This window comes from Musca vetustissima, unplaced genomic scaffold (assembly GCF_032173495.1).
Source record: "Musca vetustissima isolate MV318-11 ecotype Yass unplaced genomic scaffold, APGP_CSIRO_Mvet_v1 utg20027, whole genome shotgun sequence".
NCBI lineage: Eukaryota > Metazoa > Arthropoda > Insecta > Diptera > Muscidae > Musca > Musca vetustissima.
Genome location: NW_026877887.1, coordinates 94,595 through 234,420, shown reverse-complemented (window position 1 = coordinate 234,420; position 139,826 = coordinate 94,595). Strand labels below are relative to the sequence as shown.

General features: G+C 36.1%; 7 protein-coding genes across 7 annotated transcripts; 2 read left to right on the top strand and 5 right to left on the bottom strand.

Annotated features, from left to right (window-relative positions):
• Positions 1 to 12,973: 12,973 nt before the first annotated feature.
• Positions 12,974 to 13,558, bottom strand: LOC133322570 (uncharacterized). Its single transcript, XM_061531551.1, has one exon. The coding sequence runs from the start codon at positions 13,556 to 13,558 to the stop codon at positions 12,974 to 12,976; it is 585 nt and encodes a 194-aa protein (XP_061387535.1).
• A 2,577-nt stretch (positions 13,559 to 16,135) lies between these two features.
• LOC133322569 (ras-related protein Rac2-like) lies at positions 16,136 to 16,549 on the bottom strand. Its single transcript, XM_061531550.1, has one exon. It carries the CDS (start codon positions 16,547 to 16,549, stop codon positions 16,136 to 16,138), a length of 414 nt encoding a protein of 137 aa, XP_061387534.1.
• Positions 16,550 to 19,485: 2,936 nt separating this feature from the next.
• On the top strand, positions 19,486 to 46,959 carry LOC133322568 (echinoderm microtubule-associated protein-like CG42247). The gene is made up of 11 exons (XM_061531549.1): positions 19,486 to 19,995; positions 28,203 to 28,824; positions 39,565 to 39,722; positions 39,804 to 40,192; positions 40,434 to 40,583; positions 44,812 to 44,983; positions 45,058 to 45,153; positions 45,215 to 45,613; positions 45,675 to 46,095; positions 46,167 to 46,563; positions 46,629 to 46,959. The coding sequence occupies exons 1-11, from the start codon at positions 19,486 to 19,488 to the stop codon at positions 46,780 to 46,782; spliced, it is 3,468 nt and encodes a 1,155-aa protein (XP_061387533.1). The 3' UTR covers positions 46,783 to 46,959.
• A 9,112-nt stretch (positions 46,960 to 56,071) lies between these two features.
• On the top strand, positions 56,072 to 65,303 carry LOC133322567 (caprin homolog). The gene is made up of 4 exons (XM_061531547.1): positions 56,072 to 56,563; positions 61,616 to 61,798; positions 61,889 to 62,055; positions 62,123 to 65,303. The coding sequence occupies exons 1-4, from the start codon at positions 56,111 to 56,113 to the stop codon at positions 65,298 to 65,300; spliced, it is 3,981 nt and encodes a 1,326-aa protein (XP_061387531.1). The 5' UTR covers positions 56,072 to 56,110; the 3' UTR covers positions 65,301 to 65,303.
• Positions 65,304 to 66,632: 1,329 nt separating this feature from the next.
• On the bottom strand, positions 66,633 to 74,031 carry LOC133322566 (uncharacterized). The gene is made up of 3 exons (XM_061531546.1): positions 73,900 to 74,031; positions 73,695 to 73,840; positions 66,633 to 66,767 (listed from the first exon to the last, which is right to left on the bottom strand). The coding sequence occupies exons 1-3, from the start codon at positions 74,024 to 74,026 to the stop codon at positions 66,633 to 66,635; spliced, it is 408 nt and encodes a 135-aa protein (XP_061387530.1). The 5' UTR covers positions 74,027 to 74,031.
• Positions 74,032 to 113,400: 39,369 nt separating this feature from the next.
• Positions 113,401 to 128,022, bottom strand: LOC133322565 (protein phosphatase 1 regulatory subunit 12A-like). Its single transcript, XM_061531545.1, has 7 exons — positions 127,875 to 128,022; positions 120,187 to 120,841; positions 119,986 to 120,111; positions 119,839 to 119,914; positions 117,521 to 117,641; positions 116,749 to 117,439; positions 113,401 to 114,023 (listed from the first exon to the last, which is right to left on the bottom strand). The coding sequence occupies exons 1-7, from the start codon at positions 128,012 to 128,014 to the stop codon at positions 113,412 to 113,414; spliced, it is 2,421 nt and encodes an 806-aa protein (XP_061387529.1). The 5' UTR covers positions 128,015 to 128,022; the 3' UTR covers positions 113,401 to 113,411.
• On the bottom strand, positions 121,391 to 124,625 carry LOC133322571 (large ribosomal subunit protein eL21-like). The gene is made up of 3 exons (XM_061531552.1): positions 124,540 to 124,625; positions 124,268 to 124,451; positions 121,391 to 121,422 (listed from the first exon to the last, which is right to left on the bottom strand). Exons 1-3 carry the CDS (start codon positions 124,576 to 124,578, stop codon positions 121,391 to 121,393), a joined length of 255 nt encoding a protein of 84 aa, XP_061387536.1. The 5' UTR covers positions 124,579 to 124,625.
• Positions 128,023 to 139,826: the final 11,804 nt, after the last annotated feature.

The following is a 139,826-nucleotide window of genomic DNA, read 5'->3' as shown; positions in this document are numbered from 1 at the left end:
CTACAATGACTTCTATATCAATAGAAAATCTTCCCCATATAGGCTTAAAAGCCAACCAAAAATTTTTCTATAGAAGAGCTTAAGATTGAGCTTCTTTTGAAGAGCTTTAGCAAAAAACGGTTCTATAGAAGAGATTCAGCCAAGAGGATTTCCATTGATGAGCTTTAATCAGAATGATTTCTCTCAAAGATCTTCAGCCAAATTGGGCTGAAAGATCTGGAAGGAAACAGAAGTGCTTTTATAGAAGAGCTTCATCCAAAAACACCTTCTATAGAAGAACTTAAGATTCTTCTTTGACCCAAGAGCTTTTATAGAAGAGCTTCAGCCAAAATTTCTTTACAAAAACTTCGACCAAAAGGTTTTATTTTTTATTAGAAGAGTCTCACCACAAGAGGTTCAGTCAGTATTTTATTGAAAAGCACTTCCGCGTATAAGTTGTAAAGCTCGTGGTTCATTCGACGCCGATATTCACCGTCGACGCAGATCGGCCCGTAGATCTTTTGGGTGAATTTTTCTCTCAAACACACCAAGAGCTGCCTCATCTGCTTGCGCAAGTACCCATGCTTCTGATCCATATAATAACACGGGTAGTATCAGCGTCTTGTAAAGTGTTAGTTTGGTCTGGCGGTGGTGGTCATCACAATCCTTCTCCGAATTTCAAAACTGATGTCATTCGTTTTATTTATGGCGGTAACAAGGTATAAAAAGTCTTTAACTACCTCGAAGCTGTAGTTCTCAAGTTCCACAGTTGGTCCGAGTCTACTGGACGTCTTGCGCGTTGATACCATCAGCTTGGTCTTCTCACCGTTTACTCTTCTTTTGAAGAGCTTCAGCAAAAAAGGGTTCTATAGAAGAGATTCAGCCAACAGGATTTCCATTGATGAGCTTCAGTCAGAATGATTTCTCTCAAAGATCTTCAGCCAAATTGGGCTGAAAGATCTGGAAGGAAACATAAGTGATTTTATAGAAGAGCTTCAGCCAAAAACACCTTCTATAGAAGAACTTAAGCTTCTTCTTTGACCCAAGAGCTTTTATAGAAGAACTTCAGCCAAAATTTCTTTACAAAAACTTCGACCAAAAGGTTTTATTTTTTATTAGAAGAGTCTCACCACAAGAGGTTCAGTCAGTATTTTATTTAAAAGCACTTCCGCGTATAAATTGTAAAGCTCGTGGTTCATTCGACGCCGATATTCACCGTCGACGCAGATCGGCCCGTAGATCTTTTGGGTGAATTTTTCTCTCAAACACACCAAGAGCTGCCTCATCTGCTTGCGCAAGTACCCATGCTTCTGATCCATATATTAGCACGGGTAGTATCAGCGTCTTGTAAAGTGTGAGTTTGGTCTGGCGGTGGTGGCCATCACAATCCTTCTCCGAATTTCAAAACTGATGTCATTCGTTTTATTTATGGCGGTAACAAGGTATATAAAGTCTTTAACTACCTCGAAGCAGTAGTTCTCAAGTTCCACAGTTGGTCCGAGTCTACTGGACGTCGGTGGACGTAGGTGGTATGTGTCGAAGTGTTTTTCGTGGGTTTTTCTTCTATAGTTGGCACATATCGTCTTGTCTCCTTTTTTGTGCACGGGACGCAGGATGCTGAGGTTCCAATCATTGGGTATGCATTCATCTAGCCAAGTTGTGCTAATCAACTGGTGCATGTGTTTGCAGCTTTTCGACGTCGAGTTTCCGTGTTGTATTAGATCCCACCTTTGCTGCAACATTAATACGGGTGCGTACCTTGGCTGCCACAAGGTAATGGTCCGCATCGATATTCGCTCCTCGGATCGATCGAACGTCTAAAACTCTGGATGATGTCAAAGAACTTCGCTTTTATACGGATTATAGCAATTCGCTCATCTACTGGAGTGAATCTGGAGACAAGGTCTTTTATTCTCTTGTTAACCATAAATCCGCAGCAAAATGCATGTCTCGTTTTATGGCAGCTATTATACAGGGCGTAATCGTCTGATTTACTTACGCCTGTCCCTTTCCATCGCATTTCCTGTAAGGCAATAATATCGGCTTTGTACTTCTTGAGTATATCCGCCAAAGCGAACATTAGGGGGTTTGGTTTTCTTTTTCTTTGCTTTTTCATAGTAGGTTGGGTTTTCCGAGAGTGGGCAACTACCCCGACGCCTCAACCCATTTTTTTATAGTTCTTATGGGTGAACTCGCGGCACATATTAGCTCACTATTTCATCGTGGGTGATGAGAATAACTCCCCAGGTGGCACCGCGGGGAGGTCAATGTCCACAATTGAGATGAAAGAGGGACCAATATAAGCCTGGACTTCGCCATGTTAAAGCCAATCAGAGCCGTTACTGGGTATCTATCATCCCCTACGCCACACGTTTCTTATTCACGAAAACCCCAAAATACCTATTGCAACCACTTCGGTTAGAAATTTTCCAAAATTCCGAACATGAGGCGGTTACATAGTCGAGCAAAAAGTCGATTTTTAGACTTTTCAACTTTTGCCTTTGACTAAAAAGTCGACTTTTTTATCTTTCGGTTTTGTCAAACCTGTTCAAAATCGATTTTCGATTTATACCGACAAATGCAAAATCGACTAAAAAATTTATTTTTTTTATTGAATTGTTGTCAACAGATAAAATAAAGTTCTGGAATATTTAATTTTTGGGCAATTTAAGATTTGGCATAATAAACCAAATATTTATAAAGAAAATCGAAAGTCGATCTTGAAATGTCAAAATGACAAGCTCTATACATTCTACCCATAGAAGTCATATATGAAAAGATACTCTATCTATGAGAGATCTCAAAATAGATGAACATTTTTTTAAATCCTATAGGTAGTATTTGTAGAAGATTTATAAAAGCTTTTCCAGCTATAGGACCTTTTTTTTAATACACGTGAAAAATCTTCCATGTTCAGAGGATTTCGGATTTTACTTCAATCACATACTTTAATTTATTTATCTGCACCCCTTTAAATACCACACCAAAACGTTTTGCTCTTCAATGGAAAACACATGAACTTCATACCTTAAACTGAAAATAAAAACAAACAACTCATGGCGTGTTTGTAATGGATTTTTACACATTTCATCGGAATCTAAATGACAACAAAAACAATAACATGAATTGCAAAAACAAACCAAGAAACATTGAAATTACTACACGTTTTGCAAAGGTTTGTTTTTCGATAGAATAACAGCTGATTTCCATAGCTGACAGTATAACATTGGTATACATTTAGGGGACCGGGCCGCCAAAGGGAGGTAATTATACATCAATCAAGTTCGTGTGGGAGGCGTTTAAAATTTTTGTTCGTATTTTGTTCTTTGTGAAATGTGTTTCCCAAAAATGCTCCCCCAAAACAAAATGCCACGAAATCTAACATATGATTTTCATAAATTTCGTATAATCTTATAATACCGGTGTATACTTTTAGGGGGCGTTAAGGTGTAAATTAAATGGAACAATTTATGACTTTTCGTTGAGATTTAGATTGTAGGTTTGTTTTGTCTTGGCATTTGAAAGGTATTACATGTGGGGATGTTTAGTGGTAAATAATTATAGGATAGGTAAGGGTGTGAGAAATAATTTTTGAATCTATAAACATATATATATATATATATTTTAAACAATCCACGCTTAAATAGTCCTTGAAAATTTGTTACGTATCCCCTTTTATATTGCGTCCAACCATACTGGTTTAATATGGGCCGTGAACTCTTAACCCTTGGACAGCGGAAAAATACAACCAGTAAACAAACTACAATGAAAATGGACTACACACACCACACAATATGATCAAACAGACAATGCTTCTAGGGATCCATTACACTGGTACCTTCTTCACCCTCCCAACCTTTTTGTTCCTTAACTTCAGGAACCCTACAATGGTAGACACCAACTTCTCGTGAACCTACATCACAGGTTTAATCCCAATCACATATCCTCTCTCTCCTTCCATATAAGACAATCTACACCATCATTTTGGCTTCAACACACTTAACATTTATTACATATTTTCACTTATACATTAGTATCATAATCTTTCCCTAAACTTACTTACTAGCTATTATAAAATCGCATAAAAATTTAAAAACGGAAATATTCCAAAAAAAACTATATTTTTATAGGATGAAAATAATTCAAAATTTGTTCCAATAAATATGTTATTTTTTTAAATATCTAAACAAACAGGATAAAAAATGGGATCTATCCTTTCCCTCTTTTGTTCTAGTCCTACTTTAGAAGACCTACCTATCAAAGCTCCAACAGGGGGAAATTCTGGGGACTAATTATTGGCAGAGGATAAATCCCTTACATACGATAATAATTGAGTTGTATAAAATTTGAATAATACCTGTATATAATAATTACCTAGCCTAAACACTTATAATAAACACATACATTATAAAGGGCAACACATTAATTTAACAAGATCACACATACACACAAACATCAATTCGCCAAATTTCATATGGCTCCTACTAGTATGCTACACTTAGCTGGGTATTAATATTTTGTCTCCATACAACCGGGAAAAGATGCAGATTCTATGTGGAGGATGGTTCTATTTTTGGATCTTAGCTCAGTATTAGATCCACCTTTTCCTGATCCACAATTTGGATTTGTCCTTGGCAACCTAACTCGCTGTCCGCCTTACGCTATACGCTCGGTGCCCACTGGACAAATCACTTGCGGAACTTCTAGGTGTGTTTTAATTTGTTGCAACCAAGTAAAATAAAACTTATTATTGAACGAACTCTCTTGTCAACCTTATTCACTCACTTTTATACTAAAATATTGCGAGGAGATTACCTCTATTCGAGGAATTTTAAAATTTTGAAAATATATTTTGCATTTTTAAACTTTCACTTGACTTAAATATTTCTTCTCACAGCCGTCTATGGGAACAACAAATTTTTCTGTTTTCCTTCCTGCCAGCTTTAGTGTCTAGACACACTTCACAAATCGTCACCGAATGAATTTTACAAACCCTATTAAAATGAATTTCTGTCTAACTAATATGCCTACTTTTAACGCTCTCCAGTACCCGTTTGAAATCTCTCTTCCACCAACAATTTGTTCATGATTGACCAACGGTCCGAGTTCACTGTACGACCGTCCTTGAAATTTTACGTTTTCACACACTTTGCGCTCACAACATTACTCTTAAAATACGCTCTTACGTGCGATCCTATAATCGCACTATCCTACTCCCAGCCCTGGTCTGTCAAATGAACGCGTCCCACATCCATATGATTCACATCGTCTCTTGGTACCGTCGATGTCATGTCAAATAATTTAGCAAAACACAAATGGACAATTTTACATATGTATAAAACATTAAATCAACGTGTTGTATATGTTTTATGACGGTGTCTCGTGGCCATCCCACATTTCTTGCAGAAACTACATAAATTGGTGAATAAACCCCGACTTGGGGAAAACCCACACAAGGAAAAGACCAACATCACCTTATTGCGTCCCTTATGGCACGGTGGACATCGTCTCCTGGTACTGGCGGTGTCACTAAAATTGTTAATAGGAGTACAGCCTAAGCAAAATAGAACGAGTGAGACATATACAAAACCACAAAAACATATACTTTTTCCCGGCAGAATATATAATTTACGTGGCGTTCAGTGCACAATCGAATAACCCCATTACTCAAAAATACTTAAATTTAAATGGAAGTAGTTACAACCATTTATTCGAAATATTCCTGCGTCTTTGTACATACAACATCCCGCTGTTGAATTCTTATTATAAAGAGATTGGAAAAACAGTTCCATTCCCTTTCAACTTTTCATTTTAGGGAGTTAATCGATGTGTGCACTTGGCGCCTCATGTACACCAATTCAGATTCTCACGGTGTTTTGCTTACAATATCTTCTGAACATACTGACGGACGGACGTGCACTAATGAAGACTTAACGCAGTTCTATGTATTTCCTCAACAGTAGATATAGGTTTATCTCCTTTCCTGCTACCCTAATCTGTTCAAGGACATACTACCCGGTACCCAGTGTGGTGCAGGGTATTCAAGCCACAAAGATTCTGATCGTATAATGACAGGTCAGCGACCTCTCTCACCTAAAAAAACAATACAACAACACGTCCGTGCGTTCCATAGAGGTTGTTATCGGTTCATCTGATTTGTATTATCCTTCAAAAAAATATTATTTAAAAAATCCACGCTTCAATTAGTCCTTGAAAAATATTATTTAAAAAATCCACTCTTGAGTTAGTCCTTGAAAAATATTACTTAAAAATCCGCGCCCAGTCCTTGAGATAATATTACTTTAAGTAAACAAAGTCTAAATTTAAATTTGTTTAAATTCATCTATCTATGCACAATTTATTATGTATTTTTTAATTTAGACATTTTGCAATGAATGTAACATTTTGTGGTTAGATGAGAAGTTTTTTTTCGGTTTCCTGCTTATATTCTTTTTGTTATATGGTCTGTTATTTCCAAAAAAATGTGGGATCACACAATAAAACGTGACTACTATTTGTTATAAAAATTGTTATAAAGGTAACCAAGAAAACGTGCAAATGAAAAAATATATATAATAGATGATGATACAAGAAGACAGCTACATTGCATACACAAACACAAGCTCACATCCCTATATACAACCAAACAACATTTTCAAATATTTCATATTTTTCTCTGCGTGTTTGTCTGATTGCATTGTGAATGCGGAAGGCCACAATAAAATGCAAAGCTTTGAATACCGGAAAATGGTATGAATATCCTGTTGTTGTTGCAGTTGTTTGGGAAAAGTACAAAAAAATGCTAAATGGATGCTTGCCATAATATGTATGTGTATGTTTTATATTACGTGGTCGAAATTTTTTGGCAACGCAGTCAAACAATTTTACCGCAACCTGCGGCATGAATGAAACAGCAGTAAAAAATATTCTTCGCCTAAACAATTCACTTTAAACGTCATTGAGATAATGCAGCTAAATGACAAGCAAAGCAATGCCACTTTTCAAATGACCTGTGAAATTTGACGTCAAGCATTTTGCTTAGAAAAGAAGACGAAATTACGAATGACGTCTTTATTACTTTTAAGGGTGTGTTTGGGTTTTTTTATGGTTACCTTTTTATTTTTGTTTTTACAATGAAGAGAATAAAAAATTGGGAGTGTCACTGTTTATAGCCGATACTAATTGAAAAATAATATTTAAAAAACTCACATCCTTTGCTATGTCGGTCCTTGGAAAATATTATTTAAAAAATTAACGCTTATTGCCTAGATGGTCCTTGAAAAATATTATTTAAAAAATTAACGCTTATTGTCTAGATGGTTCTTGAAAAATATTATTTAAAAAATTAACGCTTATTGCCTAGATGGTCCTTGAAAAATATTATTTAAAAAATCCACGCTTATTGCCTAGATGGTCCTTGAAAAATATTATTTAAAAAATCCACGCTTATTGCCTAGATGGTCCTTGAAAAATATTATTTAAAAAATCCACGCTTATTGCCTAGATGGTCCTTGAAAAATATTATTTAAAAAATCCACGCCTATGGCTTAGATGGTCCTTGAAAAATATGATTTAAAAAATCCACGCTGTATTGCCTAGAAGGTCCTTGAAAAATATTATTTAAAAAATCCACGCTTATTGCCTAGATGGCCCTTGAAAACTATTATTTAAAAAATCCACGCTTATTGCCTAGATGGTCCTTGAAAAATATTATTTAAAAAATTCACGCTTATTGCCTAGATGGTCCATGAAAAATATTATTTAAAAAATCCTAGATTGTCTTTGAAAAATATTATTTATTGCCTAGATGGTCCTTGAAAAATATTATTTAAAAAAATCCACGCTTATTACCTAGATTGTCCTTGAACAATATTATTTAAAAATCCACGCTTATTACCTAGATTGTCCTTGAACAATATTATTTAAAAATCCACGCTTATTGCCTAGATGGTCCTTGAAAAATATTATTTAAAAAATCCACGCTTATTGCCTAGATGGACCTTGAAAAATATTATTTAAAAAAATCCACGCTTATTACCTAGATTGTCCTTGAACAATATTATTTAAAAATCCACGCTTATTGCCTAGATGGTCCTTGAAAAATATTATTTAAAAAATCCACGCTTATTGCCTAGATGGTCCATGAAAAATATTATTTAAAAAATCCACGCTTACTGCCTAGATGGTCCTTGAAAAATATTATTTATTGCCTAGATGGTCCTTGAAAAATATTATTTAAAAAAATCCACGCTTATTACCTAGATTGTCCTTGAACAATATTATTTAAAAAATCCACGCTTATTGCCTAGATGGTCCTTGAAAAATATTATTAAAAAAACACGCGTATTGCCTAGATGAGATGGTACTTAAACTTAAATTAAAATTATTTAAAAAAAAACTCCACGCTAATGGCTACGATAGTCCTTTAAAAAAATTATTTAAAAAATCCACTATTATACCCTGAGATAGTCCTTGAAAAATATTATTTAAAAAATTCACGATTTATTGCCTAAATGGTCATTGAAAATATTACTTTGAAAATCCATGCTTTATATATTTTTTATCTACTAATATATTAACTTTGCACACACGAACTCCTTGCCAAGGACATTGTTCACCAATAAATCAATTTTCTTCCCAAAATTAGCCATTGGACAAATTGTAGATAAATTTGTCAATCGTTTAAGGCGATTATGGCCAATTGACTGCTACCTTGACAAATAATGAATTATCCGTAAAAGCTTCAATTGCATTGCTACCTTAAGATTAACAAGATAAGGAGATCGAATGCTTGGGAATGTTTGTGGGATTCCGTGTGTGTACTGGCGCCAATTATAGCTTTAATGACGGTGTGTGCGTATCTTTGGCCACTAACAAATGTAAGTAGCCATTAAATGAAGAATCCATTAAGCTATAATGTTATGTGGCAATGGCATTCGGACAGATCCGCATGTGGTAAAATGCTGGTGTACAATAAACTTATATTTGTGTTATCCTATAAAGGGTTTTGAAATTTGAAATTATGCATGCCCATATACATGTGTGTGCTCGCTATCATACTCTTAGAATTTGGCGCCTCAAGTTATGCTATAAAATTTCTAATGCATTACGCCACAAATTGCACAATTAGCATCAGCGTATCCAAACAATATTACCTTTGAATAGATGCAAGGGTTTTGCTTATGAAATGTTCAAATAACATATCTCAAGGACTATCGTAGCCATAAGAGTGAATTTTTAAAAATTTTTTATAGTATTTTTTTAAGGATTTTTAAAATAATATTTTTCAAGAACTAAGAATGGATTCGATTTTTTAAACAGTATTTATACCCTTCACCACACTGTGGTACAGGGTATTATGTCTTTGTGCATATGTTTGTAACAGGCAAAAATAATCGAGATAGACCCATGGTTCCTTTTGAGAATATGCATAGAATCACTTTCTGAGTCGATTTATGCATGTCCTTCTGTCCGTCCGTCCGTCCATGTATTTTTGTTAACAAAGTACAGGTCGCATTTATGATCCGATTTGGATGAAATTTGGCACAGGTCACTTAATTGGCCCAAGGACGAACCCTATTGAAATTGGAAAAAATCGGTCCACGTTTAGGCATAGCTCCCATATAAGGGTACCCCAAAATTTTCGGTATTTTGAGGTTCTTGAGCGCGTTTTTTAACTGAATTCGCTGAAATTTGGTACTTTGAGTTCTTATTGGGTAGCAAATCTCCCTACCAAAAATTATAAATAAAGGTCAATTTTTTCGGATAGCCCCCATATAAGATTACCCCCAATTTTCGGTATTTTGGGGGTTCTGATCGGATTTTTCGACCAAATTGACTGTAATTTAGTACGTCGAGTTCTTATTAGTTAGCACATCTCTCCACTATAAATTATAAATATTGGTCAATTTTTTCTGGTAGCCCCCAGGTTTTGAGGTTCTTAAACCAAATTCTATTTTCTGGTACAAGGTAGTATGTTTTTGTGCATATGTTTGTAACATGCAAAAATAATCGAGATAGACCCATGGTTCCTTTTGAGAATATGCATAGAATCACTTTTTGAGTCGATTTAAGCACGAAATTTGGCACAGCGTAGCAAATTAGGTCTAGAATGATGTGTGTAGTTTTCCTGAAAATCGGTTCAGATTTATATATAGCTCCCACATATACTTTCGTTAGATTTAATGTAAATGGTGCACCAAAGTCCCTATATATCTTTCGATTTGCACGAAATTTGGCCCAGCGCACAGTGGGTTAGAGTACCATGTTTTCTTGGATCAAATCAGGGAAGCTATGTTAGAATAATTTTTCTTTATTTTTCAGTTAATACCATTAAAATAAGTTAAAAAAATGTTTTCTAAGTATATTTGAGTATAATTTTATTAAGTAATGCCAAATATCAGTGTAGGTATATAGTGCAAGGAGTACAATATGATAACATAAACATTGAATTTTATATATCTTAAAGTTAATCATCCACATCATCATCATCCACGCAGCCAGGGATGGTCCGTATGACGAATTTTCAGGTTTTCGACTGTCAAAAAGGTGTAAACGTCGAAAACGTCATATACCTGTATAAAATGTAGTAAACGTCATTTATTTCAATATTATCACCATATACAGTAATTTTCAAGAACATATATTATTTTTACTGAATATATGTGGCTATTCTTTACTAGAACTGATAAAAAATTCTGAACTTTTTTAAGAAAAAAATTTTGAAATTCGATAAATGTAAATAGCTATTTTATCAAAAACCTAATGGTTTTGAGTGGGTTTCCGACGTTTCTGACGTATGTATTATACGTCGGAAATGTATGTCATTTACGTCACTGTTTCTGACAGGCCATCTATGTCCGCAGCATCACCAACTTCTGATAATTGCTCAATATGTAAAAGGGCATTTGACACAATTTCGGATCCGTGAATAAAAAACTCGTGCAAAGTGGTAGGCATATTATACCAAGGATACGTTTCAACAAAAAGTCGTCCTGTATTGTGTGCATATATTTGAAATTTTTCACTATTAATCTTATGGCCACTGGATACAGCTATAACCGACACGTGAATTGTTTATTAAATTAACATCTATTTTTGTTATTTCGGTAGATTTTTTTAGCGTTTTGGTGCGTTTTTTTTTTATTTCTTTAGCTAAAAATGTCATCTTGTCATTCATTGTTTGAGGGCTCGAATTTACCATAAGCTTCGACGATCATAAAAAACAACTTTCGAACTTGTACCTATAAAAAATGCTAATAAAGAACCCTTTTACCCGACTACTTGAAACTGCACAACACAATTTGTCAAAACAAAGAATATTATTAAAATAAACAAAAACAAAATATTATTGTAACAAAGAATATTATTAAAAGTTACAAAAATAACAACAATAAAATAATTAGAAAAAATAACATGAAAAATAAGAAAACACAACACTCAACAACAGCACCAGTCACGAGATCAATGTGACTTTTAGCTAATTTGACTGCTGCAACACTTGTATTAAACAATGCATAGCTTCTAAAAGGCACAAAAGGGCAGCGTAAAATTTTGCAATATAACACAGATTTATGTCCTCTTTAATATAAACCAAAAATTATGACACGAATGTGGACGAATAATAACTATTTATCCATTTAAAATATAAAAATATTAATTTTTTTGGCATTTTCAATATAAATAACTACATTTAAATCACTTCCAAACACAATTTGATACTAAAATGTTAACGAAATATTTGCAAAATAACCTGAACTTCATGGTTCCATTGAAAAATGTTTAACTTTTACAATACTTTTTAAAATAAATAAAATTTTCTACGGGAACTTTTTCACTTTTTTCAGCCTTTTTTGGCACAACAATTTCTATAAAGTTTGACTTTGAAGTTTCACTACAAAAACACCAGACCACTTTTGACATTTATTTTAACGACAAGTGTTGCAGAATTTTATATACTGTAACCGGGTGCAAAAAATTTTAATGATACATAAAATTTTATTTTTTAATTAATCCAAGAAAACAGGGTATTCTAACCCACTGTGCAGCGTAACAAATTAGGTCTAGAATGATGTGTGTTAAGTTTCCTGAAATCGGTTCAGATTTAGATATAGCTTCTATATCTGACCAAATGAACAATTTAGTATCGGTTGCAGAATGACGTGTTTATGGTTCCAATTTCATTTTACTGTTCCTATAAAAATGCGACTTCTGTTAGGATTCATCTGTTGAATATACTCAAAGTGGTGAAGGGTATCATATAGTCGGCCCCGTCCGACTTTACTACTTTCCTTACTGGTTTTCATTGTTATCAGTTACTTCTTCTTCCAATATTAAAAAATGCAGATGACCGTGTCGTCGTCCATAGTTATTAATACTAAACTATTTCTCAAAGTAATTAAAACAGCTGTTCAAAGTCAACATTTTCAATATAAAAAATTACCAATAGTGTAAATTAGCTTCAAAACATTTTGATCAAATTATTTTGAAATATATTGAAATAATATTTTGATCAAATTTTTCGAAACGTGTAAATAGGACTTCAAAATACATTTGTAAAATTTTAATAACACTTCAAAATGCCTTCAATCGTGTAAATGTAGCTTAACTCAAGTGTGGATTTTTTAAGCAATATTTTTCAAGGACTAATTCAATCGTGAATTTGTTAAATGATATTTTTCAGGGACTACCTCAATTATTAGCGTTGAGTTTTTAAATCCTATTTTTTGGGGACTACCTCAACTAAAAGCGTTGATTTTCTAAATTGGGGTTTCTCCTTGCCACATTTTACCATGACATATGTCTCAAATAAATGTTCTGAACTCTGTTAGATATTTAGAATGTTCGTCTCATGGTGAAGGGTATTAAATGTTCGGTCCGACCGAGCTTAACGACATTTTTCTTTGTTATTTTTTAAATAATATTCAGTATTTTTTGTTTTAAAAATAATTATTATTTTTTTTCTTTTAATAAAAAAATCACAATTACAACCACATTACAATATCACACATTTTCGCTTCTTTTTTCGATTAAAACTATCATTATTACGATAATCCAGGCCACAACTGACTGCAGCATTAAATACATCCGACACCCCATAAAATTCATCATCCATTGCCGAACATTCAATATAATAGGTGGCTTCAATCATTTTCGCCATTCGTCGACCCTGTTCTTTGGTTACACACCAACGTCGCGGTGTCTCTTGTATCGCATTACGCATATCCACTTTAGTTGCCACCAAAATAATCGGTACCGATCCTGGACAATGTTCACGAATTTCCGGTAACCATTTTAGATGAACATAACACAAATCATCCGGACGATCTACACTAAAACAGATAACGAAAACATCCGTGTTCGGATAACTTAGACGATTTATGCGATCAAATTCCTTGGCACCTTTTGTATCGCACAGCAATATATCCAGATATTCACCGGTCATGCATTGGGCCTTTGTCAAATAGTGACCACACGAGAACAGTGGTGGCGGTGTATATGTTCCGTTCAAATAGGTTTGGATTAGTGTGGTCTTGCCCACATTTCCATTACCCAATATTACACATTTAATTGGTAACATTTTGTTGCGATCCTTCCTTCATGTTTATTTTTTGTTTAACAACTGATTTGAGATGATTCCTTCGGCTATGAATTAAGTAGAAACACTGAATGATTAAGATAAAACATTGTTCTTGAAACCCAAATAATGATTCATTAATTATTATAAATTATTTTTAAAATAAATATTGTATCTCAATACCGCAGAAATGGTAATAATAAATCAACATCAACGCGAATAAGACCACTAGGAAATGGAAGTCATGTCGGTAAATTACGATATACTAGATCAAAAAAAGTATAAAAAGTAATATTTTTAAGGCAATAATCTTGAATTTGTTTAAATAAATTATTTCAAATACTATCTAAGATAATCATTTTTTAATAACTTTGGCAAATTACCTCAACTAAAACGTTATCCAGGCATAGGTGCAGATATTTTTGTACCCTCCACCATAGTATGGAGGGTATACTAATTTTGTCAATCCGTTTGTAACTCATCGAAATATTCATTTCCGACCCTATAAAGTATATATATTCTTAATCATGGTAAAATTCTAAGACGATCTAGCTATGTCCGTCCGTCTATCTTCTGAAGGAATTAAGATAGGGTGCAGACATTTTGCACAGGTTTGTCTTTTGTCTGCAGGCAGTTCGAAGATGGGCTTTATCGGTCCACGTTTAGGTATAGCTCCCATATGAGGGTACCCCCCAAATTTCGGTATTTTGGGGTTCTTGAGCGCGCTTTTCAACCGAATTCGCTGAAATTTTGTACATTTGGTTCTTATTGGGTACCAAATATCTCCACTAAAAATTATAAATATAAGTGCATTTTTTCTGGTAGCCCCATATATGGGTACCCCCAAATTTAGGTATTTTGAGGTTCTTGAGCGCGTTTTTCAATCGAATTCACTGAAATTTGGTATTTTGTAGTAGTATATGATAACAAATCTCCCAACCAAAAATTTGTTATATTCTCCCGCTTCTAAGGGTAGTTCCCATATAACCCACTTTTTATACCTCTCACCATACTGTGGTACAGGGTATTATGTCTTTGTGCATATGTTTGTAACAGGCAAAAGGAAACGAGATAGACACATGGTTCCTTTTGAGAATATGCATAGAATCACTTTCTGAGTCGATTTATGCATGTCCGTCCGTCTGTCCGTCTGTAGATGTTAAATTGTAAACAAAGTACAGGTCGCATTTATGATCCGATTTAGATGAAATTTAACACAAGTCACTTATTTGGCCCAAGGACGAACCCTATTGAAATTGGGAAAAATCGGTTCAGATTTAGATATAGCTCCCATATATTTTTTCGTCCGATTTAAGGTAAATGGTGCACCAAAGTCCCTATATATCATTCGATTTGCACGAAATTAAGCATAGAGTACTGAATTAAGTCCAGAATGATGTGTGCTAAGTTTCGTGAAAATCGGTCCAGATTTAGATATAGCTCCCATATGTATTTTCGTCCGATTTAAAGTAAATGGTTTTCCAAGGTCCATAAATATCCTTCGATTTGCACGAAATTTGGCATAGCGTACTGAATTGAGCCTGGAATGATGTGTGCTAAGTTTTGTGAAAATCGGTTCAGATTTAGATATAGCTCTCATATATATATATATATATATATATTCGTCCGATTTAAGACAAATTGTGCACCAAAATCCCTATTTATCATTCGATTTGCACCAAAGTCCCTATTTATCACTCGATTTGCAATTTTGCACAGCGTACTGAATTAAGTCTAGAACGATATGTGTTAAATTTCGTGAAAATCGGTTTAGCTTTAGATATACCTCCCATATATATTTTCGTCTGATTTAATGTAAACGGTGTACCAAAGCCCCTATATATCTTTCGATTTTCATGAAATTTGGCATAGCGTAATGAATTAGGTCTAGAATGATGTGTGTTAAGTTTCGTGAAAATATTTTCGTCCGATTTAATGTAAAATGTGTCGTCCGATTTTACACAAAATTGACACAAATTTTGCACAATGTACTGGAGTTAGAATAACCTAGAAGTTGGATATAAGTGCTTCACCAATGTGGGTCCAATCGGCACAAAACTTTGCACTACGTACTGAAGTTATTATAACATAATGTGTGGCAAATTTAGTTGAAATCGGTTAAGTTTTAAATTGATTTACATAATTTTGTCCCTGGTCCTTTAAAAATTTGACGTCTGTTATGATTCAATCGTTGGATATACCCAACGTGGTGAAGGGTATCATATAGTCGGCCCCGTCCGACTTTACTACTTTCCTTACTGGTTTAAATTATACTTTTCAAGGACTAACACAAACGTGGATTTTTACTTTATATTTTTCAAGGACTAACTCATGCGTGGTTTTTTTTGTTTAATAAAAATTCTTTTAATAAAAAAATCACAATTTTCTTATTTTTCTTCTTATTATTATTTTCTTTGTTCGTTTAACACATTTATTGTTGCGATATTCCAGAGTACAACTGACAGCGGCATTAAATACATCCGATACTCCACAAAATTCATCATCCATTGCCGAACATTCAATATAATAGGTGGCTCCAATCATTTTCGCCATTCGTCGACCCTGTTTTTTGGTTACACATCATCGTCGCTGTGTCTCTTGTATCGCATTACGCAGATCCACTTTAGTTGCCACCAAAATAATCGGTACCGATGCTGGGCAGTGTTCACGAATTTCCGGTAACCATTTTAGATAAACATAACACAAGTCATCCGGACGATCTACACTAAAACATATAACGAAAACATCCATGTTCGGATATCTTAGACGATTTATGCGATCAAAGTCCTCGGCACCTTTTGTATCGCACAGCCAGATATTCAGAAATTCACCTGTCATGCATTGGACCTTAGTAAAATAGTGACCACACGAGAACAGTGCTGGATTCATATATTTTCCGGTCAAATAGGTTTCGATTAGTGTGGTCTTGCCCACATTTCCATTACCCAATATTACACATTTAATTGGTAACATTTTTTTGGAAGGATCCTTCATGTTTATTTTTTGTTTAACAACTAATCGGAGATAATTCCTACGGCTATGAATTCAGTACAAACACTGAATGATTACGATAAAACATTATTTTTGAAACCCAAATAATGATTCATTAATTATTATAAATTATTTAAAAAAAAATTATTTAAAAAAAATATTGTATCTCAATACCGCAGAAATGGTAGTAATAAAATTAACATCAACGCAAAAAAGAGCAATAGGCAATGGAAGTCATATTGCGATACACTAGATCCAACTACATAAAAAACAATAATTTTGGATTTTTTACATAGCTTGTTTCAAATAAGCATTTTAAAATAATTTTGGTATACCAACTCAACTGAAAGCGTTGATTTTTTAATAATATTTCTCAAGGACTACCTCAACCAAAAAATATTAAACAATATTTTTCAAGGAGTAGAGGAGACTGGGGCACTTTCGGCACTTTTTGTTTAGAGCTCTATATCTCAGTATTTTTAAATAATATTTTTCAAGGACCTCCTTAAGTAAAGCCGTGGATTTTTAAGTAATATCTTTCGGAGACAACTTCAACTAAAAACGTATATGTTTTAAGCAAACAATACTAAAATCGTGCATTTTTTAAACAATATATTTCAAGGACTATATAGGCTACGTTGCACAAGGAGAATTATACTTAGTTAACTGGCATTTGACAAAACATTTGTTCCATAAGCTTAAACAAGATTTCCAGGCCCGTCGGTCTTATGCGCAGCTCTTCAAATTTGAAAGACCTTGTTCCGAAATGTTTGCTTCCACTTGATCTTTCCATGAAATTCGTGGCCTTCCCCTTTTACGTGAACCATCAGTTGGCTCGCTGTTATATGCCTTTTAAGCTGGGGCATCCTCGTCCGGTCTCACAATATGACCTAGCTAACGTAGCCACTGCAACTCGATACGTCTGACTATGCCGTTCATTCGACGGCGATATTCACCGTCGGAACAGATCGGCCTATAGATTTCGGAGAATGTTTCTCTCAAACACTCCAAGAGCTGCCTCATCCAGCACGGAACAAGGATAGAGAAGTGCCATGTGACCTTTTAAACATCTTGCTGAAAAAGGTCATACGAGATACAAAGGTGAACAGAAATGACACTCTGTACACTAAATAGCACATGTTACTAGCATACGCCGATGGCATTGGCATAATAGGTCGAACATTGCGAGCGGTAACAGCCACCTTTGAACGAATTGAGGAAGATCCTACCAAAGAGGTATTGTTATACCCTACACAACTATGTTGTCAGGGTATTATAGTTTGTAACGCCGCGAAATATTGGTCCTAGACCCACCTTTAAGTATACCGATAGTCATATCTCGACTAGCTGAGTCGATCTAGACATGTGTGTCCGTCCGTCCGTCTGTCCATTATAATTTGTAAACACGATACAGGCCACAGTTATGGACCAATCTTCACGAAATTTTCTGGCCAATGAAGACCCCTATTGTTTTTGGAAAATATCGGTTAATATTTAGGGGATGAAATGGACCAAAAACTTTATTTTTGTCGGTTTTTCTGGTCGCTCCTGAGGCCGCAATTATGGCATTTTTGCACGGAGAAGCGGATCGGGTCAGAGAATAAGCATGCATGTTTTGATAAAGATCTGTTATTATTTAGCGGGTCAAATGGACACCGACTTTTGTGTGAAAAATTACAAAATTTGTATTCTATGGCGTATATGTTTACTCCTGAAGGACATCGACCCAAGGTGTTGATAGTATATCCAAGAGGAGTGGTTGACCTTTAAATTGATACCAATTATATTGTCGTATGTACTCGGATGTGGGAGATACACGTAAATATTTACAGGTGTAAGTAAGTAGAGGGGCTGTTCTGATTACTAGCCAGTCAAAAGTGTGCAAATATCGCAAAATATTGCTCAATCTGAAAATAAAGAACCACAGAAAGTTAAATTTTCATGGAAGTTGTGTAGGGTATCATATGGTCGGCCCCGTCCGACTATACTGCTCCTCTCAATGGTTAGTAAATGGCAAAAAGGCAATGCTGATTGTATCAACGTGCAAGACGTCCAGTACACCAACTGTGGAACAACATCGAGTTAGTCAAAGATTTTATATACTTCGTTACCGCAATAAATAGAACTAATGACATCAGTTTTGAAATTCGGAGGAGGATAGTGTTGGCCAACAGATGCTACTATGGTCTAAGTAAGTAATTTAGAAACAAGGGCACCTCTCGCCAGACCGAACTCACAATCTACAAGACCAAACTCACACTGTCTTGTAGAGTGTGAGTTTGGTCTGCTACTGCCCTGTAGGCAGTAGCAATGTAGAACATCTTCGGGATATAGCAATTCGCTCATCCACTGCAGTGAATCTGTAGAGAAGATCTTTTATTCTCCTGTTAACAATAAATCGGCCGCCAAATTCATGTCTCGTTTCATGACAACTTTAATACAGTTCGTAATCATCTGATTTATTTACGCCTGTCCCTTTTGGGGGTTTGTTTTTCTTTTTAGTAGTTTTCTCATGGCACAACTAACCAGACTCCTCAACCCATATTTTATAGTTTTTAGGGGTGAATTCGCGGCACGTATCAGCTCACTATTTCAACGGATGTTGAAAGTAGCTAGATCAGGCGGTACAGCGGGAAGGTCAGTGTCCACAATTTTGATGAAAGAGGGACAATGATAAGTCTGGGCTTTGCAATGTTCAAGCCAATCAGAGCCTCAAGTACCCTTCTGATATTGACTACAACCCACTTACTCCAATAATTATTTTCATCATGACTAAACCACCACTCTCTTCTTGCGGTTTCATATTTATAATTCTATTCATAAATAATTCCCACAATTGAGTAGCATTTTACTAACGAATGGCTCAGTATGTTTGCTATGCCATCGACGAATACCAAAGAATTCCGACTAAAATTCTCATTTCAAAGCAAACAAGAAAAATGCCACCGCTTATCAAGTGTATTGTACTGGGCAATTCGGGTGTCGGCAAGACCAGTCTTATCAAAGCCTATATCGATAAAACCTATTGTCGTAATCCGCCACCGACAATGTATGTCGAATATGCTGTGAAAACCACAACCTCCAAAGGTCTCTACAGCAATTTGATATTGTGCGATACAACCGGAGTCGAGGACTATGAGTGTGTTAAACGTTTATGTCATCCCAATTCGGATGTAATCCTAATTTGTTTGTCCATATTCGAGGAAGATGCTTTGGAAAATATTCGTGATAATTATCTATATGATATTCGTATGTGTAGCCCTGATGTTCCGATTGTTGTGATTGGTACTAAAATCGATTTGCGTGATAATCCGGCGGCGTTAAGTAAATCGAAAGAAAGAATTCTATCATATTTAGAAGGTCAGCAGATAGCCGAGGCAATTGGTGCAGTGGAATATTTGGAATGTTCAGCGTTGAGGGGAACTGGTGTTGCGGATGTGTTTCAAACTGTAGCCACTTGTGGTTTAGAATATCGTCAGAATTGTGATAAGCGGAAGGCGAAGGCTAAATGCTGTGTGTTGTAATGTTTGTTCGAAATAAATAATTTTTTTATAAGTTTTAAATCATATGGAAATAAGTGTTGCGGGTTTTTGTTACGCTTGTAATCTGATTGTTTTTTTAAATAGATGTATGAATCTTTTAAAAGCTTCTGCCATCGATAGAAGTCTTGCAAAGACTTCTTTAGTCGATAGAAGGCTTCTGTGGTCGATAGAAGACTTTCAAATGCTTCTGTTACCAATAGAAGTCGTCGGAAGAAGGCTTGCAATGACTCGTGTTTGAAACTAAGTAAATATATATAGTAATATTCGAGATCATCGGAAATTTTATTAAAGATGTAAGTTTTGAAGTCTCTGTATGGGCTACTGTCGTTCTTTTCTGTCATTTATGAAGGTGATTTAAAAATAAACGTCCTCGTCGATAGAATACCCTTTGAAGGCTTCTATGGTCAATAGAAAAATGTTAAAGGCTTCTGTCGTCGATTGAAGACCCTTTAAAGACTAATGTCGTCAATTGAAGACCGTATTTCTGTCGTCAACAGAAGACCCGATAAAGGTTTCTGTCGCTAACAGAACCCTGTAAAGATTTCTGTCGTCAAAAGAATCCCGTAAAGGCTTCTGTCGTCGAAATAAGAGCCTTTAAAGTCTCTGTGTGTTCGTGTAAATATAAATAAATATGCAAAATCATCGAATGTTTTATTAAAAAAACAAATTTCTGTATGGGCATCTGTCGGTTTTCTTTCAAAAACAAAGTCCCTTGTCGATAGAAGACCCTTCTGTAAAGGCTCTGTTAAATAAATAGGTCTCTAGTATAAAAGTAAGATTTGAAGTCTCTGTATGGCATTCTGTCGGCGTCCAGTCCCTCTAAAGGCTTCTGTCCTTTATAGAAGGTATGTAAAGCCTTATGTAGTCGATAGAACACCTCCCAAGGATTCTGTTGTCGAAAGTTAAACAAGGAGTTTCCTTTATAGAAGCTCTATAAAGGCTTATGTAGTCGATAGAACACCTCCCAAGGATTCTTTTGTCGAAAGTAAAGGAAAGGAGAGGAAATGTTTAACATTTAAATTTCTGAAATTCCATGCGCACCGGATGGCATAGAAGTCGTTACGTACGCGGATGACTGTACGATCATGGCGTCAGGACCGAACAATTATGCGAGAAGCTGAACAGCTATCTCGTAGACATAGCTGATTTTTTCCGAACGAGGAATATGCCAACTTTCCGCCACACTGTTTGTCACATGTGCAGGAAGATGCGACTACCTTTGAATGTGTATGTCGATGAGTTCACAATTCCGACCACCAATTACTTCAAGGTGACCCGCAACATTCGATAACCTCTATAAATCGCCCGCATATGCCTTAGCTATTAGCGAAAAGTTAAGGAACAGGGACAAGATTCTCAAGTTACTATCCGGCAGGGGAACTGACAAAGAAACATACACAGCAATAGACCAGTCTGTGGTAAACTATGCGGCCCCGGTGTGGTCCGCCATTGTTAATGCAACACAATGGAATATATTCAATCCTGCCAGAATGCTGCCCTGAGTACTGCAACAGGGTGTCTCTTCATGACTCCGATATACCACATGTATGAGGAGACTTCCTGCGTCAACACAACAGGATGTTGTCGATGCAATTAAGAGTACCTTCAGCTTGTCTATAAAGGTTACTTGCCTGTAAAGATTTTCTTCAGTCCATCCTAAGCCTACCTAAGTTGATTTATTAAGATTGAATTCTCCTTAGATTAGTTTTCTACAAAGACATCCTTCAGAGCGCCTGAAAAATAAAGCGTTCACTTTTATATACCTCAAAATAATTTCACATTTTGTGGGCCCATCCTACTATACTAATTTCATTAAATTTATTTAAATTGTTAACACAAAATTTAAAACCACAAAAAGTACAACAACAAATTCTATTTACTATGCACATAAATTTACTACATTGACTTGAGTTATTTAAATACTTCGTCAATTATGCGGATTTCGAGTGTCGTCATGTATATAGTATGTATGTTTGCATATGTGATTCACCGGTCATGTATACTATTTGATATAAGAGTAAATAATATGTGCTAAATGTACAACAAAAACAAACAAAAACCAGTAAGGAAAGTCGGACGGGGCCGACTATATGATACCCTTCACCACTATGGGTATATTAAACAGGACCATTAGAATGAAATTGGATGAAATAAAATATGTGATATTTATCTAAATGTGAATCTACCTAAATCTATCCATAAAGTATGTAAATCGACTTCAAACAAATATAAATAGGTCATCCGTTGGGCTATGTCTGTACTTCTAGAAAACGCAACTATATGAAACTTGGCAGACATCATTCTAGGCTCAATTAAGTACGTTATCCCAAATTTCGTGCAAATCGAAGGATATATAGGGACTTTGGTCCACCATTTACATGAAATCGGACGAAACTATATATGGGAGCTATATCTAAATCTTGACAGATTTTCTCGAAAGTTGGCAGACATCATTCTAGGTTCAATTCAGTACGTTATGCCAAATTTCGTGCAAATCGAAAGATATTTAGGGACTTTGGGGCACCATTTACATGAAATCGGACGAAACTATATATGGGAGCTATATCTAAATCTGGACCGAATTTCTCGAAACTTGGCAGACATCATTCTAGACTCAATTAAGTACGTTATCCCAAATTTCGTGCAAATCGAAAGATATATAGGGACTTTGGTGCACCATTTACATGAAATCGGACAAAACTATATATGGGAGCTATATCTAAATCTGGACCGATTTTCATCAAACTTGGCAGACATCATTCTAGGTTCAATTCAGTACGTTATGCCAAATTTCGTGCAAATCGAAAGATATATAGGGACTTTGGGGCACCATTTACATGAAATCGGACGAAACTATATATGGGAGCTATATCTAAATCTGGACCGATTTTCTCGAAACTTGGCTGACATCACTCTAGGCTTAATTCAATACGTTATGCCAAATTTCGTGCAAATCGAAGGATATATAGGGACTTTGGTGTACCATTTACATGAAATCGGACGAAACTATATATGGGAGCTATATCTAAATCTGGATCGATTTTCACGAAACTTGGCACATATCATTCTAGACCTAAATGATTAGGCTGCACCAAATTTCGTGCAAATCGAAAGATATGTAGGGACCGTTTACATTAAATCGGTTAAATATATATATGGGAGCTATATCTAAATCTGAACCGATTTTCCCAATTTCAATAGGGTTCGTCCTTGGGCCGAATAAGTGACCTATGCCAAATTTCATCCAATTCGGATCATAAATGTGACCTGTACTTTGTTTACAATTTAACATGGACAGATAGACAGACGGACGGACGGACATGCATAAATCGACTTAGAAAGTGATTCTATGCATATTCTCAAAAGGAACCATGGGTCTATCTCGATTATTTTTGCTTGTTACAAACATATGCACAAAGACATAATACCCTGTACCACAGTGTGGTGAAGGGTATAAATAGTATAAAGAAATCAAGTACACTGTAAGAAATTATTGTCAGGTGTATAGCTAACTCAAAAAAAAATTAAATTCGTAAGCGGTCATTTTGAAGCATTTGCATTTTTATTTCAGTTTTTTTTTTAATTTGAAATTCAGTTTCAAATCACAACCCACCCATCAAAAAATTCCACCCCTTAAATAAATCTCTCAGTGTGCCAAATATAAACAAACCATTTTTCTTACAGTCAGCTCAATATGCCCTTGGCCTTGGTCACTACGTGTCGAATTAGGAAAACAATAACAGTACTAACACAACAAACATTCTTGTAGTTCTTGTTGTCGTTGTATAGTTGACGACAACTATGCGATACGACACGGAATTGCAAAATAAACTCTGGTGTGTGGACTCCACACGCTATGGAGGGACATAGACATGAGGTAAAACGATTTCCAGTGTTTTCCTTTCGTCACATTGGTTTAGTGTACATTTGCAATTTTGTTTGGTTGTGTGTATGTGTCCTGCTTCCTATTTCCTTGTTTTGGTGTCTTCCTTATACAATGTTTACACATAGACTGTATGTGGCAGATTGTCCATTTCATAGAGTGGTGTAGTAAAGAAGAGTGAATATTGAGAAAAAATTATTACGCTGCGGATTTATGGTTAACAGGAGAATAAAAGGCCTCTTCTCCAGATTCACTCCAGTAGATGAGGGAATTGCTATAATCCGTATAAAAGCGATGTTTTTCTACAGTCTCATTTGCGCCTATGCTCCGACCAAAGATAAAGATGAGCCGACCAAAGACATATGTTGCGAGCTCCAAGAAACAACATATGACCGCTGCCGTGGCCATAACACTAAAATTCTGCTAGGAGATTTTAATGCAAAATTCGGAGGGGAAATATTTTTTACCCGACCGTCGGAAAATTCAGCCTCCGACAACGTCATGAGGTTGATTGACTTCGCGGCAGCAAAAAACATGGTAGTTAGCAGCACCAGATTCAAGCATTAAGATATACAAAAGGCCACCTGGATTTTTCCCGATCAAACAACGAGAAATCAACTTGATTATGTTGTGATAGACGGATTCGATTCGGACCATTACCTTGTAGCAAGGTTCGCACCCGTCTTAATGTAGCAGCAAAGGTGCGATCTAACACAACACGGAAACTCAACGTCGAATAGCTGCAAACACAACAGATAGCTGAAGCCTACTTACCCACTTGCTTGACGAAAGCACTTCATGTCCCGATAATAATATAGAAGAAAAATGACAAAGAGTTGCAGCAAAAGCAACACTTGGGTACCAAAAATCACCATCAAGAAACCCGTGGCACGATCAGGAGTGTCGTAATGCTACTGGGCTCAAAAACGCAGTCTATAGGGAAATCCTGCAAACAGTGGCAACACGTAGAGAATTATCGAGATAAAAATAAAGAGAAAAGAAGCGTATTTTCAGAAAAAAGAAGAAAGAACAAGAAATACGTGAGCGTGAGCAAGGTCAGACGCTAATCAGGAGCATACACCAACTGATTAATACAATTTTACTAGAGGTATACATGCACAATGATTAGAAGCTCAGAATCCTGTGACCCGTACACAAAAAAGGAAACAAGACGATATGAGTCAACTATAAAGAAATTAGTGTTCTTCCATCGGGTATAAAGTGATATGCAGCGACTGAAGTCAATGGTCAATGATATTATTGGATCTTACCAATGCGGTCTATAGCAAATCCACTATAGACCAAATTTTAAATCCTAGAAAAGACCCACGAAAAACACATCGACACATTCCACTTATTCGTCGACTATAAAGCCGCATACGATAGCCCTATCCGCTGAAATGTGTTTAAAGCCATGTCTGCGTTCGGCATTCCTGCAAACTTAATGCGGCTATTCACGATAACTTTAACTGGCACAAGGTCAGCAGTTAAAGTCGGAAAGCACCTCAGACAGTTACTTACACAGAAAGTAGATATGGAGTTTTCTGAAGATATGTTTTTCAAATTAAATCGTATGTACAAATATATGTCGGAATGATCAATGATATTATTGGATCTTACCAATGCGGCATTCGACAGCCCTATCCGTTCAGAGGTGTTTAAATTCCTTCCAAAAAAAATATGGCTATTTAGGATAACTTTAACTGGCACAAGATCAGCAGTTAAAGTCGGAAAGAACCTATCGAAGCCCTTCAATGCAGAACGAGGATTCAGAAAGGTCATACGAGATGCAAATGTCAACAGAAATAGCACTCTGTACACCAAATAGCACATCTTACTCGCCTACGGCGAAAATATCAAGCTGATGGTATCAACTCGCAAGACGTCCAGTAGACTCGTACCAACTTTGGATAACTAATACTACCCGTGCTTTTGTATGGATCTGAAGAATGGGTACTTCCACAAGCAGATGAGGCAGCTCTTGGTGTGTTTGAGAGAAAAATTCTCCGAATGATATAGGGGCCGATCTGTGTCGACCGTAAATATCGCCGTTGATTGAACTATGAGTTGTACCATCAACTCTCCGACATCGGCATAGTCAGACGTATCGAGCTGCAGCGACTACGTTGGCTAGGTCATGTTGTGAGAATGGATGAGGATGTCCCATTTCAAAAGGCAAATAAAAGTGAGCCAACTTATGGTTCACGCAGAATGGAAAGATCATATCGAAACATAAGCTTTCAAATGGAAAAGCGCACAAGACGGGAAATCTTTTTAAACTCTGCTTATGGAACAAATGGGAAATATCAGGTAGAAGACAGCATATCAAAACATGGGTTTTCAAATTGGAAAAGCTGTGCACAAGATCGTCAAGCCTGGAAATATTTTTAAAATCAGTTTATGAAACAAATGTTTGGTCTCGAGCCACATAAGTATTCAGAACAAATCGGTCATAAATATATACAAGAGCTTTATCTAAATCCGAACCCATTTCGTAAACGGTCAATTCTGGCCTCAATCTGATGATGATGGAGTTCTAGAAATGCATACGGAACTTCATTGAAAACCCATCTCGATTATTGAAGATCATTTCCACATTACTTGCTGCATTAACTAGCAAAATATTCGCATCTGGGGCTCAGAAAATCCGAGTGTTATTCTATTGAAGCCCTCTCCATCTACTACTTGTGTCTCCATGTTGAATTCTATGATCCGTCTGGGTCATTGAACTTTACATTTTCAATAATGAGGTGGGATCAAAAGTTACATTGAATGGATTACAATATCGAGATATGCTTATTTTTTCTATGGTCCAAGTTGGATCAGAGCAAGTTTTCGACTCTTTTTCTCTTGGATCATAGTTGACAACAGATATTTTGTGATTCAAGACCAATCTGAAACATAATATCTTCACCAATAGCCGTGCATCGATACAAGACCCCAAATATAGAATTCGTAGGACTATCGAGAGTTTAGGGCAGCCACTTTACGATTTGGTTATACAAAATTTCATGAAAAGGTTATGGTCCCCCATGAGTATATATTAAATTTGTCACTCTGTTTCCAACATTTCGTAACATTAATCATAAGGTATAGACGAAACTTAGTACATATTGGAACGTTTATAGAGAACAATTCAATAGATACAAAAGTGAAATTCAGAGGGCTAAAAGTAGATCTTGGATTTGCTTTAGTGAATCAATCGAAGGAGGCCAGATTTCGCAGAGTAATATTTAAAGATCCAAAATCGATTGAGTATAATGTCATGTTCAAACGGACAACCGAACAACTCGTCAGTCCAATTTTTAGTAATTTTTAAGACTTCGGTAATGGTAGAGGTTATAAAAATTTCGTCCCGGCAGAACTTAACGATCTTTGTACTTTATTTATAAATACATGTCCTTGAGATAATTTTATCTAAAAAATCTAACTTCCACCCGACCTTAATTCCCATACCCACCTCATTTTCCTTTACTCATTCTTTATTGCAAATACCTATTCTGGTAGTAAATGTAGTTTTGATTGCCTGAAATCAATATTTGCTTTTGATACTTGCCATACGTATGTACGTACATGCATTGTTCTGTCCAATACCATTCTGTTTGTTCTCATAGATCTCATGTCGTATTTTATTGGTTTTTATTATTGTTCTTCCCCTGGTGCCTTGCAATGAATGTATTCTATAGACCAAACAATTCAGCCGTAACATATGCAATAAGTGTTAGGTTTTCCTTTTTTTGTGTTGCATATCTTGTGGAGGAGGCGAGATAGTAGTTTTGCGTGATGTCGATTGGCCATCACTAGGAAGTGTGTAGGTGTTGGAGAAAATGGCAACAATTTTTCAATTAAATGGAAATTTGATTGATTGCAGCATTTTTTCCTTTCTCCTCGAGTTTTTTTCGGTAGCAATTTCTTCTTGTTTTTCATTCTCCTCGTTTTTTTTATTTGCGGAACTTCGACAGTCACTTCTGCCTGTTTTCAATTCTCATCTTTTATTGTTTTGCGGAACTTCGAGAGGCCCAATTGCTTGTTTTGTATAGATAATAAGGGTGGCATATGGAAGAATTTAGAATTTACATGATTTTTTTTCTCTGTTAATATTTGTAGAACGTGTGTAACCTAATTTCGGATTTTTTAAATACTGTGTCATAACTGTTCTGTTATTTCTCTTAGGTTGAAATATTGATAACACTTCCACTCCATACTTCTCTTAATGTTTCCCTCATATCAGTTAGCTGGCGAGATAAAATTCACTAATCAGCAATTAATTGCTACCTTGATAAAGTTCCGACCCAGGTTCTCTGAGATAAGAAGTACACCGTTCTCTCAGTTGACATTCACTTTTCAAAACATCAAAACAAGACCACAAGTTACCTACCATTCAATGCGTCGAATAAAATGTGTGGCTCTCGGTGACGGCTGTGCGGGCAAAACTTCCCTGCTGCGGACATATGTCGATAAATATTTCCTAGACGAATATCCCACAACAAGATATGATGAATATCAGACTCAGTTTCGAACTCCAAATGGCACTCGAGTCAAGCTGATATTATGCGATACTGGCGGCTGGAATGTACAACCCTTCAACTATACAGATGCTGATATATTTCTCTTGTGTTATGCCATCGATGAACCGAACGCCTTCGAAAATATACGTGTTCATTGGTTACCCGAGATACGCCATTATTGTCCGGATGTGCCAATATTGTTGGTGGGTACAAAAATTGATTTACGTCATGATTTGGAATTGTTGCGACGAAAACATCTGCATAAATTGGCCATCGTTAATGAAGGAGTTAATATGGCCAATGAAATTGATGCCATTAAATATATGGAGTGTTCAGCAGTTCGGGGTATTGGAATTATTGAAATATTTGAATTTGTTGTCTTCTATGTGATGGAGAAAAGAGCGAATTGGAAGGATGGAGATGGGCAGAATGAGAAATGTTTACTAATTTAGATATGGATTTTTTCGGGAATATACTATAATGAACGAATTTATTTTTTAATTAAATAATAAAAACAATAACAACAATAATGTAAATAAAACATTGTTATCTATAATTTGCGGTAAACCGTGTGTGTATAATAGAGTGGGTAGAAAGAAAAGTTTTTTTTAAGGCCTATAGAGGCAAGAATATTTTTATACCCTACACAACTATGTTGACGGGGTATTATTGCTTTGTGCGGCCCAAAAGTTTGTAACGCCGCGATATATTGGTCCTAGACCCACCTTTAAGTGTAGAATGGGTTCTAACCAATGAAGACCCCTATTGTTTTTAGAAAAGATCGGTTAGTATTTAGGGGATGAAATGGACCAAAAACTTTATTTTTGTCAATTTTTCTGGTCGCTCCAGAGGCCGCAATTATGACCCAAACAAAGCGAAATTTGCACGGAGAATGGATCGGGCCAAAGAATAAGTATGCCAGGTCAACTGGCCCCTGACTTTTGTGTGCAAAATTACAAAATTTGTATTCTATGGGGTATATATTTGCACCTGAAGGTCCTAGACCCGAGAAGTTGATAGTATATTCAAGAGCAGTGATTGACTTTAAATTGATACCAATTATATTGTCGTATGTACTCGGATTCGGGACTCAAACATAAATATTTGCAGGTGCTTACGTATTCATATATTATTTAGTAACCCATTACCACACTAGAGGGCGGAAATATAGCGCTGATCGCTTTGAAATAGTCCATGAGGTTCAAGTTATGGTCACCGACAACGCCTATAATTTTTGGTGATGATCAGATAATAATTTTGGGATGAAATGGACCGAAAACTTATTTTTTGTTTTTTTTTTCGAGTCGATTTATTTCGAGTCGGTGAAGGGGCTGTACTTAATATTTGTAAAATTTGTTGACCTCTAGTCGGTCAAGAGGGTGCAAATATCGCGAAATATTGCCCAAGCTCAGAATATAGAACCACAGAAAGTTATAGTTTCGTGGAAGTCGTTTACGGTCGGCCCCGTCCGACTATACTGCTCCGCTCATTTGTTTCGAGGCATATGGATTCGTGAATTTTTTGAAAACTATTTCATGAAGGCTTAGGGAGACGAGGATTTTTTAAAGAATATTTTTCCAAGCCTATGGAATTTTTAAAGAAAAAATTTCCATGGCCTATGGTGGCGTGAAGTTTTTAAAAAATATTTGTTCAAGGCCTATGGAAGGGTGGATTTTTTAAAGAATATTTTTTCAATGCCTTTAGAGGCGTGGATTTTTTAAAGAATATTTTTTCAAGGCCTACGAAGGCGTGGATTTTTTAAAAAATATTTTTACAAGGCCTATGAAGGCGTGGATTTTTTAAAGAATATTTTTTCAAGGCCTATGGAGGCGTGGATTTTTTAAGAATACTTTTTAAAGGCCTTTGAAGGCGTGAATTTTTAAAGAATATTTTTTAAAGGCCTTTGAAGGCGTGAATTTTTAAAGAATATTTTTTAAAGGCCTTTGAAGGCGTGGATTTTTAAAGAATACTTTTTAAAGGCCTTTGAAGGCGTGGATTTTTAAAGAATACTTTTTAAAGGCCTTTGAAGGCGTGGATTTTTAAAGAATATTTTTTCAATGTATAAGGAAGAGTGAATTTTTAGAAAAAAAATTCAAGGCCATTTGAAAAATATTTTTTGAAGGCCTATGGAAGCGTGATGTTTAAAAATATTTTTGCAAAGCCTAGAAGACGTGAATTTTTAAAAACTGAAACGGATCAACTCTATTTTAATTCAAATTATGTATTTTATTTACGATAATGTAAAGACATAGCACATTTAACATTTAAATATTTGAAAATAGCGGTTACTTATGTAGATAATCTGTAAATAGTACCATAAAATTACATCTCTGAATCTACTACGTTCTTATACAACCAACACTAGATTAGAATCTCGCTTCTCAAATGTAGTACTTAAGCAAACCCAAATTTCAATAAAATCGCTACATTCTTAGTCCGGACTGTCCGACCCTAATTCATTTAGCGAATACTGGAGGCTTAAGATCATTAACCACGCTTGCTAAAGTTGATGGACTCAGATCATAAGCTGAAAGCAATTCCTAAACAAAGAGTAAACAGTTAATCTTGTAAATCTTGTTGTTTCGGTTGAAAACATACCAGCTCCACTCACGAGCTACTTTAAAACTATTTTTCCAAAGATTAGAGAAGTGTGGGTTTTTAAAACATATTCTTTCAATGCCTAGGAAGGCGTGAATATCCTTCAACAATATTATTGGCATAGGTTTATTAGTAATATCCCCTATATAGCGATCCCGGCCGTTATTTATTAAATCACATTTCTTAAACGTCCTAAAATCACTTGCTGTAGTATAGTTTCGAATGGGGTTGGAAACGTCATTTCAAGTAACTGTCAAGAATGTTATATTTTGACTGGGCCGAAGTTAACGCCTTCACTTGTTATACCCTTCACCACACTGTGGTACAGGGTATTATGTCTTTGTGCATATGTTTGTAACAGGCAAAAATAATCGAGATAGACCCATGGTTCCTTTTGAGAATATGCATAGAATCACTTTCTAAGTCGATTTATGCATGTCCGTCCGTCCGTCTGTCTGTCTGTGCATGTTAAATTGTAAACAAAGTACAGGTCGCATTTATGATCCGAATTGGATGAAATTTGGCATAGGTCACTTATTTGGCCCAAGGACGAACCCTATTGAAATTGGGAAAAATCGGTTCAGATTTAGATATAGCTCCTATATATATATTTTACCGATTTAATGTAAACGGTCCCTATATATCTCTCGATTTGCACGAAATTTGGTACAGCCTAATCATGATAGGTCTAGAATGATATGTGCCAAGTTTCGTGAAAATCGGTCCAGATTTAGATATAGCTCCCATATATAGTTTCGTCCGATTTCATGTAAATGGTTCACCAAAGTCCCTATATATCTTTCGATTTGCACCAAATTTGGTATAACGTACTGAATTGAGCCTAGAATTATGTCTGCCAAGTTTCGTGAAAATCGGTCCAGATTAAGATATAGCTCCCATATATAGTTTCGTCTGATTTCATGTAAATGGTGCACCAAAGTCCCCATATGTCTTTCGATTTGCACGAAATTTGACATATCGTACTGAATTAAGCCTAGAGTGATGTCTGCCAAGTTTCGAGAAAATCGGTCCAGATTTCTATATAGCTCCCATATATAGTTTCGTCCGATTTCATGTAAATGGTGCCCCAAAGTCCCTATATATCTTTCGATTTGCACTAAATCTGGCATATCGTATTCAATTAAGCCTAGAGTGATGTCTGCCAAATTTCGAGAAAATCGGTCCAGATTTAGATATAGCTCCCATATATAGTTTCGTCCGATTTCATCTAAATGGTGCCCCAAAGTCCCCATATGTCTTTCGATTTGCACGAAATTTGACATATCGTACTGAATTAAGCCTAGAATGATGTCTGCCAAGTTTCGAGAAAATCGGTCCAGATTTAGATATAGCTCCCATATATAGTTTCGTCCGATTTCATGTAAATGGTGCCCCAAAGTCCCCATATGTCTTTCGATTTGCACGAAATTTGACATATCGTACTGAATTAAGCCTAGAGTGATGTCTGCCAAGTTTCGAGAAAATCGGTCCAGATTTCTATATAGCTCCCATATATAGTTTCGTCCGATTTCATGTAAATGTTGCCCCAAAGTCCCTATATATCTTTCGATTTCCGCGAAATTTTGCATAACGTACTGAATTGAGCCTAGAATGATGTCTGCCAAGTTTCGTGAAAATCGGTCCTGATTTAGATATAGCTCCCATATATAGTTTCGTCCGATTTCATATAAATAGTGCACCAAAGTCCCTATATATCCGTCGATTTGCACGAAATTTGGCATAACGTACTGAATTGAGCCAAGAGTGATATCTGCCTTGTTTCGTGAAAATGGGTTCAGATTTAGATATAGCTCCCTTTTAATTTAGATTGATTTTAAGTAATTGACGCACCAAGGAACCAAACGTTCTGAAATTAGTATAACCTAACCTGTGACAAGTTTGTTTGAAATCGCTTAATATTTGGACAGAGCTTCCATATATATTTTTTGCCCGATTTCAAGTAAATTGGGCATCAAACTCCTCATGTTAGTCAGATTGACATCAAATTTTGCACAACTTACAAAATTGAGCATAGAATTACGTAGTTGGGTTTTGTAGAAGTACAGACATAGCCCAACGGATGACCTATTTTTATTTGTTTGAAGTCGATTTACATACTTTATGGATAGATCTAGGTAGATTCACATGTAGATAAATATCACATATTTTATTTCATCCAATTTCATGTTAATAGTCCTGTTTAATATACCCATAGTGGTGAAGGGTATCATATAGTCGGCCCCGTCCGACTTTACTACTTTCCTTACTGGTTTTTATTTTCGCGGACCCTGGGACATAACTGTTAGACATGAATTATTTTCTTATTTACATTTTGATAGTCCCTAATTCAGTGTTGAACAGAATTAAATTGAGAGTAAATGTGTGAGACCGTAACTGAGAGATTATCATCAAAAATTTCTGACGAAAAGAGAAACCAGTAAGGAAAATAGTAAAGTCGGACGGGGCCGACTCTATGATACCCTTCACCACTATGAGTATATTGAACAGGACTATTAACATGAAATTGGATGAAATAATATATGTGATATTTATCTAAATGTGAATCTACTTAGATCTATCCATAAAGTATGTAAATCGACTTCAAACAAATATAAATAGGTCATCCGTTGGGCTATGTCTTTACTTCTACAAAACGCAACTACGTAATTCTATGCTCGATTTTGTAAGTCGTGCAAAATTTGATGTCAATCTGACTAACATGAGGAGTTTGATGCCCAATTTACTTGATATCGGGGGAAAATATATATGGAAGCTCTATCCAAATATTAAGCAATTTCAGACAAAGTTGTCACAAGTTAGGTTATACTAATTTCAGAACGTTTGGTTCCTATCAGCCTATTGGTTCCTTGGTGCGTCAATTTAATCAACAATTAAAATCACTCTATAATAAAAAGGAGATATATCTAAATCTGGACCGATTTTCACGAAACAATGCAGACATCAGAACGCTATGCCAAATTTCGTGCAAATCGAAGGATATATAGGGACTTTGGGGCACCATTTACACGAAATCGGACGAAACTATATATGGGAACTTTATAGAAATCAGGGCCGATTTTCACGAAACTTGGCAGACATCATTCTAGGCTCAATTTAGCACGTTATGCCAAATTTCGTGCAAATCGAAAGATATATAGGGACTTTGGGGCACCATTTACATGAAATCGGACGAAACTATATGTGAGAAATATATCTAAATCTGGACCGATTTTCACGAAACTTGGCGGACATCATTCTAGGCTCAATTCAGTACGATATGCCAAATTTCGTGCCATTCGAAAGATATATAGGGACTTTGGCGCACCATATACATGAAATCGGACGAAACTATATGTGAGAGGTATATCTAAATCTGGACCGATTTTCTCAAAACTTGGCAGGCATCACTCTAGGCTTAATTCAGTACGGTATGCCAAATTTCGTGCCAATCGAAAGATATATAAGGACTTTGGGGCACCATTTACATGAAATCGGACGAAACTATATATTAGATATATATCGAAATCTGGACCGATTTTCTCGAAACTTGGCAGACATCACTCTAGGCTCAATTGGCAGACATCATTCTAGACCTAAATGATTAGACTGTACCAAATTTCGTGCAAATCGAAAGATATATAGGGACCGTTTACATTAAATCGGTTAAATATATATATGGGAGATATATCTAAATCTGAACCGATTTTTCCCAATTTCAAAAGGGTTCGTCCTTGGGCCGAATAAGTGACCTATGCCACATTTCATCCAATTCGGATCATAAATGCGACCTATAATTTGTTTACAATTTAACATAGACAGACAGCCAGACGGACGGACGGACATGCATAAATCGACTTAGAAAGTGATTCTATGCATATTCTCTCGGTTTCTTTTGCTGTTACAAACATATGCACAAAGACATAATACCCTGTACCACAGTGTGGTGAAGGGTATAAAAGGAGAATACGTGTTTAGTAATCACCCCTATGGTACTATTCTGTGCATTGTGCACTAATTCCAAACACCCATCTATTAGCATATAATTCGTGATAAGAATAACCATTAAACAGATGGCACCTTAAAACCACCACTACAAAAATCACACCTTTCTGGAGTTTTCTTCAATTTCTAAAAAAAACTTTTAAATTTTACTTCGCAAGATCCTCCATAAATATCATTAAAATGGTTCTACTTCTTCATCAAGATTTACAAACTGCACAAATATTTTTTTCCACAAATTATTCAAACTTGCCACAATGTAACATCTGCTATTTATTTAGTATTTAAAATCCCAGTCTGCAATTTTTTTACACTCCCCTTTATCATCATTATTCTACTTAAAAACGAGCAAGGAATTGGCTTAAAAACTTACTAGAGAAAAGAAGAACACATTTTTGTCTAAAAATTGTTAGCTTGCCAAAAACATAACCAAAGAATTTCATAATGAAATATAAACAGCAACAACAAAACAGAGGCTTGCAGCAGGCAGACAAAATTCATATCCATAAATACAAGTTTTTACTATTTAACATCCGTTGTAATGCATGATTTACACTTCTTTGTTACTTCGTGTTTTGGATGGAGGAGAAGAACAAAATCTTCCTACCCAGCATAATGACTTTCAAGGACGCAATAAAGGGGAAACCAAGCACTACCCAACACACATTTTGTAGAAAAGTTCTGTTACAGTCTAAATCGTTTATAATGACATCGTTTTAACGATATATAGGTTATAATGATGATCGCAATCTCGCGTTCTAAACAATTTTGGTTGTATGCCAATGATATCCATTTGCTTTGATATTAAAGTCTATGTTACAAACTCTGAATGTGTAAAAACGGCTTAACAATGTTCAATCACTAGAAAATGAAGCATACTTTTAGGATATAACACAACTTGCAGGCATTTGGCATTTATCGATGAAAAAGAAAATTACAAATTGTTTTCCAAAGGGGAATTTCCAATGAATACAGGATTGTGTAAGTGTTGAATGGTAATGTTCGTTATAGCGTTAACACACCTACTTACGTACATACACGTATTGGAAACTACCTAACCCTTATAGTCATTACACTAATTGTTGATTGCTTTCGTTGAAATTGTTGTAACAACTCTCACAGCCATCTACACCCATGTACACTTACATACCATTATCGAATGAGATACTCACTTTGTTACTGACTCCCGCAAGGCTATCATTACGAATAAAGTAGCTGCACTTGGATGGCTTACTGAATGGGTGTTTGACCAGTTGTTGGCCGTGTAATTGCTACCACAATCATGGTTTGTCTATACAAAGGTTTTTTTTTATACCCTTCACCACACTGTGGTACAGGGTATTATGTCTTTGTGCATATGTTTGTAACAGGCAAAAGGAAACGAGATAGACACATGGTTCCTTTTGAGAATATGCATAGAATCACTTTTTAAGTCGATTTATGCATGTCCGTCCGTCCGTTCGTCTGTCTGTCTGTGCATGTTAAATTGTAAACAAAGTACAAGTCGCATTTATGATCCGAATTGGATGAAATTTGGCACAGATCACTTATTCGGCCCAATGACGAACCCTATTGAAATTGGGAAAAATCGGTTCAGATTTAGATATAGCTCCCATATATATCTTTAACCGATTTAATGTAAACGGTCCCTATATATCTTTCGATTTGCACGAAATTTGGCACAGCCTAATCATTTAGGTCTAGAATGATGTCTGCCAAGTTTCGTGAAAATCGGTCCAGATTTAGATATAGCTCCCATATATAGTTTCGTCCGATTTCATGTAAATGGTGCCCCAAAGTCCCTATATCTTTCGATTAGCACGAAATTTGGCACAACGTATTGAATTAAGCCGAGAGTGATGTCTGCCAAGTTTCGAGAAAATCGGTCCAGATTTCTATATAGCTCCCATATATAGTTTCGTCCGATTTCATGTAAATGGTGCCCCAAAGTCCCTAAATAACTTTCGATTTGCACGAAATTTGGTACAGCCTAATCATTTAGGTCTAGAATGATGTCTTCCAAGTTTCGTGAAAATTGGTCCAGATTTAGATAGATATAGCTCCCTTTTATTATAGATTGATTTTAAGTAATTGACGCACCAAGGAACCAATAGGAACAAAACGTTCTGAAATTAATATAACCTAACCTGTGACAAGTTTGTTTGAAATCGCTTAATATTTGGATAGACCTTCCATATATATTTTCGCCCGATTTCAAGTAAATTGGGCATCAAATTCCTCATGTTAGTCAGATTGACATCAAAGTTTGCACATCGTACAATATTGAGCATAAAATTATATAGTTGTGTTTTCTAGAAGTACAGACATAGCCCAACGGATGACCTATTTATATTTGTTTGAAGTCGATTTACATACTTTATCGATAGATCTAGGTAGATTCACATTTAGATAAATATCACATATTTTATTTCATCCAATTTCATGCTAATAGTCCTGTTTATTTTACCCATAGTGGTGAAGGGTATCATATAGTCGGCCCCGTCCGGCTTTACTACTTTCCTAACTGGTTTTGTTTGGCTTTTTGTTGCCAATATTTTTTCCTGTACTTTCTCACTCTCTCACTTTAGTTTTGGCTCGTTGCGTATCGCATAGATGTTAACAAAGGCGTGAAATTGCCAATTGCGTGTTTTTTTGAACGAACAATTTTTTTTTGTATGTTGGATATAAATCTTTATTTTTTGGCCAGGATATTGGATAGTGGTGAATGTATGTAGAGTCATACATCATATTTACAGCTCAATAGATTTGTAAGTGTGAAATTTATTAGTTTCAATAAATGTTTCGAGGAACGTAATAACTGGCCTCAACGCAGTGTGTGGGTTATAATACACTGCGTTGAGGCCAGTTATTGGGGATTTCTCCCGAAACTGGGTGACACATTTTTGGGAAATAGTGAACAAAAATTACGACAAAACAAGTAAACAAATATTGCCGAAAGATATCAAGAAGTGTTAGCCGGTGGAACTTATAGTTCATTTACACTGTACTGGATTCGTTAACCCAGTGGGTTTAAATTGTCCATACCATTGGATATATGCCAAATAAATCCTCATAAATTAAGTTAACCCGGGAAAAATTTGTCATGTACATGCCGTTTTATCCTCCAAGTTGACCTAGGTTTGCTCAAAATATTACAATATGCAATGTCTGGATCAAAGCGGATACTCCATTCGCTTGATATTAGATTTGCAATTTTTAATCCTCCTCCAACTTGTTCTTTATTCTAGCATAATATTTTACGTTTTGTGAAGAAGTACACCGATATTCCCCATCTTGATATAAGTTTAGAAGAAATATGACGATGTATGAAATCGGTTACTCCCTTCGAGAGTTATTGTGTGCACCAGCCAAACAGACGGACTTCAAATTTGGTACAAAGAAACTTGGGGTCAAATTCGATTTTTCGATAGGGAACATTTTTGCTCTCGGATAAACATATTTTAAACCAGTGAGCGGAGAAGTTTAGTCGGATGGTGTCGAACATATTATACCCTACAGAACTACTACGAAAATTTAACTTTCTGAGATTCTATATTCTGTTCTTGGACAATATATCGCGATATTTGCACCCTCTTAGAGGTCAAAAGCTGTCACTTTAGATTTTGGTTGATTTGACCCTCGGAATATTGGCGGATCATCATCTAAACAGCGACTAGAATATATGACAAAAATAAAGTGTTCCCTTCATGCATAACATAATCGAAATTCATAGATGTCGTCCTTGACCATAACCGGAACTCCATGTACAATATCAAAGCGATCAGGGCGACATTTCGGCCTCCTAGTGGGGTAATATTAATACCAAGCAATATTATTACACATAAACAACTTTAAATATTTACGTTTAACTCCCTTATCCCTTATCATGGACGGACATGCGTAAATCGACTCAGACATAATACCCTGTACCACAGTGTGGTGAAGGGTATATATAAAGGAAGGGGTATGAAAGACCGAGATTCAAAATAATTTATATGGTGCAAATAGACTACAATAGGGAACTAGTTCCTTTCTAAACAGTAATTCACGCTTGAAGATCACTGAAAAATGCCTTCCTTAAGCAATCTGGAAATGTGCATCCTAAAAATCCACGCTAAGAGAATTCTTAAAAAAATGATTCCTAAAATTGAAACCTTAAGGTTTCAATTCTTTAAAATCTTTAAATGACTATGACTTTAAAATGTTTTTAATTCAATTTACGTGTTTCTTTGTATAAATTTGGGTTCATTCTATAATTTTATTTGGAAGATCTTATGTTGGACATTTCAATTTCCAGTCAAATTCAACCATCTTTGTATTAATGGTCTTCTTACTATTCCACACACCATCATCACACTACCATCTACATATTAATAACCTGTCAAGAACTCTGTGAAATCAATATACAAACTTTTGTCATATTTGTCGAACGTGATTTTCACACACTTCTTGTCAGATTGCTGCTATTTCATTTTGTTATTATCAAAGCTAATATTTGTTCCATCACATTTTCCTGTTTGTCATTGCAGTGTCGTGTCTTACTCAATCTACGCACTTCACAGCCATTCGAAGAAGTGCTGGAAGATTTGGGTCAAGTGCTGAAAATTAATGGAGCTAAGAAAATGTACACGGGCACAGGACAAGAGGTATGTAGAGAGAAGTAATATTGATTGGGAAGTGTTTGTAACCAACAGTTAATGGATTATTTTCCCCTCTCCCTCCCCTAGGTACGCAGTTTTTCACAGCTACGCAATGAATTTGCCGATGTGGACACGTTCTATTTGGCCACTGGTACAGCGTTAATTGCCGGCTCACCCATACGTCGTTCACGTTCACGACCTTCGGTAATGGCTGCCGCTCCCATACTTCCAACCGAAGATCTTCCAAAGGTTCCTTTACGTGGTGCACGACCACGCAGTAAAAGTCGTCCACGTATTTTATATGCACCGGAAAGTGAAATTTTACGCACAAATGGGGAATACAGTATGATCGATATGATGAAAGAAGATCCAACGAAGGTCACAATTAGGGGACTTCGACGCACATTTTATCCACCACTACATCATGCACCGGCCGATAATACACCACCAGATAAGAAATTGCAATTACAATGGGTGTAAGTATGCCGAGGCGAAAAATGTTATTATTTTTCGGCAGGTTTCACATGCTGTAATATGTCGTTTATCGAAGTTTTAACGTTCTGTGGCCCTTCAACGAAATTTTTAAATAGTAATTTTTGTGCAAATTAGTAATTAGACTTTCAAATTCTGTGGCTATGGAACTTTAAAAGTCGTAAACCAAAATATATGGCGGTTATACGTATTTGTGATATTACAAAACAATTTTCCTTCTTTTAGCCATGGCTATCGCGGCATTGATGCCAGACGCAATCTTTGGGTCTTACCATCCGGTGAACTTTTATATTATGTTGCTGCAGTCGCCGTATTATTGGATCGTGAAGAAGATGCTCAGCGTCATTACACCGGACATACAGAAGATATTATGTGGTATGTATTAGTTTTTATCATCAATATAAACATCGGGATAATAAGTTGTATGAATTATATCATAGAATATAAAGTTGGGATTTTAATTCCTGAAACAGTTCACTCTATAAAATAACATGGTCAGTAATTTAGTTCCATAGTTGTCAATGAATGAACAAGGCGTACTTGAGCTGGATCAGTAGAAACTAGATGAACGTTCGTCCCTTTAGCGGAATAGTTCCTTTCAATTAGTTCGTTTCGGTACGACCTAACTCTATTATATTCATATTGGGATAATAAGTCGTTAAAATATGGTATTAGAATTTAGCGGTCCACTCTGTAAAAGAACTAGGTCAGAAATTTATTTCCATAGTTCCTTTTTGTTTAATACTTTCTACAATGTCGTAAGTTAATTTGATTAATGAACGGAAAGATCTAGATGAACGACCTGAATTAAATGGAACTAAGCGAACTTGAGCAAAAATTAATGGCTGGATCGGTAGGAACTAGATGAACGATCGTTCCTTTAGCAAATAGTTCCTTTCAATTTGTTCGTTTCGGTACGACCTAACTCTATTACATAAATATGGGGATAATAAGTCGTAAGACTTAGATCTTAGAGTTTAGAGTTGGTATTTTCGTTCCTAGGGCGGTTCACTCTGTAAAAGAAATAGATCAGTTATTTAGTTCCGTAGTTCCTTTGAGTTCAATCAGTCAATGAAAAGTAGGATCAAAAGGAACTGGGTGAACTAGAGCAACATTGATCAATCAAAAAGGTGTAACATCTTCGTGCGATAATTTGTCACAATTTTCGACGATGAACTGAAATCGTTATATGGTGATGAAGCACCATCCTATAGCACTATGAAAACCCGGTTTAATAAATTCATTAGACAGGTGTCCAACAGAACATTGATGCTGTGCGTCTACTGTTAATACAATATCGGTATACCATGCGATATAGGCATACATGGGCATTTTTTCCACTTGCACATATTCGACATTTCATGAACATTTGGCCGTTTAAGGCCATGACTGGCTCTCTTGTGAACTAGGATTATTGACTTCGCACAACAAATAAAAAAATGGCGTAACCTTTTTGACCACAAACTAAGTTAAAAAATAATATCTTCAAAAATTGTTGAGATTTGCACTTGAAAATTTATAGGTACATTCTTGAATTAGTGTAGGTTCGAATTAAATCAAAACCGTAAAATTTCACGATGCGCCAATTTTCGAGTCAATTGGTACGAGGAAATGTAGCTTCAAAAGATGTTATTGATCATCACGTGTGATGAAAAACAGATCACCTCGTATGTGCTCAAAACAAAACTGTAATTGGGTATTCGAAAATGAACCAAAGTTTTTTCTGTTTTTGGCAAAATTGATAATGTGGCAATTATTCCACTTGAGCAAGATAGGACTGTCAAGAGAAGACGAATCATCAATGCGAGCTCTCACAAATCAGGTAAATTCCTAAACGTGGAATTGATAGATCATACAACGTGCCAGTGAGATATGCAAGAGACATTGCTCATTGACATTAAGGAGCGGTGATTTGATAAATTAGCTGATGTCCAGAAAACCCCAAGATCAGATACCACAACTCATGATCGGAGTTTCATGCTTACTGTCATACGATCTGGTTCCTATCTAAGAACTGAAGCTTGTTAGGAATAGGTGACGAAGCACCTCTGTCTGATATCGTCGACCGAAGTCTTTGTACGGGAACATTACACCAAAGACTCTGTGTACGCGTATATTTTGGGCGCCACATTTGATGACAATCATAAAAGTTGTTCACCAAAGTTGCTTGGGAATATAGTTGAGTTGGAAATGTTTGCGTATTTTAGACGACGAACAAACTAAAGATATGTAAAAGTTGCATCCCGGACAAATACTGGTTTGGGGTGTTTGAGAGCCGGTGGTATCATCGGTCCATATTTTTTCAAAAATCAACCATTTGTTGCCTGAAATTGAAGCTTCTTTCCTCAGCAACATTTGCTTTCAACAAGACTAACCATCCACACATCGCATTAGTCAACGGGTTTATTGAGAGTACAGATACTTTTACGCTTTGAGACTGTTGGTTGACCATCAAGATCGTGTGGTATGACATATATAAAGTCCTCAGTTCAGAGCTTGGAGAAACACGGAGCGATTCATGACCGACTTAGTGGTTGAAAATAACTATATCTGCAAACATAAGTGAATTGGAATCATTTCACAACCTGATCACAATGCTACACGATCCACCCGATTTCAGCTATCAATTCCATAGCGCTTGCGTTGTACGCTAGCAAAACAAGTGAAGAACCCTGCAAGAAAAGACAAAAATAAGTTCGTAGGAAATTGGACAAAACAGCCGAAGACGCAGCAAACTCGAACCACATGAGAAAGCAACATCGAATAATGAATATTCTCAAATATAAAAGGTATACCGTAATGACAGACTACTAAGAAACAATAATGAACTAATTCAAAGATGGAAAGAACATATCGAAGAAGTCAGTAACGTCAGATACGCCACTGAAAATAATGAAATGTGAAAATATCATATATAGATTGAACGAAATAATAGAGACAATATACCAACTACAAAGTCAGAAAACAGCAGGAGAAGTTGGTTAACTGGCGGAAACTCCAAAAGACGACGACATAACCACAGATGAGTTACTTCGACCTCACATCATATCAGCTTGGGAGGAAGAAAAGAAGCAAAAAACCCAGAAAATAATCCCAATAATAGGAGCGATGTACGAGGATTCTGAAATATCAGTTCTTCACATCGAGAACATAAGGCAACCATCTCACACCAACACGGGTTAAACCAAAGATGCCTTGTACTGTTTGAAGTAATTAATGAAGTCTGGTCTCAGAGTAGATGCATTACGCAATAAATTCGATTTTCAGTTAAAATTAGATGACCTGGAGAGACTGGTTCGCAATGTTGGACATGAGACTAATACCAGAAAATCTACTACCATGGAAATTAACAACACCAGTACAGAAATCATATTACTATAAAGCGAAGAAATTGGATACTTCTGCTATCTAGGCAGCACTGTAACAACAAATGTTGCTATATAAATAGACGTAATGGTCCATATAAAGCGAGAGCAGCATTCGGACGATTGTAAGGTAAATGGTGAAGCTCACATATATCCATTAAAAGCAAGCTTAGAATTTTCAAAGCATGTATAAAATCGATTTTGCTACCCGGCAGTGGTTTGTTTTTCACATCATCATGCATAAGCTAAACGAATTCATAAACAAATTGTAACGTGACCGCTTCATAAATTATGCAATACCCAAGTTAATGTCAACCCTCCTCCTCAATATTTAGTAGTAAGTAACGTCTCACAGTAAATTTAGGCCGGCATCATTACCTGTGTTCTTCAACTTCAATGAATTTATCGACAGACACTTTTCTTGAAGAACACAATTATTCTCATTCACTTCGTAGTACCATACGGATATATGTCCTACTTTTCCATGCCGAACGGGTCAATCTTGGACTTTAATGAACTAAGAGTGACGAAGATGCGTGGCTCGTCCGCAGTCTCTTTTACTCGCAAATGTTAACGTTTCGTCCTGGCTCTTCGCCAGCTCCTTGCTCATAACCAGCGCGGGCTCTTAACCAGCTCTTCACTAATAACCATTAACTACTAATCGAACCCGATCCAGCCGATCACCAATCAGCCGACATCAGCTAGCAGAAAGCATCGAGGCGACTATAGCCAGCCGATCACCAACGAGCCGAGCCGACTTAACCAGCCGGCTATCAACGATCCGATCTCTATACACATAAAATCTTGCCTCATATCCAAACTGTCATCCATATTGTAAAAACCGGTGTATTATAATGAAGATTGAAATTGTAATTTCTCGTGTTTTTGTGGGTCCTTAGGGTGACCCTGGCAGCGACTGAGCTTACTTTAGCCTTAGTTAGAACCACTCGTTATAATATACCTAAGAATTATATTATGCAAAGACAATGGCATCTAACCCAGTAATATGGCGCTGGTTTATGGAAGACCTATGCTCCCAAGAAGAGTAAAAGCGAAGAACTGTTATGAAGATCGATGGATAGATCATTTGAAGAGGCCTTTAATTTTGCAAAGGAAAGATACTTGAAAGGTTTTTTTTAATAAAATAGTTGGCCCAATTTTTAACTATATTACCTTTCTTTTTCACAAGAGACTCTTATACATTTATTATTTTTTTTAATCTTCTCCTTATTTTTTAGTATGGACGTACATCCTTCACGAGAACTTGTGGCATCGGGACAAAAAGCTGGACGTGATCGCAAATCTCAGGCACATGTACGCATTTGGAGCACTGAGTCCTTGCAGACGTTATATGTTTTTGGTATGGGTGAATTAGATACGGGGGTAACTGCGGTGGCATTCTCGCAATTGGTAAGTCTGGCCTAATATCCTTCGGTAAACTAAAAGGATGCCCCTTTATTTAATACAATTATAATTTATTTTAGAATGGAGGTAGCTACATTTTGGCGGTGGATAGCGGGCGTGAAAGTATACTCTCCGTGTGGCAGTGGCAATGGGGACATTTGTTGGGTAAAGTTGCCGTAAGTATTCTCGAAGGATATATCACGAATTATTTTCGACTTAAAATACCTTTTTTTTCAGACTTTACAAGAAGGTTTATCGGGTGCCGCCTTCCATCCTCTAGACGATAATTTAATTATAACACATGGTCGCGGACATTTGGCTTTTTGGCATCGTCGCAAAGATGGCTTTTTCGAGCGAACAGATATTGTAAAGCAACCGTCACGTTCACATGTTACCAGTGTACAATTTGAACCGGATGGTGATGTTATAACCGCCGATTCAGATGGTTTTATTACCATATATTCGGTTGACTCCGATGGTGCCTATTTTGTTCGCACTGAATTCGAGGCACACACAAAGGGTATTGGTTGTCTGATAATGTTGGGTGAGGGTACTCTGCTATCGGGCGGCGAGAAGGATCGTAAGATTGCCGCCTGGGATTCATTGCAAAATTATAAGAAAATTGCCGATACTAAGGTGAGTGGGAGGGAGGGATTTTAATTTATAAAGGGATTTATTGGATTTCTTTTGTCGTTAGCTTCCTGAATCTGCTGGCGGTGTACGCACAATTTATCCCCAACGTCCAGGACGCAATGATGGCAACATCTATGTGGGTACCACACGCAACAATATTTTGGAAGGTTCCTTGCAACGACGTTTTACCCAAGTTGTTTTTGGTCATGGCCGCCAATTATGGGGCTTGGCCGCCCATCCCGAGGATGATCTGTTCGCCACGGCAGGTCATGACAAACACATTGCTTTGTGGCGTAAAAGTAAACTTATTTGGACCATACAAACGGGCTATGAATGTGTTTCGTTGGCGTTCCATCCGTTTGGTACCGCCCTGGCTGCTGGCAGCACTGAGGGTCATCTATTGGTTATTAATTGTGAAAATGGAGCGGTTATGTTGACACTGAGGGTGTGTGGTTCGCCCATAAATTGTGTGGCATTTAATCAAGGTGAGAGAACACAAATTGGCGCCCAACGTTTCATGTGTGAAATAACATGTTTTCTTCTTCATTCGTTTCAGTGGGCGATATGATTGCAATGGGTTCTCAGAATGGCAGCATTTATTTATTCCGCGTCTCCCGAGATGGTTTCTCCTACAAGAAAGTGAATAAAATCCGTGGCTCTCAACCGCTGACCCATTTGGATTGGAGTATGGATGGTAATTTTGTGCAAACGGTGACAATTGATTTTGATTTGCTGTTCTGGGATGTGAAATCCCTGAGTCCCGAACGTAGCCCCATTGCCATGAAAGATGTCAAATGGTTGACCAGCAATTGTACGGTTGGATTTTTGGTGGCAGGCATGTGGAGTAATCGCTACTATAGTAATAATAATACAATTATATCTACCTGTACACGATCCACGGCCCAGGATATGTTGGCCTCCGGTGATGCAGATGGTTATATACGTTTGTTTAGGTATGTCTCCGTCACCAGCTGATGATGGATATTTTATTTATTAATTGTTTTGTTGTTGATTGCAGATATCCCTGCATAAGCCCCAGGGCCGAATTTCACGAAGCCAAAGTATACTCAGGCATGGTGGCCTGTGTACGCTTCCTATTTGGCGATCAAACTTTGGTTACTGTCGGCGGCACTGATGCCTCGTTGATGGTTTGGGATTTGGTAGAGGAATAGCTGAAATGGCCACCGTGGCGTACAACTGCACAGTATGAGGCCCGCTACTCGGATTACTGGCGTCGTCGAACCTCCAAACAATCCTCCACCGTGTTGGATAGCGATTCTTTGGAATACCAGTAATGGGAGTAGTTTGCCCTTAATAGGCATTATCCAAATCCTTCCTTCCACACCAATAAACAAACACACATACAAACAAGATATAGACATTTTTTGCATTTTATTTTTACCATGGCTTTTTACAAAAAAAGTAGAAGAAACAAAAATTTAAAAAAATAAAATCTATTAGTATAATACAAAAAAAATATTTTCCAATTGATCGAACTTCCAAAACGAAAGTAGTAGAAAATATGGAAATCTTCCCGACATCGTTTTTTTGGTCTTCCTTTTGTTTCAATTCGTCAATTCTTAGTTTTCCAAAACTCTCTCTCCTATATCTACTATCTGTATTTGTTTCCTTCCTCCCTCCTCCTCCTTTCCCCCCTTTAAACGTCCTTTTCCCCCCTGCCCCCTACTCTACAGACTATAAGCCACTGGTGGACTTTATCTTATCTTTGACAACAACAACAACAGAAAAATACCTACAGATAACTCAGCCATTTTTTATACATTACATATTTCATTTGTTCCGATTTTTGGACTACATCTATATATATATTTGAATCCCTCCTCCATCATCTGATAAGGATTATCCTCTCTATCTACAACTTGTCGTCCATTTTAGTAAATAAAAAATCATAATTAAGAAGAAGAAACCACATTTTATCTAGTAATCCATTTTCGTAGTTTAATGAAATGAAACAGAGAACAAGAAGAAGACGAACAACAACAATAACAAACAAGAAAATCCCACACCCAAGTGCACTTTGATTCATTGAAACAAAAAAAAACGAAAAACAAAATAATGTTTAGAAAAAAATTAAAATTATTATTTATTTGTAATATTAAGATTTTGAAAATATGCAAAAGAAAATGTGTTTAATAAAACTACGAATAATGTTGGCAATGAAAGAGTATATTTAAAACAAACAAAAGATTATATAATAAAAACAAAGTTAAATAAAAAAATTAAGTTTTAAATCTTTTATTTTCTTGTGTCAAAAAGATTTATCATGGAAAAACTGGCAAACCTTTTCAAATTTATATAGGCAAAATCGAAAACAATTTCGATTAACCCTTTGTGGCCCAATGTTGCCCACAGGCAACAAAATGTTTTAGAGCTAATATTTAATATACTGCTAGTAGATATATATTCTTTGGATTGCATACGACAAGGCCTGTTTATGGACGACACATATCACAAGAAAAATGTAAAAAATTCAAATTTTTGGCAAAGTTATGAGCTTTTTAATATGGAGAGGAGGGCAAAAATATGTACAGTACTAATTTGTGTATACAGTCCAAATTATTTAAATCGCTTATTATTTGAAATATACGAACTCTGCCGTCAGAATTATTTTTGATTCTTGTAAAACAGAAAATAGAGAATAACTTAAAATAATTTTTTCGTCGATTTTGCATTTGGGTTTCTTGATATTGGGCTTTTATTTTTCAGAAAGAATGTACTGTATTTCCCGAATGCAAGGATGTAGCGATGTCAAAATTTGTCCATATCCTATCTAGAATAGTTGCATAAAATCTGTGAACAGAAAATTGTTCTATGATAACGGAAAAAATTCGGGGCTCAAAGGGTTAATTAAAGATTCTTACAGGTGCTGGAACTGGTAAAATATTGGCAAATGTATGAACGGAAATTTGAAAACGACGACTCATTCTGAGACATGTTCGGTGTAAATGCGCCCTAATGTTATTTTTATACCCTTCACCACACTGTGGTACAGGGTATTATGTCTTTGTGCATATGTTTGTAACAGGCAAAAGGAAACGAGATAGACACATGGTTCCTTTTGAGAATATGCATAGAATCACTTTCTAAGTCGATTTATGCATGTCCGTCCGTCCGTCGGTCTGTCGATGTTAAATTGTAAACAAAGTACAGGTCGCATTTATGATCCGAATTGGATGAAATTTGGCATAGGTCACTTATTAGGCCCAAGGACGAACCCTATTGAAATTGGGAAAAATCGGTTCAGATTTAGATATAGCTCCCATATATATATATATATATATATATATATTTAACCGATTTCATGTAAACGGTCCCTATATATCTTTCGATTTGCACGAAATTTGGTACAGCCTAATCATTTAGGTCTAGAATGATGTCTGCCAAGTTTCGTGAAAATCGCTCCACGTACTGAATTGAGCCTAGAGTGATGTCTGCCAAGTTTCTAGAAAATCGGTCCAGATTTCTATATAGCTCCCAAATATAGTTTCGTCCGATTTCATGTAAATGGTGCACCAAAGTCCCTATATATCTTTCGATTCGCACCAAATTTGGCATTACATACTGAATTGAGCCTAGAATGATGTCTGCCAAGTTTCGCGAAAATCGGTCCTGATTTAGATATAGCTCCCATATATAGTTTCGTCCGATTTCATACAAATGATGCACCAAAGTCCCTATATATCCTTCGATGTGCACGAAATTTGGCATAACGTACTGAATTGAGCCTAGAGTGATGTCTGTCAAGTTTCTAGAAAATCGGTCCAGATTTCTATATAGCTCCCAAATATAGTTTCGTCCGATTTCTTGTAAATGGTGGACCAAAGTCGCTATATATCTTTCGATTTGCACGAAATTTGACATAACGTACTGAATTGAGCCTTGAGTGATGTCTGCCTTGTTTCGTGAAAATCGGTCCAGATTTAGATATAGCTCCCTTTTATTATAGATTGATTTCAAGTAATTGACGCACCGAGGAACCAATAGGCTGATAGGAACAAAACGTTCTAAAATTAGTATAACCTAACCTGTGACAAGTTTGTTTGAAATCGCTTAATATTTGGACAGAGCTTCCATATATATTTTCGCCCGATTTCAAGTAAATTGGGCATCAAACTCCTCAGTTAGTCAGATTGACATCAAATTATGCACAACTTACAAAATTGAGCATAGAATTACGTAGTTGCGTTTTATAGAAGTACAGACATAGTCCAACGGATGACCTTTTTATATTTGTTTGAAGTCGATTTACATACTTTGTGGATAGATCTAGGTAGATTCACATTTAGATAAATATCACATATTTTATTTCATCCAATTTCATGTTAATAGTTCTGTTTAATATACCCATATTGGTGAAGGGTATCATATAGTCGGCCCCGTCCGAATTTACTACTTTCCTTACTGGTTAAACGTTATGAATCGAACAATCTAATCTAGACATAAACCTAAATACATTGACGCTGGCAAGGCTATTAGTACTTCTATACTTTTCAATTCTATGTGGCAATACTTACCCAAGACATAATTCAAATTAGTGATTGTCGTATGGTACACCATATCTCAAAGGTACATAGGCTCAAAAAAGGTTATGGTATATGTTTTAAAACACAGATGGCGCTTGTAGTTAACATTTTATATTGCTTGTATTTCTCACTAGAGACTAAAACCAATAATAAAATCTTAAATATATACATTTTGCCATTATGCACAGTGGGCGATCGGGCCCCGTTAGCGGCATTTAATTAATAACTTCTAAACGAAAAACGATATCTTCAGCCGCTCAGAAAAAAAGAAGATATCAAAGGGTCCGACGAAACTAATAAAGCATTCTTGTATTGCTCTCCCGTATGTTTCGATAGTCCTTGTTCCTAGCTTCAAGAGCTTTTTCGGAAGGGAAAAATGGTTTATTATATCTGCTCCAAGAATTAAAATTCTGCGAGCAGACGATGGCATGTAAAACCAGGAATATGCTTTAACAAAAATTTTGGCAGTTTCCAATGCGTAAGATCCGAATGCGTCCGAATTTATGTCGTATCCACAAGCCAATGCTCTCAAGACTAGGCTAAATCGATATATTAAATCATAGCTTACTCCTGTTGTACGAGCAGCCAAATTTGGTTGTTGGAAAAACCTCCTTGCAGTGTTTTCGTTGTTAGTGCTGTCAGTACCAGCCATTGGTATATCCACCAACAAATGCATTTCTTCCCTTAGCTTCTGCTGAATATTTCTTTTATTTTGTTCAACGACATCCTTTTCAGCACCACGAGCTTGCCACTTTTGTATTGCTATTCTATATGCCATGGGCAAAACAGAGACTTGATAAGCCATATTCAAATAGGTTTCCCTTAATAGGAAAGCTTTTCACCAAATTTAGATCGTTCATATTTTTGGGAGTCACGCTACTGATTCAACATGTTTGTGAAGCCGATTCCGATATGACACTGAACGTTTTGCCATCAAGCATGGTCATATGAATTTTGTGGTCAATTCGTAAGTTACTCACAAATGTTAGAAAAATATTTAATATTTGGCTATTAATGTTTTGAATTTCTCTGCGAGATAAGTGTGCCGATTGTTTTTCTATAAAACTGTCGGCCCTTTCTGCACTATCAATGGTATCATACTAATTGAAAATAAATATTGGTCTATCATGTCTCCATCGAAGTCATTAAATTTTTGCCTGTAAGTAGAATGGCCGCTGTTGCCATCACAACCCCATTTGTAGGTAGCAGTTAATTGGGTGTTATTATTATTTTTTGAAAACTTTCTGGGTGTGCTTCAATAATCCTAACAATCGTATGGTCCACTAAGCTTTGTAATGGTACTTCAGCGAAATGATCAGCGACCGTGATGAAACTAGGATAGTATTTTTGCGCACAACACAGTTTGTCGTAGCATGGATATATATCGGCGTTGTGCCCTTTAGCGACTCTCTTTGACAAATTCTATGTGTACTTGGTATGTCCAACATCTACAAATAGCGCCAGTGATTTTTCATCAGAGAATTTTGTCGGTAGACGCTGAGCGGTACTCATAGTTTTCAAAATCTTACCGCGAAACTCTTTGTCGGCGTTTAGCATTGAGACCACCTGTGAAGCACTACGTTTTCCACCTTCATACAAGCTGCAGTAAAGCCTGCCAATTTCTTAACTTACGTTATTTTGCAATACTCCTAAAAATCTCATTGTGGACGTCCCATAACTTCGGAAGATGATCAATCAATCAATACTAACGTCGTATCTAGCTATTCCTGGTTTTTGTTTATAAAAAAACTTATTTCTGCAACAGTTTTTCCACTTTTCTACAAGCTTACTAGTAACATTTCGCAGCTTTACTTCCACGCTAAAAATTAACAACACATTTATAGACCGGTCACAAACACTGATTTTATATGTAATACTTACCTTGAAGTTAATAAAAAATCACACTTTTAATAAAACAAGTACAAATTGTAAATTCCCAAGGAGCTCGAAATCAATGCGCACAACAAAGAAAAAATATTGTAAAGCACTTGCTAAAACATATTTTGTGTGTTGACAGCTCACAGCTGATGATCAGCTGATCGTAGAGCTTATAAAAAACGCCAAAAATCTCATCAAAGCATCTGTTATCGATTTGTGCAAAAAATTAACGCTTTAACAAATTTGAAAATTTGAATTAAATGCCGCTAGCGAGGCCCAATCGCCCACTGTGTGTTTTTATGATATCGTAATAACAGAACGAGCAATGTTATAGTGCGGTTACATTGTAATGTATTTCGTTGACCCAGTGGGTTAAATTTTTAATTCCTTTGAATATAAGTCAAAAAATCATCATAAATTAGGTTAACCCGGTAAAAAGTTGTAATGTAAATGCCGTTTTAGGTTTTCAAACCAATGCAACATTTTTACTGTTGTATTGAAAGTTGTAAAACACATTGTACGTAATATAAGGTATGTTATAGCAACTTATAGTACGTTTACATCGTTAATCCAATATTTATTGTACGTATACCTTGTACCGGATTTCAATTGTCAATTCCTTTGTAAACATTTCAAATAAGTTCTCATATAGTAGGTTAACCCGTCCTATCTGTGTATATTAGATTTTACATTAGTATTTACGTTATACAAATTGTACAGGTAACTTTTACTAAGGCGGGTACATTAACAAGCAATTACAATAAACAACTGTTGTAGAACAATGATAAGCCAAAACAAATAAGCAGTCTACACCTTTTTCACATGTTATACAAAACATATCGAATGTAATTTGTGAATTCCATTTGTAATTCACAACATAAAATTTGCAATTCGAGAATTCCATTTGCAATTCACAACATATCAGCTGTAATTCGAGAATTTCATTTGTAATTCCTAGAATACCTTTCGAAGATCATAGAATTCCATTTGAAATTCATAATTTCCATTTGAAATTCCAAGTATTTGCGTTTGAAATTCATAAAATTCCACTTGAAATTAATAAAATTCAATTTGAAATTTAAATAATTCCATTTGAAATTCTTAACATTTGATTTAAAATACATAACATTCCATTTGTTTTTCATAACATTTAATTTTAAATTCGAAAAATATTATTGGTAACACAAAAGGAATATATATGAATTTGAAATGAATTGTTATGAATTACACCTGAAATTTTATGAATTACAAGTGAAATGTTATGAATTTCAAATTGGATTATTTGAATTTCAAATGGATTTCTTTGAATATCAAATGAAACTCTACGAAATTAAAATTGAAATATTCGAATTACGAATGAAATTTTTTAAATTTCAAATGTAATTTTTTGAATTTCATACGAAATGTTTAAAATTACAAATGAAATGTTGTGAATTACAAATTACATACTCGAATTACAAGTGAAATGTTATGAATTGCAAATTGAGTTTTCAAATTACAAATGAAATTCTCGAATTGAAATTGAAATGTTTTGAATAACATTTGAAAAAGGTGTAGTCGAACGGGCCGACCATATGATACTCTACACAACAAGGGCAGCATGTGGATTGTTTGTGATAAATTTCAATTTATTGCAATCTTGGGTAACAATGAATGCAAAAATATATGGGTTCGTGTTTTGGTACCGCCCCTTTGGCGGTATTTTGAAGGTTTTAGTTTCATTATCCAACCGAAGCGACTGTAATTTCGCATATCGAGTTTTAAGAGGATAGAATACCTCCCCGTAGAATTGTTTCTAATATGGGTCCATGTTTCGAACAAATCCCCATGAAAAAGCCCCGTTTTTATAGTGATCCACATTAGCCGACTTTGTATTATTTTATTTTCGGCTTAAAAAATAAAAAAAATTAAAACTCACCAATTGTAATTACAGATTACCGTGCTTTTTTATTGTGGGAAATAAAGAACTATATATCTTCTTTATATTTAAGAAAAACTAATTGTTTGACTCTTGTGCTAAAAAGCTTTTCAAATTAATTGTAATAAGAGCTTAACTAAATTCTCAAAGCTACAATTATGTACTAAAAACCATGTTAGATATTTGTGTTTACTAATTAGAGAAACGTATATCAAAGCGTCATTGTCATATTTCAAACATTTTTTAGATATGCCTTTTTGGACCACAGAAAACTAAAATCCCTTTTTAGGCGATAGAAGCCTTTAAAGCCCTCAATAAGCCCTTTTTTAGGCGATACAAGCCTCTAAATTTAGTAAAATGCCTTTTTTAGGCGATGGAAGCCTTTAAAGGCCTTTAAATGTCTGTTTTAGGCGATAGAAGCCTTTAAAGGCCTTAAAATGCGTTTTTTAGGCGATAGTAAATTAAAATGCCTTTTTTAGGCGATAGAAGCCTTTAAAGGCCTTAAAATGCCTTTTTTAGGCGAATGAAGCCTTTAAAGGCCTTAAAATGCCTTATTAGGCGATAGAAGTCTTTAAATGCCTTTTTAGACCACAGAAAACTAAAATGCCTTTTTTAGGCGATAGAAGCCGTTAAAGACCTTAAAATGCTTTTTTAGGCGATAGATGCCTTTAAGAGCCTTTAAATGCCTTTTTTAGGAGATAGAAGCCTTTAAAGGTCTTAAAATGCCATTTTAGACCACAGAAAACTAAACTGCCATTTTTAGGCGATGGAAGCCGTTAAAGGCCTTAAAATGCATTTTTAGGCGATAGAAAGTTAAAATGCCTTTTTTAGGTGATAGAAGCCTTTATATTTCTTGCAATAGTTGCAAATGTCAAAAATTTCTAAATTCATAGAAGTTGCGCAAATGGTAATATGGAGAAAAAATTGAAATTATTTAAAGACTGCAATAATTTCCCATACTGCAAGAATCTGTTCCCATACTGCAAGAATCTACTAGATTTTACTATTTTCTTCGATAGCATAAAGGAAAATTCGTTATCGTAGTAAACAGTAGTAGATTCTTGCAGAACGGGAACAGACCAAAAGTAGACAAACAGTTCATAAAATAATAAAAATTAGCTCTTAATTAAAAAAAAGCTTCAAATTTGTGTAATCTATGAAGAAAGTAACTAAAAATATGCGGTTTAATGAAATGCGTGGCTAGAATGCGGTGATGGAGAACTGATTTGCTATGGAATGTTAAATGTTGGATATATTTTGGACAATGTGTTTTCGGACAAATCTGTTGAAGAATGTCATAACAATATTCATGATGAGGAATACACTGTTGACGTTTTTCATTTAATCCTCCAAAAGCATTATATCAGGACTCAGTTATAGTCCATTAAAGGCCTTAAAAAGAAATTCGGATATAGTCCTAATTCGCTTATAGTCCACAAATATTGTGCAACTATACTTGTGGACTATAAGCGAAAACTACTGTATATGTAAACCCGCTTTAATTGTACCATGGTAGCTATATCTTACCTTGTAATAATTTAACCATTGTATTTCCAGTAGGAATCTACTATGCGTATTTTTATAAATGGTCTGCTAGCGTACTACAAGATTCTAATACCAATTTTTACTATTTTTGTTCGATATCTGGTCTGTTCCCGTATGGCAAGAATCTACTATTTTTTACTACCACAACACATTTTTCCTTTATGATATTGAACAAAATAGTAAAAACTAGTAGATTTTTGCAGTACGAGAACAGACTAATCATGTTATCGAAGTAAAATATTTCATATTCTTCCAGGCTCTGGAGCAGACCAAAATTCTATAAAAGTTTTTTCCATTGAAACCATTTTTAATAAATCAATTCGACCTACACATTGCTACCTTAATAAGGGGTTTTGCGATAATGCAAAATTTATTTGACGAATAATCAAGGTAATTCCCCTTTAACAGAATTTTCTTAATAGAAATATTTGAACACTCCCATACATTACGGTTGGAAGACCAATAACGTGACATTGGCAACCCTTTTCGATTAATCGACAGCACACACAAAATCGATTATTCAATATTTCCATGCAACTTGTTATCGAGTCGATTAATCGAGAGTCGACTTTCTGCTCTTTGCTTCATTCCTGTTTTTTTTCCGTAAGAGGAAGGATGCCTTCTGCTTCAAATAATACAACAAATACTAAGCTAGCGAAACAAACCTCCGTGAATTCAATGAATTCTGGTGGCCCGAGTGGAACTAGTGGTAGTGGTAAGGGCAATAAAAAACTAACGGAAAATTCGGCCAAATCCACCAACAGTAACAGCGCCAGCAGCAGCACCACCAACAATGAGACATCAAGCAACAAATCCACTAAAGAAACTACCAACAATGTGGTGGTGGCCGCCTCTGCTGCCAATGTCGCTGGCCAAAATAACAGCAACGGCAGCAGCGCCAACGCCGCCAACAACAATGGAAAAAATTGGGAAACCAATTCGGCGACTGGTAATTCCGTAACAGCAGGTCCGGTGGCCAACAAGGATGCTAGCAACGATGCCCTGAATCCCATGAAATTGACTTTTACCACAATTGAGCATAAAATACGCAATTTGGAAAAACGAAAGGTAAGTGTACACGACGACGACGTCGTCGACGACAAATAGAGTTGGCTGTGATGATGATGAGTGGTGCGTGTGTGTTTGTGTGTCTGTATGAGTAGAATGGCAGAAAAAAGTGCAAAAGAACACAGAATAAACTGAAAAAAATACAATATTCAATAAGCCACAATGAAAATTAATTGATGAATATGTAAAGAAAAAAAAAACATCAAGGTGAACCACAATTTTGAAGTGAAAATTTAAAAGAAGTTCGAAAAATTTGTAATTTGGAAAGCAAGCATCCCCACCCTTGCCGTCGCCTCTGCCGCCGCCGTTCAGTTTGGGACTTTACAAAGAAAGAAAAAAAACGAGCGATACCTCCTACTCTCCGCTTTTGTATTGTCTTGCGTTTGTTGGTAGCGTCTGCGGCCGACCGGCAAATTTTTTTTTTTGTTTCTTTTCCCCCAAAAACTTGTGAAAAAAGTTTTTTATTTACAAGAAAACAAAATTTGAAATTATGGAATTTATTCGGAACAGGGGATTAGTAATGAAAATCATCATATGTCTCGAGATTTAGGACAAAGGAAAGGATGGAACAAATCTGCTTGTTCTTTGTCCCATTTTTTCGTTTCTTTGCATTTCGTTTTTGTTTCTTTTGTACGTTTTTGCGGATTTTTTTTCGCGACGCCATGTTTAGTATCAAAAGGCTGTGTGTGTAGAGTTGCCATATCTATGCGATGGCATAGAATAAGCAATAGAATAAAATCGAAAGTTTGTTTATTTTACAGCAACAAAAACTCGGGAATACCATCAATGAATGGGAAATGTCATATCCTAAAATTTTCTTTATAGAGAAAATTAAATATTCGGAAAATAGTTTTCATTAATTATTTTGTTTAGTTTCTTTTGTTGTTTGCCCGCTTGTACATGTGTTTTTGTGTATGTGTGTGTGTCTGCGCCTTCCCATGCAAAAATGTTGATTTTTGTTTTCTTTCTTTCGCTAAACTGAAACCAACCAAACAATATGGCAATGTGCAATTCGTTTTCGTTGTTTGTTGGGGGGCATGTGTTTTTTGTAGTTCTGTTTTTGTACAATTCTTTCTCGCCTGCTGCTTTTCTTCTTCTGCTGCGGCGGCTGCTGCTGGTAGCTACTACTGTTTTGTGTTGTATATTTCTTGCCTATGTCCGTGCTCCTCCCCTCCATCATAATGCATAGGGATTATAATTTTATTCGTCGTTGTAAATTTACCCCACCACCGAGTCATCCTTCTATAAAATTTATTACTAATTGAAATGTGGTTATCTTTCATGTTTTTGTTATTGTTTTTTTTTATAACATTTATTTGTCATTTATCAATTTTCTTCATTATGATTCACATTTGATTTAATTTTGTTTATAAACAAAAGTGTGGGGGTTTACCTTATTTTTTTCGTTTGACCTGAATTACTTGCCTTTGCGTTGGATTGCATTGTTGCATTTTTTCGTAGGTTTTTAGTTTCTCAAAAAAATCACAAAGAAGTTTGAATTTTTTTTACTATGCCCTGATTCGCAATTAGGCCGGTGCCCTTGTTTGCAAGCTATTGCATGTGGGATTTGAAATTTAAGATTAAGATTCTAATATGTAGAAATTAAAAAATAAAATGTATATTGAAATATTTATTATAGGTCGTGCACAATAGCGTTATATTATGGCATTACTTACAAATGTTTGTTGTTTTTATACATAAAAAAATTAAATCGAGCTTTAAATGTTCAACCAAGTTGTGTACATTTTTGTAGAAACTGCTCTCGAAGAAAATTGTTAGTCTTTTCCATTTTCCATCAGAATCAACAGCCCTCCTAGGATCCAGCCCTCCTTCAACACACTGTAGTTTTATGCTGGCTTAACTTATAAAGGCAATAAGTCCCTTTTTAACAATTTTTCAGGAGAGACCAAAAACAATCTTTTTTTTTTTTTAATAAAAATGTTTTAAATTTGTAAATGCAATTTGTTTCTGTATTGTAAGAGAAAAATGAAAAAATAAGTATTTGCGGAGATACGCGCCTTTTTGGGACTTGGAGCCTTTTCCGTTGCTAAGTTTTTCAGTTTTCATGGACCTAGGTCTTTTTCTTACAACTTTTCACTTATTATATTTCTTAATTACTGCAATAAATGTGCACAATTGTTGACTTTTTTCCTCAAATTGTCAAAAAATGGGCCGTACACTTATATGGGGGATATACTAAATCGCGGACAGATATCGATGTTTTGTAGGAATATTCTACACCCAATGAGAACCCAGAATATCAAATTAGAATTAATTCGATTGAAAAAAGAATTCCAAAATATCGAATAATGGGGGTAACGTAATATGAGGGCTACTCCGAAAATTCAGCCAATATTGATAATTTTTGGAGGGGAGATTTTGTACCCAATGAGTATAAGGGGAGTACCCTAAAAAGTGGACCAATATTGTTAATTTTTATGTTGGAAGGTGTGCTATACACCATAAGTATCTAAAATACCAAATTATAGTCAATTCGGCTGCAAATCGTGTCCAAAATCCTCAAAATAAAAAGTGGACTTAGAGCTTCTACATGATGTTAATCCAGCAAAGTGTGTTTGAATTGGACTTAGCGCTTTTACTCATCAATACAAAACAACAATAAAAAAATGACATAACTGCATTTTAATTTTTTAAATCGATGTATTTTGCCTTATTCATAACTGTATCAAAATCTTAATTTCTGGAAAAATGGACTTGTTGCCTTTACAAGTTAAGTCAGCGATATATTTTCGTATGATTTGATATAAATGGTGCACCAAAGACCGAAAAGACTAGCAAAAATTAATGGTTTATCAAACACTTGACATTTCTCCGATTGCAATGTAATTTTGCAAAACGTACCAAATTGAGCCAAATTGAGCCTTGAGAACAGAGCATACTCGGAAACTGTCAAGAAAACCATTTATTTCCTTAAAAGAATCGGAAGGCCAAATTGGCTTTGATAAAAGCTAATATTAATTGTAATCCGACCCAGAGAAGATATATTATTTCTCTGCTCAGACACGAAAAAATTACAGTGAGAGGATCATAAAATGAAGGTTCTAGCCTCAGTATTGCAAGGGTTCTGGGAAGCAATGGGCTGAGGTGACAGACGTTGGCCGAGTAAGACTCGGGTCGTTTCGGATCCTAGACCCCTCTGTCGAGGAAACAGAGGTTCTCTTCGTTGATGCAAATATAAAGCTATATTGGTTATGCGGGAGTCAAAATCAGGGTTTATCAGATCTTCGCCCTATAGATAAATCTTTGGAGTATCATAGATAGAAAAATTAAAAGAGATTCACAAACATAGCCTCTTCCTACAGTTTCAGGATGCAATGAATAGTATACCCAAGTATCAAATTGAGAATATTTTATATTCAATGCCTCGTATATGTGCTGCCGTATTGAAAAATAATGGTTATGATGGCGATTACTCGCAAAATTTGCTTATTTATAAGAAAAAAAAATAAAAATAAAAAGTTGTTTTGACCATGCAAAAATTGGGCAGAATATTTCTTAAATAAATTTTGCGTTTATATTTGTTGCTTCCTAAAAATGAATAAATTACCTATTTATTTCTGCAATTCATTTATTCAAATTGCGATTTCAGTTGCTTTAGTTTTGGCCACCAGTGTATCTGTCGGCAACACCGACTGACACTTGTTTAAAGAACCAATATATCGTCCCGACCTATTAAATTTATTATGAAGGTCGGTGTGTTATGATATTCTCTTCAAATATCTGCTACAATTTAGTTTTAAATCCTTTTGTCGCCTCTATGTCTTGATGAAATCTTGTCGTCTCCTTGTAAATTCGAACAGCTCCACGTTTCATAAATTCAGATTTGTGACCCAATCGTTAAGTCACAAATTTAATGAGGCAGGATATGGGTACCATTTCTTACAACGTTTATTTTGTTTTGTTTTCATTATTAGAGTATCATGAATATTTAACATGTAATTTTCATTATTAGAGTATTGAATCACATATCGCTCATTTACTGCAAGTTTTGAGTTTTCAATTGACACACACCTAACATAAAACACAGGGACTTTTACAGCTTCTTAATCAGAGTGTTTAAAATATTTTTATCTGATTTTTTTACACAACATGAAGTCTGATATAGTGAACAATTCTGCATCATTAACTCAAAAATCGCAATTTTTGATAGACGTCGTTCATACACAAATGAGCGATGTGACATTTTTATCACTTTTACTAAAATCCTTTTTTATTAGTTGAACTCTATCATCGAGTCTTCTAAGTAAAACATAAATTTTTATCCAGAATTCCTATAAATATATGAGACGAGATTATGGTTCTTAGTATTATCTGAAATGAATGGTTTCGGGAAGGCCGAACATTTCAAAAATTTTAGGCATCTTCTGAGCATTGTTATGCCAAATTACAGTCACTTGAATTGAAAAATGCATCTGGCTAAATACATTGAACATTTTTGGCTCGGTTAGGTTACAGGCTGGGCTGTTTTAAAGATGCGTATTGTCCATTGTGATCATTGTAAAAATGAATTTGTATAAAGGAATTTTAGCGGAAATACCAAATGGAAAATGAGTTTAAGACATTTTAAATGTGCAGAATTATACAGGAGCTTTGTCAAAACATGGAAGAGACATCTTAGTATTACCTTAAATTGATCGAACTATGTCAATTTCAACCACTTTATCAAATCAACCACTTTAAATCAGAATGTTTGGTTATATATTTAACACTCCTAGTTTAAAGTTTTTTAAATCCGAAATGCAAAATAATTACAGTCACATGAGTTGAAATATGCATCTGCAATATTAGAAAATACTGAAAATATATTGAGATTTATATATATTCTGAGAACCCGAGATGCCAATTATATCAACTTTGGTTGTGTTTAGAACCATTAAAATTAACTAAAAGTTGGGTACTGTATACTGGATTTACGTCAAAACATTGGAAACAATCTGCAAATACTTTTTTTTATCCCCTGAAAACTCGGATATACCAATTTTTGTCATCTTATACTCACCCTTTGTATTATAATTTTTTTTTATTTTTTAGACGAAATTGGAAGGCTATCGTGCCCTAGATGCCATGGGTAAGGAGTTGAGTTCTGAACAACGTGCTGCTGTCAATAAATATGATGCCGTATTGGCTACATTGGATTTTGCCAGAGACTTGGTCAAACAAATGCAACAATTTACCAAGGATGCCGAAAAGGAGCAGAAGAAGCAGGCTCGTAAGGTAAGTAGCAGGAGAACACAAACAATTAATGACACATTAATAATACATTTATCTTTTTACTAAAACTTTAATATCCCCCGATCATCATAGGATCTGATTGCTAAAGCCCAAGCGGAAACGGTTAAAATTCGGGAAGTTCTTATAATACAAAATATATTGTCTTGTTTCACTGACGATGCTGTACGCAATGACTTTCTCAATGGCGAAAATGGTGCTGCTAAGCTGGAACAAAGTGAACTGGATATTTTGGAGAAATTGTAAGTCCATTAGATTTTCTAAATTTCAAATTCATGTAAACACTCAATCCCTTTTGTGTTTTTTTAGCTGTGCTGACGTTCAAACTAGACGCCCGGAAACATCTGAAGATGTACCCTTTGCCACTTCCGCGCAAAAAGCAGCCGAAATATTCTCAATGACCATTGATGCACGCCCCAAACAGTATGGCGATACAACATATGAAAATGTTAAGCGGATTTTCCATCGCATTCAGGAGTCAGATTATTTGGATAAAATCTACTTGACAGATGTGCCAGAAACTGAAATCAAGGAAGATGGTGTTGAAGTGACCGGTGATGGTATTAACAACGAGGGTATTGTCATGGAAGATGGTGGCGGTGGTGGTGGAGTCGTTGTTGATCATGTTGGAAATGGCCCCGATGAAATGGCAGCCGTAGAGGATGCCATGGAAAATTTGAATGTCGATAATAATGGACCAACAGCAGGCGTTCTTACAGGAAACGAAGCCAACGATAACGTTCTGTTGGCTCAACAGCAGCAGCAGGTGACGCAGCATCATCAGCAACCACCAACGCATCAGCCAGGAATCCAACAACAGCAACAACATACAGAACATATGGAATTGCAGCAGCAGCAGCCACATCAACCAGTTCAGCCACAAGTAATGCAGGCAAATATTCCTGTCTCTAGCGGTGGTCAGCCATTGTTGCAGACTCCCATGGCACCGCCAGCCTCAGCAGTGCCAGCATTTCAGGGTACTACACCAGCACCTCATTCGGGAGCTACTACTCCGGTTCATGTGGCCATGTATGCTGCCATGCCAGGACCTGTACCCCAGCAAATGCAGCAATTGCCCCCTGGAGGCGCCATAATTGGTGGTAGTGGCGGTGGTGCAGTGCCACCGCAATCTGCAGCAGGCTTACCACCCCAGCAGCAGCAACAACAACAGGTTGTTCCACAACCAGCCACTGTGGGCGGTCCTCCACAAAATCAGCAACGACAACAAATGTTAAATAGCCCGGCAAATCCTCCGGCTGGTATGGCACCTTTGCAACAACCACCACTGCCACCACCGGGTCTATACAATCCCACACCTGTTCATGCTGTGGAGCAAGGATTCTTCAAACATCCACCACATCCCCAACAACAACAGCAGCAGCAACAACAGGCACAAGCACAACAACAGCAGCAACAGGCGCAACAACATCAACAGTATTTACAACAAATGCGTCCCCTGGCTGAAGTCATTGGCGGTGGAAACTTTTATTTCCTGCAGGACAGCGAATTGGATTCACCCGAACTGAATGCACAAGGTCAGGCTGGACCACAAACGACTTTAATTTTTGAACAACAACAACAGCAGCAGCAACAACAAGTGCCGCCTGCTCAACAACAGCAAATGTTGCAGCAACAAACACCACATCAGCAGCAGCAACAAGTGGCTTTGCAAAATCTGCACCACCAACAACAGCAGCAGCAACAGAAACCCTCACCAAATGTTTTGTCGGAACAGCAGCAGCAACAACAACAAACTTCTCAACAGATATTGACAAATGGTGTCGGACCAACACCGCCACCACAGCAGCAACAACAAGCGCAGTTGCCAGTTGCTAATATGCCACCACAGCAGCAGCAACAACAACCCATTCAAACTCAAACATTCACAAATCAATCATTCCCACAATTGGCTGGGGCAACCCAACAAGCCCAGACTTCCACCGCCGCCGCAGGTATTTTAACAAGTAATTCACCAAGTCCGTTATTCCACCAACAACAGCAACAGCAGCAACAACAAGTGCAACAACATCATCCTCAGACGCAAAAACTAAACAACCAGCAGCAGCAACAGTTGTTCTCCCCAGTTCAAAGCCAGAGTATTCAGAGTTCCCAACAACAGGCCCAGGCAGTGCCCTCGCAAATGCTTATGTCCGGTTCCATGGATGCGGTGCAACAAGCCAATCCTGCCCTAATTATAATGAATCGTTTAGGGCAGGTGCCACAAAATCAATTGTTGCAACAGCAACTGCAACAAAATTTGCCACAACAACAGTCGCAACAACCACCACAGTCACAGCATCAACAACAGCAGGCAACATCAGGTGGTCTCTTGCAACAACAGCAAATTCCTTCAACTGCTCAAAATATAATGGCCGGCGGCGGTAACATTCAAACTCCACAGCATCAAATGTCTGGAAATCTCAATCAACAGACTTCGGACATGAATAATACACCCAAGAGTGGAGGATTTCCATTTGACAATCCCGTTGTTGCCGGTCTCAGTTATGAACAGCAGAGACAGAATCAACTCAACAATGCTGCCAATGTCCTCAAGAAATCGTTGGGCGTACGAGAAGATGAACCATCACAGACTAAGGCACCCACACCAATCAATAAGAATGATTTAATCAACGAGTGGACAGATGCCGGTCTAAAGACTAGCGGCATTGCAGCGTCGCCAGCGTTGGAAAGTACAGCTAATAAATGGAATACAGAGGTTAATGCCAATTCACCAATAACGGTACAAAACGCCACACAGCAACAGCCACGTAAAAATGAATGGACATCAACGGCTGCGGCTGCTGGCAGTGGCGGCAGCGGCGTTAACGCCAACGCATCGGGAGATACGTATGGCAACGATAACCGCCAGGAGACCAGCAATCATTGGCATTCACAGGAGTCTCAAGGTGGTTATGGACGCAACTCGGCTGGTCGCAATCCAAGCAGCGGTGGTGTTGGTCAAGGTCAAACCGGTGGAGGTGGTGGTGGTTATCAAAGACGTAACGATGACCGTAGAGATGATAGAAGACCGGGTGGCGGTAATGCAGGCGGTGGTGTTGGCGGCTATAGAGGTCGCTCCAATTATGGCTCCGGTGGACCCCAACAGAACGGCAATGCCCGTAGTGGTGGCCAGTCCGGCGGTGGTGGCATTTATTTCCGCAACAATGAGAATAACAACTCTGGAGGTGGTGGTGGCGGCGGTTACTATCAGAATGGCAGTGGCGGCAATGTCTATGCCAATAAAGACAGTGGCTCCCGCTACGATTCTGGTGGTGCTGGTAACTATCGTGGCAGCCGAACAGCTGGCAATAACTCCACAAATCCACGCAGTAATGGACCACCACCACGACACATGGGTGGCGGTGGTGGACGTACAGGCGGAGGCCAACAAGGCGGCGGCAACACATCCAATGCTAACTCGAATTCATACATGAACTCACGGCAATCCTCAAATCGCATGCCTTTGGGTTTAGAAAATAAAAATTAAAAACATAACAGAATTCAAAAGGCCCCAATGGCAAAAGCAACGATTTATGAAGGAAAAATACAAAACACGCCTCTCCTCCTCCTCCTCTCAGACATAACAACCACAACCACAAAAATAACAAAGAATACAAATGGAATATATGTAGCATTAAATCACAAGAAATAAGAATTTTAACATAAAAAATTCATACGTACGTATTTAGAGCAACAAAAATATATAAGTAACGTAGTAGGTATAATAATCAATCAGCAACAAGATGATGATGATAATGAAGAAGAAGCAACCAATGTATTCCCGGATATTGACCGGGAAAGCGCTCCAGCCCTAGACCCCAATACCCTAGACCCAATCCACAATTCATGAACCTAAACGACAGATGCAACCAGCAACCAAGAGAGAGGTTGGAACTCTTTTTTCCAAAGCCTTGCAAAGGTGTGCAAAAAGAGTTTATCTCGACGACCTCTTTTTCTCCTGCCACAGGAGAATTAAATGAAATCTATAATAAACGGCGGCATATAACCGTCCTCTTATTCTCAACAATTTTTACAATGCACCACCATTAAACAACAACAACAATCCTCACCAAAAATACATCTCCTCCCCTTCATCCCCCCAACCCACCCATCATACCCTTTGAACAATTATGAAGCAGAAGGCAGAAATCCCTCTTTATTTTTTTCATTATATAATATATAAAACAAAAAACAAAACATTTATGTATTTAATCTTAAACATATGAATATAATTAAACATAAAACGATTACAAAATAATACAAAACAAAAAACAGAAAACAGAAAAAATGATACTTATACTATTTAACTCTCACAACAACAACATACACATACAACACAACAACTTTTTCTCTCTTACGAAGAAGCAGAATAAGAAGTAGATCAAGAATATATGAAACAAAATGATTGATGATCGATCCCTAAAAAAATATATATACCAAGAAATCTATAATTTCTATTAATTATTAATTACTACAGAAGAAATATGAAACACAAAACAGAAGATGATGTTGATGAAGAAGAAAAACCATGAAGATGATGATGAAACAACAACAAAACAAAAAACAAACCGTAAGGAAGAAATTATTAATAATGAAACAACAAAAATAAAACAAGCAAAACAAAACAAAAAAATAAATCAACAACAACAAGGAAATATACTTATTTATGTTCATTTTATTAAATATAATTTTTAATAAATTTAAAAGAGAAAAATCTACATAAAAAAATCTGAAATTTATCCAAAAAAACAAAATATCTTTTGTTTTATCTCCATCTATTTATCACAAATTGTTGGGAAACAGGAGGGGGTTTGCTATTTCATTTGTCTTTGCTGCTCTTGACGGTTTTATTCGTATCGTCACACAAGAACCACAAACCCAATACTATGAGGCTTGTACCCACTGTTGAGAGCCATGTTATAGGTTCCTTGTATATGAGCGAGGCTAAAAGAAACTGTAAAGAAATAAAATATAAAAAGGAAATTAAGAAGAATGTATACAAATGTTATTAGACATAACTATTTCCTTTCATAAGTTGAAATATAGAATTTTAAATAATATGAGTTTTGTAAACAGTCCTAGGCTGCTAAAATGTTATCGTAATTAGACGTTTATAATTTTAATGAGTAAAATACCATGTAGACAATTTGATTAGCCCCCATAACATAATATTGAAATTTGTCCACAATCAAAGTTTGTGGTTAAAAGTACACCTTAAAAAATGTCTAGATTTGTAATTTTTATTCAAAAACTTGACATAAAAGCTAGAAAAATGTGCATCCAAGAGACAAATTTGAATGAAATGTTAAGAAATCACTTTTTGCTATTCCATTCATTAAGACGACGCAGACCCATTCTCGGTTTCGAAAAATCAATTTTTTTTTATTATACCCTCACCATAAGGTGGAAATATTCACCGGAGACCCCATATTTGATCAGAATAAAATTCTATTGTCATTTTTTGCATGTCTATCTATCCGTCTGTTGAAATTACGATAGATATCGCAGTATTTGGGATAGAGATTTGAAATTTGTACAGGCTTTCGGCCCTTATATAACGGTTTTCCCAAATATTCCGTTTTAGGGGTCTTGTGAGAGGTTTTTCAACCGAATTGGCTGTATTTTGCTACCTTTGGTTTTCATTGAGTACCAAATCTTCTTGCCGAAAATTATCATTTTTTTATTTTGGCCACACGGTTGTGGTATGGTAGTATTTTTTTCAATTAAAAATTACCTTTTAGAAAGCCCTTATATAAAGTTTCACATCAAAGATCGGTATTTTGGCGATCTTGAGCATGTTTTTCAAACAATTTGGGAGCAATTTAATGTTTTCACTGAGGAGAAAAATACCCTATAAAAAAATTATCAATATTGGCCCATGTCATCGGTAGCCGCCATATAATGGTAACTATCGTTATTCGGTATGTTGGGAGTTTTGGACACATTTTTAAAACGAATTGACTCTAATTTTATTTTCCAGTGTTCTCTTGGACCAGCTAATAATTTTTACGAGGGCTCTGATTTCAGAATTTTTTCCGAGCTTTCTGAATTTTTTTAGAAATTTGCCCATTTCTCTCTAAAATATTCTTAGAAGTTGAACCGATTTTTTTAGATTTCCTTTAGAATTTCGGCACCTTTTTCTGCGCATTTTTCCGAAAATCTAAGATATCCGAAACGGAGAGAAGACTCTATTTTTTAGGATATTCTCTCTCAAATAAATCAATGGTGGGGGGTTTTTATTGTTGCTGTGATGTTTATACGAAGGAAATGTAAATCGGACTTTTTCTCTTTCATTGTAAAAATAATTGTGTTTTAAAAACATAAACAAATCAGTGCACCGGTTTTGCATACTTTTATATTCTTAGTTGTTGTTCAGCAGTGAAAGCAAAAGCGTGCTTGAGTTGTATTCAAGTGTTATAGTACGTTTACATTGTACCGGATTTAGTTAACCCAATGGGTTTTAATTGTCAATTCCTTTGCATATTTGTCAAATAAATCCTCATAAAGTAGGTTAACCCTGCAACAAGTTCTAATGTAAATGCCGTTTTAAAGAGTGTTTGGAAATAAAAAGTGATTTTAAATTTGTAGAAGGTGGGACTGGTGTTTCGAGTCAGACGGTGTTATTACTAAAAGGAAAGAAGAATTGAATACACCTGTAGATTTTTAATTACTAACAAAGACATAGAAACCGTACAGACTCGACAAAATGTTTTTTGAAAAAATATCCAAGGGGAATCAGGCATAACAGAGGCATGATAACAATAAAAACGCAAATACGCGATAATGTATGTATAAAATGTAAATAAAATTAGAGATATGTACTCAAAAAATATGTTTTTTATTTTATAAGCTTACGATATAGCGTTTAAAACTTTTAATATTGTTTGCTCTTTTGTTATGATATCGTAACAACAGAGGAAAATACATCTATTAGAAATTGTTGACGTATCGTTTGTCGTATCTTTATACTTTTATGTCTTTGTTACTAATTCGTCGTTTTTTTTTTTTTTTTGAAAAATGTATACAAAGAAAAATTTAAAAAAATATTTTCCCTACAATTTTTTTCGGAAAAATGTAATTTTTTAATCAAAATTTGGTACGATTACTGTCAGAAAATCTAAATTTTACAAACATTTTCTTCCGAGCTCTGACCGATTTCTCTCAGAAAATCTAAATTTCCCAATGAATTTTATCCTAATTCGGTTGGAAACTCCGAATTACTTACGATATACTTTTATACTGAAATCGGACCGAATTTGGCATCAGAATCGACAATTTGTTCAGAGATTCGGATGTCTCCCATATAACACTCTGGCAGGGATGCAAAGTTGGTACAATTGTACTAATTTTAGCACCATTTTGAAGTCAAAAATACAATAGCACCCCAATGACATATTTAGCACTATTTCTAAATTGTATCAAATTATTCTCACTTAAGAGTATTATAAGTGCTTAAACATACAATATGAAATGAATCGGCATTCCCCGCTGTCGTTACGAATGGACGAATTTGCCATTGTTTTAATGTAGTGTCCTATGCCGCTTCAAAATTCAGTATTACCGATCAGATTGATAAATTCAGTAAATATATTAATTATTATTTCTGTAATAATTCTATGAGAGATGATTTCTCAATGTTTCAGGAATAATTTGGTACAGATATTCATGATGTTTTTAAATACTCAACAACTCGATGGCTTTCTCGCCAAGAAGTTATTGAAACAATTTTGGCGCAGTGGGAATCACTTCAATATTATTTTAAACTCAATGATTTCGAAGCTGATTCCCAAAAGTTAATGCTAAATTCTATTATTTCAGAATTTTCAAATCCTTTTTATACCCTTCACAACACTGTGGTACAGGGTATTATGTCTTTGTGCATATGTTTGTAACAGGCAAAAGGAATTGAGATAGACCCATGCTTCTTTTTGAGAATATGCATAGAATAACTTTCTGAGTCGATTTATGCATGTCCGTCCGTCCGTCCGTCTGTTGATGTTAAAATCTAAACAAATTACAGGTCACATTTATAATCCAATTTAGATGAAATTTGGCACAGCTCATTTATTTGCCCCAAGGACGAACTCTATTGAAATTGGTGAAAATCAGCTCAGATTTAGATACAGGTCCCATATATAGCATTTCCACATTAAATGAAACCTTTTACAAATTAAATGAACCCTTTTCCAAATTAAATGAAACCTTTTCCAAATTAAATGAAACCTTTTCCAAATTAAATGAAACCTTTTCCAAATTAAATGAAACCTTTTCCAATTGAAATGAAACCTTTTACAAATAGAATGAAACCTTTTCCAATTGAAATGAAACCTTTTACAAATAGAATGAAACTTTTTCCAAATTAAATGAAACCTTTATTCTTATCTAAGGAAATATAATATTTGCAGTAATTTTAAACCAATATTTGAAAATTAAATCAAAGAATATTAACAAATATAGTTGTATGGCTATGTAATTAACATAAATATTCTTTAATTCGGTGTGATTTCATTTAATATTTTTACTACAAAAACACTAAATAAATAGTAATACAAACTGGGGTATTTCTTGACATTTCAATAAATAAATATTTAAGAACAGGAATTGAATACATGGTCCTAAATGCGAAATACATATTTGACTTAATAAATTGTTGATGATAAGGTAACTGCTTATCTTAATGAAGGGGTTCCCGAGTTGCAGCTTGTGGGATTTTCAAAACCATGTCCATAACGTAGTTAGAACAATCTTGCGAGTAAACTTTTGAATACTTCGCTCGATTACATCAACAATGTTATGTTCCATTGAAACGTCACACAGCTCAGTTATTGCACATAATTTTATTTTTGAAAATTCATTTTCAATTGGATTTAGCATTGGAGAATAAAGCGGTAAGAATTTAAGGTTGCATCTTTTGGATTCGATCAAATTTTTTATGTAATGTCGCTTGTGTATTTGAGCGTTATTTTCCAACTCTGGATTGATTTTCTCAAAAAAAAAAAAATTCTATAAATAATTTAAATCTGTCTGCATTGACCCTGGAATTAGAAACGATTGTGTGATGTACAACTCCCGCGTTGTTTATTGCTGCAATTATAGTGACATGACGACCTCTGACCGTAGGCAACACAATGTGTGGTCTTCTTCCTTGTCTTGAACGGGCTTAGGTTCTTCGTATGTGAAGATTAAATCCACACTCATCAATGAATATTAATTTTTCTCCTTGTTGTGGTATCCATTTTGTAAAATCTTGAGCATATTTTTGTCTCAAGCCTAATGTTCTGGAGTCATTCTTTCGTTCTATTTCAATAGAGGCCATCTTAAACGTAACTTTTAATTTCCGTAATTCATATTCTATGCAGCTTGTGGAAATAATTATATCATTTTCTCTCAACAGTTTAGTTTTTATGGCTTTGAGGGTAATTCCAGGTTGACTTTCTACATAGAACTCGATCAGACTTAAAACTTGTGGTGTCAACAACTTAATTCTATTTCCTCCACGCTTATTTTCCTTCAATGTTCCAAAATTTTGTTGTTAATTAATTCAGTACGCTATGCCAAAATTCGTGCATATCGAATGATATGTAGGGAATTTGGTGCACCATTTACCTAAAATCATCGTGAAAATCGGTTCAGATTTACATACAACTCCTATATATAGTTTCGTCCGATTTTAAATAAATGGCTAGGCCGATTGACACAATATTCTGAAGTTAATATAAATTAATCTCTGGTAAGTTTCCTTGAAATCGGTTCAGATATAGATATAGCAAAGCTTACATATATAAGGGTATCATATAGTCGGCCCAGTCCGACTTTACTACATTCCTTACTGGTTACTGTTATTTTTGTTCTTACAATATGTACAAAAATTGGTCAAAATTTGTAAGATTTCATCTTATCTATATGTATATAAAAATGAATTCTTTATGTATATTTTTTATTAATTGTTAATAACAATAAAAATTTTATTAAAAAATATATAAAAAGTACAATCGGAATGGAAAAAGCCCGGCCGAATTTAACGGTGTTTTTACTTATTTTTATTTATTATGAACCTAACCTAAGTTTCAAGTGAAAATGTTAACAATAGCCGATTTATATTCTTGAAACAGTGTTTTTACGATTGGTGACCAAATCTTAACATGTTATTCTGTACCTACAGCTTGTTTTTTTGTTTTTTTTCTTTTTTTTTTTTTTGGTCGGAAATAGGCAATTTTCCAAAGAATAATTCTCCTAGGTCATCCATTTTGCTAATTTTCGAGCGAAGTCCATATTAGAATGCGACAGAGCTTAGCACAGTGAATACGGTGACAAAAATCAGTATTCTTCCGTTTTGGCCAATATGTCAAAACATGAACGTGTATTTAACACTTTCTAAAGAGAATTTTTTTTTGCCACCAAGATCATGACATGCCCAATTACAGTTCCTCCCGTTAAAAATGCAACTAGGACCATAAATATGCCTACAGTGAGGCTAAACATTTATCTGAGGTCAAACATGCAAAAAAAATTGAAAATAATACATTCAAAATATCGACACATGTCGTTAATGTTATATAGGGGACTTAGTTTTAAAATCGAAATGATAAATTAAGTAATTTCGTAGGAAATTTCCTTTATTGGATGGGATATTTATATTGGGGAATACCAAGCTTCGGTCAGAAAATACCATAATAAAGGAGCGGTACCTTTATATGGGGTCTATACCAAAACCGTTTTTTACATCAAATATTCTAGGAGTAGTAGCAATCTATGTGTAACATTTCAAAGCTCTATGTATCGAATGGAAATATATTTTCATTTCGATTATGAATATATAGGTAATTCCAACGGAAGTACACTCCACTTTATGATGTAGATTATAAAAAGACAAATTTTTTAAATTTTCAGAGGCAAATGAAAGTGGAAATCTACGGACATGCTAAGGTCTTACGAATTTTCGAAAATTATGGCCCAATAACTTGACCTATGGCGAATATGTCTTTTTGGTCCTTAATGGAAAATGTATGACATTGTTTGCCAATGGAAGAAGGTTTCGAAATAAGTCACATATCTTTGTTTCGTGTGTTTTTTTCACAGATGTAACTATAACCTCCACCATAAGGTAAAGTGTATATTAAATTTTTAATTCCGTTTGCAATACCTTGAAATATTCACCGGAGACCCATAAAGTATATATATATATATATATATATAACGGTACCGCCTTTTGAAGTTGAGGATTATGGGACTTTTCCCCCGATTTGGCTGTAATTTAGTTCTCATTAACTCCATGGAAATTTATTGATACTCTTTACGACATCATCCAATGCACTGTTAAATGAAACATAATTATGGGCAAAGAACACTCTAAAATAATGCGACTTTATAGTATGGAATTTAATATGTTTTCTATAATGGATGTTTCAAAAACGATAAACATTGTGTATTGTTAAAAAAAATTATAAAAACATTGTTTAAACAAATAACTTAGCTAGAAATTCAAAACCTCGATAGAGGTTTTATTTTACCATCATATATTTCAGATTTTGGCGGCATCGATTAAGTCCGTCCGGACTTAACCTTTCGGACTTATCCACCATGCGGTGGATATTCAAAACATTTATATGGGGAATTTTTTATATGGCGGCTTTGTTACAAAAAAGTTTTGGCGAGAAGGCTACAGCTTATTTTTAGTAGTAGTAGTAGTAGTAATTTTCCTGCACTCCCCATGTAATAATAAATAGAGCCAAAGTGTTTTGAAAACGTGACATACTCTCCAAAATACGGAATTTTTGTAGTTCATTATAAATTGGATCAATTCAATGCAGTATATTATTCGATGTGGTTTTAATTAATTGAACTTTTTAAAAAAGAGTTGTAATTTGTTGAGTTCACTTACCGAGACAACATAATTGGAGGCAGATGTTAATACTGTGGCGGTTAGTGTTTGTTCCGTTAACTGAAGAGCCTTTAGAAAGTAACGCCAATTGAGAACATTGCATATTATCATTAATACTATTGGAAAATATTTAATGATTGTGAATGCTAAAAAGATAAAATAATAAAAATGAGCAATTTTTTATTAAATATTCATATCAATGTACCCTTGTGCCAGTGGATAATCTCGAAATCCATGTTGTCCAAAAAACTCGGCATTTTACCAAAGAAACTACCGCCGGCAGCAAAACATCCAGCCATGAAACAATAACGATATTTTTGTAGTTCTAACATAATTCAATACTATCGGGGTTTTATTAATACCGATGTCATTTATGGGAGAAGGTGTCAGTCAGTAAAAAATGCAATAAAAGCTAAATATTTAATAAGTAACAAAAATCATATTGTTTTTGTTTACATATGCAATGATAGGGGACTACGTAAAGTAGTACGTGTGGCAATTGCTGAAGACATAATGTGGCAACGCTGCTTGTAAGTTTAACAAACTCTGAGATAAGACATAGAGTAAAAGCAACGTTGTTTCAAATTTTATTTACCTTTAAATGAAAAAAATATTTAATCATTTTTAAATTTCTTTCATAGATTCTGGAACAGGACACGTATAAACTTTAAGTTCCATTCCAGAACCTAAAATAATCTACTAATTCGTTCTCTTTGTAAACTTTTTACTCGAGAAATTTGGCCGAGTAAAACTGGTAAGCAGGAATGCGCTTAAAAGTAAATCTCATGGAATATCAAGTTAAATATTGCATCAAAAAATTTTAATACTTTATGCTTGATAGCCATCGTGAGTATTTGAGACCATGGGACGCCACACTACGATTGCTGAGAGAAAATTAGTTCTTCACCATGCTGATCTAGGAAAATCTCAATATTACTTGATCTGCTGTCCAAAAATTATATTGAAGTACAAAGAGCACCGAAACTTGCTGTAACCACAGAGAAATATCTGGAAAAATGTAACACAGAAAAAATTGGAAGAACTTCTCGTTTTTATTGTAGGAATTATGGAAAAGATTTACTATTTAAACATCCTAAAGGATAATAAATGTAGTGCTGAAATGCTATTATGTGCTAAAACGTAGTGCTGAAAATTGGGATTGTAGACTTAGTCATCTGCATGAATGCACAAAAACACCACCCATGAGTCACTCACACAAAGTAATGGATTCTATTCTATAAATTTGTTTGAAATGAAGTGCAATGAGTGAGGGTACAACAAACATGAATTGCTTCAGGTATGAGAGTTTCGAATTTGTTGTATATTCGTTTGATTCATACAATCCACGTTTCAGACTCGACGAACCGGTATTCATTGTGTATGTTTACTTCGGTATGAATGTATGTTGTAACACACAAAGTTTGAACAAATGCGGCAAGTTCGTACACGAACATGTTTTACACAATGAGTGTGTCGAATTATACAGTAGTATTCGAATTACTCGAATTAATTGAAGAGATATTATGGTTTTATACAATCCACAAAAGTATGAAGGGTATGTTATGTTTTTTTTTTGTTTGTAACTCATCGAAGTAGTCATTTCCGCCCATATAAAGTATATATATTCTTAATAAGGGCAACATTTATGAATATCTAAAGCCAATTTTTTATACCGTTCACCACACTGTGGTACAGGGTATTATGTCTTTGTGCATATGTTTGTAACAGGCAAAAGGAAACTAGATAGACACATGGTTCCTTTTTAGTATATGCATAGAATCACTTTCTAAGTCGATTTATGCATGTCCGTCCGTCAGTCCATGTCAAATTGTAAACAAAGTACAGGTCACATTTATGATCCGAATTGGATGAAATTTGACATAGGTCACTTATTTGGCCCAAAGACGAATTGCATTGAAATTGGGGAAAATCGGTCTAGAATGATGTGTGTTAAGTTTCGTGAAAATCGGTTCAGATTCAGATATAGCTCCCATATATATTTTTGTCCGATTTTATGTAAATGGTGTGCCAAAGTCCCTATATATCTTTCGATTTACACGAAATTTGGCATAGCGTACTAAATTAGGTCTAGAATGATGTGTGTTAAGTTTCCTGAAAATCGGTTCAGATTTAGATATAGCCCCCATATGTATTTTCGTCCGATTTTAAGTTAATGATGCACCAAGATCTGAAATTAGTATAACTTAACCTGTGACAAGTTTCGATGAAATCGGTTTAGATTTCGATATATATATATATATATATATATAAATATGTTTATCTCTTTCGTTACTGTTGTTTTGTATTGATGAGTAAAGGCGCTAAGTCCTATTCATCACATGTCACTGACTTAACATCACGTAAAGGCTTTAAGTCCACATTTCATATTTAGGATTTGGACATGATTTTCAGCCGAATTGTCTGTAGTTTGGTATTTTAGGTACTTATGGGGTAGCACACTTTTCAACAAAAATATCAATATTGGTCTACTTTTTGGGGTACCGCCCAATATTCGAAATTTTGGAAGGTTTGGGTACGTTTTTCAAACGACTAAATTATCAATATTGGTCGAAGTTTTGGAGTTCCCCCATATTACGTTACCCCATTTTCGGTATTTTAGATACGTTTTTCAATTGAGTAGGTTCTAATTTGTTATTTTGGGTTCTCATTGGGTGTCCAATCCTTTTTTTACAAAAAATTATCGTTATCTGTCCGCGATATGGTATAGACCCCACAAAACTGTACACCAAATTTTTGTCAATTTGAGGATTTCGGTATGTACAAGGTCCTAGCCCAAATATTCAATAGCCTGTATTTTTGATATTTCTCTTGATAGTTATTTACCATGGCATAAAACACATATAAAAATACCGATCAATTTAAAAATTTGACTGTTCACCTCACGGCGATGAGTATGAAAAGGTCGGACCTGTCGAACTTAAGGACGTTTTACTTATTTTTATTCATATTTTCTAATAAACAATCTCTACTCTACTTAATAATATTAGCAAGTAAAAAATCAACAAAAGTACACATTTATTACAGAAATTAAGAAATGTAATGAGAGACAATTTGTAAGAAAATTACCTAAGTCCACGAAAACATGAAAAACAAATGGAAAGTCTTTAAAAGTGCGTATGTATTTCTGCAAATACTTATTTGTACTCCTCATATAACTTTGTGCTCTAATTTGCAATATTTGGGAAAATTTTCCGCATAGGCCCTTAAGGAAGATTCCGACGTTTTTTCTTACGTAATTTCATTCCACTTTTACTTATTTTTCTAGAGTTTTTAATTACTTGTTTTTAATAGAAAAAAATAAAAGACATTATTTCTCACTATTGCTCACTGATAAAGTTTTAAAGAGTGTACAAGGTAAACATTTGCATGAATGTACCTGTACAATGAATGCCCACCATTAATGTTAAGTCGTTGAATGAAAACAGAGAATACAAAATACAATGCATGATGTTCACTCATTGGACTCATTGATGTTGTACAAATTGTTCTTGTAATCCATCATACTGCATGTTGTGCTTTCGAGTTTGATCGTTTGATCGGACAAAGCACAACGAAGAACAACACAACTTCGGTGGTTGAATTCATTTGCACTCAATCAATGTTGTTGTGTACTCTGAATACGACTTAACACCCATGAATGTGGATGGGCATTCATTGTACGAGTACATTCTTGCAGATGTCTATTGTAGACAACATTTCAATTTCAACAACATAACGACCACACAAACACAAGTTCCAGATCGTTCGAAAATGAATATCCAAAAGTGATTCAAAAACATCCACAAACGCCGGATTTGAATCCTATAGTGAACTTATGGAGTATTTTGAAGAAAAATATTAGAAGCCATAACATCTCAAGTCTACCAAGTCTGAAAAATGCTATAGAAATAGCAAATATACTGGAGAAAACTCCGACATCTTGAACGGGAAACTTTGTACAATGCCGGCAAGGTTGAAAGTTGTAAAAGTTAACAAGGGATATCATACTAAGTATTAACCATCCAAAAAATCCATTTGTTATGAAAAAACTTTTATGTTGGATACTTTTCACTGTGTGGCTGCAATCCATGGTATAATTATTACAGGGAAGGCCATAGCTACCAACTGATTACAATTTTTTTCTCAAAGTGGCTTGTTTTATCAAATAAATACAGGGTGAGATGAAAAAACTGCAACCAACTTCAGACTGCTGTAATTTCTAAGCCACTCGTCCGAAAGCTGTTAAAATTTTTTCAGTGACAGCTTGTTTACAAGCGTATATTGTTTACAAGCGTACAAAAGCAAAGAAAATAAACTGAAAAGAGCATGGCCGAAAGTGGTGAACTGACGAATTTGGTTTTCTTCGATGAGAAAACATTCGTTGTCCAGCAGTTTGTAAACAAACAAAATGACCGTGTTTACTTTCCAAAGTGGTCAGCTGAACTGGTTAATCGAATATCATCAGAATAAATGCTGAATATTGTCGCGAAAATATTCTGGGGGGTGTATTAAAGCCATGGTCACGCAAACATTTTGGCCGCAGACCTTTGACATTCCAATAGGACCATCCAGAGTGCGATGGTGTACGCGCCAACCAAGAATGCTTACAAAATGAGGTTCCTCGCTTTATTTCCATCGCACAATGGCCACCAACATCTCCTGATACCAATCCGTTGAACTATTGTGTCTGGATTATTTTGAAAAGCAAGGTTAGAATGGGCCAAAATACCGCAGAGCAACAATTGGGCAGCGTGTGATGGTTTCATTGGCCGTTTGAAGGCCATAATTCTCGCCAAAGGTGACCAACTCGCACAAATCTAAACTTATTCTAAAATTTTACGTTATTTCCGATAATTTTGCTTTCATTCAATACAATTTAAAAAAGTGTATAAATTGTGGCGCTTGACTTTGTTGCTGTTTTTATCTCACCTTGTATATATTGTTACGAATATAACTTTAGATTTAAGTTTATTTAGATGAATTCCGTTAATTTAAGAATTTGAATTGTAACGTAAATTTCTACTACGCAGTTTATTTGAATAACTTCACAACAACAACTACTGTATAGATTTTTCTACATCCTTCCATTTCCTCTTTCATTGTCTATTTTTTTTGTTGACGTACAATTCTTGTTAAACGTCATCATTGATGATCGCTTAATTCCTCTTTCTTTGTTACCCCCTCACCTGTATATGTGTTGTTGTTATTGTTTACTCAATGTAAGTTTGTATGTGTTGTTGTTATTGTTTGCTCAATGTAAGTTTGTATGTGTTGTTGTTATTGTTTACTCAATGTAAGTTTGTATGTGTGTTTGTTGCACTGGTAGATTGTTCGTGATCTAGGTGTTACCAGATCGTCTAGAAACTTCTGTAGCGACAAGCAAGGCTCATATAAATAGGGGAAATGGAAAGGCAGTGAGTCAGTTGTGAATCAGATCGCGAATTGTAACCGTCGTGTAAAGTAAAGTGCAAAGTAAAGTTGTGTGAATAAAATCATTGTAATAATCGTAATCCGAAAGAACCCGCGTTTTATTTGGTACGAATTGTATCGGGAAATAAAACAACGTCTAGTAAAATCCAAGAACGTAACAATTGGTGTCGGAAGTGAGATTACGATAATACTACGATGAAGTTTAAGGATCTACGAGTGGAAGACTTGAAGAAGGAGCTAAATAAATTGGAATTGTCCTCTACTGGCAACAAGGCTGAGCTACAAAAACGCCTGTTGGATGAGTTCGAGCGCCGTGGTATGAACATCGATACATATGAGTTTGACAGTAAGGATGAAGTGGATTTATCGGAAATGGGCGAATCCAACGGTGGGGAAGTCTCGTCAGTAGCTGCCAGGGGTGACGATTTAAGAGAAATGCTGGCTAAAATGTTCGAAGAGAATTCCAGAATGTTAGCAGAAAACACGAGAAGAATGTTCGAAGAGAATGCCAGAAAGTTTGAGGAAAATTCCAGAAGGAGCGAAGAGAATTCCAGAAAGTTAGAAGAAAACACGAGACGAATGTTCGAAGAGAATTCCAGAAAGTTAGATGAACTCAAGGCAGAGAACTGTAGAATGAACGAGAAACTCGAGAACATTACAGAAGTTATTGGAAGGAGAGTGGAAACCGTGGAGGTCCAAATAAAAGAGTTGGATAAGAAAGTGCAGTCGGTTGACGAGAAATTTCTGGCCCACGACCACAGGTTTACGAATCTGGAAAAGAAAATGTCGGAACTGGAAATTAAAGGTGGTCCGGTGCGAGCTCCTGATAACACACTAAAAATCAAACCTCCTGTATTCGACGGCTCTACGTCATTCAATGTTTTCAAGTTACAGTTCGAGACAGTGGCTTCTAGAAATTCGTGGAACGACAGCGACAAAGCGGTTGCACTACTTCTGGCATTGAAGGGCAGTGCTGCTGATGTTATACAGAGTATTCCTGTCGCTTCTAGAAGCAACTATGAAGATGTTATTGCTGCACTGGAACGTAAGTACGGTGGCGAACATAAACAAAACATCTACCTTATGGAATTAAGGGGAAGAGTACAGAGGGCAAACGAGACCTTACAAGACTTTGCAGCTGAGGTGGAACGTTTGGTGTTAATGACGTATCCAGGAGAGAATCACCCATTGCTGGACCGTATGAAAATCGAAACCTTTGTGAATGGCATACGTGACCCTGAGATTAAATGTGCAACATATGCGTCACCAAAAGCGTCATTTGCCGAAACCGTTTCGTTTGCTCTTGCCCAAGAGACGGCAAGAATAATTGTTAAGCCCCAGACCCACAAGATTCGTCAACTGGAGACCGAATGTTGCGAACCCAAAGCTCTCGTTAACTCGATCAAGGACGCCATGAGGCAGGTAATAGAAGAAACAAAGTCAGTAGGGATGACTAAGCCCAGGATTAGATGCTTCAACTGCGATAAAGCAGGTCATATTGCGCGCGAATGCAGAGCTAAGCGCAAACGATCCAGGTCATTGTCACCACCTCCAACGAAAGATGGTAGAAGAATGGCTCAACAGTCCACCAAGGAGTCACCGTTAAACTAAATCGAGCCAGTCCAGCGGGGCATGAACTGGCTCCCATCGACGATGGCCCCACAATCTCCATAGCAATAGTACAACAGAAAAGTCACAACCTAACAACAACTGGGTACATCAATGGTGACAAGCGAGTTCTGACGTTAGATACTGGTGCATCAAAGTCCATCATAAGATCGGATCTGGTAAAGGGAAAAATAACGCAACTTAATGGAGTCAGACTGCGCACAGCAACGGGAGAGCCCGCGGCAGTACACGGCAAGATTACCCTGAGACTAACTATTGCCAATAAATCGGAGAATTACGAGTTTATAGTTGCCGATATTGTAGACGAAGTGATAATAGGCGCAGATTTTATGATTGCCTTTGGTATCAATCTGGATATGAAAGAGCGTGTGATGACCTGGTCTAACGTCGAAATTCCGTTAAACGTGGGCTACGATGAAAGTACACCCATTAGACGTCTGACTACGGACCATCCAGAGATAATACCGCCCTGTGCCGAAGCAATAATATGGGTACCAATGAATGGAGATTGTGGAGCCGAGAAGTTGTGGGTAGTGGAACCAGCAGAAAACAGAAACAGTAACATCCTAATAGCGAATGCCCTGGTGAAAAGCAACAAGGACGGATTAATTCCTGTTAGAGTTTTGAACCTGTCAAACAAGCAAGAGCAAATTTGCCAATTTTCCGATGTTGGACAATGCACACCAGCTGAAGCTGTAGTTAATTTGGAAACTAGCACCGAAAAGCCAGCAGCCATGGAGAAGAAACACCTCGACGGCTACATAAAAGAGTGGACACACCAATTATCACCTTCCGAGAGGAACAAGGCTAAGCAGCTGCTATGGAAATATGCCTCTACCTTTGCGTTGACAAAAGAGCACCAAGGAAGAACATCAGTGGTGAAGCATGAAATCAATACAGCAGACGCGAGACCCATTAAACATCCTCCAAGAAGTGTTCCCCTGGCAAAAAGAGACGAGGTCCAGAAGCTGATAAGTGAAATGGAAAAGAGTGGTGTTATAGAACCATCGTCAAGTTCATGGTGCTCCCCAGTGGTCTTGGTCAAGAAGAAAGACGGAAGCACCCGATTTTGTGTGGACTACCGAAAGTTGAATGATGTCACCAAGAAAGACAGCTATCCGCTCCCAAGAATCGACGACACATTGGACACATTAGCCGGGACGTCATGGTTCTCCGTTAACTCGATCAAGGACGCCATGAGGCAGGTAATAGAAGAAACAAAGTCAGTAGGGATGACTAAGCCCAGGATTAGATGCTTCAACTGCGATAAAGCAGGTCATATTGCGCGCGAATGCAGAGCTAAGCGCAAACGATCCAGGTCATTGTCACCACCTCCAACGAAAGATGGTAGAAGAATGGCTCAACAGTCCACCAAGGAGTCACCGTTAAACTAAATCGAGCCAGTCCAGCGGGGCATGAACTGGCTCCCATCGACGATGGCCCCACAATCTCCATAGCAATAGTACAACAGAAAAGTCACAACCTAACAACAACTGGGTACATCAATGGTGACAAGCGAGTTCTGACGTTAGATACTGGTGCATCAAAGTCCATCATAAGATCGGATCTGGTAAAGGGAAAAATAACGCAACTTAATGGAGTCAGACTGCGCACAGCAACGGGAGAGCCCGCGGCAGTACACGGCAAGATTACCCTGAGACTAACTATTGCCAATAAATCGGAGAATTACGAGTTTATAGTTGCCGATATTGTAGACGAAGTGATAATAGGCGCAGATTTTATGATTGCCTTTGGTATCAATCTGGATATGAAAGAGCGTGTGATGACCTGGTCTAACGTCGAAATTCCGTTAAACGTGGGCTACGATGAAAGTACACCCATTAGACGTCTGACTACGGACCATCCAGAGATAATACCGCCCTGTGCCGAAGCAATAATATGGGTACCAATGAATGGAGATTGTGGAGCCGAGAAGTTGTGGGTAGTGGAACCAGCAGAAAACAGAAACAGTAACATCCTAATAGCGAATGCCCTGGTGAAAAGCAACAAGGACGGATTAATTCCTGTTAGAGTTTTGAACCTGTCAAACAAGCAAGAGCAAATTTGCCAATTTTCCGATGTTGGACAATGCACACCAGCTGAAGCTGTAGTTAATTTGGAAACTAGCACCGAAAAGCCAGCAGCCATGGAGAAGAAACACCTCGACGGCTACATAAAAGAGTGGACACACCAATTATCACCTTCCGAGAGGAACAAGGCTAAGCAGCTGCTATGGAAATATGCCTCTACCTTTGCGTTGACAAAAGAGCACCAAGGAAGAACATCAGTGGTGAAGCATGAAATCAATACAGCAGACGCGAGACCCATTAAACAGCCTCCAAGAAGTGTTCCCCTGGCAAAAAGAGACGAGGTCCAGAAGCTGATAAGTGAAATGGAAAAGAGTGGTGTTATAGAACCATCGTCAAGTCCATGGTGCTCCCCAGTGGTCTTGGTCAAGAAGAAAGACGGAAGCACCCGATTTTGTGTGGACTACCGAAAGTTGAATGATGTCACCAAGAAAGACAGCTATCCGCTCCCAAGAATCGACGACACATTGGACACATTAGCCGGGACGTCATGGTTCTCCACCCTCGACCTGCAGAGTGGGTACTGGCAAGTAGAGATCGCCGAGAAAGATAAAGAGAAAACAGCGTTTGGCGTTAATGGGGGTCTCTGGCAGTTCAATGTCATGCCATTCGGACTCTGCAACGCCCCGGCTACATTTGAAAGGCTGATGGAGCGTGTGTTAAAAGGGCTGCAGTGGAAGTCGTGCCTCATATACCTGGATGACATCATAGTCATGGGACGCAACTTCGACGAACACATCAAGAACTTAAAGGATGTTCTACAGCAGCTTTCGTCTTCAGGCCTCAAGCTGAACCCAAAGAAGTGCAGTCTCTTCCAACGAGAGGTGAAGTTCCTGGGGCACCACGTGACGCCGGAGGGCATATCGACGGATAAGGAGAAAATTCAAGCCGTCAGAGATTGGCCGCAGCCCCGAAATCTCCATGAGCTGCGAAGCTTTCTGGGTCTCTGCACCTACTACCGTCGATTTGTCCCAAATTTTGCCAACATCGCCGCCTGTCTACACCGCTTGACGCAAAAAGGCCAGAGGTTTCAGTGGGGCAACGACCAAGAAGAGGTGTTCAGTAAACTCAAAGACCTGCTATGCAGAGCCCCCATTTTGGCATACCCTATACCTGGCGGAAAGTTTGTTCTGGACACAGACGCAAGTGCGTGCGGCATCGGTGGCGTCCTTTCCCAGGAAATCGACGGACAGGAAAAAGTCATCGGGTACTACAGCCGGACATTGTCGAAACCTGAGAGGAATTACTGTGTGACGAGGAGAGAGCTGCTTGCTGTCCTTGAGTGCGTTAAACGCTTCCACAAATACCTATATGGCCAGCATTTCCTGCTGAGGACCGACCACGCTGCTCTCCAATGGTTGCTGCAGTTTAAGAATCCGGAAGGTCAACTAGCCCGTTGGATCGAGAGGCTCCAGAGTTATGACTTCAGAATCGAGCACAGAAAAGGCGGAAAACACGGTAATGCTGATGCCCTGTCTCGTCGGCCATGCAAAGTAGAATGCAGGCACTGCTCAAAGGCTGAGAATAAAGAGAATATCGTTGATGTCCGACTATTGCAGTTTGAGTCGGGTGAAGATTGGTCGACGGAACAACGAAGAGATCCCATTCTGGGCAAAATAATTTCGGCCATAGAAACGGGCAAGCGACCTAGTCGCAAAGAAATCACCTCCGAAAGCCCTCTTTTAAAATCCTATTGGGCCCAGTGGGACAGTCTATTTATAATAGATGGTTGCCTATATCGCAAATGGGAAAGTGAGGACGGTAAATCTCACCGGAACTTGATCGTCATCCCAGACTCCAAAATAAGAGATGTCTTGTCGGAGTTTCACGATGGGCCAAGTGGAGGACATCTTGGCATAGCAAAAACCGCTGAAAAGGTAAAGCAGAGATTCTACTGGGTCGGCTGTCAAAAATCCATTGCCGACTGGATCGCCAATTGTGAAAGGTGCATAAGAGCTAAAGGTCCAACACGGAAGAGTCGAGGCTACATGCAGCAGTATAATTCAGGAGCCCCTTTTGAGAGAATCGCAATGGATGTAGCTGGACCGTTCCCCACAAGCGACTCTGGGAACCGATATGTCTTAGTGGTCATGGATTACTTCAGCAAATGGCCAGAGGTTTATGCTATCCCAAATCAAGAAGCCAGGACAATTGTGGATGTGTTCAGCAAAAATTGGATTTGTCGCTATGGTGTTCCATCTGAGGTTCATTCCGATCAAGGTAGGAATTTTGAATCAGCGATCTTCAAGGAAATGTGTGACTCCTACGGAATCAAGAAAACCAGAACGACGCCCTTACATCCACAATCAGATGGCATGGTGGAAAGATTCAATCGCACCCTTGAAGAACATCTACGGAAAGTGGTGGACAGCGGCCAACGAGACTGGGATGAGCATATTCCAAAGTTTTTACTGGCTTATAGATCGGCCATTCATGATTCCACATCACGGACCCCAGCCAAAGTTCTGTTCGGAAATGAATTAAAGCTACCTGGCGATTTGATATTCGGTGCTACCCCAAACGACGATGTGAACCAAGATGAAGACAGTCAAAACTCTTTTAGTAAAGTCCACGATGCAGTTCGCCATCGAATAAAAATGGTTAGCAACCGCATAAAGGCAAGGTACGACCGAGCGGCAAATACCGATGGGTTCCAAGAAGGGCAACTGGTACTATTGTTCAACCCACAATGAAAGAAAGGACTATGCCCCAAATTGCAAACGCACTGGGAAGGACCCTACAAGATTGTCACGAAAATAAATGACGTCGTTTATCGCATCCAGAGGAGCGACAGTCCCAGGTCGAAGATGAAAGTTGTACATTTGGAGCGGCTGGCCCCCTACGGAACGGGAACTGTGCCTTTTCGGGACGAACAGGCTTAAGCGGGGGGCAATGTTACGAATATAACTTTAGATTTAAGTTTATTTAGATGAATTCCGTTAATTTAAGAATTTGAATTGTAACGTAAATTTCTACTACGCAGTTTATTTGAATAACTTCACAACAACAACTACTGTATAGATTTTTCTACATCCTTCCATTTCCTCTTTCATTGTCTATTTTTTTGTTGACGTACAATTCTTGTTAAACGTCATCATTGATGATCGCTTAATTCCTCTTTCTTTGTTACCCCCTCACCTGTATATGTGTTGTTGTTATTTTTTACTCAATGTAAGTTTGTATGTGTTGTTGTTATTGTTTGCTCAATGTAAGTTTGTATGTGTTGTTGTTATTGTTTACTCAATGTAAGTTTGTATGTGTGTTTGTTGCACTGGTAGATTGTTCGTGATCTAGGTGTTACCAGATCGTCTAGAAACTTCTGTAGCGACAAGCAAGGCTCATATAAATAGGGGAAATGGAAAGGCAGTGAGTCAGTTGTGAATCAGATCGCGAATTGTAACCGTCGTGTAAAGTAAAGTGCAAAGTAAAGTTGTGTGAATAAAATCATTGTAATAATCGTAATCCGAAAGAACCCGCGTTTTATTTGGTACGAATTGTATCGGGAAATAAAACAACGTCTAGTAAAATCCAAGAACGTAACAATATACATATTATGTGTATGTATGTGCAATGCTTTTAATATCATTTCAATAAATTCAAATTAAATTGAAATATATTAAAATTTTACTCCTCCATGTTTACTGTTTATTAATATTTACAGGGTTTCACAACTTTCAATTCCAGATTGAGATGTCCATCCGCTGTATGTGTATCGTAAACTATTCGTATCGTTCAGGTATGTCCGTTACATTTTAATAAAGTTTATATTCTTATTCGATTGTTTTCAATTTACCCTCACTGCACAGGGCTTCCAACTGGGAGGAACTTCCTACCGGTACCAGGTATATATATAAAAATTTTTTTATTCGTTCACTGTTATTCAGTACCGTCTGTCCGCCTATCTGATCTACGGAGAATACCTGAGCATCACAGGATGTGGTGGTGTACCTTCTGGAACTCCGACGTTGTGGCCAAGTTGTTGGAGGTATTTGTTTGTTAAATGTACTTTGTGACTTCAAAAATAAACTTAATAAAATTCAAAATTCCAAAATAGCATACTTTTGGGAACCTCTGGTTGGTTGTGTCCTTATCGATGGCCAAGAGCAAAAAGGAAGGAACTTTTATTTACATTATCAGGCATATGACAGAAATGAATTCAGTTCGGAAGTGGAATTAATTCCCTATTTAGCATCTTCAGAAAACGAAAAACGAAATTTTTTTCGGAAGGAAACCACTTTTGATTTTGAAAGTGGAATTGCATTCATTTGAGAACTTGTCACTTTTAAATACTCTGAAATTACTTTAAAGTAATAAAAATATTGTTTTTAATAATAAATTCACATAAGAATTCACATTTGTGGGCTTTTTATTTCAAATTTTAGTTATCAATAGTTATTTATCAATAAATGATGCCATCGGCATCAAAGGGCTTAAAACGAGCAACCTCAGGAAATAAAGAAAATAGCCGCTTGGATATTACATTATCGTCTTCCCACTCAGTATGTCATTCACCGTCACCGTCGCCGAAACGATTTAGAGCACGTACTCCATGTACTCCTAAAACAGTAATTTTTCAATGCCCGTTGAATAATTTGAGCCTCAATCACAGAAACAATAGAAACTCCCTGCATTTTGTTTACACAAATATTGTGTTTTTCACTGGGATTTAAAGAAATAAGATTACTATAAAATGCAACATTTTTCCCCATTCTCTTTTACGTTGCTTTTAATCATATGGTTTTGTTTTGATTATAGCAATGTTGCCATATTTTAACTAAGCAAAGCGATTCGTTTCAGTTTTCGGAATTCATAAAATCGATCGGAATCTATAGAAGCTAAAACAAAAACGATCGAAAAGCAATTACGGAATTGAAACCATTCCGATCGAAATCTGTGACATGCCTGTATATTAGGGTACCTTAGGGTGATTCCTAGTCAGGACTTCCACTTTCATTATAATTGAATTGCCAACAATCGTTTAAAAAGGTAGTGATCAGGGCAAATACTTGTTGCGTTAGATGTTGTTTATTTTATTGGGTTAATTTTTAATTAAGATATTCATGTTCACATATAAAAATGTAATTCATAGATTAACATGAACTTATGAAATTTTTATTATATAAAAACCAAGTGGGTACTTTGGACTGTGACTCACTCTACATATTTTCTGTATGTGTGTGTATTGTTTGAAATACCATGTCAAATAAATTGAAATAAATCATTATTTAATTGAAATGAAAAGGATTTTGACCGCTTTCGTCTGGAAGTACATTATTATGGATGAATCGACTTTTTATGAATTTTGGGAGGACATCATAACCTTTCATTAATTGTTCGAGTTTTTAGTTAAAAAAAATAAGATAAACAAAGCCACATCTTGTGTATGTCTTCTTAATGTTGGACAGAAGAAGCCACTACCTACATAGTTGCTGTTTTGTAATTCAAAACAAATTGTCCTACCTTGAATTATTGTACAGTATTTTTCGGTTAATTGAACCTACGGTTAATTGGTTTCCACGCTTAATTGAACCACATGATGGGTCAAAAATATTTCATTTCATAGTAAGCGGGTTCGGATAATTGGTTCCTCGGTTAATTGAACAAAAATTTGTGCAAATTTTGATGTGCAATTAACCGAAAAATACTGTACCATGTGTTCAGTTAAAAATGCTCAACTTGCCATTTCTATAAATCCGCACAAATAAAATACATGAAATAAATTTTGTAAAATGTTTATATATCTATTTTCAAATAATTTCTTTTCTTACATATCATGTTTCACTTTATCTTATGTGTTTAAAAATTTATATATTCTTTTTAACAATATTTTTCCTTGCCATATAAATATGTATGTGTGTGTTTTTATTATTAGTTTATTATTATAGTCAATGGTGATAAAAAGAATTTAATTCCATTTGATTTGATGCTTATTTTAATTTTCAAATTATTTTTAGTGTTCAATAAGAAAACATAGTTTTCTTTAATTCTTAAATTTATAGTTCTTTTATTTTTTTGACAAATGCTACAACAGAATACAACAGAGTTTGTAGGGGGGAAGAACGAAGAAATATAAAATTAAAATAAATGCCTATTCAATTATTTTTTTATTTTACGAATTTGTTTTTGGTTTTAATATTTAGTTTTAATTTGTTTTCTATACAAATCTCATTAATTGCATTTTAGATAAAAACAAAATAATTATCTTTCTTAGAATAATAAAGGCCTCATAGTATATGTATGTAATTAAAAGAAATTATAAAAATTTTTATTTGAATTAAAAAAATAAATATATGTACACAAAAAAATCAATTAAATATGTACTTTATTGAAAATACACACATAATTACATAAAATATTTACAAATTTTAGATTTTGAATATAAATCACATAACAAAAGGGTTAATTCATTATTCGCCTTATTCTTATTTGGGATAATAGAAGAAGAATCAAGCCCGTTCTCTTTACTCTTGATGATCTCCAGTGTAATTAGCAGGAAAATGTCATAGACTATATATATGACAAATGAGGAATATCAGTATATATGTATGTGTAATCAAAATACAAACATCGAGCGTGCTTCGATCTTCATCAATTTTTTTAACAGTCGACCGATCAATCAATCCGGAGATTAAGCCGTTTGTTATACCTCCTATCGACTATTACATTGGCAATATCCGGACATTAATGCAAAACTTCAAAATCCACAGTGCGGGAGTTTTCACGACGTAGACCAGCCCAATTGGTCTGTACAGAGACCACAGGTCTTTATAAAGACCAATTGGTCTGCATAGAGACCACAGGTCTTTTAAAGACCAATTGGTCTGTATAGAGACCACAGATCTTTATAAAGATCAATTGGCCTGTATAGAGACCACAGGTCTTTATAAAGACCAATTACTCGGTATAGAGAACACAGGTCTTTATAAAGACCAATTGGTCTATATAGAGACCCCAGGTCTTTATAAAGACCAATTGTTCTGTATAGAGACCACCGGTCTTTATAAAAACCAATTGGTCTGTATAGAGACCACCGGTCTTTATAAAAACCAATTGGTCTGTATAGAGACCACAGGTCTTTATAAAGACCAATTGGTCTGTATAGAGACCACAGGTCTTTATAAAGACCAATTGGTCTGTATAGAGACCACAGGTCTTTATAAAGACCAATTGGTCTGTATAGAGACCACAGGTCTTTATAAAGACCAATTGGTCTGTATAGAGACCACAGGTCTTTATAAAGACCAATTGGTCTGTATAGAGACCACAGATCTTTATAAAGATCAATTGGCCTGTATAGAGACCACAGGTCTTTATAAAGACCAATTACTCGGTATAGAGAACACAGGTCTTTATAAAGACCAATTGGTCTATATAGAGACCCCAGGTCTTTATAAAGACCAATTGTTCTGTATAGAGACCACATGTCTTTATAGAGACCACAGGTCTTTATAAAGACCAATTGGTCTGTATAGAGACCACAGGTCTTTATAAAGATCAATTGGCCTGTATAGAGACCACAGATCTTTATAAAGATCAATTGGCCTGTATAGAGACCACAGGTCTTTATAAAGACCAATTACTCGGTATAGAGAACACAGGTCTTTATAAAGACCAATTGGTCTATATAGAGACCCCAGGTCTTTATAAAGACCAATTGTTCTGTATAGAGACCACCGGTCTTTATAAAAACCAATTGGTCTGTATAGAGACCACAGGTCTTTATAAAGACCAATTGGTCTGTATAGAGACCACAGGTCTTTATAAAGACCAATTGGTCTGTATAGAGACCACATGTCTTTATAGAGACCACAGGTCTTTATAAAGACCAATTGGTCTGTATAGAGACCACAGGTCTTTATAAAGATCAATTGGCCTGTATAGAGACCACAGATCTTTATAAAGATCAATTGGCCTGTATAGAGACCACAGGTCTTTATAAAGACCAATTACTCGGTATAGAGAACACAGGTCTTTATAAAGACCAATTGGTCTATATAGAGACCCCAGGTCTTTATAAAGACCAATTGTTCTGTATAGAGACCACCGGTCTTTATAAAAACCAATTGGTCTGTATAGAGACCACCGGTCTTTATAAAAACCAATTGGTCTGTATAGAGACCACAGGTCTTTATAAAGACCAATTGGTCTGTATAGAGACCACAGGTCTTTATAAAGACCAATTGGTCTGTATAGAGACCACAGGTCTTTATAAAGACCAATTGGTCTGTATAGAGACCACAGGTCTTTATAAAGACCAATTGGTCTGTATAGAGACCACAGGTCTTTATAAAGACCAATTGGTCTGTATAGAGACCACAGGTCTTTATAAAGACCAATTGGTCTGTATAGAGACCACAGGTCTTTATAAAGACCAATTGGTCTGTATAGAGACCACAGGTCTTTATAAAGACCAATTGGTCTGTATAGAGACCACAGGTCTTTATAAAGACCAATTGGTCTGTATAGAGACCACAGGTCTTTATAAAGACCAATTGGTCTGTATAGAGACCACAGGTCTTTATAAAGACCAATTGGTCTGTATAGAGACCACAGGTCTTTATAAAGACCAATTGGTCTGTATAGAGACCACAGGTCTTTATAAAGACCAATTGGTCTGTATAGAGACCACAGGTCTTTATAAAGACCAATTGGTCTGTATAGAGACCACAGGTCTTTATAAAGACCAATTGGTCTGTATAGAGACCACAGGTCTTTATAAAGACCAATTGGTCTGTATAGAGACCACAGGTCTTTATAAAGACCAATTGGTCTGTATAGAGACCACACGACAAACTGTCACCTTTTCTGAATCCTCGTTCGGTATTGAAGGGCTCCGATAGGTCCTTTCCTACTTTAACGGCTGACCTTGTGCCACTTAAAGTTATCCTGCATAGCCGTATAAATTTTGCAGGAATGCCGAACGCCGACATGGCTTTAAACACCTCTGAACGGATAGGGCTGTCGAATGCGGCTTTATAGAGACCACAGGTCTTTTATGTATAGAGACCACATGTCTTTATAAAACAAAATACCTATTTTTTACTTTTACCACAAGCATAAATAACAAATTTCCGAAAATTATGTATTTCCCTAAAGGAATGACGGCCTGTTCTGCTCTGAATGTAAATCAACTTAAGGAATTTAAGGATAATTTCTTCATCTACGATGGGATTGGCGTTTATACTTTCATTAGCCCGTCATTTGTAAGTTAAACGATGACCTTTTTTAATTGCTTTATTAGCTCCTTTATAATGAAGGGATAACAAAAAATTAGCACCCATCTTTTACAGTATTTTTTACCCAGTTTCAAAAATAATTTGTTAGGATTACAATTTTATTAATTGAGGCAATAAATGTAAGTCGTCACAACAGGATGTCCTTAAGGAAGAAAATCTTCACATTTTTTTGTTCTTTATGTATTCCTTTATTTATTTTCGTTTTCTTCTTCTTCTCATTCTTCCATAAATCTACTATAAAAGACACTTGGTTTTTGTTTTGCTTAATCGAAAGATGTTTGTTTTTCATTCACAATAATAATACAATATTTTTTAAACAAATTTTTATACAATTTAAAAAACATAAAACAATGACCAAAATAACAAACAGAAAACAAAGCGAATGAAAAAGGTTACAAAATTACGAATACAATATTATTAAAGCCTACTTTTAGGTAAATATGCCTAGTTTTCTTTTTTCTTGTATTTAAGTGTAAATAGTACGTTTTTTCTTCTATATAAATTTATTATGTATATTAATTGCTTGGCTTAATACTATATTTATAAGTGTATTGGTGTGTGTATGTATATAATATGACATAATTTATACAAATACAAAATATGTATATTTATTGATAATAATTTAATCTATATATATTTATTTATATAATTTTGTTATTATATAATTTCATTAACAAAACAGAAGAAACAAAAATAAAAAAAGTAAAACAAAATAAACCACAAAAACATACATACAACTGAATTAATAATGAACAATGATATATCTATATTGCTGCCTGTTTATTTTTTTAGTTTAGGTTCCACGCAAATTGAGTAATTTCAAAATAAGAATATAAACATGGTTTAAATGTTGGCAATTATCTGCTAACGCTTATTTTTTTTTTTTTTTGTAAACTACAAAAGGTTGGGAAAATTTTTGTTGGAATAGCAAGGAGGAAATTAAAATTGCTACAATATATGACAGTCTTCGTTGTTTTATGGATATTGCTTCCAAACATCACTCGCTGGGCGATATGACGTTTTCCTAAACCATTTTTTCGGATGACGAACACACCCCCGATTTACAGACTAGTTTTTGAGTTTGTCCAGCCCCAATTTTCGGCCGAGAGTAATGTCGATTCTATAAAGCTAGATGAGATATGCCGTATATTATAATCAAATGTACTAGCCATATCTGATCATGAAGGTTTCGAAAAAATAAAACAAATATAGACTAATTTGTCAGGACTTCTAGAGCCCCTCCTAATAATGTAGGGAACGGGTTGGGTTATCCCATTTGCAATACCAAACATCCTAGGAATATCTTAAATATTGCCATCTCTATAGTGATTTCAACCGACGGACACACGTATGTCGACATAGAATTCTATTCTGATCAATAATATATGTATATACTTTGTGAGGTGGTCTATATACATTGTATGGTGGACGGTATAAAAATAACCTGAAAAGTGGACCAACATTAATAACTGTTGGTAGGGATACTCCAAAATACCAAATTAAAACAATTCAATTCGAAAAACAAGCCATATCACCGAAAAATGGAAATTTAGATGTTAACGTTATATGAGGTCTTTCCGAAATAAAGGATCAATTTTGGTAAAGACATTTGGAACTCACCGAGAATCTAAATTACAGCTTATCCGCTTGGTAGCGGTACCGAAAATGGGTGGTTACATTTGTATGGGGGCTATAAATAATAATTTACCAATACAGTAGACCACGGATATAAGAACATCAAAAAACAAAAAAAAAATCGGGAAATTTGTTCTTATAAGCGGGTTTTTCTTATATGAACATATTTTTTTATAATAAACCGCATTCTTATATGCGTGTAACCGTTTCTTATGTCCGTGTTTTTCTTATATAAGATGTTCTTATATCCGTGGTCTACTGTATTTTGGCAAGAATGTTTGCCATCCGATGAGAAACCAAAATATCAAATTACAATTCGTTTGAAACATATATCAAAACCCATCAAAATACCCCAAAACGTAGACCGATTTAGTCCATCTACCTAGAGACACAAGACGACTGTATACATATTTATCCTGATCAATAAAATATATACCTTATAGGTTCTGACATCCATATTTCAATGTGTTACAAATGGAATGACATTTTCTTTGGCTACCACAATAATATATTTTATTTTAAACCCCCATAGAAGATGTCAAATTTCGTAACCACCATTAGATAATTTTAAAGGCGTTTTAATTGTAAATTTATTATGTCCTCATTAGAGGTATCTTGCATTAAAAGCTCCTCAAGAGGCCATTAAAAATAAGTTTATATTTTTTCGATGAGTTGCAAATGGAATGATGAACTTAATTTACTCTCCGTACAATGGTAGAGGGTATAAATATGAAACGACGATTTATTCCTATTTCTTTGAATACTACAATAACATCATTTTTTTGAAACCTTGTAGGAGTGTTAAATTTCGTAAACACCACCACTTATCCTGAAAGGTTCAGGTTCTCCTCGTGCTGGAGGGTAAATTAAGTTAACTCAGATATAATTAATGTCGTTTTTATTGTTAATTTTTAATGTCACTTATTAAAGGTATCTTCTATTTCAAATTTATCAAGAGGTCATCAAAAATACGTTTCTATATTTTTATTTTAATTCTTTCCAACTGGAATCATCAGGTTGCCATTATAGAGTGAAATTCTGTCAATATTTATTCTGAAAAATCATTCTTACTGACGGAGGTTATACTAATCGGAGAAATTTAATTGATAATTTTTGAAGCCCCCCTAATTAAAGGTATTTTTATTTTCTCCCAAAGGAAAACCAAGTTGGTTACAGACTTCTACAAAAATTAGCAGAGGGGTTGAAAAACACCAAAATTAGTTCTTTATAAAAAATAATTAAAAACTTAATCCATTCGAAAGCTATAACGAAATTGATATGATTGATTTAGATATATTATCATTTAATGTATATATAATTTTGAGTTCCAAATCCTAATTTACAAAAAAACTATGATAGTCCTATTTTCAAATAAATTACAGCGCAACATTTGGATAGATACTAGTCATCATAAAATTGATATATTCTGAAACGATTGTATTATTTCAAACTCCTTAAGAGGACATTTACAATATTATTTTATTTCTATACAGTTTAATTTTTATAGCCCCCATCAGAGGTCGTTTCTATTTCCAACTACTCAACTTGTTAGTACAGGTTAGGTAGGCTATTTTATTTTTTTTCTGTCCAGCTGGAAATCATCTGTTTTTCTTAGTGAGTGACACTCTGTTGTAAAGTGGCGTATCAATATTGAGTCTATTAAAGAGTCTTGATGTTATTCAGAGACGTTTCAGTTATATTTATGATAGAGGGTATAAAATGTTAGGTCCGCCTGAATAAAGCTCTGCAAAAGAGGTATTTTCTATTTCAAACTCCTCAAGATACCATTTACAATATTATTCTATTTCTATATGGGATTCTGTTTAAAAACAGCCCATTAGAAGTCGTTCCTATTTCCAACTACTCAACAACTAGGATATTTAAATTTTTTTTCTGTCCAACTGGAAACCACCTGATTCCCTTAGTGTATGGCTTTTGATTGATTTGTATAGTGTTTCAGAGCAGTTTATGAAATTTTTACGGTGGAGGGTATAAAAAGTTAGACTCCTTCAAATATAAGCTTATTTTTAGGGGTTATGAGTCCTTTCTACTTGAATCTCCTCAAGAGGCAATTTAAAATATTTATATACGAACCTACCTAGAACCTACCGGCATTGCCAAAATCTGAAGCCTTATAGCTAATGAGGGTGTATACACTTTAACACGATAAAAATGTGACTCATCGAAATATTGGTTCTAGACCCCATGTTTCTTTGGACCAAATCCGTTTCAGAAAATTTAGATTCCATCCGAACTTTGTCCATCTTATTATTTCTTCCAAGCTTAGTTCAAATTTGAAGATGGTGAATATCGGTCCACTCCTTCTGGAACCTCCAATCAGGGGCTAGGTCTAAATGTGGCTATAGTTCATTACCGAACCTTACGTTCTAATTTTTTATCTCTCTATCCTCCGCAGTTGAAATGATTACAAAAGGGTCTTAGAACCAAACTCAAAATGCGCAACAAATCAGATAACTATTTTAATATAAAAAGGGGGTTATATGGGGACTACCCCAAAAAAGGGGGGGAATATTAATAATTTTTGGTAGGGAGATTTGTTACCATATACGACTACAAAATACCAAATTGCAGCAAATTCGGTTGAAAAACGCGCTCAAGAACCCCAAAATACCGAAAATTGGGGGTACCCTTATATGGGGGCTATCCGAAAAAATGGACCTATATTCATAATATTTTGTGGAGAGATTTGGAACCTATTAAGAACTCAATGTACCAAATTTCAGCGTATTCGGTAGAAAAACGCGCTCAAGAACCCCAAAATACCGAAAATTGGGGGGTACCCGTATATGGGGGATATCCGAAAAAAATTTACCTATATTTATAATTTTTTGTGGAGAGATTTGGTACCTATTAAGAACCCAATGTATTAAATTTCAGCGTATTCGGTTGAAAAACGCGCTCAAGAACCCCAAAATACCGAAAATTGGGAGGTACCCTTATATGGGAGATATCCGAAAAAATTGACCTATATTTATAATTTTATGTGGAGAGATTTGGTACCCATTAAGAACTCGAAATACTAAATTACAGCCAATTCGGTGGAAAAAATACGACCAAAACCCCCAAAAATACTGAAAATTAGGAGGTACCGTTATATGGGGGCTACCAGAAAAAGTGGACCTATATTTATCATTTTTTGTAGGGACATTAAGTACCCAATAATAACTCAATGTACCAAATTTCAGCGTAATCGGTTCAAAAACGCGCCCAAGAACCCCAAAATACCGAAAATTGGGGGGTACTGTTATATGGGAGCTATGCCTAAACGTGGACCGATATATCCCATCATCGAAAAGACAACATTATGCAAAATTTCAGCACTCTATCTCAATTCCTTCAGAAGATAGCGTGATTACAACAGACGGACGGACGGATCGTATTAGAATTTTGCCCTGATCAGGAATATATATACTTTATAGGGTCGGAAATGAATATTTCGATGAGTTACAAACGGAATGACGAAATTAATATACCCTCCATACTATGGTGGAGGGTATAAAAATTCATATGATTTTTCGCACTGGGTTTAGAACTTGCTATTAATTCGACCAACAATATATGACAGGGAGATAATCAAAGGAAAAGCAAACAACTGTTTTTAAACCCCCTATTGGATTGAATAACTTTTTCACTTGTTTATCATCATCATTTGCTTTCAGATTTTAGCGGTCCTGATTGGTTGACGATTTTAGTACTGCACAGTGTTTTTAAAGTCCTCACCCGAGGACGTTTCTATTTGCCCCACCTCAACTTGCATAAATTCTTGCTATGGGCTTAAATTTTAATCTTCCTTCCTTTTTTAAAAAAATCTCCACATTGAGAATTCATTAATGATTCGCGATGTAGTTGATTTATACTAATACAGTTAGTTCGATCAAAATTAAGGCCTTGATAAATTACTGATTTTGAAAACCGCTCATTAGAGGTCTTTTCTACTTGAAACAACTGAAGGCACCCAATGGAAGCCTTTTTCTATTTTCAACTCCTAAAGGAGGGAGACAAAATATTTATAAATATTTTGGAAAATCACAACAATTATTATTATAGAATTTTGTTTTCTTTTTGAAATTACTCAATCACCTGTGAACTTTCATGCAATTTACAATATTACATACATATTCAGATCCATATACATATGTATATCTACATACAAGACATAATAACCAACTTCGTTTTTATTTAATTTTCTTTTTTTTCGATGTGTCGAATTTTATAGTTAAGATAAATTCAAAACAAAAATTCATAACGGTCATTAATAATATCCCTTTCTTAAAAACAAAGAAAGGATAATAATATATAAAGGCAACTAAAGATTTCCTTTAGCATTTGAATACAAAAACAAACAAACAAAACAAAAAAAAAAAAAAAAAAAAAAAAACGAAATTGACCAGTTTCCTTGTTACTTTATGTGGGTACAATTTGTTAAGTATATATTTTATGATATTGTTATTGTTGCTGTTTTGTTATTTTTTGCTACTTAATCTCTTAAAAATATAAATAATTTATCCACATTAATTACATTTGTTGTTGCTGTTGTTATTTATATTGTATATGTATGGGTGTGTGTGTGTGATGGTATTACATTTCTAGTCCATGGAAGCTTAATTTATGCATATATGTGTATATATGGATGTATGTGTATGTTGCAGCCATATATTGTATGTAGTGTGGTATATTGTTGTTGGTAAGAATTGTGGCTAAGTTGTTGTTGTTATTGCTGCTGGGCGTTGAAAAGGAAAGAGTGCCGACATTGATGTTAAGACACACATGTAATTGTAGCTGACTTGTACAAAACTTATGAAACAACTATTAAAGCATACTTCTAGGTGCTTAGCTGTTTTCTTTCCCCATGTTTTTGATGTTATTGAAATTGAAGGACTTTGACATTAAATATACATTGGCCTAGATGGTTGGTTGGTTGAGTGACTGGCATGCTGGCTGGATGGGAGACTGGTTGGCTTGCTGGCTGGCTTGATGGTTTCTTAAGACTACTTTATTAGAAAAAAGTAGAGGTAACTGGTGCTGAAACATTGTGTTGTTGTTGTTGCTGGTGCAGTAAACCATCCATCTAACATTCGTTTGCTGCAAATTCACAGACACTCACACACATTTCTAAAATAAGGGGAAATCACAAAATGTTGTTGTGTTGAAATCTCAGCAAATGCGAAGGGTGCTGGCTGCCATTATGCTGGTTCGTGGTAAACATTTCCCTACTTCCCTCCTGGGTACGAGTGTTTAGTCCTTATTTGGTTTTTTAATTAGTAACGTATAAAATACACCAGAAAAACAGAACCTAAACAAATAAACAAGAAATAGAAAGAGAGAGCATAGAAAAATATTAATTAGAGTATTATTGTTGTTGTGGTAAATTTAATTAATAGAATGTGGCAATCAAATAAAACCAGTAAGGAAAGTAGTAAAGTCGGGCGGGGCCGACTATATGATACCCTTCACCACTATGGGTATATTAAACAGGACTATTAACATGAAATATACTAATTTCAGAACGTTCTGTTCCTATTGGTTCCTTGGTGCGTTAATTACTTAAAATCAATATATAATGAAAGGGAGCTATATCTAAATCTGGACCGATTTTCACGGAACTTGGCAGATATCGTTCTAGACCTAAATGATTCGGCTGTACAAAATTTCGTGCTAATCGAAATATATATAGGGACTTTGGGGCACCATTTACATGAAATCGGACGAAATCATATATATGGATGCTATATCTAAATCAGGACCGATTTTCATGAAACTTGGCAGACATCATTCTAGGCTTAATTCAAAACGTTATGCCAAATTTCGTGCAAATCAAAAAATATATAGGGACTTTGGGGCACCATTTACATGAAATCGGACGAAACTATATATGGGAGCTATATCTAAATCTGGACCGATTTTCATGAAACTTGACAGACATCATTCTGGACCTAAATGATTAGGCTGTACCAAATATCGTGCAAATCGAAAGTTATATAGGGACCGTTTACATTAAATCGGTTAAATATATATATGGGAGCTATATCTAAATCTGAACCGATTTTTCCCAATTTCAATAGGGTTCGTCCTTGGGCCGAATAAGTGACCTATGCCAAATTTCATCCAATTCGGATCATAAATGCGACCTGTACTTTGTTTACAATTTAACATGGACAGACAGACGGGCGGACATGCATAAATCGACTTAGAAAGTGATTCTATGCATATTCTCAAAAGGAACCATGTGTCTATCTCGTTTCCTTTTGCCTGTTACAAACATATGCACAAAGACATAATACCCTGTACCACAGTGTGGTGAAGGGTATAAAAACCATGGGTTTGAAAAAATATGTTTTTGTATGCAAATCACGCTACAAAGATTTTTGTTTGGTTAGAGGTATTTTTTGGATGTAATAAAAACTAAATAAATTTTGAGGTTCATATTAATCAGTTCCTCTTTTGAATATATTTGATGTTCCTTTTTTAGCGTAAAACTATCCAGATCCGTATTCATATTAAACCCATTAAAAAATGAAAAATAGGTTATATAATGGCGGAATCAATTATTTTATACTCTTAACTTGTAATGAGAAAAAGAACTGATTTTTATTAAAATACGACGTCATGTTCGGTCAGTCCGAACTTTTTTACCCTCCACCATGAGTTATTCAAAGAACCAAAAATCGAACGGACTTTTTATATGGGGGGCTATGTTATGGTTGTTGTCAGGGGAAAACGAAATGCAAACTCTCAGATTGAAAAATTGAGCTGGTAAATGACGGGTGATCTATATACTCAGGCTATGTAGAAACATGGTATTACATTGAAAATTTTCTGTGAAGAAATTGTTTAACCAATAATATCACGGAAGGTCAATTTAAAGCCTCTTCTTAATACCCAAATATAGTCACTTTGGGAGGAAAGTGTTCTATATATTGATCCAAAGCTTTACTCAAAAATCTGCCGAACTTTACATGTCTGAAATCCTCAAAATATACGGGGACTATACCAGATCCAGAACCGATAGTGGTAATTTTTTTTTATGAAAGATTAGCCACCCAATATATAATCGTCAATTCGGTTAAAAACCATACAATATATAATCGTCAATTCGGTTAAAAACCATACCTCCAAATACCCAAAATGAGGGACACTATTATACCAAAACTTGGACCAATATTCCTGGTTTTTGATATGAATATTAACCAAAAATGGAAAGTCAAAATATAAAGTTGGTTTTTAAAATCTAGAAAATGCAGATTATTTCATAAAAAGTAGGAAGATATGCCGTTTATATTGAAAACAATAGCAGTCAATTGGTCACCACGTCCAATCATATAGGACTATATCATTTTCATTGATAGCTTCACGAAATTTTTTTTGATGGCATAAGTCAACGTTTTGGTGTTGACCTTATCTGTCACGCCACCAAAAGTATCACAAAATTTCGGTAGCCAAATGTGATCAACTCTTCGATAGATAACACGATCAAGACATTTCCCATTAAAAGTTAAAGTCTGGTAACTGTTGCCCCGCTGGTCAATATACGACACCAAACAGTCACACGTTGAGTATGGAGAGGCTTCTCAACAATGACACTTGGGGTTTTCAAGACTTTGATGGGACAATTCTGGTTGTTGAAGTTCCCAAGAGGTGGAAATGGGTCTCTTCCGACATAATGATTTTTTGACGAAATTCCGGATTTAAAGAGCCCCTTCGTATTTATGATCGATCGGGTTAAGTTTAAGTTTAACTGAACTTAAGACCGAAGTATTTATGTCAAATACGGTGTAATAAAATTGGTGTGTAAATCGATTTATAGCAAACCCCATATTCGCTTTTCGGTATGCCGCACTGTTCAATATTTAATATCAATCAGACACCCGTTCGATATATATATGGAAGCTATGTCTGCATCTGGACCAATTTCAAACCAAAAATGCAATAATGTTATTTTAGTCTCAATTTGATACGTTGTGCAAAATGTCGTGTCAATCGGAGAAACGTTAGGAGTACGCCATCTACCTAAAATCGGACGAAAATGTATATGTGTGGGAGCTAAATCTAAATCTGAACCGATTTCAACGAAAGTTTTCACATATTAATTTATATTATGTTACTTTTGTACACAACTTACATAAAATCGGAAGAAAATATATATGGGAGCTATATCTAAATTTGAACCGATTTTCACGAAACTTAGCACATATCATTCCAGACTTAATTCAGTACAATATGCAAAATTTCGTGCAAATCGAAAGATCTATAAGGACTTTGGTATATCATTTACATTAAATCGGACAATAATATATATGGGAGCTACATCTAAATCTGAATCGATTTTCAGAAAACTTAAAACACATTATTCTATACTTAATTCAGTACGCTATGCCAAATTTCGTGCAAATCGTTTATATAGAGGCTTTAGTGCACCATTTACATAAAATCGGACGAAAGTATATATGGGAGCTATATCTAAAAGCTATATCTAAAAGGGTTCCGAAAGGGTTCGTCCGTGGGCCAACATACGAACGGACATGCATAAATCGACTCAGAACGTGATGCTACGCATATTCTCAAAAGGAACCATGGGTCTATCCCATTTGCTTTTGCCTGTTATAAACATAAATATGTACAAAGACATAATACCCTGTACCACAGTGTTGTGAAGGATATAAAAAAGGAACAAGATCGGTTGTGATTGGTACAAATAACTTTTAAAATAAAAACGATTGCAGTGCTTCGAAAGACATTTATTAGGGCGTTACAGGTGAAGGGGCATGAATCTATGCGTATCCGCCCGAAATGAAACAGAAAACGACCAAAGACAAGTAAAAGAAACTCTTCCAAGCACATAGTCGTTCGTTTCTTCCTCAAAACAAGCTAGGTGGCTATTTATTTCGTTTGAGCAAAATAGGAGGTCAATATTGAGTGGTACATCAAAATGTGTTTGCCAGAAGTCTTCGGTGCATTATTATAATGCGACCCCCACACTTCGACTTTTGACCGGCCAAAACGTTATATTCAGGGGTCATTCGGCGTTCAGAACTGACTTTGCCCCCAATGGCTTCTTATTATTTCCACACTTTTCTTAGTCAGAAGAAGATAAAATAGTATATAAATCATACTGGAGCATACTTTGAAAAACAAAGATTTATATAATTATAATATACAGCCACATAAAGTGATAGATTTCAATCGATTGAGAACTTGAAATGCAATTTTGTTCAAAAATGTCACATTTGCAATAGGGTTTTTTAAATAAATTATTTTCAAATAAGTTGGAGTGTATATTAAATTTGTCATTCCGTTTCTAACACCTTGAAATATTCACCGGAGACCCCATAAAAGATATATATTCTTTATAAGAACAAAAATCTTAGTCTATCTACTCATGTCTGTTTGTTGAAATCTCGATAGAGATCGCAATGTTTAAGATAGAGCTCAGAAAATTTGCACAGACATTCGCAAGTACTCCTAGGAAGTTTGGTATTTCAAATGGGATTTATCGGTCCATGTTTTGGTGTAGCCTCTATATATCCGTACTCCCCAGTATTCCCTATTTTGGGGATTTTGGACACATTTTCCAACCAAATTGGCTCCCCACTAAAAATTATATATGTTGACCCAATTTCAGGGTAGCTCCCATATAACGTTTTTCTCTAATATTCGGTATTTTGTACAAGTTTTCAACCGAATTTGGCTGTAAATTGGTATTTTGTATTCTCATAGGGTGCCAAATCTCACTAACAAAAATAATTTATATTGACCCAAGTTTCAGGGTAGCCCCTATGTAACGGTACCCCCGAATATTTGGTATTTTGGGGATTTATAGCATGTTCTTGTACTAAATTTTTTTAATATTTACCCAAGTTAGAGGGTAGCTCTCATATAACGACCCCCATCTTTATACTCCGTATTCTTGGGAATTCGGTATTGTGGGAATTTTTGACATATTTTTCAAACTAATTGGCTGTAATTTGATATTTTGTATTCTCATTGGCTGTCAAATTTTGGTATAGCCCACCATTAGATATTTTGAGAATTTAAATCATCTTTTTCTCACGTCTTTTTCGGTCCTAGAGCCCCCATTTTTTTATATATTTTGAATGTCATCCTTATGGTAGAGGGTATAAAATATTAGGCCGGGCGGAAATTTAATAAAAAAATATTTCCAAAAATATCACAGCTACTTTTTGTATTATAATTTGAAAAATGTTCGCATAACCGACCTTTTCACTCCTTAAGCGGTTTTAATTCATAACTTCCATTGGTTTCCAATTCATCCTACTTTCCCTTTATATATCATCGATTATTATCTACGGTCGATATACAACAAAAAGTATTTAAAAATTGAAGTGACAGACGTATTTTTGTCATCTTTCTGCTTCATTAAAAAGTAATTGAGAAAATTAATTTAAAAACGCCAACGTTCACAATACGCACACACTTACATGCAAACATCGAACAACATTTGCCATCAATTTTTGCGGCCGAATCATAATTTGGTAAAGCCTTATTGTCGCTTGGCATGTTGGCGTACTTAACCAAAAACCATAACGCACCATTTGGTCGGAGGGGGAACTATGCGAATTGAAGAATTTTAATGACTTCGACCACAATGACACGCACATCGATTGTTTGCTCGAACGTAGATATTTAATGCGAGATTTAAAAATATTTTCACACAAAAATAATATTCGTTCACGATAGGACTACTGTTGAAAATTCAGTGAGGAGAACCATTAAATATTTTATAGTTTCATAAATTTTTTAGATAAATATTTTCCTAATGGGGCATGGTGGTGATGATTTTTCGCTTTAACACCGTTTGCTATCGTGATAAGATGTGATATTTTGTTTTTATTCTGTTTGCCCCAAAAATATGTGTTGAATTATTTGCCTGCCTTATTTCGGTGAGTAGTAAGTAGTTCTTCCTTTAATGGCTGCACAATGGGTGGAGATTACTTTTTGGGGGATAGAAAAATATATTTGTGTAGGAAGGGGCTACGTCACCACTTCTGTAATTGGTAATTTTAAAAAGCATTCTGGGTTCTTGGTATAGGTTAGGTTAGGTTTGGGGACTGCAGCACTCTGAGACCGGTTAGGTCCGTTGTGATCATCCACAAGAAGAGATGTAGTGAAGAGAAGAGACAAAGACAGATCTGTAGGGGAGAGAAGATTAGGGAATTAAAGGAGAGTTGAGAATCTTACATAATTAAATGAAGGAGGAGTGAAGGTCGATACCTCTAGGAGTCAGGCAGATGATGTGTTACATGTCAAGGTTGTATGTTCCTAACCACTTTATGTTTCTAATCATGCTGTAGATTAGAGCAGGTTCGGTTGTTGAGAAGAAGCTGAGACTCGGTAGAAAATGAGCACCCACTATTCTATGCCGCCTGTAAGCCAGGGCTGGGCAATGTCACTGGAGATGCTCAATTGTCTCCGTTTCTTCCTCGTCAACACAGAGTCTGCAGTAATCAATTGCATCAAGATCCCATTTACTAGTAAAAGCCCTGATGTTGCAGTGATCAGTAATGATTCCTGTCATCACTCTAATTTCAGCTTTGCTCAGGTTCAACAGTGAGTGCGTTCTTTTGGTAGACAGAGTAGGCCAAATGGATCTTGACACGTTGCACCTAGGTTCGTTGTGCCAATGTTCACAGGCTCTTTCGTCAAAGAATGCCTCAAAATTCAGATAAAAAATACATATGGGTGGTTTGATTGAGTCATCAGTTTCTAGATCGGTGGATTGAGTTCCTCGTCTATCTAGTTCGTCCGCTCTTTCATTACCCATGATGTCACAATGTTCAGGTACCCAACACAACCGATAGCTATGGTTAAGTTCTTCCAGAGCTGCTCTACACTTGAGGACGGCTTCGGATTTGATGTAACAAGATTTGATGGCTTTGAGAGCCGCTTGACTATCCACAAAGATAGTAACCGGTTCAACGACCTCTGCATCCAGAATTTTTATCAATTCCGCTGCCTTCCAGATCACGAAGATTTCAGCTTGGAAAACACTACAGTTGCAATCCAGCTTGTAGGTTAACTCAAGGCCTAACCTTTCACAGTAGACGCCTGCCCCAGTACCTTCTTCCATCTTGGATCTTGGCCAGACCGTCCAGAGGAGGGTTACTTCGTTTTCAGTCGTCTCTACTAGGAATAACGACATCTACATTGTCAAATCCTAGGATTGGTGATATATAGTCGCTTAGTTTAGCACGTTGGTCCAATGCCGTATCTGGTTCATTCAGAATACTACCATGCCCAAAGGTACAGTTCCGCCAGAGTTTTTGTTCATGCAGCCTGACACTTAATGCTGATGCCCAGAGGCTTGATGTACAGCATTGCGTTCAGAGCTGCTTGTGGCGTACTCCTTCTGGCTACTGTAACTAAAATCGGGCCCCACCACAGTGTTATACAGCCAGTGTATAGCTTTTCCCAATGGAGTTCTTGCATGCATAGAGTGCAATCATCCCTCTCTTAGCCCGCTCCTCAACGTTCCTTTTCCATCGTAATTGACAGTCCCGGATTGTGCCGAGGTACTTTGCTTCGGGAGAGAGATGAAGTTGCACTCCATCCAGTGTTGGTGGAGCAAAAACGCCGAGCTTACGCTTCCTAGTGAACATTACCAGTTCCGTCTTCGTTGGATTTACACCAAGACCATTTGCCCTGGCCCAGCGCAACAGCGTCAGTAAGGCTCTTTGCATAAGCTCCGAGATTGTAGACGGAAATTTTCCGGAAATCAATAATACCACGTCGTCCGCATAAGCTACAACTTTGATACCTTGCCCGTCCAATTCCCTCAGTATAATATTAATTACCAATAGCCATAGTAACGGCGAAAGTACTCCTCCCTGAGGTGTGCCTCTAATCTCCAGATCCGGTGAGGCAAAAGGCTGAGTGTCATCACGTTCACCGACGATGTTACCCATGTCTTTGCAACCTGGGAAATGGGTCTCGGCTAGGAGATTTAGAGTCTCAGAACCGGAGTCCGTCTACGCTCCATCCTGTTTCTTAATACTACCGATGGACTTCGGGTCCTTGGATAGTAGTTTTCGAAACCTAGCAGCGTCGTTGACTCCTTCTATCCTGAAGGCCATATTGAAATTATCCAACCTGAGTATCTGTAATTTGGTATTTGGAAATTACGTTTTGGAAGATAGAAACATATATTTATGAAGGAAGGGGATACTTCTGTAATTCACAATTTTAATGAAATTCTCTTGAAAATACCTACAAATTTTCCAATGATGTGTGAAAACTACATTTTCTTATAACCATGATCTACCCCACTGTGTTTTAGTTTATGCGAAGTGGTAAGAATATGGCGCAAAAATGACTATACGTTCGCTGTTCTCATTTACATTCATTCATCTTTTTTAGCTTATGCTAATTTGCTGGGACTTGTGTGGAAGGAAATGTTAGCGAGCGACCAAAAAATGAAAAATAGGAAAAGAGCCATCATAGTGTTCTGTGTGGTGTTGAGTACATATATTTGAGAGCAAAAAGCTAAGTGGCTGAAATATAGCATACTTCAAGGGGGTTAACATTTTGACTGTGTGAAGTTGCTGCTACTCTACTCTAAGCTAAGTACCCCCAAAAATATATTCTCTATGTGACATCACAAAAAATGGTTCTGATATAAAACTAGCGGGAGAATAGAAAAATATATACCCATACGTATGTATGTGTATCATCACATACACAACACTACATGTTTGCTCTTGCTTCTGCATATATTTTTCATTAGTCATTTATAACAAACGCGGTGTGGGTGTGTGTTGGTGTGAGTATTCCGTCTATGTGTCATTGCTATTGAAAGCATTTACTTTTAATGATCTCCATAGACCAAAGGTTGACTTTGCTTCATTTACAATGCCCTTGGAAGGGTATGATAGTTGATAGTAAGGGTTGTATGGAATATATGCACATATATCATGGTTCGTTTTATTTTTTTAATAATGGTATAAGAGAGTGTGAGAAAACTTTGTCCACAGCATCATTAATAACAAAACGAAATTTATAGAAGCCTTTTTTTTCGTCTCGTGCAATAATCTAATAAATCAGCATAATTAGCATGAAATCGAAAGAACAGCAGCTGACAGTGGTGTGGAAGAAATATTGCTTTACATTTTGGTGGAAAAAAGTGTCAAAAAGTTAAATAAACGGTTTGACAGCTAATTTTAAATGCCAAGGAAATATTTTTTAATGCCTTAGGGTGGGCAGTAATTTGAAAAAGTTATTAAAAATATTCATAAAGTCATTCACGTCTTCAAAGGCTTTACATTACAGAACATATTCTTTTGCACAGAAGCACTTTATAATAGTCTTCTTTTATTAGGAAAAGATATATTGCTTAGAACTTTGAAAAAGTGTTAAAATTGCTGAAGTAATAATTTAACATTTTGAAAAAGGCTATGAAAAACCAGTAAGGAAAGTAGTAAAGTCGGACGGGGCCGACTATATGATACCCTTCACCACTTTGGGAATACTCAACATATGGAATCCTAACAGACGTCGCATTTTTGAAGGACCATTAACATGAAATTAAACATGTCATTCTGCAACCTATACTAAATTTTAGTCAGATATAGAGTTGCTTCTTACAATGGCACAAAATTATGTAAATAAATTTAAAGCAAAATATCGAAATCTAAACCGATTTCATTAAATCTTGTCACATGTTAGGTTACACTTATTTCAGTATGTTTTTTGCATTCGGTCACATTTTGAGTTCTTCATTAACTTATAAATCCAAATTTCGTGCAAATCGAAGGATATATAGCGACTTTGGTGCACCATTTACATAAAATCGGACGAAAATATATATGGGAGCTATATCTACATTTTAACCGATTTTCACGAAATTTAACACACATCGTTCTAGACTTAATTCAGTACGATATGCCAAATTTCGTGCAAATCGAAGTATATATAGGAACTTTGGTGTACATGGTGCATAAAATCGGACGAAAATATATATGGCAGCTATATATAAATCTGAACAGAGTTTCACGAAATTTAAAATACATCTCTCTAGACTTAATTCAGTTATCGAAGGATATATAGGGTCTCTGTTGCACCATTTACATAAAATCGGACGAAAATATATATGGGACCTATATCTAAATCTGAACCGATTTCCCAAATTTTGTGCAAATCGAAGGGTATATAGGGTCTCTGTTGCACCATTTACATGAAATCGGACGAAACTATATATGGGAGCTATATCTAAATCTGAACCGTTTTTCGCGAAATTTAACACACATAACAGACTTAATTCAGTACCCTATCCCAAATTTCGTGCAAATCGAAGGGTATATAGGGTCTCTGTTGCACCATTTACATAAAATCGGACGAAACTATATATGGGAGCGATATCTAAATCTGAACCGATTTTCGCGAAATTTAACACACATCGATCTAGACTTAATTCAATACGCTATGCCATATTTCGTGCAAATCAAAGGATATATAGGGACTTTGGTCCACTATTTACCTAAAATCTGACAAAACTATATATGGGATCTATATATAAATCTGAATCGATTTTCACGAAACTTAGCACACATCATTCCGGACCTAATTCAGTACTCTATGCCAAATTTCGTGCAAATCGAATGATATATAGGGTCGTTGGTGCACCATTTACCTTAAATCGGACGATAATATATATGGGAGCTATATGTAAATCTGAACCGATTTTCACGAAACTTGGCACACATCATTCTGCACCTAATTCAGTACTCTATGCCAAATTTCATGCAAATCTAATGATATATAGGGACTTTGGTGCACCATTTGCCTTAAATCGGACGAAACTATATATGGGATCTATATATAAATCTGAACCGATTTTCACGAAACTTGGCACACATCATTCTGCACCTAATTCAGTACTCTATGCCAAATTTCATGCAAATCTAATGATATATTTAGACTTTGGTGCACCATTTACCTTAAATCGGACGAAACTATACATGGGAACTATATCCGAATCTGAACCGATTTTCTCGAAACTTGGCACACACCATTCTGGACCTAATTCAGTACTCCTTGCCAAATTTCGTTCAAATCGAAAAATATATAGGGACTTTGGTGCACCATTTACCTTAAATCGGACGAAAATATATATGGGAGCTATATCTAAATCTGAACCGATTTTAACGGAACTTAGAACACATCATTCTGGACCTAATTCAGTACTCTATGCCAAATTTCGTGCAAATCGAAAGAAATATAGGGACTTTGGTACACCATTTACATAAAATCGAACGAAAATATATATGGGAGCTATATCTAAATCTGACCCGATTTTTCCCAATTTCAATAGGGTTCGTCCTTGGGCCAAATAAGTGATCTATGCCAAATTTCATTCAAATCGGATCATAAATGCGACCTGTACTTTGTTCACAAAAATACATGGACAGACCGACGGACAGACGGACATGCGTAAATCGACTCAGAAAGTGATTCTATGCATATTCTCAAACGGAACCATGTGTCCATCTCGTTTCCTTTTGCCTGTTACAAACATATGCACAAAGACATAATACCCTGTACCACAGTGTGGTGAAGGGTATAATAACTACCAATTTAATAAATAGGCTGAGGGAAGGTATTGTGATACAAAACGAAAATGTTAGGTTTGAAATTGAGCTATATAGGTCCTAAATTAGGCATAGTCCCTCATATAATGATAACTCCAAATGTTCGATAATTCCTACACTATGTAAGGAATTTTGATCGCCCTTAGGTTTAGTGCTACATATAACTTTGCCCTGTAAATTGAAGCCTTTTGAGGATTTTATACACATTTTGCACCCTACCAAGCGTTATCAATATTGGACCACGATTTTGAGTGTTGAAATTTAATCACCACTAAAAATTGCTGACATTTGTATTACATGTGCATTTTGAAAAATAGCTTGGTACAATTTTTGGTATGATCCATATATCCTCCATTATTCCTTACATCAGAAGTCTCGACAGTATAACATAGTTATTCGTGGGGTGGGGGGAGATATCATTGCTAATAAATGTCAATACTCTATGGTGATTAATATTAGGAATTTAATTTTAATATTTTTGACAATAATTTAATGTTTCTGTACGTCAGTGGTTTACAATATATCCTGTTAAAGGAGGATCACTTATTTGCAATGTGTCCTATGTAAATCTCCCACCCATTTTTGTTTACATCGTAAGTTTTAAGGTCATTCGCAATAGAATAGTTCAACGTAGGGTTGGAACTGTAATTCAAGTAACGGTCAGTATACCTGTGGTGGAGGGTATCCAAAGTTCGGCCCAGGTTTGGATACCTTCTTAAAATTTTCTATATTTTTCATTCAAATTGTCCCTCTGACTGCTTGTCAACAAGTAAAATACCTTGAAAGGTCTCCACTGTATAGAATATCTATTAAAATATCTTCAAAATACAGCAGATCTTTTGAAAACTCTTCCTAAAATACCGATGACAGCTCTGTAGATTTTATTGGTCTAAAGAAGATTCCAATTGCATTTATTTTGCAATAATTTATAGAATATTTTTAGGATAATGTGAATAAATTCAAACAAAACCCTATTCCACAGAAATTCTCTGTAATTTCTGACAACAATTGAAGCAATGCTAATAGAATTAAATTTACATTAAATGTTCTACAATTTACAAATATACACTTTTAATTCTATTGTTTTAATTCAGTAAGATTTATTTACTAACAATTCATCACAATGTGGAAAATAAATTGAAACCGTCTGTGTATTTGTATATTCAATTTAATCTAAAAAAATACAAAAAACATTTTATCTTAGAGAAAAGACCACAATGCAGAGGAAACAAAAGAATGAATGAATTTCGACTAATTGTCAAAGTTTGTTAGTAAAAGAAAAGTAACAGGAAAAAAATAACAAATTCGGTTAGCTGACTTTGAGTGTGTGTGTGAGAGAGAAGATTTTGTGGATACTTGCTTGACCCAATATTTGAACACGTTTTTGCTTCTTTTTGCCAAAAAGTTAGACAAAAGCAAACAAATAAATGAACCAGTAAAGAAAGTAGTGAAGTCGGACTGAGCCGACTATATGATACCCTTCACCATTTTGGGTATATTTTACATATGTATCCTAACAGACGACGCGCTTTGTTATAAATCTATATATGAACCGATTTCAGGGAAACTTGCCAGAGACTAATATATATATAACATCAGTACGTTGTGTAAATCGGCCTAGCTATGGATATTTTCACGAAGCTTAGCAACATCATTCTAGACTTAATTCAGTACCCTATACCAAACTTCGTGCAAATCAAAAGATATATAGGGTCCTTGGTGCACCAATTACCTTAAATCGGATGAAAATACATATGGGAGCTATATCTAAATCTGAACCGATTTTCACGAAACTTGGAAGACATCATTTTCGACCTTATTCATAACTATGTGCCAAATTTTGTGCACATCAAAAGATTTCCAGGGGCTTAAGTGGACTATTTACAAAAAATCGGGCGAAGCTATATATGGGAGCGATATCTAAATCTGAACCGATTTTCACGAAACTTTGCACGCATCATTCTATACTTAATTTAGTACGCTGTGCCAAATTTCGTGCAAATCGAAAGATATGTAGAGATTTTGTTACACAATTAACCTTAAATCGGACGAAGATATATATGGGAGCTATATCTAAATCTGAACCGATTTTCGCGAAACTTGGCAAACATCATTCTAGACCTTATTCATTATGCTGTGCCAAATTTCGTGCAAGTCAAAAGATTTCCAAGGACCTTAGTGGACTATTTACCTAAAATCGGGCGAAGCTATATATGGGAGCTATATCTAAATCTGAACCGATTTTCGAGAAACTTTGCACACATCATTTGTGACTTCATTCATTACGCTGTGCCAAATTTCGTGCAAATCGAAAGATATATAGGGACTTTGGTGCACCATTTACCTTAAATCGGACGAAAATATATATGGGAGCTATATCTAAATCTGAACCGATTTTGCTCAATTTCAATAGGGTTCGTCCTTGGGCCAAACAAATGAGCTGACCCAAATTTCATCCAATTCGGATCATAAATGCGACCTGTACTTTGTTTACAATTTAACATGGACAGACAGACGGAAGGACGGACATGCATAAATCGACTTAGAAAGTGATTCTATGCATATTATTATTTTTACCTGTAACAAACATATGCACAAATACATAATACCCTGTATCACAGTGTGGTGAAGGGTATAAAAATGCTATGGCTATGCCTTCGAGTTATTATTGCTTGATTAGGGGTTATAAAAAATAAATTTGAAAATTTGGTCAATACAATTAAGAATATATTTTTAGGCACGTATCTGTTTGGGAAATTTAATAAAAAAGTTTAAATTTTTTAAAAATATTATTCCATTTCTTCTTCTTTAAAAATTTTCCCAGAAATCTTTTTATTTATTTTCTAATATTTCTTCCTGTTTTCAAGTTCAAATATTTTTTTCTTTGCCCGCCCCTTTTTAAGATTCCAACTATTTTCCCCCTAAAAGAAAAGAACAAAATATTTCAATAATTTTTTTTTTCTTATTCTTCTTACCTTGTAGTTGGTGGCGGAGGGCATTCTGGTCTGGTCGTTTCGGTGTGAGAGTGTGTCTGTGTGTGTTTATGTATGGGTACTTGGCTATTGTTGACTTGCTCTAAATTTACATTATTGTACAGCATTTCTTGGAACTGGTACTGTCACTGACTACATCACCAGTAATACCACTAAATTTATTTACACCACCACCACTACTGCCACTTGTTGACGAAGTCCCCGTTGTTGCAGTTCCAACTCCGGCACCCGATACTGATGATGGATCGTGGTGATGCATTAAGCCATTGTAATCCATTAGGGCTGGATGCTGTAGACCATTGTTGGACATCGGTTGTTGGGTATTCACCTGATGCTGCTGATGATGATGATCTAGCAGATGGTTGTTGTTGTGATTATTATTATTGTTGTTATTGTTGGGGTTATGTGTGGTTGTTGTTGTTGTCGTGTTGGCGGCTCCTAAAACAGAACCATTTTCACAATTATTGAAAACGCTAGAACGCGACAGAGAACGTTGCTTTTTCAAATTGGCCAATGTTGTTGCATTTGCCAAATATTGAGGATTAGAGGAGGAGGAGATGGATGTGGACATGGAGGCAGCAGAAGGATCCATTGATTGAAGCAGTTGCTGTTGTGCTGTTGTGTTGGACGACAAATTATGAAGGCCATGACCATGAAGATGCATTTGTAGATGTTGTTGGTTTTGCTGATTATGATGATGTTGATGTAGTTGTTGCTGTTGTAGATGGTTGGAGGATGTGTCTGCTAACAAGCAAAAAGAAAATTCACACACACACATTTATACGCACGCAAGCATGCAAGCAAAATCATACAAAATATGTGTCCATTTGTTGAAGAACAACACAAATCACAGTCCAACCGGATGTTATGTGGCGTGGAGTACAGGCATGGCGTCAACAATGATGGTGGTTACCAACCAAATATTCATTGTGTCCGCAAAGCAGCATTGCAATACAAGGCAGTGCAGATTTTTTGCATAATGAATTAGTGTTTGGCATTTTGTGTGATGAATTTTTTTCGGGTTGGGATTGGGAATGATGATAATGTGTTGTTGTTGTCGTTGGTAATGCGATAATAATGAGTTGGCCAAAGCAACAGGACCGGACATTGCAGAACGCAAAACAGGGACAAAAAATTGAAACGAAAACGGAAATGAAACAAAGAAAACAAAACAATGATAAGACAGACCATAATTATGTTAGGTTATGATAATGTTTCTATTATAAAGCGATTTATTAAACAAACGATTGTTGCGCAGAATTAGGAAATGAGAATTTATTATAAATTTAAATGTGATAATAAAGTACAGTGGGAGGATTTTTTATAGATGTTTTATAATAAGTCATTGGTGTTTTCTGTAAAAACTAAAAATCTCTATAATAGATTTTAAATACAAAAATTTTAATATTTTTGTGGAATTTCATTTTTTTAATTTACTAATTACTTAAAAAATTAAAAAAAAACAAAAAAAATGTTAAATATGTTTTTTACTAATCGTTAAATATGGTTTTTGGTTCTCGTTAGGTTATAAAAAACAGGTGATCTTAAAAAATCAGTCGATCATATAATGGTCCAGCCATTTGTATGTATTTTCAACACCCTAACCGCATTTTTATACCCTCCATACTATGGTGGAGGGTATAAAAATGGTCCTCGTATTGGTGAAGCTCATTTTAGCGGTGCTGTAATTTGTTGTTCCTCTATTTTGGGAAAGGTTTGAAAAAATATGTGTAGACAATTTTTAATACAGGTCAGTTCCGGCAAATTTTTAATTAAAAGTCAGTTCTGGCAAATGTTTAATATACCTCCATGTTTTTTTTTTGCAAAGTCCCCCATAAAAGAGTTCTGCCGCGTTTTTGTTGTACCCTTAACCACTCTGTCGTATAGGGTATGTTTGTAACAGACAAAAGAAATCGAGATAGACCCATGGTTCCTTTTGAGAATATGCATAGAATCACTTTCTGAGTTGATTTAAGCATGATCCAGTTTATATGAAATTCCGATTTATTATTATTATAATTCCGATTTAGATGAAATAAGTTACCTTATTTGGCCCAAGGACGAATCCTATTGAAATTGGAGAACATCGGTTTAGATTTAGTTATAGCTCCCGTATATAGTTTCGTCCGATTTTATGTACCAAACTGCCAAGTATTGTCCGATTGAGACAAAATTTGCACAGCGTACTGAATTAGGTCCAGATTAATGTACGCGAAGTTTTCTTGAAATCGTTTCAGATTTAAATATAGCTTCCATATATAGTTTCATCCGATTTTATGTAAGTGGAGGACCATTCTGTCAATATTTGTCCAATTGAAACATAATTTTGCATGGCGTATGTTTAGGTATAGCTTCCATATATTTTCATCCGATTTAATCGATCGGACGAATTAGGACGAATTAGTGCACAACGTGCCAAATTGAACTTAGAATAACGTTCATTGGACTTTGTGGATGCCACGGTAGCTTCCATACATATTTTTTTCGATTTCATAAAAATGATTGGCATTCAATTAGACGTATAGTCGGCCCGTCCCACTTTTAAACTTTCCCTCCTGTTTTTTTTTTTTTTTTTTTTTTGGTACTTGACACTTTTTTGAGTGGATTTAAGGATAAAACTCTCTTAGCACAACATTTTAAATATAGATCTATATTTTTATGAACAAGAACAAATTGTATAGAATTTTCAATATGAATCCACCTTTTGTATAACTCCCTTATATCGTACCTCAATTTTCCGGTATTTTAAAGAATTACACGTATTATTATATAACGATGTGGCTTTAAATTGGCACTTCGGCTTCTTCGGCGAATATTTTCACATATCTCACATATAATTATCCCGCCCACTTCTTTATGTTGAAGGTCCTGAGATGACAATTTTTTTTATTCGGACAACTGACAGCAAATTACCATGACAAACTTAATCTTTCGGTCGATTTTAGAAATTTCAAACGGCAATCGATTACGTGGATTTTTGAAGACGAGTCAATGGCATTGAAAAGTAATCAAGTAAAAATGCGTGGTCAGGATTTGTTTTAAGCTAATGAGAAAGTGCTTAAAGCGTGCTGGATAATACTATAATAATCGATTTTTGCTGATAAATATTAGGAATTTAGTTATTAATCCAATCAATCCGGTTATTACAGTTCAGAATTGTAAGAAACAAATGGAATATACTGATTGATAAGAAATGATTCTCAGTGAAACCGTTTCACCGATCTAGTTCCTACCTCACTAAATGAATTTCCCACTGTACTTTATTTGAAACATAATAATATAAAATAAAAATAATAATAAAAGGATAATATCCTACAAAGCATGCACTAATTCGTCGTTCTCATTCGACATTAGCTTTGTAAAATTTTCAAAACATTAAAGTTTATATCACTAATCCAACAAATAGTGTACTTACCAACTAATACCGTCACTTGGACATTTATTTTACCATTCGCCGCCTCTTTACTCGACTGTATTTGTACAGCTTCATTTTGTCCCGAATGTTTTGTCGTTGCCGCAATAACAGCTGCCGATGCGGATGTGGTCGTTGTACTGCTACCGCCACCGATGCCACCCATATCACCACCTGTGGAATGTTGCTGTTGTTGTTCACCATTGGTTTTAAATGCTTGCATTTGTAATTCATCATTTTCACGACCCTCTGGCGGTCGTCGTGGCTGATAGGAATGTTGTGATGGATGTTGCTGATGATGGTGATGCATTGCCATGGCCATGGAGGAGGATGATTGTATGGAATTATTAGTGTTTAGTGGCGCACTGGTCGAATCTACTAAATCTTGAATACTAGGATCGTAGGAATTTCTATGATTGTTATTCATTTTTAAGGTATTGTTGTTAATGCTGCCGCTACTGCTGCTGCCATTGTGTGAATGATGATGATGATGCTGCTGCTGATTGTTTGCCGTCGTGTTTGTTAGCCAATCGGCGGCAGTGTCGAGGACATGATCACGCGGACCGTTTGGATCCATTGTTGTGCTATCGGGGGCAGGAGCAAAAACATCTTGTGCTTGTAGACGTAACCGGGTTTCTTCGGCGGCATCTTTTTTGGTTGTTAGCGTTTTGTCGCGTAAGGAGGTGCGTCGTACCGATTGTGCTCTGGGGAAAAAAATTGAAAGGGGGATAAATAAAAGTGAATTATGGTTTTAAATAAGATGAGAGGATCTTTGTAATATTTACCTTGTATTATTACTTTGAGATCGTCTTACTCGTCTTCGTTGTGCTTCAGCTAAACGTTTACTTTCCTGTTCCGTTTTCAATTGTTCGATACGTTCACGTATCTCGGGATCTTCACAGATATCTGAAATATGAAAAAAAATCAAAAATTCGTTTAGTGCATAAATGAATGTATTTGTTTTGATTCATAAATCAAATTTATCCTAATTTATGAATCTGGAAACATTATCGTCGGATAAACCAACTGAAGGAACAGGTAAATGAGCAAAAGTTTAGCCACTTTCGAATTCTGAAATTAAGGATAACAAAACGGCTATGATATTTATCGACGGAACGGTGACCGATCCGAAGAGTTTCGCGTAATATTTTAACAAATATTCAATAAAGTGCACCGAGCAGGAAATGAGAGTACTTTGTCGTATATGAAGCCGACTGTTGGTTATTTGCACTGAATTGACTCGAAGGACAGTTTCGACCAGAGGCAGCCACTTCAACAACAAATACAAGTACGTGGAGTTTATTTTTGTTTTGGGAAAGTCTGCTACAAACATTCTTGGTCCAGGGTAAGATAGAGAGAGAGAAACCGCGGACCTTGGTTCTGTAGTGTTTTTCAGAGCCGCATAAAACCCAGATCCGCATGCTCAATGTTGTTTCGGGTTAAACAGGATACAGTATTACAGCGATAGGATTAATGTTGCGACATGCTGTGCCACCACATCCCACTGTGTGTCTCAGTCATCGTCCGATTCGTCGGAATACGAGACACCCCCCTACGTCTCCCCAACACAGTATACCTAGCATTTGACAACACGTATTGCTTTTCAACGCTTCGATTATGCATCGTTCAAGATCAGAGAAATTGTGGAGTTTATGAGTCGAAGACGTATTATGGTCGCTGCGATCCAAGAAGTGAAGCTAACCGATAACAGTAACTTACAGCGTCGCGATGGTTACAAAGTTGTGCGGAAGGATTTGTCCAGAACAGATCTAGCCCAAGTGTGTAACTGCCGAGGTAGGAATAGGGTAAGTCATTCGCGAACTCTGAAAGGAAGGACGACAGAACAGCTGTCACTTTTAGCGAAGTAAAAGTGTAAGATTCGTACAGGTTCGCGGGTATTTTTAACCAGCAGATTATAGATCACCTCTAGAGACAGGGCTTTGATTTTACTGATTGGGTCCATGAAATTCAGATCATGATCTCCATTCCATTGAAAATTTATTAATACTAATGAGACCTATTTTCAACTCCTAGGCAACGTCAGCAAGACAATTGTTGGATCTGGGGCTCGAAAAATCCAAGAGGTATTGTTGATCAACGATCGACTGTTTGTTGCGGTTAAAGTCCGGAAGGGTCATTGTACCCATTTTGAAAATGAGGGTGTTTCTACGGACCAAATCCGTTTCAGATAATTTGCCAACTCCTGCACTCGAAGATGAGGAATATCGTTCCACTCCTTCTAGTACCTCCCAAAATGGTAAAAATTGTGCTAAAAATTAATTTTATAATTCCATGCGAACGGACTATTCGATTTCAACCAAACTTGTACTTTACCAAGCCTAGATTCAGTTCGAAGATGGGACCAATTGGTCCACTCTTTCTGGTAACTCCCATATAAATGTTCAAAATTTTCCGAAGATGCGATTCATTGGTTCACTTATTATGTTACCTCCCTACAAATGGTCAACATTTTCTATGTTTATAAATTCAATATAGGACAAATGGAATGTCCGATATCCTAAGATGGGACCCATTGGTTCACTCCTTATATTAACTACCTTACAAATGGTGAAAATTTTCAATGGCGAATGGACTGTCCGATTTGAAATGAATTTTGCAGAACCTATTATCCTTACCAAGCTTAGATCAAGTTTGGAGATGAGACACGTCGGCACTCTCCTTCTGGTACCTCCCCGCAAAGGGTCAATACGATTTTGAATGCTAAATACCAAAAATTATAAATACCGACTTTAGTTTCGGGGTTGGGTATATATGACGTAGCCGTCATTATTTCAGGGGTTTTGTACACAGGATTTAAACCGAACTGGCTTTAATGAAATATTTTCGGTTCCCATTGGGAAGCAAATCTTTCTACCAGAAATGATCAATATTGGTCGCCTTTTTTGGGTAAGCCCCCGTATATTGGTACCATAAAATTTTCGTATTTTTGGTAAGTTTTTCTACCGAATTGCATGTAACTATTTTCAGTTCTCATTGCATAGAAAATGTACACGCCAAAAATTCTCAGAATGGACTCAAGTTTTGAGGAAGGAATCTTATAATGTACTCGCTATTATCCGTTTTGAAATATAGTTAAACTCACCTGAAGGCGTTTCATCGTCTTTGTTTTTGATATTTAAATCAGCACCACATTGCGCCAACATTTCCAATACTTCAAGCTGAATAATAATAAAAAAAACAAAAATATAATTTAAATAACAGAAACCAAAACCCTTACAGGTACACTTACATGGCCCCAACAGGCTGCTGCATGTACTGGCGACCACATATCCTTGTCTACGGCATCAACATTGACATGTTGTTCTAACAGGAATTCAACTACTTTGATATAACCATTAGCGGCAGCTATGTGTAACTGAGAAAAGAGAAGGACAGAAAGAGAGAGAGAGTTATACAAACATTTTCTAAAATTAATAACGAATTTACTTACCGGCGTTGCACCCTGTTCATCGGGCTGTTCAAGATCCCCACCATTTTTCGACACCTCTTGCAAATCTTTCAACATTTGCCTTTCCGTTGCCGATCTTGTCTCATCGATTAGTTCTTGGGTAACACCTCGTTTCGACATCTCAGCCTCTATATAGTCCAGCGTATTTTCATCATCACACAGATCATACGGCATGTTGCCATCCGTATTGACGGCCAATAGATTAGCACCATGATCGATAAGTATTCGCACCAATTCCAAATGACCACAGGTGGCCGCTGCATGCAATGGCGTCCATTTATCACTGTCCTGTGCATCAACATTAGCACCATATTCCAATAAAAGTTTCAACATTTCCACATTGTTGTCGATACAGCATTGATGCAGTGCCGTCAGACCGTCTTCGTTGGCGGCATCCGGTGTTATGCCATGTTCCAGCAATTCGGCAACTTCTTGCATATCATTGCGCGACGCAGCCTCCAGCAGAACTACACTGTTTTCGAACGAAATGTGACCTTTGCCGGACGTTGTGCCATTGCGAAAGTGATGTGTGGTGCTCAGGCCGTTGAGGGTGGATAAATTGACACCTTTGGCTCGCTGGAGTTTTAGCCATTCTTTTTCTTTTTGACGGGCAACTTTTAATTGTTGAGCTCGTCGCCTGAAAATATATTTGTATGTATGTGTGAGTGTGGGAGAATCGAGGTAAGCCGTAGAAAAGTTCGAATAAAGAGATAATAAAAAAACCGAAACGGAGAAAGAGAGAAAAAAGCCAATTAAAATCTCATAAAAATGAAAAAACCAGTAAATCTCTCCAAAGTAGAGATTTTGTGACGGATTTAAATAAGAATGCAATTGCAGTGCAGTGCAAATTGTGACAGGTGAAAACAATCAACTTCTTGTGTGTGGGATGAAAGTTAAAAGAGGTGAGATAATAAAGATTTTTATTTCTCACATTGAGAAAACGAAATGTTTGATGAATAGGATGGTATTCTCAGAAAATTGAAAGGTGATGGGATTAAAAGTAGATGGTCTTTTTTAACTAATATGAGTGAATAGTGTAACTGGAGAATGCAAATAAAGATGAAAATGGGAAAACCCAGGGAAAGTATTATCCGGACACATTTAACAACAATGAATTAACTGAACGGTAGAAAATATATGGAAGCTATACCTGCATCTGCACCAATTTTAACAAGACGCAAAAACGTCATTCTAGTCTCAATTTGATACGTTGTGCAAATTTCATGTCAATTATGCAAACATTAGGAGTTTGGTGCAATATTTTCCTAAAATCGGATGAAATCGGATAAAATATATGGGAGCTATATCGAAATCGGAACCAATTTCAACGGAACTTGCCAGAGATTTATTTATATTAACTACTGTACGTTTTGTCAATCGGCTTAGATTTGAGCCTTTAGTGCACCATTTACTTAAAATCGGACAAAAATATATATGGAAGCTATATGTAAATTTGGCAAAATGTCCCTACCAAAAATTATCAACATTGGTCCATGTTTCCGTGTAGCCCTCATATAATGGAAATCCTTATTATTTTGGGCGGTTTGGGCAGGTTTTTAACCGAATTTGTTCCAATTTTCATTTTTCAGGTTCTCAATTGGAGTGACATCTTCCTACTAAAAACCAGTAAGGAAAGTACTAAAGTCGGACTGGGCCGACTATATGATACCCTTCACCACTTTGGGTATATTCCACATATGTATCCTAACAGACGTCGCGTTTTTTGTTATATATCTATATCTGAACCGATTTTAGGGAAACTTGCCGTAGACTACTTTATATTACTTCAGTACATTGTGACAATCGGCCTTGTTATGGATCTTTTCACGAAGCTTAGCTACATCATTTTAGACTTAATTCAGTACCCTATACCAAAATTCGTGCAAATTGAAAGATATATATATATATAGGGTCTTTGATGCACCAATTACTTTAAATCCGATGAAAATATATATGGGAGCTATATCTCAATCTGAACTGATTTTCACGAAACTTTGCACACATCATTCTAGACTTAATTCAGTACGCTATGCCAAAATTCGTGCAAATCAAAAGATTTCCAGGGACTTTAATGGACTATTTACCTAAAATCGGGCGAAACTATATATGGGAGCTATATCTAAATCTGAACCGATTTTTCATAATTTCAATAGGGTTCGTCCTTGGGTCAAACAAATGAGATGTGCAAAATTTCATCCAATTAGGATCATAAATCCAACCATGGGTCTATCTCGATTATTTTTGCCTGTTACAAAAATATGCACAAACACATAATACCCTGTATCAAAGTGTGGTGAAGTGTATAATGATCAATATTGGTTCACTTTTTTGGGAATCCTACGCTACATCCCATATTTCGGTATTTTGGGGAGCTTGGACTCGTACTTTAGGTCCACATTCTCACATAGTTACCAAATAACAGACTCGCCACATTTTTGTATTTCAAAGGTCCTACGATCACTTTCAATTGACTTTCAGAGGTTATAAAATAACCCGGTAGAAAATAATCAACGGTATTTGGAAAGTTCTAGCCTCATACGATAATAGACATGTTTAAGGATAATTCTCAGTTGGAGTACGTTTTTTAACATAGTCCCCATATGATACCCTAGGGCCGACCATATGATACCCTACACTATCACTGAGCACTCAGTTTCTGTGAATCTATATTCCAAGCTTTGGTAATATTTCGCGCTACTTGCACTCTCTGCGGCAGCTAGAAAACAGACAAAAATATTTCATCCACAATATATCATCTGATCATCATCGAAAATGATAGACGTCGTCCTTGACCATAACTTGATCCTTATGCAAAAGTGTAACTCTCGCAATCAGGATACGTACTTCAATGTAATCGGTATCAATTAAAAGGTCAACCACTCCTCTTGGATATAATACAAACTTATCGGGTCTACATCCTTCAGGCTTAAGGATTCCTTCGAATCTACACTAATTCAAGAATGTCCCTACAAAAGTGAAAATCTCAATAACTCTTGAAGATATAGCCGATTTATTGTGTCAGCATCAAGTGACGCCTAAAGGGCTTCTCAAACTTTAAACGCATTTTTCTCTTTGGTAATCGATTCCAAATTTTTACACGTTTCTGTGTGAGTGTAGCTATCGTATGAACTAAGATAAAGCCAATCGGTGAAGATCTTCCTTATTTTTTAACTTGGTTTGTCTTCAAAAATCGGTGATTTTCCAAAAATATTTTTTCAAAGGTCTGCCATTTCGATAACTTTAGAGCGAAGTCAATAATCCTAGTTCATACGAGAGCCAGACATGTACTCTTTCTAACACCGTTGGAATTTTCGGATTCCGATGTTCCAGTGAGGAGTTATCATGCCCGCCATCAAAAAAGGACTTCTCTTTAATTGCAAAAACAACAACAAAACAATAACAAAAAATTTTTGTATATTACTTTTCTTCTCTTTTAAATTTTCAAATATATATGTGCAAAGTTACAAACCTTAACAAGCATTGGTATTGATTTACCAGCTCATTGAAAATCTTGAAAAATTAAAATCAAGAATGGGGGGGCCCATTTTACCAGTTATGCTTAATCTTTATTTGTTAAAAATTTCGTATTCGGGTCATAATTGTGGCTTCTAGAGTGACCAGAAAAACTGATGAAATAAAGTTTTTGGTCTAGAATTGGTCTTCTTTGGCCAGAACCAATCTTATATGCTAAATTTCGTGGCGATTGGTCCATAGCTGTATCGTATTTATAAATTATAATGTACAGACGGATGGGTACACATTTCAAAATTGACTCACTTAATTGAGATATGACCTTTATACAAAATCGTAGGTCTAGGACCAATATTTAGAGACGTTAATAACTCTTGGGCCGCACAAAGCTCTAATACCCTTACAACATCGATTTGTGGGGTATTTTGTCATAACTTTACAAGATATTTTTCATAGAAAAGCATCTCTTCTGACCATGTACAACAGCAGCATGTAAAACAACTAAACAGAACTCCTCCTTCAATCAAGCCAAGATATGTTAAACATATCTTAGGCAATGAATTCATAAGAAATGCGAGCCAATAGGATGATAGGATCTTTCCGCGGACACGCTTGTTTACAATAACACCGACAGTCTTGCTAGTCTTGCCGTGGTAGGCCTTGTAGGGCATACCCTTTTGAACAGCACCATGACCCGTGATGTCAACGATTTTGAAGACACGCATATAGGTGGACAATGGGATGACACCATGCTTGCGGAAGGGGCGGGAGAACATGTCTCTGGGACGATAACCCTTGGATTTAGTCATGTTGTTGTTGTGTGTAGTTCTCTTATAGGAAATACCGTCCACGCGGTCTTATGATATCTCTGGTGCCGCGACGATAACCCTTGGAGTTAGTCATGTTGTTGTTGTGGGTAGTTATCTCATAGGAAATACCGTCCACGCGGTCTTATGATATAGCTACGATATAATGGCCAAGCCCCGCAGTTTAGGTATATGGAAGATTCTAGCCACATATAGGCAAAATTTAACATTTTGATTTCTAAGAGAAAATTTTCAAAATATGTTCATAGATCTAGTATCTGTGTATTAATATATGAACATTCATATAGAATATTAAAAAATTCCTTTTTTTGGCTTTTGTTAATGGTTTTCCATATTTTGAATACAAACCCTCGTTGCTATAATATAAGCGAGCGACTGGCGAGTCTAAAATATTTTTTTTTACTTTCCTCAGGGTTACTATTCGGTTATTTTGATCTTAATCCTATTTTATTACTAGTTCAACATTTCACTCCTTTTTATTTCCAAAGAAAACTCATTTTTTATCACTTTTGAATAAATTTCATCTCAAATTTACTCGGTTATAAATTCCTAAACATATTTTAGGAATTTTATATTCCAACACTTTCTGAGTTCAGTGTATGACACACAAACAATGACTAGCAGAGTTCTGTTTATTGTTTGTGTTTATACCCTTCACCACACTGTGGTACAGGGTATTATGTCTTTGTGCATATGTTTGTAACAGGCAAAAGGAAACGAGATAGACACATGGTTCCTTTTGAGAATATGCATAGAATCACTTTATGCATGTCCGTCTGTCCGTCCGCCCGTCCATGTATTTTTGTTAACAAAGTACAGGTCGCATTTGTGATCCGATTTGGATGAAATTTGACACACTTCACTTATTTGGCCCAAGGACGAACCCTATTGAAATTGGGAAAAATTGGTTCAGATTTAGATATAGCTCCTATATATATTTTCGTCCGATTTTATGTAAATGGTGAACTAAAGTCCCTATATATCCTTCGATTTCCACGAAATTTGGCACATCGTACTGAATTGAGCCTAGAAAGATGTGTGTTAAATTTCGTAAAAATCGGTTCAGATTTAGATATGGCTCCTTTATATATTTTCGTCGGATTTTATGTAAATGGTGCACTAAAGTCCCTATATATCCTTTCAGTTTCACGAAATTTGGCATAACGTACTGGATTAAGTCTAGAAAGATGTATGTTAAATATCGTGAAAATCGGTTCAGATTTAGATATAGCTGCCATATATATTTTCTGATTTTATGTACATGGTGCACCAAAGTCCCGATATATCCTTCGGTTTGCATTTGGATTTATAAGTAAATGAAGAACTCAAAATGTGGCCGAAGATGTGACAAGTTTCGATGAAATCGGTTTAGATTTCGATATTTTGCTTTATTATACACTAACATTAGTACAAATTTCCAAAACTTCCTCCATACCCCAATCATACACCCCCACAGTTATCCTAAATCCATGGTTCAGGATTCAAACTCTATCGGTTCACCCACAACACAAATTGTACCAAATTTAGTACACAATAGTATGAGTTTCAAAAACTTCCAACTTAACCCAAACCAACACCCCATAGTAATCCTAAATCCATTTTTCAGGATTCAAACTCTATCAGTTCACTCACAATTCAAATTGTACCAAATTTAGTACACAGTAGTACCAATTTCCAAACCATTCTACATACCCCAATCCCCCACACTGATCCTAAATCCAAGTTTCAGGATTCCAACTCTATCGGATCACCCACAATTTAAATTGCACCAAATTTAGTACACAATAGTACGAATTTCAAAAACTTCCTATGTACCCCAATTCTACACCTCCACAGTGATCCTAAATCAAAATTTGAGGATTCCAACTCTATCGGTTCACCCACAATTCAAATTGTACTAAATTTGGTACATAGTTGTACCAATTTCCAAATCTTCCTACATACCCCAATCCTATACCTCCACAGTGTTCATAAATCAAAATTTCAAGATTCGGTTCACCCAAAAAATCAAATCGTTCTAAATTTAGTACATAGTACCAATTTCCAAACCCAACCCTATACCCCCACAGTGATCCCAAATCCAAGTTTCAGGATTCCAACTCTATCGGTTCTCAATCTCACACCTCAACAGTGATCCCGGCTCTAAATTTCATGATTCTAGCTCTATTGGTTCACCTAAAATTCAAATTGTACCAAATTTAGTACCATTTACTACCCATAAGTATTATTTTCGTAAACTGAATCCTGACGCCAATTCCACACTCCTACAGTGATCCTGACTCCAAATTTCATTGTTCCCGCTCCAAATCCCAAATCCAAACTGTACCGATTATAGTACGATTTAGTACTTTTCGTACACATAAGTAACAAATTTCAAAAATTACGTTCATATCCCAATCCTACACTCCAACGGTAATTTTAATTTCAAGATCCAGGATTCCAGCTTGATTTGTACCTCCAAATCAAATTTGCACCAAATATAGTACCATATAGTACTTTTCGTACACATGAGTAAGCGCATTCAAAACCATCTCCTTAAATGGACCCTACATCTGAACCTTAATTCATACTCCAAACTTCAAGTTTTTAACGCTACGGTACAGAATTGTACCAAATTTAGTACATTTTCGTACTTTTCGGATAGTTATAGTTCGAATTTCCAAAAACCCTTTGGTACATCTATCCTACACTCCATCAATGACCAAAATTTAGTATAGGTTGCAAAATGACATGTTTAATTGCATGTTAATGGTCCTTAAAAAATGCGACGTCCGTTAGGAGCCCATCTGTTGAATATACCCATAGTGGTGAGGGTATCATAAAGTCGGCCCCGTCCGACTTTACTACTTTCCTTACTGGTTTTTATTGAAAATGCTACAAGGATCCTAAGTTAGTCATCATTGTTATAAAAATTCTTGCAAATGTTTGCGAAAAAAATTGTCATAAATAACCCGTTATCCTTTTGTGGCATGGCATGGCTATGATATGATGATATTTGAAATACACACCCATAATGCTGTAACCAAACAAAGGTTATAAATCATAACATGGATCCCTTGGCACAAAAAAAAACGAGAGTACAAAAAAAAAAGAGCCAACACTCATACCACTAGTTTTGTTTAAAACCCCTTTGGGATAATCTAAACAATAACAATAACTATTGTCAGTCAAGTTAGTCAGATGGGTAGACAGCCATGTGGTAGTTATTGTCTGACGTGTTGTGTTTTCATGGGCAATTTCCCTCAGTGGGTTATTGGTTAAATTGACTGGCCAGGCCAGTTAGCCAGTCCATTGAGAAGGAGCAAATTTATGGTAAATAATGCGTAACAATGAGGGTGTTGGTGTTGTTTTATTTTGTTTTCCCATACTTACAGTCTTGCCAATTGCAGTCGCTCGTGTGTGGGTAAATTTTCGACAGTTTGCATTTCCGCCACCAAATCGGCATGCTCCATTTTTAGCTGGGCCTTGAGGGCTTCATCCGATTTACGATTAATTAATATGCCTTTGACCATGATGATGCCGTTGCGGAATGGGCCTGTATGTTTGAGTGTTGGACGTTATGTCGATGTGTTGCGGTTTTTTCGATTTATTTTTTTTTACTTCCTTCTAGGAATTTTGCGTTTGTGGGTGGGGCTTCAAGGTCGCTCAGTAGTGGTAATACATGCCACCACCACCCTATGGAAATTGGTTTTCAACAAAAAATGATATGTTTCAATTTTGTGTTTCGTTTTCATTTGCTCGTGAGGAATTTTAACTTGATGTCATTGTAATTCTTTCAAGGAGATGTTGTTGTTGCTGTAACGAAACAAAATTGAAATAAAACATTATTTTATATTAAAGAAAAACAATAATTATAGTTTATAATATAGGAATATTTTCCTTCAGATTTTTTTCCCCTTTTACCCTGAGTTTTTTTAATAATCTCCTTATGGATATTTTATAGCCTCAAAAGAGAATAGAAAAAATGTAAATGAAGGTTTGTTCTCATTTTTTTTGGAATTTTACCTGCTGCCACCGGTGATGCTGATGAGTATTATGATGATGATTTTTATGAATGAACTCAAAAGCAATTTTACGCATTGTTTGGCAACTGTGTTTGTCGGTGCCGGATTTTTTCTTTCATTTTTGATTCCTGTGAAAAGGAGAAGCAATTTTAAGTTATTTAGCTTTGATTGCACACATATTCACTGGGGAACATTAAGGTACACTGAAAGAAATATTTTATGGGAATAATTGCGGACAAATGATTATTATAATAAGTAAAAACGTCCACCATGAGGTGAACCTCATAAATGGCATTCGGGACTTTCATAAATGGCGGGCTATGTCACGGTAAGTATTTTGTTAGAAGAGAGAACCAGCTTACAGTGTATTTGTTAAAGAAACGTGCCCAAACATTACCCAAAATACCGAATACATGAGGTTACGTTATGTGGAGGTTGTCCTAAAATCTTGACGGATACCAACAATCTTTGGTAAGATTAGCAAATTCGGGTATAAAATGTAACGAAACTTTTAAAAGTTCCGAATAATGTGTGCTATGGTTATATGAGGAATATCCTCAAAAGTTAGACCGATATAGATATTTTATGGTAAGAAGATTTGTTACCCAATGGGAGCTCAAATTATCAAGTAACAGCCAATTCGTTTAAAAAACGTGCTTAAACTTTCAACCAGTAAGGAAAGTAGTAAAGTCGGACTGGGCCGACTATATGATACCCTTCACCACTTTGGGTATATTTTACATATGTATCCTAACAGACGACGCGTTTTGTTATAAATCTATACCTGAGCCGATTTCAGGGAAACTTGCCAGAGACTTATTTATATAACATCAGTATGTTGTGTCAATCGGCTTACCTATGGATCTTTTCACGAAGCTTAGCAACATCATTCTAGACTTAATTCAGTACCCTATATCAAAATTCGTGGAAATTGAAAGATATATAAGATATTTGGTGCACCAATTACCTTAAATCGGATGAAAATACTTATGGGAGCTATATCTAAATCTGAACCGATTTTCACGAAACTTGGCAGATATCATTCTCGATCTTATTATATTCTTATATTATTCATAACTTTGTGCCAAATTTCGTTCACATCAAAAGATTTCCAGGGACTTTAGTGGACTATTTATTAAATTGGGCGAAGCTATATCTAAAACTGAAAAAAATTTTCACGAAACTTTACACACATCGTTCTATACTTAATTTAGTACGCTGTGCCAAATTTCGTTCAAATCTATATATATATATATATATATATAAAGGAGCTATATCTATATCTGAACCGATTTTCACGAAACTTGGCAAACATCATTCTAGACCTTATTCATTACCCTGTGCCAAAATTCGTGCAAATCAAAAGATTTCCAGGGACTTTAGTGGACTTACCTAAAATCGGGCGAAGCTATATATGGGAGCTATATCTAAATCTGAACCGATTTTCGAGAAACTTTGCACATATCATACTAGACTTAATTTAGTACGTTGTGCCAAATTTCGTGCAAATCGAAAGATATATAGGGACTTTGGTGCACCATTTACCTTAAATCGGACGAAAATATATATGGGAGCTATATCTAAATCTGAACCGATTTTTACGGAACTTTGCACATATCATTGTAGACTTAATTTAGTACGTTGTGCCGAATTTCGTGCAAATCGAAAGATATATAGGGGCTTTGGTGCACCATTTACCTTAAATCGGACGAAGATATATATCTGAACCGATTTTCGCGAAACTTTGCACCCATCATTTGTGACCTTATTCATTACGCTGTGCCAAATTTCGTGCAAATCGAAATATATATAGGAACTTTGCTGCACCATTTACCTTAAATCGGACGAAAATATATATGGGAGCTATATCTAAATCTGAACCGATTTTTCCCAATTTCAATAGGGTTCGTCCTTGGGCCAAACAAATGAGCGGTGCTAAATTTCATCCAATTCGGATCATAAATGCGACCTGTACCTTGTTTACAATTTAACATAGACAGACGGACGGACAGACGACTTAGAAAGTGATTCTATGCATATTCTCAAAAGGAACCATAGGTCTATCTCGATTATTTCTGCATGTTACAAACATATGCACAAACACATAATACACAGGGTACCACAGTGGGTATAAAAATGGGGGTACCGTCATAGGTAGGCTATTCACAAATGTGTATCGATATGGATAATTTTTGTTTGGGAGATTTGCTACCTAATAGGAAATTACAAATTACAGCCAATTCGGTTATAAATGTGTTCGTTATAGGTAGGCTATCCTCAAATGTGATCTGATATCGATATATTTTTATAATGGAGCTCAAAGTTCCTAATTACAGCCATTTCGAGTGGGATCCGTTATCCTCAAAAGTGAACCGATATGGATATTTTTTGTTAAGGAGATTTGTCATCAAATGGGACAGAAAAGTACTAAATTACAGGCAATAAGGATAAAAGACGTGCCCAAATTCCTCTAAATACCGAATAATGAGGATTTTCGTTATATGGGAGATATCATAAAAATGGACCGATTTCGACGATTTTTTGGTAGGAAGATTTGCTACAGAATGGAATTTACAGTCGATTCGGTTAAAAAAAACGTGCCCAAACTTAACTAAATATAGAATATTTGGGGTACCGTTATATGGGGGCTATATCAAAACGTGAACAGGTATATTCCATTTTCACTTTCAAACATCCTACGAGTAGTAGCAGTATATGTGCAAAATTTCAAAGCTGTATTTTAACCTGTGAGCGGAGCAGTATAGTCGGACGGGGCCGACCATATGATACCCTACACAACTTCCATGAAAATCTAACTAACCTTAGGTTGTGTTGTGATGTTCGACATTCTACTCGAAAAGTACAAATAATTAAGTTTTCGGTCCACTTCATTCGAAAAATTATTATCTGATCAGCACCTAACATTTTAGGTGTTGTCCTTGACCATAAGTGGAACCTCATGGAACATTTCAAAGCGATCAGGCTATATATTTGCCCTAAAGTGTGGTAATAGGTTACTAAATAACGTAAGCACCTGTAAATATTTAAGTGTAACTCCCGCATCCGAGTACCTACGACAATATGATTGGTATCAATTTAAAGTTCAACCACTCCTCTTGAACACACTATAAACTTCTCGGGTCTTGGTCTTCAAGGAGTAAATATATACGCCATAGAATACAAATTTTTTAATTTTTCACACAAAAATCAGGGTCCATTTGACCCGCTAAATATTGACCGATCTGTATAAAAACAGGCAAGCTCATTCTTTGGCCCGACCCCCTTCTCCATGTGAAAATTCGCGAAGTTCGGGCCATAATTGCGGCCTCTGGAGCGACCAGAAAATTGGACAAAAACAAAGTTTTTGGTCTATTTCATCCCCTAAATATTAACCGATCTTTATCAAAAACAATAGGGGTCTTCATTGGCCAGAACCCATCCTACATGCAAAATTTCGTGAAGATTGGTCCATAACTGTGGCCTGTATCGCGTTTACAAGTCTAGATCGACTCAGCTAGTCGGGATATGACGATCGGTATACTTAAAGGTGGGTCTAGGAGCAATATTTCGCGGCGATACAAACTTTTGGGGCTGCACAAAGCTATAATACCCTGACAACATAGTTGTGTAGGGTATAAATATTGCGGTCTGCACCGTCAATTGTCAGGCTTTTAGGACTTAATCATATTTGGATTCTATCCGGACATCCCAATCGAAATGGCTGTGACAATTTGTTTTGACATGACAAATAATCCGGACCAGTTTTCTATATTTTCCAACGTAATTTTCCTTAACAAATATATAGATAAACCCTACAGAAATCAATTAGAAAGAGAGGTCCCTGATTTCTTATAGGTCTTATAAAAAGTCCTGTCTTACTTTCGGCCATGTTATCAATTTCCAAGCATATTGGCTGTAATGCGGCGTTATGGGTGCTCAGAGTATAAAAAAATTTCTCGCATATCATTTTCAATAAATGTTCATGATTCAATATAGCCTCCATACAAATTTCCTGGCTCATTTTCGGCCTGAACAATATTTTCTAACCGAGGTGACATTTCAGATTCCCAGGGAGAAAAAAACTTCTTATAGGTTTCACCCCAAGTCTTAGCAACATTCTTCAACTAAAGTGCCATTTCTCAGACGATTATCTAAAGGCATTATTCTCATAATGGTAATAAATTGTGATTTCCATAAACGATTTTCTGTACAAATTTCCAATATAGGTCTATGTTTTGACATGACTCTGCAGGGAAATGTTCCGTCATGTTTCGGTATTTTGAGGGTCCTAGCCGCATTTTTCACATAAGTTCGTGCAATTTGACACTTCGTCATTCAAATGTGGATATCTTTGCATCTGTAATCAAGGCGGGGACTCAAAACTCAAATTCCGAGACTGAACACGAGGTTAAGGCAATCATTACCGTCATAGAATGTTGGAGGAGTAAAGAGACCGATATTATGGTAGAGGAAGCGATTAAGTATATCACCAAACTTACATCTAGGACACAAAACCGAAAACTAGCCAGGATGAGCCTGAGTAACAAGTGCGAATAGCCAACTTATGTTCAGGAGGATAAGTCTGACCTCTGAAGCGGCGAAGAGGATTAGATCTTTGGAAGAGTAAACGAGTTCCAAACCCGTTAAGACGGGAAATCCCAATCAGGAGGCGCTATAAGAAACTTTGCTATGCCGTGAATAGTGCGTCCCAGAAACTAAACGATGTTATTCTTAAGGATGTGATGGAACACTTGCTGCAACTAAGGGATCCCATCGATCTGGACAGCTCTGAATTCAAAGGCCTGAGGAAACTAGTAGCAATAAGAGACACAATTAAACATAACCTGACAATTGACATTCTTCAACTACAAAAGGTAGAGGTTTTTGTGAGAGGTCTGGGCAACGAATTCACGACAGAACGCTTGTTCGAAGTCTGCGTTTTGCAGAACAAGACCTTGCTGGGGAAGAAGAGTTAGGAGAATGAAGAAGGGACTTTCCTTGGGGTAAGCTTGAAAAGATAATCAATGGCAAGACAGGGCATGACTAATGAACTAAAGATGACCTACTTCTAAGAAGTCCGTTTATTGGAGGGCAATAAATTGAGATCATCCACAATTAAACTAAAGCTGGTGAGGAAAAAAGACATTCCTTAACTATAAAAGGCAACAAAAGGCTGCGAGTTCACAACGAAACGCATTGCTCGAAATATTTGTCTGCAGAACCAGAAGTTGCTGGTAAAGAAGTGGTAGGAAAATTAAAAAGGGTTTCTTCTTTTAGTAGACTTGAACAGGTCTTCAATGGCAAGTCTGCAAAGACTGAGGGTAAGGCGTACTACATATCCAACATTGTCTACTTCACGATTGGGAAGGCAAGGGTTGGAGAAGGGGAATCCACAAAAAGTAGCGAGAGAGAAACATCAAGACTTCCAAAGGCCATCCATATAAAACGCCATCGGAGTGAGATTGCAATAAAGGGTCTGATGGAAAAATTAATCAAAGGTATTATACATATCAGTTTAATTTAGTAACCTGGGACTGTTAATTGCACGGCAGCGGGATTAAATCATATAAATTACCAACTATATTATGCAAACATAGGTTCCCGATCCAGAACCTCTTCGCCTCAAACTACTAAAGCATGGGAATGACAACAGCATCAGTCTATCCAGCGTCCGGCAATAGCATCAATCCATCTCCCGTTCGTATCCCTGGCCGTGGAGTTGCGGAGTCTGGTTAGGAAAGCTAAGGAAACATGCAATATGACGTGAGTTACCATAGCTACCTACCCAACACCCACCAAGTTGCTTGGGGTAGTACAAATACTAACAGAAGTTCCTTCTAGACTATATGGATACTTACTATCTAATAACCTCTTGGTAATTATAGAGGAGGTACTAGATATAACAATTATGTTCAGCGAACCTTATATACAAGAATGGAGGGTCTTACATGAGCACTCATTTTGTGCCCAGAACTTTATTAGCTTAAAATCTTGCGGCCCAAATACATCCAGATCAAGTTCAAGACTGGTTCAGGAGACTGGTCAAAGAGAATTTAAGGCAGTTAAACTATAAGTCCATAACAATAGTAAAGTCCTTTGAAGAATTTTGTCCCCTTCGACAAAGGAAATCTACTTTCGAAAAGCTTTGTAATGCCGCGATATATTGGTCCTAAACTCATCTTTTAGTATACCGATCCTCATATCTCGAATAGCTGTGTCGATGTTGAGATATATGTGTTCGCCTGTCCATTATAAATTGTAAACACAACAAGGCCATAGTTATGGACCAATCGTCATTAAATTTTGCATGTAGGCTAGGAAACAATAGGCGTATTTTCTAGCCTATTGTTTTCGGTAATGATCCAATAATATTTGAGAGATGAAACAACAACAACTTTATTTTTGACTGTGTTTTTTTCTGATCGCTCTATGTATGATCTAAAAGCCGAACATCCCAAATATTACAGGGGTAGGAGATCTGGCCAACTATTTAGAATATTTTCCAAATTATCGTTCAATGCTTAGCGGGTCTATTGAATCAAGACTTTTGTGTGTAAATTAACCGAATTTGAATCTAATGAATGAAAACACGAATCGCAATATATTCAAGGTTAAGAAAGAGAGCTGATGTGATCTAATCGGTCAAGAGGGAGAAAATATCGCGAAATATTGCCCACCCTTGGAATATCGGTCCGCAGAAAGTTAGAGTTCCGTGGTAGTTGTGCAGTTCGTCCTATGGTCGACTATATATAATGTATTTTTTTGAGTGTACTTTTCTCTATAAATCTAGTGCAGACGGCACATTTACTACAATAACATCAACGAAAAAGAAGAAACGACCTCAGGATAAATATGTAATGCTGCAGTGAAAGTAATACTTTCACACACACTAACACACAAACATTTCAACAATTTGTTCGCCTCTGTGTTATGTTCTGTTTTGTATTTTTTTCCTGTTGGGGAAATTGTAACGGAGATATTAACAATGGAACATGTCCTTTTCCTCCCATCATTTCTGTTCTGCTCAGATCAGTTTTTTTGTAAGCTGTGGGAACTTTGGCATTAGCTGTAGCATCGTCATCATCATCACCATCGTCGCAATCGTCGCCATCAACAGCAACAGCAGCTGCCACACTAGCTGGCTAACAAAAATCATGTTGAAAGATAGTTTTTTTTAAACTATTTGTAGTATTTTTCTCTCTCTGCTTACAAAGGTTGGACGAGGTTGGTGTTTTTCCCCAAGAGAATTTTATAAAAAATAAAACCAGTAAGGAAAGTAGTAAAGTCGGACGGGGCAGACTATATGATACCCTTCACCACTATGGGTATATTAAACAGGACTATTAACATGAAATTGGATGAAATAAAATATGTGATATTTATCTAAATGTGAATCTACCTAGATCTATCCATAAAGTATTTAAATCGACTTCAAACAAATATAAATAGGTCATCCGTTGGGCTATGTCTGTACTTCTAGAAAACGCAACTACGTAATTCTATGATCAATTTTGTACGTTGTGCAAAATTTGATGTCAATCTGACTAACATGAGGAGTTTGATGCCCAATTTACTTGAAATCGGGCGAAAATATATATGGAAGCTCTATCCAAATATTAAGCGATTTCAAACAAACTTGTCACAGCTTAGGGTATACTAATTTCAGAACGTTTTGTTCCTATTGGTTCCTTGGTGCGTCAATCACTTAAAATCAATCTATAATAAAAGGAAGAAACAAGACAAACATCACTCTAGGCTCAATTCAGTACGTTATGCCAAATTTCCTGCAAATCGAAGGATATATAGGGACATTGAGGGCACCATTTACATGAAATCGGACGAAACTATATATGGGAGCTATATTTAAATCTGGACCGATTTTCTTGAAACTTGGCAGACATCACTCTAGGCTTAATTCAGTACGTAATGCCAAATTTCGTGCAAATCGAAAGATATATAGGGACTTTGGTGCACCATTTACATGGAATCGGACGAAACTATATATGGGAGCTATATCTAAATCTGGACCGATTTTCACGAAACTTGGCAGGTATCATTCTAGGCTCAGTTCAGTACGTTATGCCAAATTTCGTGCAAATCGAAAGATATATAGCGACTTTTGTGCACCATTTACATGAAATCGGGCGAAACTATATATGGGAGCTATATCTACATCAGGACCGATTTTCATGAAACTTGGCAGATATCATTCTAGGCTCAATTAAGTACGTTATGCCAAATTTCCTGCAAATCGAAGGATATATAGGGACATTGGGGGCACCATTTACATGAAATCGGACGAAACTATATATGGGAGCTATATCTAAATCTGGACCGATTTTCTTGAAACTTGGCAGACATCACTCTAGGCTTAATTCAGTACGTAATGCTAAATTTCGTGCAAATCGAAAGATATAGAGGGACTTTGGTGCACCATTTACATGAAATCGGACGAAACTATATATGGGAGCTATATCTAAATCAGGACCGATTTTCACGAAACTTGGCAGACATCATTCTAGACCTAAATGATTAGGCTGTACTAAATTTCGTGCAAATCGAAAGATATATAGGGACCGTTTACATTAAATCGGTTAAATATATATATATATATATATATATGGGAGATATATCCAAATCTGAACCGATTTTTCCCAATTTCAATAGGGTTCGTCCTTGGGCCGAATAAGTGACCTATGCCAAATTTCATTCAATTCGGATCATAAATGCGACCTGTACTTTGTTTACAATTTAACATGGACAGACAGGCAGACGGACAGACGGACGTGCATAAATGGACTTAGAAAGTGATTCTATGCATATTCTCAAAAGGAACCATGTGTCTATCTCGTTTCCTTTTGCCTGTTACAAACATATGCACACAGACATAATACCCTGTACCACAGTGTGGTGAAGGGTATAACAGAACGGGGGAAAATGGAGGTATACTTTTAGGGTGCAAAACTGTAGTGCATTCATGTACGTAGCCCGGGAAAAATGTAAAGAATGTAGGTAAAGGAAAAATATGCAAATAAATCATAACGTGATAAAATTCTTGAGTATGCGATTTCAGTGCTATGCGAATATGAGGTGGTAGTTTCTTGTGAAGGAAAAACTTGGGTGTTTTTCTTTTTGCTGACAACGAGTCATATTCACTTTGAAAAATTTATGACTAAATAATAATGGTTTATGAGGAAATAAAATTGAATTTTGAAATGAAAATAAGAGTATACAAATGAAACATAATTGGATAATATGAAACAAGTGCAGTTGGTTGGTTATAAGTGCAATTTAGTTGTGAAGAAATTTTTATTTCTTCACAAAGTGATATAGGAAATTGAAGGACCTTTTTTATATTTCTAGAGAGCAGGGCATTTTCTTTGAAATTATGTTGCAAATTGAGTACACATTTGTTGTAGATTTATTGCAGTATTGTTAAGAAAAATATACAGTTGTATGTGTCGTTTACGTTATGTCAATAATCATACGCCAGGGTGGATATCAGAGAAAGAGTTGCAGTTGTAATGTTTTTGTTATATTAAAGTTCTTCTTTCAAGGGATACCTCGTCCTTGGTTAATTAATCATCAAAAAGAGCAAGCATGTTTTCCAAATTTAATTATAAAATATGTAAAAACTAGTGAAAATATCGTTCAGTTCAGACGGACCACACTTTTTATACAACATGAGTAGGACATTCAATATACCTAAATCTGGACTTTTATAACGGAGCTATGGCATGAAATATTGATGTAAAGAGATGAAGAAATGTCAAACTACAAACACGTAAATCGGAAAATTGGTGTAAAATACTAACAAATTTAGGGGCCGTTATACGAGGGCTAGACCAAAACATAAAACGAAATTGATTATTTTTGGCAGGAATTTGAGATTAATTATTATAATTTTTGAGATTAATGATTAAATTAGAAATTTGGATGACAAACGCCTCCAAATCCACAAAATACCAAAAGTTTAAGGTGCCCTTATATGGGGGCTAACATAAAATTTTAAACAAATATTGATAAGTTATTGATAAATGAGAACATTTACTACCCAATAAAAACCGAAAATTCAAAGTTATAGCCAATTCGATGGAAGAGCGTTCCCATAAATCCTCAAAATGCTGAATATTGAGAGGTATTGTTTTATGGGGCCTGTACCAACACGTCGGCCAGTTTACGGTGGAGGGTATTGTAAAATAACTTCGACCTGGTAAAATGCGGCTGAAGCGCATACCCAAAATTTTGGAGTCTATACCACCAGCCAGTATTCCAAAATCCAAATACAAAATGAAATCATATCGGCAGGGTTACATGTTTTGGGTCACTTTGGTGGTAAAATGCGGCTGAAGCGCATACCCAAAATTTTGGAGTCTATACCACTAGCCAGTATTCCAAAATCCAAATACAAAATGAAATCATATCGGCAGGGTTACATGTTTTGGGAGGTCGTATATTAATATTTCAGTTGGCCTATAGTCTCTATGCATCTCTATACATTCCATAGCATTATGGGAGTTTTTGAAGACATATGTCCCTGCCTTGGTATTCTTGGTCTCAAACGTAAAAAAATCCAACAAATTATTTGGATTAGGGCACGAACTCTTCTTTAAACGCCGGTTTCAACTTTTCTTCTTTTCTTTTCTATCCGACAATCTAACAAGAAAGATAGAATCACTCCTTAGTTAAATTGAGAAATGTGAAACATAACATCTGAGCCGTAACAGCATCCTAGCCGACATATGCCCTATGAGGAGAACCTGTTTTTTACATATAAAACGTTAAATATGAAAAACAAAGATGACAATGGCAAGAGGCTGAAAATACCCATACCCTCATATTATTGCAGATACAATATTACGAAAAAAAGGCCATCTCCTTTTTATACCACGGCAAACCAAGTGGTCATACCTATTTCGGAATTATCCGAAAACCAGGGGTCATAGGGGCAGTCAGCAACTGAGGGTGAGAGAGTTGCGAATGGGTGTTCCAAAGATAATACTTCGGAATTATTTAATGATAGGTAGGCAATGACATAAGGTAAGGGCAAGACGATATGTGATAACTAAACAGGAATAAGTCTCCTTCCAATCGCATATAAAGTGCTATCCAGCGTACTGTGTGAACGACTTCAGCCAATGGTCAATGACATTATTGGACCATGCCAATGCGGCTTCAGACCTGGTAAATCCACCAAGACCAGATTTTAACTCTGAGCCAAATCCTGGAAAACCCCACAAAAAACACATCAAGACGTTCCACATATTCGCCGACTATAAAGCCGCATTCGACAGCCCTAACCGTTTAGAGATGTATAAAG

Bases quoted from the DNA above. Each gene is read 5' to 3' on its own strand.
- LOC133322566 (XM_061531546.1), bottom strand. From the start codon at position 74,026: ATGTTAGAACTACAAAAATATCGTTATTGTTTCATGGCTGGATGTTTT. The intron at 73,841-73,899 runs GTACATTGATAT...TTATCTTTTTAG, and splicing joins GATTATCCACTGGCACAAGG to CATTCACAATCATTAAATAT. The intron at 66,768-73,694 runs GTAAGTGAACTC...ATTTCTTTACAG, and splicing joins CCTCCAATTATGTTGTCTCG to TTTCTTTTAGCCTCGCTCAT.
- LOC133322565 (XM_061531545.1), bottom strand. From the start codon at position 128,014: ATGGTCAAAGGCATATTAATTAATCGTAAATCGGATGAAGCCCTCAAG. The intron at 120,112-120,186 runs GTAAGTAAATTC...CTCTTTTCTCAG, and splicing joins ATGAACAGGGTGCAACGCCG to TTACACATAGCTGCCGCTAA. The intron at 117,440-117,520 runs GTAAATATTACA...TTTTTTCCCCAG, and splicing joins TCTCAAAGTAATAATACAAG to AGCACAATCGGTACGACGCA.
- LOC133322569 (XM_061531550.1), bottom strand. From the start codon at position 16,549: ATGAAGGATCCTTCCAAAAAAATGTTACCAATTAAATGTGTAATATTG.
- LOC133322570 (XM_061531551.1), bottom strand. From the start codon at position 13,558: ATGTTACCAATTAAATGTGTAATATTGGGTAATGGAAATGTGGGCAAG.
- LOC133322568 (XM_061531549.1), top strand. From the start codon at position 19,486: ATGCCACCGCTTATCAAGTGTATTGTACTGGGCAATTCGGGTGTCGGC. The intron at 44,984-45,057 runs GTAAGTCTGGCC...AATTTATTTTAG, and splicing joins CGGTGGCATTCTCGCAATTG to AATGGAGGTAGCTACATTTT. The intron at 45,614-45,674 runs GTGAGTGGGAGG...TTTTGTCGTTAG, and splicing joins AGAAAATTGCCGATACTAAG to CTTCCTGAATCTGCTGGCGG.
- LOC133322567 (XM_061531547.1), top strand. From the start codon at position 56,111: ATGCCTTCTGCTTCAAATAATACAACAAATACTAAGCTAGCGAAACAA. The intron at 56,564-61,615 runs GTAAGTGTACAC...TTTATTTTTTAG, and splicing joins GCAATTTGGAAAAACGAAAG to ACGAAATTGGAAGGCTATCG. The intron at 62,056-62,122 runs GTAAGTCCATTA...GTGTTTTTTTAG, and splicing joins CTGGATATTTTGGAGAAATT to CTGTGCTGACGTTCAAACTA.
- LOC133322571 (XM_061531552.1), bottom strand. From the start codon at position 124,578: ATGACTAACTCCAAGGGTTATCGTCGCGGCACCAGAGAT. The intron at 124,452-124,539 runs ATCATAAGACCG...CGTCCCAGAGAC, and splicing joins ATCGTCGCGGCACCAGAGAT to ATGTTCTCCCGCCCCTTCCG. The intron at 121,423-124,267 runs TATCATCCTATT...TTGACATGAAAT, and splicing joins GCGTGTCCGCGGAAAGATCC to TTGCACAACGTATCAAATTG.